Here is a 120,414-nt window from a genome sequence, read left to right on the forward strand (position 1 = left end):
TGTACTGCTAAATAGCTGCCCTCCTCTATTTTGATCAACAAATGATTGATTGGAAAAAATTATTTATTGGTATAGTTTAATTTGTCTACAATCATCATCAAAAACTCAACTCATGAAAGAAAATATGTCAAATCCATTTCGAGATTTTTTAAAAAGACTTCTAACCCCATGAGAGCTACTCTGCCTATTGGTCAAAAAGGAGTTTTCATTATCAATTGGACCAATCAGCAACATTGTTAGAATAATTTCAACACACAAAAAAATGGGGGTGAATTATTTGCAAAACTCTATTCTGATTGGTGATTAAAATGAAGACATCATGTAATTGACCAATCAAAGGCAATGTTAGATTGGCAGATAGTGCTCAGGGGGTTAAAGTAATGTATGTAATATGATATAAATGAACATGTCAATGTATCTTGAGACATTATTAATTATGGTGGACGATCATCCTATGTAAATCTGCCACTATGAACAACAAACTTAACTGGAAAATATTTGGAGAAATAAATAATTGATATATTCATGAATTCATATGGCAGCTATTTATCTTGAAACTGAATCATCCTTTTCTTCTTTCCATTTCCAAATCACTCTAGCTATTGGTTTCTAAGCTAGCTATTATGTATTCAACACTTATCTCACAAGTGGCAGCTATCATTTTATTTTCATTAGTCCGCCTTCCAATTCAACTCTACAGAAACTTATCGGCTTCTTGGCTTGCTGTAATATGTATGCAACACCTGTCGCATCATCCTCACCAAGATGCAATCAAAAAATAAAGAAAGGGGAGACTGCATGACAATGGCACGTATACACCTGGTCACACCATTTGCTAATTAAGTAATGGTTACCCTGATATAATAAGAGTATCTTGATAACCAGTGTGCATGTAGCAGAAGATAACAGCCTTCAGCATGTTCCAAACTAGTTGCAGTTGAGTTGTTGACAGTCGCGCTGTCGTCGTCATCGTACTTGCTCGACATACAGTCCCAAAGTGTTTTTAGTGTACACAATTCTTTGCTAAATACACAAGATAGAAACTCTTAAAATCTTGTTATTTTCCCATTATTCTATTTTAAGGTAGATAAAAGTAAACCTTCTTCAGAGTATCTCAAGTACGTGCTGATGTGTTTGCTGTTTTTTACTGTCCTTAAACGTTTTCTTATACATTTTTAGCATATTCTATTCCTCTTCCCAAACATGCCGACACAGCATATACTGTAAAAGTCAATATTTTCGCCATTTTGAAGATTTTGTTAATTGCGCGATAATAAAATTTCGCGGTTTTGATATTGATACAACAGAAACCAAATGCAAAATGTTATTTTCGCGAGTTTTTGTTTTCGCAATTTTATGTCCACTCACGAAATTCGCGAAAATAAAAACCTTGCGAAAATTTCTACTTTTACAGTATTACTACCTGATGAAAGTGTCTATACATGAATTTAGAAAAATAAAGGCCTTTTGAGGATGAGTTCAGATTTTGAGCAAGCTGTGACAACCTGCTTACGTAACAGGTGTCAAAACATGCAGCGAGACACAAAATCTAGCTTACAGTATTTTTTTCTATCTTATCTTGTTACCTCATTAAGAACCTGGATATAAATTAATTAGCCTTAAGTAATGAGCTATAAGCAACACTGCCAAAAAACATATAAAAAAAACATATAAATCAAAACATCTAAACCATCAATTTCGAGAAATAAACAAGATAAATACAGTGAAATATTTTGCACGTGAAATGATAATCTAATAGCTTTGAAACAGCTCCTAGCACTGCCCACGCTGAATTCAGCCCATTTCAATTGATTGCAACTCTCGGCTATATAACTTGCAGCAAGCTTTGACACACATAACCAATTTTTTCCTTAATCTTCACAACATGCAACCCCAGACTGACTTACTAAACACGCAGTGCAATGAATATACCCATTATTGATTTGGCAATACATAGTATCTCACGTATTATAAACCACAAAGAACACAATACTTTTGAAAACTCATTTCATATCAATTCTATTTTACAGATGAATTATATTTGATAAGCTTTACACAAGAGGATTGCATTATAGGAATACTCCATATGGTGAGAAGTAAAGCGTAACATTCAAGAATCCTTTTAAGCTGAATGTAAATTACCCCCATCTATCAGACATTACCCACAGCAGTTGAAGGGAGTATCCCATCATGCATTGCAGCTTATGTGCTTGCTCCATAGAACAAATGTATACAAAAATAAGTAAGAGCCGCTTAAAGTATTGAGAGCTATGGATAGTTTTGCAATACTTAAAGCGGTCAAGTTTTTTCAAACAAGCGAGTTCAAGCGAGTAATGAAGTGAAACATTTTGTGTACACTTTCCTATGGCACATGCAATCATATTATGGTACTGCAAAGTATGGTGGGATGGACCTTTCAGCTGCTGTGGACATAACCTCAAGAAATACAATCCTGTAGTCTGCCCAAGCCATCATGTCACTTCAGAAGTGTTTGTTTTGAAATCATCTAAGGTGCTATAAGAGCAATCCAAGTTGCTCTTAACTTAGTTAATATGGCTGCAAAGGGCTCATGAATATTCATTAACTTACCATACAGACACTGTCTGGATTTACTTGGCCTAATTATCGCATTACATCAAATTAGGGTAGGTAGAAATTCGGGTTGCGCCACAGATACATTTTGGATTAGTCTCAGGCCCAAATAAGTGCTATGAAGATTTATTCATGGAAGAAAATCCCTAGAGATTTCACAAGCATATTGACTACTGAAAGTTTAGACTATTTTACAAATAATTTCAAAGGAACAAACCAAAAATTTGATGATGTCCTATAAACTAAAGTGATTTCGTTAATGTTGAAAATTTCAACCCGAAAGATCATCTTTATCTGATATTTTAACTAGTTAACTAATCTGACTTCTTGACCCCCCCCCCCCACCCTAACAAAAGGATGTCATCAACTTTTGGTTTGTTCCCTTATGAAGGAGAGGTAACCTCATCATCTTCCAAAACCAGTTGACTCATCCACATGAATTACATGCACCCATGGAAAGCTTATTGTTTTTGGAAAAGACAAGAACAAAATCCCAACATGGTTAACAACAGTTTTCCAGTTGCAGCATTTCACCATACTAAAAGAGGATGAGTTGAAAACATTCCAGCTATATGTGACTTCTTTCCAACAAATACAGCAACTGACTGTACCTCAATTGCAGAGCTTTCCAGGGGCCATATGAATTTATCTGGAGCAGCCAATCTCATTACAATGTTTTTCTAGTACTAAACTCAAGTTGAACTTGAATGAAAACAATAGAACACAGGACACCTCGATATTTAAAATGCCTGGGTGGGAGCGATGAACTGGACTAAGTATGACTAAATATTGAATATTGATTGACCTGTGGTTAGCATTTCTGACAGACAATTGAACAAGTTATCACCCCAGTACTTTCCTGTTTACCATGTACTTGTTCACAGCAATCATTGCGCAAAATAGATCACCGCAGACAAAAAGGGAATGAAAACCATTCATTATTCACAACGCTGTCAAACACTTCTTTGTCACAATCTGCAAGTCACAGGCAAATTGTTACATTTGAGAATCAGACAATGATTAAAGTTTCATTGTCAGTTGATGCTCTCTCTCTCTCTTGTTGAGCAAATAAAATATTAGGTATCTCAAGGTTTGAATTTGAAAATATTTTGTTGCTACCAACACAGTATTCATGCTTCTAATTTCAACCTTCTCAATTTAAAACATAATTATACTACCCATGCTTGCCTAGAAACAAATGTGGAAATTGGGAAGCTCCTTCCACAAAAATGTTGGTATTTGGAATGAAATTTTGCCATCTGGAATAAAAAATTTCTTCCCCAAATCAAGAAATACATAATTGTGGATAATATATTGCTACTTTTGTGAGAAATGTGGCTTATTTTCCAGGGAAATTTTAAGCCTGTACCCATGACTCGAATTTTGATTTGGCAAGTTAAGCTTTTGACATTGCATTAAAGATATCAACAACAACAAAGAATTAAATTTGCCTTAGTAATCTAATTATATCATATCTCAATTAATAGCTGCTGAAGGGATGATAACAACTTATTTGATAGTCAGAATGACACCTATAATATGATCATAATGGTTCCCAAATCACCAGAAACCAAAAAAAGACAGATAACAAAGTGTACTTTGATCATCAACTCCTGATATTGCGTGTTATACTTGGCTTGTGCAAATACATTTTTATAACGTTATGAAGCTATAAAAAAAATTAGGTTTATTATTAGAGATGTGTTTATCAATTAATATGATGACATTATGAGCTTGTGATTGGCTGATATGGCAGCATATGGAACAATAATGTATTGTTGAAAACCAATTTTATACAATTTAATAGAATGGGTTTATTGATTCTTAACTCATAGGAGTAGTACTGTTCCAAAAAAGAAATTACAATTTCAAGGCTATGAAAGATAGAAAGTGTTAGGGAATTTGCAAGCATGTAGCCTATCAGGATACAATCAAACAATATTTTTAAAGACTCTCTATCAGTTGACATTTCATATGTCCAGTACTGTCAAAACATTACAACTTACCACAGTCATTTGGCTATACACAGCAGTAAAATTCAACTTTGACCCCAACAGGCTAATTTGTCAATAAACTAATCACCCAATTTCTCTTAAATTGCCAGATGGTTTAGACTCACAAAGATATGGAGACTATAATGTCAGTGGACTTTACCGTGCTCGGTCATGCTAAACCTGATAAGATATAGTAAATATAAACATATGGCGCAATATCAAAATAATATTCTTAAATTGATGACAGTCAGAATTTTATCAAAAGATTTTATTTTGAGCAAAACCAAAATTTGACGTAAGATTTGACAGTTCATAGACAATTGGTATCGTCAGAATGATGATTGTTGATTCTTACCACCTGGCAAAACCATTATGTAAACCATCAAAATGTTGGTTTTATTCAAAAGAAATCTAATGATATTATTGTCTACCAAGAAACCTGATGCATAGACTATATTCTATAGTTCTATAATCTATCAGGGCCGTAGCAAGGTTGAAAAATGTGGGGCGGCCATCACAAATGTGGGGCGGCCAAAATACAAATATATGCCATAATTAAAATAAAGAAATAAAGAAAAACATAACAAATTGCTCAAAAAGTGGGGTGACCATGGCATCCCCGGCCGCCCTGCTTGTTACGGCCCTGTAATCTATGCCTAATGAATCTAGTGAGTCATATTTTTAACAAAGACGACGTGAGACAACATAATTATTTCTGAATAAAGAGCATAAAGTTAGTACTTTTTGATAAGTTTTTTGAAAATACACCAATAACATGCTTTCCTTAAAACCAGCCACCTACATTAATACAGTACAAAACTTGGAAGGGTGCAAAATACACATAAGTTCATGGAATGTTTTAAGTGGAAAGTAAATGCCACATATAAAATCTCTTTCCAGTCATGCATTTGAGGCAAAACATTTAAAAGAATGAAATGTGCTAAATGGCACAGAGGTTTTCAATAATTAATACAATGGAGCATTCCATTAAGGGCTCTATTCATTTACCACTCAATTTCAACCTGATCTGTGGTGTGTGAATTTTACATTACAAAGGAAGATTTTTGGCTTTTTTAAATAATCCATTACACATCTAAAATACAGGAAATAAATACAAATATTTGACAAAAACTACGTGAATGTTGTTATCTGACTTTCATTGACACTTTCCTTGTTGGCATCTCCATATTTAGTATGCAAATCATCTCCATCGCAGTATTGGCAGTAGCAACCATTCAGCCCTTTTTCCTTGATTCCAATCCTTGGATTATTTCTGTTCTTTCACTCCATATGGACGCTTTCTTGAGGCTATGTTTTGGCAGTCCGTGAGGCATTAAGGCAGTATTTGTAGCACACCTATGATATATCCAATTGATCCATCAGTAAACAGGAAGAGATAAAGCATATTAAATGATGTAATATCACATTCTATCCAACAATGATAAAACACATGACAAGTTCACAGGTGTATAATCCTACATTTGGATGACATTCAATTCAGGAATTTGGCAATAAACACTGGATTGCTTAGCCCCCCCCCCCCAAAAAAAAGGTTTGTCTCAAAGCTCACAAGTGGTTTGAAAACAAATGCAAAATTTGATTTTTTTTTTTTTTTAAATTTTTATTCCCGACTTGGTATTTTTATGGTATTTTGAGAAAAAACATCTGATTTTACCGAATTTTTCCGGAAAAACTATAAAAAACTTTTTTTTGAAATAAAAAAAATTCTGCATTTCTTTTTTCCAAATTGCGCGATTTTACAAATGCACACGCAAGCTTTGGGACAAACCTTTTTTTTTTAGGCCTTAGTGCTAATTATCAAGATTAATGCTCAGGAAGATCAGCATTATTCTTTGTTGCATTTAGTTCTGACAACCTGTTACTAATAGACGAATGTTCTACATAATAAACAGGTTGCTATATAGGTTTACATGTAGACACCAATAGCATTACAACAATAGACTTGCCCTTGGATGTGACATAATATAACCACAATATTTTCTTTTCCAATTATACATATATACAATAAATTTCAGTCTCTATTTACACAAATATGCACTGAATTGGAACTACCACGACAATAACGCTGTTAAGTACGTGAATTCGGGTGACAAGACTACCACAGCAGCACAATACCAGACTGTGCTATAGAGTTTGTAAGCTTGACATCAAAATTTGCTTTATCGACGATGCAATCCCGTTGAGTTCCGCCCCTTGCATAGCCCTGCCCCCTTGCAATAGTCCCCCGGGTTCTGTACATCAACCAAACATTTCTTGGGATGCGTAGACCATGTAGAGGAAGCCATCTTCGTCTTTCTCGTCTCTGTATACTTCTGATAACGTTGTGGACATACTTGCTAGACTTTTGTTGTTAACTATCAAGTAGAAGGCTTGCGTTGCATTAAGCTGCATTCGATTCCTGCAATTAAGACGACACACAAAAATGAGTGCATTAGTATCACATGGTATTTTTATGTTGTTGGAACAAGACAAACAGGGTATTAGTCATAAAAAAAAGATGCAGTTCAAATACAGTAAGCCAAAGAATTAAGGTACCTGTATATCTCAAATAAAGACAAATATGTCTAAATTAAAACAAGCAGCAAATACCGGTTTTCTTTAGCTCCGATTTAAGATGTTATTTGTTGAAATTGGTTGAGAATTAAAGAAACGGTGATCTAAAACCTAATGAAGAAACAAAATCAAAAGTTGCACTTTTGTGTTCTAATCAATGAAAGTATGACGCTAGTTTCAATGTGCTAGTCAATGGAAGCACGGCGCTTGTCTCTTGTTTGTTAACGCTTTGTGTACAAATCAATACGGCATGCAATGGAGTAAACAGCAACTTTTAAATTGGCAACTACCTTGGGTTTTTGGATCGCCATGTCTTTATTTCTTGAGCAATTTCAACCAATGAGGTCTTAAATTTGAGCTAAAAAATGCAGCTAATGGCTGCTGATTCCAATTATGACATATCTGTCTTTGTTTAGGATATACATGGGGTGAACTTAACTGGTACCTTAATTTTTTGGCTTACTGTAGTAACAATATGCACATAATGACTTACACCTTACGGCTTGAACTTAATTATTCCTGTGAAATTTAATCCCTGTCCTGACATGATTTTAAAAGAAACTTGTTGCATCAGCCGAAAGATGTGACACATTTTAAAATTATAATCTCTGTGAAATATAAATAGCTATCACCATTCTTAACCGAAGGATATTCCAAACACTGTTATTATGAAAGGCTTTATGGTCTCAAAAGTAAGGCCAATGTGCAGAGTGATTTTAGGGAAGCTTCAATTAATACATTCACAAATTGTCACAAAAATAAACAATATTGAAGTGACATATATCATAGACAGTAGATCTATGCATATATGTGACATGTCATGTCAACAGGAGACACTTTTGGGCAGGTAATCAATTTTGAAGTTTTTACATATCTTAAATATAGAGATATTTTGCTCCACAACGCCGTTTTCCCCAATGAAATCGGACATCCCTAAGCAAAGATATTGAGTTGTAAGTTATGGTATTATAAAAATAGAAATTGAGATATCGGCCTTTTAAAATATTATTGACAATGTTGAGAGTAGGAATTACCTTGAAAAATGTCTCAAAAAATACAAGATGCCAGTTATATTCTGGTCTGAAACTATCAGACAATATTGTAAACATTAATAACTTCACAAATTCGCAACAAACTCAAATTGTGAAAAAATCACCCCGCTATTTTTGGCTATTTCTCCATTTACGATCCTGCCCAAAAGTGTCTCCTTTTGACATGACACGTCACATATTGAATCTTGATGTCAACAATTTCTCTGATCACTGTATAATTTGCATGTTCAAAGAATATCATCAGAAAAATTATTTAAACACTATAGTATAGGTCACCCCGGTCATCCGGGTACTTAGTTTACATGACGCTACAGTCGGCTACACTTACGCTTTTCAACCCACAATAGATCGTGCAGCTGAGCGACTACTTGAAGACTTGTAGCAGAGCTCATTTGGTTGTTTACATTCTGTTTTGACCTCGAATCGAGCAAATTTCTCGGCCGATTTTGGTAAAATAAAGGTTAAATACTTGGCAAAAATTGCATTTTATGTGAAGCTGAACACATGAACATGTAGAGGAGAGTCTTTATTTTTGTTGTTGGCTGGAGGCCCCATGTTGAGAAGTTATAGAAATGGTAGTATTTTGGCCGATTTCAAAAGGGACAAACCACAGAAAACTACAAATTTGACTTCTGAACCGGTTTTGTTGTCAACGGAGGTCAACGACTTGTGACGTCACTCCGGGGTCACCTATACTAAAGAAGTCAAGTAATGTTATTTGAGTTGCATATTAACCCTTACGCTGAAAACTGCTTTTGCTATCAGAGGTTAAAGAAGAAACGAAAAAGGAGAGAAGATGAACAAAGAAGTCACTTGGTATACCCAGGATTTGAACCTTAAGACTCCTAGTGTGCGAAGGACACGATCACCGACCAGCAGCCACAAGGGTTTTGCGTGGGATTCGGTGTGCATATAGCACTTCGGGTGATTGTGTTATGGCATCATGTGGGATCCATGCATGCGCAGTGTATCATGGTTTAAATAAAGTAACTGATAAGGATTATCTTTAAAATATGGTTTGTGTTTTAATGAAAAAACGGGTATTGTTGAAGGGTCAAAAATTGCATCATATTGTTCATGCACAATCATGCCTACCTGTGGATATACAGAGTTCAGAGAATGGGGTAAATAGAAAGCTCTTGTTTACAAGTAACTAATTATTGATATCAATCAATCAGGAGCTTGAAGCAAGCACCTGTCTGATGACAACTCCTGAGCCACCTGTAGGAAGAGAGCATATAGTATACAGCCTTCAGGAAGTCTCCACATAATCCAATCTGTATCATGAGACTTAGATGTGGATTGGCTAGCTCTGTATGCTAATCCTTAGGCTTAGGGTCACACTCGGCCCAGACCAATGTAAATTATTATATTTACTACAATGTAGCGGTCAGTCACTCGCCTTTCATGAATTGTAAACGGTAGTGGTGGTTTTTGTGTTGGTTTGTAAATGGGGCAATTGAAAAATTTTGATATATTTAGGCCTATTTCAATGATGTGTATAAGGAGAGTGACTGTACGAGACGTGCCATTTTCAGTCTTTTGGTATAATCTAGGCCAATTTTAGTATATGGATGGGTCCTTTTTTCAAAATGCCCAATTTTGCCTCACTGCAAATATTTTGGGCAAAAAGTTGTATTATCGACCATGTGAGCAACTTGGTAAGCTTACTACACAAGATAGCATGGAAATATCGGCATTTTTGAAACATCTTGGTTGAAAAAAGTGGTGGGGGCATTTATTTGAGGGTGGCGACTATTTGAGAAAATACGGTATGTGCATGAGCGAATTTCATCACATGCATCTACTCTATGAGTAAAAGGGCAACAGAAGTCAGCTTGAGCTTCTAGCCTCCTAATATACGGGCTAATATAGTTCAAATACTATTGTCAAATCCCAGGCGGGCGAACCAGAGTCGCCCTCCCACTCACGACACATCCCCTCCCTCACTATACACCCCTTCATCCCACGTTTTGCTGTTGGACATGTATGCATTGATTTATCACCCTGTTGATCGCAAAGATTGTATTACATCACACAACATCAAAGTCTCCATTTTACCAAATACATTGCAATTAAAACAAAAATAAACAAGTGTTTTAGTTCAAGGTACTCCTGCTCAGGCATCCTCCACAAATATAATCTCCATCAGTAGGTATACCCCCACCACCACCACACTGGGGTAGATCCAGGTATTAGAAAGGGACCACTCCTAAGAGTAGGAGAGGCATGCTCCCAGCTCCTGCATCTACCCTTGCCTCCACCCACTTGCCTCCACCCCATCTCCCAAGCATCACTACCTCATATCAAAGGAAAGTTCAAAAAGATCAACATTCTTGCTAAATGCTCATCAAGAGAGCAATCTCTGCATATTATGTAAGAAGTCAACCCACTAGTTTACCTAGACATCAGACCACTACATGACACTTTGTTTAAACAGGAAAACAATGAGGGCAATTAAGTTTCCTATTGTTCCTAGAGGCAAGGGCAATTACCTGGTGACTAGTACAATGACATCACATCACACACGTATGATGACGCCAGTACCTGGTGCAGAACCCAGTATGATAGCAACCAGTGGTTTTATCAGCCAAAAAGATGATGTCAATATTGTCATCATGCTATAAACTGTGGTCAAGATATTTTGAAATAACCACAGTATCAAGTCATATGATTTAAAATGTCATATGAACATGTGTAAATCTGTTCAAATTAATGGGTATTTCATTTTAGTAATGAACCAAAAAACCTTTTTGCTCATTGAGAAATTTCATTTTACCAGTTGTTCAAAATACTAAAATGTATTAATTTAGGATTTAAGTGATTTTTGACCTTGATCCTAATTCTATTTTTTTTTTCAATACTGCATCGGCTCTTTTTTTTCGTTAAAAATACTAAAAAATTGACCTTTTTCCCTGAAATTGTCACTGCGTCATATCAATGTCATCAAATTGATTAGATTTCCAATTAGAGTCAGAACAAATATTCCATTTCCTCTGTTCTCTATTGTCTTTGCAAAATTTTTAAATCATGAAATAGATGATTAAATTTTAATAAACAATCTTATTGGCTTATTTTGCTTAATTGCATCATGGTGTGGTATTAAGTTTAATGTTCATTTCTTTATATTTCCTAACTGAAGCAGGACACAAATAAACAGGATACATTTGTATCCTTACTTTCGCTTCAACTTTCTTTGCATACGTAGATAGGCCGTCCTTGTATGGGTGGTCAGCTGCACCGGTACTGCGATAACCGACTGCTTACTCATAGAAATAGTATAACTTATTTGCTTTGTAAGTTTGTATGTAGCTAAAGATGATTTAGAAATATCATGACACAACTCCAATGACTCCAAACTCCGCTTTCCACAACTCTACAATATTAATCACCTCTTGTAATCATATGAATATGATGCAATTGGAGGATAAATTGAAACAGAAAGCTAACAAAAGGTTTTATGTAATTAAGCAAATAAAACCCACCCTACAATATAGCATTCAATAAATCTGTATTGCAAATTATGACAACATATTTAATTTATATGAATGGCACTTTGTATGCATACTGAATGAAAATGTATCATCAATTTCTGACGTCATCTGCTCTGGAAAACACCTGTTGGATTTCACTGCAAATTAATTTCAAAATGAAAGTAATGTTTGCATTATTTACAAAAGTATACTTCACTATTTGCCAGGAAAGTGGTTACATAACTTCTTATTGATTGGACCATGCACTGTTTGCAATAAAAGTACACCTGACATGTAGTAGACTTTGTGTAGCAATCATTTTGATCATGGTTCAGGTCTCAAAAATGTATTTTGCGATAATCGTATTTTTAACAAAGCAGCGGAGCAAACAGAATTCATGTTTCTTTTATTAAATTCAACTAGAGCGGCTACTGCAAGCTCTACTGATGCATACTAATACAAGCAATGATCCAACTATCACAATTCTTTGAACATGAACCATGCATAACATCATCATGATGGTTAATGACCCCCAGGGGGGCACTTAACACAAATGACCATATGGGTATGTTCCCCCAGAAAGGGCCCCCTTTTTGGATTTCGCAGCTCCGAATGACCCTATATTTGACCAAAATAGAGCTCCGAAGGAGACTCCTGATTTTGATAATTTCAGCTCTAAAAGACCCCAAAATTGCTTGTTCCTCATATCTCTGGTTTTTTCAGGTGATTTTCAACCAAAAAGCCAAGAAAGACTATTGATTTTGACTGTTCGCAGCTCCAAAAGTCCCCATTTTACTTGTTCGCAGCCCGGTTCGCAGCTCCAAAAGACCCTTACCGGTACGTCGTCAGCTCCCAAAGACCCACCACCTTAAAAATTCCGGGGGAACATGTATGCTACCAAAATTTTTGATGTGCCCCCGGGTAATGACCATAATCTTTTTAAGCAGTAATAATTGTGTAAAATATTTATTACATATAGATGCCCCTGTTTGTTCATGTAATACGGAACGATATCACTGGTTAGACCCTATTCGTATTCGTACAGTCTATGCTATAGGGCAAGCTCAAGCACATTGCATTTGCTGACAATGATAAACATTACATCACGTTTTCATCAGTTTGAAACATGGGCAACGATGTAAATTTTTGTCATTAAAACACTGAAGCAATTCATGTATGTACAAGTTCAATGTAAGAGCTTAACCTGAATATTAGTACTCAGAACACATCCATTATGATTCTCTTACAAATTCACCAGGACTGCACATTGATTTCAAATCCACTTCATTAAATCAGTGAAAAGTTGGTAGACCTTACAATGAAGAGTTTTAGGAGCGAACATGTAATGTTGATGTAATTCCCTCGAGGAGTTCCACTTTTAACAATTGCATCAAGCGATTCGTAACAAAATAGCAGGCTTTACTGGCTTCTTGTTATAAACACAATAACAGCGCACATTATATTGTGTCGCAAGCCCATTCATTTTCAATTCAACTTGCATTTCGGATGTTGAAACAGTACCTCATATGTCTCAACAAGGATATGAATTACTTGGCATCTTCACCGGTTAGCAGTAGTAGGTACGGAAGTGCTCCGGTAACATTTTCATGGATTGATAACCGGCCTTTGGCGTCGCAGGCACTCTCTTTGAAATTTGGGTAATAATAACATTTGAAGAGCAATAGCGTAAACTGACAAATATGACAGGACTGTAACTTAGCGCAACTTAAATTTAATATACTTTGGAATTCCGGAAAAAGGAGGATTAAATTTTCATCCCTGATTGAGTATTTTAAATACTTTGGTTCTTACATGTTGCGCAATCATTGCCTGTCAATTAACCTTTCATGAGAATAAATCTTTTGGGGTGTCAAAATCTACAACTCTGAGGATGAAAAATATTTTTATGAATTTTTCATACCATCAAGTTTCTCTGAGCATTAACTCCAGCGCATCTGTTCATACTGTTTTCATAACAAAGCTTTCTAAACAAGAAGGCAACTCCAAAATTAGCTACAAAATTCAAAAATATAATCTCTTCTGGAACTTCTTTTTCATACGGTACCTATATCTTTTTCTAAATGATCTAAGTACTGCTTGCAATGACGTCATACATAATAATGACAATAAAAAGCACTTTATGATTGCATATTATTCAATATTCTGGTATCAAATCATAGACAGTAGAGAGCACTTTAGAGAGGCAATAGCATATAAAGTTCTACATCAGTGGCGTAGCATGGGTCATCATATTGGGGGCACCCGACCATGATTGGGGGGCACCGGGTCTGATTGGGGGGCACAAGCCCTTTTTCGGCCATTTTCCTATTGGATTTTTTAAAATTTCAGACCGATTTGGGGGCACGTGCCCCCTGTGCCCCTATGACACTACGCCACTGTTCTACATAAATAAAAATAGCATAAAAGACTTAATACAATAGGATAAACAAGAGATAAAAAAGAGGGGCAAAATAGAAATGAGGTCAGATCATGGAGATTAGTTTGTGGAAACTCTAGTACTGATTTTATAGTAAGTTACTATCTCACACAATGAAATTTTGAAAGCATCTTAGTGGGGTGGGACAAATGGATATGAATATTTGCAATGTTAAATGCTGCTTTTACCCAGAATCATGTGAATTTTGGCGTGCCTTAAACAATAATTGACCGTTAAGCCGAGAGGTGAAAATAACTACCGAGATTATAGCGACTTATCCCTCACCTTTAAGCCATTGTGGGAATCAAATTGTGCAATCCAATTTGGCGTATCTTAAAATCATCTTTGCCGAAATGTTGTACTTTTGTGATACTAATAAAGTCAGATAATATTATTAGTTTGAAACAAGTCTTCACAATCGCTGCATAAAACATGAACTACATCACTGCAGTCAAACTAATCTACCATTTCTAAATAAACAAACGTCACACTCGTCTCAAGTGTAATTACTTTGTTTCTAAAAATATCGTTCATTTAAACAAAATTATATTTCATTTTTGTTATGCTCAATTAAAGGTTTGCAAAATAGATTTGGTTGATCTCCGAGGAATTGCCATATAATCAAAGTGAGACCGACTGTGAACGATAATGATCCTTGGCATTTATGTTCTACTGTCCATGGCAATTTTATTATAAAATTGCTTTTTACTTGGTTACATGTCAATCAATATTTTAACAATGGAAAATGAAAATGTCATACAGCTGATAAAAACATGATTATGGTCAAGGAAATGTTATTATTAGCTGCAAACCTTAGCAAATTTTGAACTCTTGGTGCACAATGAGACAGCAAATATATTCAAAGCAGGCCCGCACGCAGGATTTTTTTTGGGGGGGGGGTGCTGATTTTGAAAAAGTGGACTTTTTTCCAAAGGGGGGTGCGATTTTGGGAAAATTGGACTTTTCCACAAAAATTTGGACCTTTTTTGACCAAAAAACCATTAAAAAACCTTATTTTTTTGCTCGCTACGCTCGCAAATTCTTAATTTTTGGGACTTTTTGTATACTTTTGCAAATTTGGGGAGGTGCGGTCGCACCCCTCACGTCACGGGCCTGATTCAAAGTGACACAGACAAGATGAAATCAGGGGTCTCCTTCACAAAATACACACATGACTGACCAATAATATGTGATGCAATCAACCAAAACTAGTGGCTGATCTCCAGCCGAATATTGGCTATAATAAATGTGACTTTTACATAATGATAAAATTACATGATGTGAATGATTTATATTACACATTTGTTGTGGTTGCATCTTGAAAACAACTTTCCCATCATCAGACTCATTTTGCTTTATTGCCTCGCAATATGTTGATTCTTCGCTGGATGTTCGGATCTGTACCATAAACTAATCAATGGCTAATATAGTTATATACCCCTAAATTAAACATACCAGACGCTCTATATGAATTTCGGAATATAACTAACAAAGAAAAAGCACTTTTAATCCTTCGTTTTCTGCGATTCAAGGAGCCGCCATGATAGCTGCTTGCTAATCCTTTCTGCCACAAGCGGTAGTGTAACCTTTCACACAGTCCCACGGCGACCGTGTGTTGCTGTATGGCATTCGCGTCCCCTACAGCGAATTTTGGTTTTTAGTGCTGTTTTTACTTTTCGTTCTCAAAAGACATTGTTGATCATAAATATTACTTAAAATACATTTTTTATGTTTTTCTGTAGTTTTATGGGTAAAATTGTTGTGTTTTCTTTTGAACGAATGTTGAATCTGAACTTTGGTAGTATTAAACCCGTGTCACCAAAGTTCACGAGGGACGAGGCTTGTGGCACGGATTTCGCTGGTATCAAACTCGGTGTACCGTTACAGCGTAATAAAAAATACATCGGTTATCAAGATGGCAGCCACCATGGATCGCAAACTCACCGCTGATCGTCAGAAGGAATTCAGATTTCTCCTTTATTTGGACGTATATAAGCTTGGGACTTTTACTGTTTGTCGTTTTTATTATTACTGCAACTATATAGCCATTGATTGGTTTATGGTACAGATTCCCTTTAATAAATTGTATAATTTTGGATGAAATTTGCCAGCAGAGTGGTTCTGTGTAGCATCTTAGTTAATTGGATCAGGAACCTTTGGAATGATAGTGCAAGCTGTAGATTTTGTGTGGTGCTAATTTTATTTGTGGTTCAGTTCTCAAAAGCGTGATCCATGCAGTTGAAATAGTGATAATTTACTTACAAGTTACACACAAATGTACACCCCACACTTCCAAAATCCCACAAAGAAGTGAAGAAAGTTCACAGATTTATAATCACTTCAGAATTATTATTTCTTAGTTTAAAAGGCAATGATTGTATACAAGAAAAAGGCCCCCAAATATCACACAAATTTCCACTTTTGCTGCAATTTTGATATAAAATTGGATCGGTTGCGCCCATATTTATTGGTTGAGCTATGAGTTTTAAAATATTGACGAGACGTAGTCGAGTCCAATATTTTACAACTCATAGCGAGACCAATAAATATTGGGCATAAAGCATCCAATTTTATCATTATTATGTTTTGGATCCAATATTATCACAACTTGGATTCATCAAAACATAATAATGTGCAAAATTGGTTGATTCTCCCCCCCCCCCCCCCCAAATCCTGGTGTCTCCACTGCATTTTAATCGGTATAATACTAAGAAAATGACACAAAATACTAATAATCCCTACTATAAAATCATCACCCATTAAAATTGTACAGCCATCCATCACATGTAACCTCATTTACAATAATATACAGGTTGTTCTCACTGTTCTATTATTACTGAAATAGCCCTTTTCAAAAATAAATTATGAAGAGCTTTAATAATTTGATGAGGCTAATTACCATGAAGACTTGAACAGATCAACCTGTTGTATTCAACATAATTGCTAAATTCATGTCACAAACTGTATACAAATTGTGACTGCTCGGTTGTGTTATTATTCATAAAATAATAACCTTTTTTTTTTTTTAAACCTGAATTCAGTAAAAAAACACACCACAAATTTCACATTAAAATCAAGCAAACTGAATGGCATCATGTTGTTTGATTCCAGGTTGATCCCTGAGTGAAGCAGCATCCAATATGACTTCAACATATGGCCAACAGACCATCTTCTGTCAAGCCCTACTTATATAGTAGGTTTTCATAATTCATATGGTACCGGTAGCTGTGTAATATGATTATAAATTTATAACACACTTGATCCAAACTAAATTTGGTAGCGACAATGTGTAAAAATTGCATTTGGATTCACTGCAATCATGTTAGAAATTATGTTGGCGTTAAAAAGATGACCTGATTGACAGCCTCATTCCCCCCCCCCCCCAGTTTTTCCTATTAAAATGGAGATTTTGTCATCACAAAAAGTTCATGTTTTTCTCATAAAAAGAGTGACATTTTAGGACTAAAATATATTCTGTTTAGATGTTATGTGATAGCCTCATGATCCCCAAATGTGGTATACCACACATACCATTCCATTATATGGGCCATTGTAAAAACATATTTGTACTTAGTGGCACTAGGCATTTACCTCAAAATTTGGCAATTGGATTATTTCGGTGCAGGCCTCAATGTGATGTACAAAACATAATACAAAAATATCTGACCACCTTACCTTTAAATGTAATGTAAATGTAATATGTACATGAATAATGTGACTCTGATATGTTGTCCTGTAGCCTATACGTAATGCAAACAGGTGTGGGTGTATGTATGCTTACCATCATGCCTCATTTTAGAGTCTTTATAATTGGCACATAATAATCTGTAATTTTACTAAATCGAGATAATTATTTTAACTATGAGGTTTGATATACCAAGAAGATACATAATAGTATTAATCCTAACACCGAACACTGCTTTTTGCTATCAAAAGTTAAGAAAAAATGAAAAAGGAGAGAAGATGAACAAAAAGGTCACTTGGTACCCCATGGATTCGAACCTTAGACCCTCGCATGCCAAGCACACGATCATCGACCGCTAGCCACATGGTTTCATTGGCCCAGCCAGCGATTCCCTGAGCACATATAGCACTTCATCCCATGTGGGTATCATGCATGCACAGTAGTTATCCTCGTGGTATTTTGTGGCAATTTCGCATTTTTTCACGCAAAAAGTAGCCTACCAATTACTGTGAGGCTTTTTGGCGAAAGGGAAGGAAAGAAGGAATGAATGAGGGAAGAAAGAAGATTAAAAAAGAGTTTTTGAATCACATACCCATTGCAGCTACAGGGGATAGCAAGCCACAGGTGTGTACCTTAGCCGGCCAAGGCTTTTGTGCTATATGTGTGTGTTCGGATGATTACATGTATGCAATCAGATCATGTAGGATACTTAATTGTACTCACTTTGTGCTGTAGACTTTTGTAGCTTTTGGTTGGGTTAGGACAGACCTTACATACATACATACATAAAGATATTTATAAAGCGCCTTTAAAATTCAACTAGTTTATTTGAAGTGCCAACTGGTACATTTTAGTGATCATATGAAGTGCCAATATGTCAAGGGAAGACTTTGCGAAGTAGCGCTTGTGCATAGCGGGTATTTAAGGTTCAATGGTGCCTTATTGGGGGTCCAGGGGGCAGCGCCCCCAGAAGCTCCTGGATTTTAAGGTTTTTTAAAGGCCCAGATGGGATATTTTCACCCCTTTTGTTCAAGATTTATGTGAAAAAAATATTTCAATTACCGGGTGCCACTTCGTGCGCCACTTCGGCTGACTCCAACCGCCACCAGTTGAGAGGGCCTAGGTTAGGGTTAATGAGTATATCCTGGTATTTCTCACTTTTCCAGGTTGTATTTACCACAATTACCAGCCAACCCTAAAACAATAGGCAACTTGCCACAATATTTGATTTTTTATCTGTAATTTCTTTTGTGATGACTTTGGCTATCTTCAGTAGACAGCAATCTCACCATGTAACCTTATATAAGGCATGTCAGTGATATTTTTTTTCTACAAACACATACTGTAGAACCACAATGCAAATTGAATGGGCCACAGAAAATTGGTGCCAGGGGCTTTCTCTATTATGCAGAGTTATTTTTATGTCAATCAATTATTACAGTTATGAAATTTAATATTTAAAGATAATACTCTTAACTGGCACATGTAGTTATTCTCTAACAGCTCTGCAGCTGGTAGAATATTAGTTCCAATACTATCATCTGCTAATAACATGCAATACCAATTTGTTCTGCAATTTTACAGACAACTTGTAAATTACAATGCCATATACCTCAAGTGAACTTGAATGTACAACCCCAAAGAAATAGATTGATAAGGCTGATAAATTAATTGTCTGAAAATAACTATACTTCACAAAGTACACTGTAGGTTAAAAAATTGAATTATGAAGCTATTATATTTACAGATTAACTGCTATATCCACAATCCGATATCGATTTTATCATATCAACCAATATCTAATCCAATATTTTATTGCATCTTAATTGTGGTGATAATTTTCGTTACAATGTAGTGTTCCTTCAGCTAATTATGATGAATTCTATCAAACACAAGTCTAAACACTGTAACCTGTGATGATGCTGTAGACTCTGCATTAAAAACATCACTGCTGTTGTTGCATTTTTTTACCATGAAAACAGGAAGCATTATATTGGTAATCATTAACTTAATTTCTGCTGGTCCAATATCCGATTATCGGTTAAGCCTTATTCATTGACTTTCACTTTTTCCTTAAACCCACTTGACAATGAAAGGCTATCTATATACACAAGATTCCCATCTACTAAGGTACTAAGGAAATGCAGGCTTGCCAAAAGATTTCAGCCCGAAATGCGGGTCAAATAATCGAAAAGTCACCCAATTTTTTTTCTTTACCATTGGTTTCTATAGGGCAGGAAACTATCGGAAGTCGTGGGAGCCAATGTTGAAAAGTTGCCCAATTTTTTTTAACCATTGGTTTCTATGGGATAGGAATTGTCAAAAGTCGCTGGGAAAAATCTTCAAAAGTCGCCCAATTGGGCTACCAAATCGCGAGTTTGGCAACCCTAAGGAAATGCAATGAAACATTTCATTTAGCTCTGTCTTTGCCACATAATGCCTTCATCTCCTCCAAATCCTCCCACACAATTTATTTTCCTCTCTCTCTCTCTCACCCAGAGCATCTATGCTAAATTCAAAGTAGCCTTAAGCCAAGTCTAAACGAGAAAAAGTATTTACCCATATCGTGTATCATTCAGAAATTTTGACAGCCTAAGACGACTCGACAAAAAAGATCCATGATGACCCATGCACTTCCATTGTTGTATCTCACTTGTATTAGTTTTCATCAAGACTGCAAATAAATGCTTTTTCAACTTAAGATTATTTAACAATGATCTTGGTCAATCTAAGAGGCTGGTGTTGACACATTTAAAACATGTCTTTTAGCTTACACTTTGAATTCAAAAGCAAAACTTCACGTAGTCACAATGTAAATATAGCAAGCTACATGTACCGTATACAGTCCCACTACCAATAGATGTGTAATTTTATCCTCATGATTATCCTCAGAATAGACCATGTCTAACTTTAGACCTGGTCTTATTGGCCAAGATCATAAATTGTTAAATAGTCTTAGGGAGGGATCCATTTTTTTCTCCTCTAGGCTACTGCTAGTAAAGTCCAAAAATTAAACTGCATCTATCTAATATTAGGCTACATGTACGTAACAGGATGATCTACAATATTATAGAATAAGGTATGAAAATACCAAAAAGTTCCTTCTCCGTAGTTAAACCATGTCTAAAGTTAGACCTGGTCTAACTTGTTTTGTGCATATATGGACCAAACAAGTTTAAAAATCAAAATGGTAAAACACACAGAATATTTTTGTTGAGTTTATCCAACTTGAATCTAAATCAAACACAAAATTCAAATTGATTGCAACTTTCGTCAAAATGAAATTACTATGATCTTTTCAATGGTATGCACAGGGCTGTCAACTTTTTGGAATTGCTTGGCGTGAGACAGAGGCGTACCGGGATTTGCCGACTCCAATGTTCATTTTGTACCATGATTATTTGAGCCACGGCGCCGAGACAGTGAAAAGCGGGGGTAGGAGTAACAAATTATTCATGACGATGCGTGAGATTTTACTCATTTTGCGTGAGATTTACTACCTAGGCGTGAGATTATACTACCTTGGCGTGAGACCGTGAGAAAGTGACCCAATGCGTGAGACTCCCGGCCAATGCGTGAGAGTTGACAGCCCTGGGTATGCATTGTTCTTTGGAAAAAAAATATTAGTATTCTGAGGAAGCAGCCTAATATCACAAAACCATCCATCACTCCACACCGTACCCCACCCAAGAAAAAAGGATACATGTAGACATCAAGGGTGAAAAGAAGTGGGAGATGGGAGCCGTTTAGCCCCCAGAAACCCTGAAATGGCCCCTGGTCCCATCTAAATTTAAGCTGCCCAGGGGACACTTTTGTACAGAAACTGGCCCTTGGTCACAATACCCAAAAATTCAATTCCATAGCCATAAATGCATGATGAACTTATCCAGAACAAATATTGGCCACTTGTTGATTATAAGTGGCCCCTGGTTCCATGTTGAATGAAATGAACCAGGGGCCATTTTGTGTAAAAAGGAGCCCCTGGTTCATCATTTCTTATTTTCACCCTTGGTAGACATTGCTGCCTTCAAACTGATAAGCCCAATTGATGCACACGCTGTCATGTACAAGGCCCTCGGAAAATAACGCCCAAGTATTTTGATCAATATAATAGCCATTCTGTTCGTTATAACCATCCATGTAATTGCTGGCAACTCCCACCTGAACTTAAAAATCCTCCTCTATTCTCAAGTTGTAATATAAGAAAGACGTGCTTACGTGGACCTTGGAGACAGGGAAATGCAAGTTGATCCTCTCTTCATATTTTCAATTCTATCAGGCTAATGGTTTTAGCTACTGGATATTTAAAACAAAATCTCTATAAGAATTTCCCATCTGGCTCTTGAAAGGTTTTCATCTAGACTCCTAGTGATGATGACATGTATTAGGCCAAAAAAAAGGTTTGTCTCAAAGCTTGCGTGTGCGTTTGTAAAATGGTGCAATTTGAAGAAAAAGAAATGCGGAAATTTTTTTTATTTCAAAAATGTTTGTTTGTTTTTTGTTTTTTCCGGAAAAATTCGGTGAAAATCAGGTTTTTTTTCAAAATACCATAAAAATACCAAGTCGGGAATTAAAAAAAAAAAAAAAAAAATCGCATTTCGCATTTGTTTTCAAACCGCTCGTGAGCTTTGAGACAAACCTTTTTTTGTGGCCTTACAATATGTATGAGCTGCAATTTACTGGAATCTATCTAATCATTGAAACTTAACTTGAGAACAATCACACAAAAAGCACACAAATGTTCACAAATGACAAAGTGGGGGTTTAAGGGATCTAGTATTTTTTAAGGGACATGAGAGCACCTCAGACCTATCGATTGCATTCTGAATACTGAAGCATGTCTTTCTGATATCAAATAATTTTCATTTTTGAAAATCACAATATAATACAAATTTTATGACAAATTATAAAAATTTTATATTTTTCAAATTTTTGATATATAACAGTCCTCAAGTAAATTATATAAATCTAATGATATATTCTTAAAGTGTATGTAGCTGGGAGGAAAAGCCGACGGTCAATTGAAAATTTTGACCTTTCATATTGAAGATATGGATTTTTTCCAAAAAAAGACCTTTTGTTTTTTGGTGTTTTGGGGAAAAAAATCCATATCTCCAATACGAAAGGTCAAATTTTTCAATTGATCGTCGGCTTTTCATCCCACCTACATACACTTTAAGTATAAATCATCAGATTTGTAAAGTTTACTTGAGTACTGTTAAATATAAAAATATCAATTTTAATGATTTGCCATAAAATGTGTATTAAATTGCTAATTTCAAAAAATCAAAATTATTTGATATCAGAAGGATATTCTTCGTATTCAGAATGCAATTCGATATGTCTGATGTGCTCTAATGTCCCAAAATAAATACTGTCCAAACGTTCATACCCCAGCCCTTAAGCCAAAGTTTTACAAGCAAGACAATTTTTCAAAACAGATCCACAGGCTAGAAATCTGTGGCAGTGCAGGCGAATCCATTCGGATTCTCGCAAGAGAATTTTGCGAGAATCCCTGATTCGCGCATATCTACATCCCGCTCCCGCTGCACAATGATTGAAAAAAATAATGCCCTCATACAGTCTGATCAATCCCGGGGTACTCAAGTTTGGTTTTGGTAGGGACGTGCGCTGAGATTTTGGAAGTAGACCCATAAATATACCAATTTTTCAAGAAATTTGGACCCATTGATATACCAAAAGTCAAAATTTTCGGCCGAATTTATCCAAAATTGTCTTAGTTTTTACAAATTTTCCCAAAATTTTGGGGAAATTTTGAAAATTTTGGCTAGATTAAGGAAAAATTGGGCTGTTTTCCGAAAAAATTGAGAAAATTTTGAAAAAAGGACCCATTCATATACCAAAATAGGCTTTGAAAAAGGGGTCATTGATATACCAGAAGGCTGAAAATGCTACCCATGTTTGCGTGCACGTCCCGTATGGTCATTTGTACTGAGTACCCCGGGATCAATCATCCAAGATGGCGGCTCTGGCGAACGAAACATCGGCACGCAACCGATGGCTGTTTTTGCTGTTAAAATGCCCTCTCAAATCAGTAATTATTAATGATTTAAGTAAATTATACCATAATTTGTCATTTTGGGGGTTCAGTTGCTTAAATAATGAAGTATAATTAGTCAAACCGGGACTCAAACTGGGTACATATTTTTTTCTTTCTGTTCACTGCCATATGGATTCGCCCGGTTGATGTTTTACGAGAATCTTTGCGCGAATCGAATCCGATTCGTGTCGGATTTCTGAGCCTGATCCACAATTTCAAAGTCCCACATTCCCCAACAAAACTAACAGTAAATATTAACCAATGTTGGCTATGCTTGAACACATATCCAGTGCAAAGAGCCAAAAATGCTATGCATGATTGCTTTCAATCAAATATGGAATTTCCAGAAGCTGCATGCATTATTTTGACACAACAAAAATGAAATAAAAGCACTGACGTCAGATCATATTTGTTTATTTATGCAGGGTGTCGTTCTTCTGGACTTACCTAATTATTGTAACAAACTGACTCATAGTGAGTTCCTGTGGTACTAAAAATTTTGTCTTGTCTAGAAGTGGTAGTGTTGTTTCTTTGTAGTATCTTTCAACTATTACCTGAAAAAGAGAGAAATACATGGAACAAATGTATTATTAGTGAACATTTTACATTTTGAAAAAGCTAAAAACATTAAAAACAACTCTCAAAAAAGTAAAAAAATATCAATTATCCTAAGGAGGTGTTGCAAAAATAACCTTGAATGCTGCAAGAAAAATAATTCACAGGTTTGCACAATACATATTTGAAATTGAAAAAAAAAATAGGTGTAAGGCAAAAAAATGTTTGTCTCTCACATGCAAGTTTTTGCTGGACCATGAAATGGTACCAGCCTTTAGTGTATGTTACTACATTGTAGCTTGCTAAGTTACTAACTAAGTTACTATCTGACTAACATTTTGGTCTGAAATGCCACCAAGGTATGACCCCCCTGTCAAATGGTATGGTACACAAATTTGCTGGTAGTACAATGTAGACATAGAAGTAAACTGTAAACAAGGTCAATGCCACAGTACCGTGCTGACTCAAGTATAGTCCCACCCCATTTTTAGGTGAACATTTTTCAAAATTGGGGGGTGGGACTATACTCGAATTTTTAAAACAAATGCTAGGATCATTCATGGTTGACTTACTTTAAAAAAATTGCATGATTGCTTGTGTTTTTAATATGAAAAGTGATCATTTGTATTCATGTCATACTATATTTATGATATCAAAATGCATACAAATTCAATGGATTTTGAAATCATTAATAGAGTATGACATGATTACAAATTATCACTTTTCATATTAAAACACAAACAATAATGTTTTTTTTTCTTTTTTTTTTTTTAGTAAGTCAACCATGAATGATCCTAGCATATAGCTGTAGGTCCAGGGACACTACAAAACAAAAACAAAAAAACTTGGGGGTGGGACTTAACTCGAAGGTGGAACTATACTCGTGTCAGTACGGTAATTTGAAAATACCGAAATATTATGACGTTAAAAAATCCTGGGAGCAATATTACACATATGCATATGTGTGCTAATAAATGAGTGGGATGAATAACCCTTAACTTTTACTATGTTAATTATGAAAACATGTTCATAACAAATTCCGAGAAAAGCTATGAAGCAGAAAATTTGCAACATTATAAAAATGCACACTCTCTGGCGCATTATCACATTCAATAATTGACCAGTAAAATTACAACGTATTAGTATTACACATCATAAATGATGCTCTTTTTATGGTCTGTGATTAAAAACAACTTTAAATGGAAACAAATACTGGTGTATGTATTTTTAATTCCAATTATTATCAACATTCTACAGAAAAGGCAAAATGAACGAGTACCATACTGATATTATGCAATTTCCATACATGATTGAATGTAGCTTGTTGTTACAAATACAATGCACACACAATGCATGCAATGTCATTCTTTTTTTTTCAGTAGAAGTTGACCCAGCTGATTTTTACAGAAACATTGATTTGTTATGTGTAGTTCAGTGTCAAAGAGAGGAGCCTATTTTTAATCTACATGTATTCTAACAAAGGATAACTGTGAATCTATTGATCACTTATCAATTCTTTACAATTGGTTGCTCACAATCTGTTTCATTGAAGTTATTTTTTAAACCACAACACAAAAGAAATTCAAATGCCAACCAAATGAGTTGGTATTTTTTCATATCTCTCTATTTGGTAAATTTAAGTGCAGGTTCACCTGACACTTTTACAACTACATTAAATATGTATACAATGGCCTAGAAACACTGTTACCTAACCTAACGTTTCCCTAAATTTATACAAATAGCATGCCATGCCCATGAAAATTAAGAAATATTTAATAAACTTTGAGTGCATTATTCTGCATTCCGGAAGCTATTAGTTTCACCAGTATTATCTTCAATAACACTTTGATGACAACTCTCAAGCTCAACAATATCACATTTCTTTTCTTTCAAAAAACTTAAAAATTGCCCTGCACAGTTACGATATATTTAATGTCTCTCTCCAGCAAAAATCTGACTCTGTTTCTCATGTTTTAATTATACCACACAGACTAAAAGAGAAATCAAAGTAAGTAGCGTCAAGAAATTCAAATGCCAAATGAGTTTGTATTTTTTCATATCTCTCTATTTGGTATTTTAAAGGCCCTTTCAGTGATTTCACAGGAACATTAAAAAAAAATGGAAATTTGTCAGAGTTGCTTAGAAATAAAGAATAAGTCTACAGAATTTCATTAAACCACTTTTCCCTGAATACATCGACAAATTAGTCAAAAACAGAAGTTTTAGAAAGGTTTTCTACTTCAACTCAGATCGACTCGAGAAAATCGAGATTTTCGTACAGTCGCCACCAATCGACTGGAAAAACTTCCTAGTCCAGTGTTTCTAACACGGGGAAGTAGAGTCTAAATTGATTTAAAACAGGCGCTTAATTTTTGTAGTAGAAAACAAAATAAGCAATTAAACATGTTAAAGGTCACCGAGGCAAACTAACGGTCAATTCAAATATGAAAAACAGTTAAAATTGTGTATTTTGTTTAAAATAGTAGCTACTGATGTAATAAGTAGTAGAAACAATACAACGCGTGTTGGTGCGTGGAGAGTGAGCTTCTTTCGATCTCGAGTCGGACTTTTGTACTGTCAGTATCAAAAGTCCAGAATCATGCAAATGCTTTATTTTGTCTAAAATACACGGCTTTCGACCGAACCACTAGCAGGCTATGTTAGCACATCTATGCCAATTACAAAGGTACCAAAATCTGAATTTTGATGATTTTTACGATCGTCCGGATGAGCAAATCACTGAATGGGCCTTTAAGTGCAGGTTCACCTGACACTTTTACAACTACATTAAATATGTATACAATGGCCTAGAAACACTGTTACCTAACCTAACGTTTCCCTAAATTTATACAAATAGCATGCCATGCCCATGAAAATTAAGAAATATTTAATAAACTTTGAGTGCATTATTCTGCATTCCGGAAGCTATTAGTTTCACCAGTATTATCTTCAATAACACTTTGATGACAACTCTCAAGCTTAAAATTATCACATTTCTTTTCTTTCAAAAAACTTAAACCACATGAATGAACATTGAACATGTAATAAATGTTTCTTCTTCTCAGATGATGACAATTAAATTTATCAACTGCAGGTAAGATGAGATGAATAACACTAAAAAAATCCTGATAGGGTTACTCTTTAAGATAATGTGACAAAGCTTCAGTACTACAAACCAACTATTCTGTAGAATGTAGATACCTCAATGTTCGGTCTCCCTTTGGATTATCCATAAAGCCCTTTTTTATTATCTTCATCTGCATCATTATTTTGTATGAAATTATCCAGATTGAGCCAAACAGAGTCAATAATAATCCCCTTCCAATTCCCGAATTGGCTTAGTTCTTAGTAGTAGTGTTCACTTTGTTGGACGTACGCCCAGCGGAATTTGGTCTATTGAAGGAGTAGTGGTAGGCGCTGGCAGGAGTAGTGGCAGTGTGAACGATTGATCAGCGTTACGCCAGGCATAAAGCTAACTATTTACCCCTGACAAATTCACTAGTAGCAAGCTAGGTGAAACCTCTGCCAGGCGTATTTTGCAATGTGAACACTTGAGTTACACCTGGCACCCCGGTGTAAGTTTGACAATAAGTTTGACCTTAAGAAATTACATTTCATGTTGTTGAAAAAGCACAGACACACCGGAAGTGGTAACCGATGTTTAGGTCGATCAGAAGTGAATTTTGGTTCAGCTTGTTCTAGGAGTAGGCTAGGTGTGGACATGCGGTAGTAGGAGTAGGGACATTTTTTTAACCCTGTTAGCTTAAGTTTACGCTGGGTGTAATGAACACGACTAGTGTTTGGCGACTATTAGTATCAAACAAAATACAGTACCTAAAAGTCTAGATGAGTTTTGTCACTTCTGTGGCTCGCAAATCTATGTCAAAATAAGCCTAGATTCTATCACTACACTGCATGACTTTTAAATTACTGATATTCTCTCATCCAGCCTATTTTTAGTTTCATTGTTTTACATTTTGACATTTCCACATAGCCTCTGGTAAACAATGTTCATTTCTAACAGCCTTTTGAAATGCCATCATGTCATCGTATTCATGAACAGATGCCAATTCTATGTTCATAACATCCCAGGTTGATTGCCAGCTTGACTTGCATTTCCAACAATGCAATTATACTTAATCCATCCTCCGATATTCAACTTTCTTCCTTTAAAGGAGCTGGTGCAATTCCCTAATCTAACCACTCGTGTCATGTCCCTTCCCGTCCAGAACTTGTCCATTTGTTTCGGACCAGTTTGCGTGCCATCAATATGTCCTCATAAATTGTGTAAGGGAATAAATGGAATTACTACTTTAGTTCAGTCAGTTTTCAGCTCAAAACCAATTCACGATACTATAGTCGTGTTCACATTGTCGGACGTACGCCCGGCGGAACTTGGTCGGCGCAAGTTGCTAGGAGTAGCGGTAGGCGCTGCCAGGAGTAGGTGCAGTGTGAGCGATGGTCAGCGTAAGTTCCGCCAGGCGTATCGTCCGACGATTTACTCCTGACAAAAGTCAGGAGTAGCGAAGCTGGTGTAACCTCCGCCAGGCGTAAGTTGCAATGTAAACGCAGATTACGCCTGGCACCCGGAGTAAGTTTGACCTTTTGTTGGTCAGAACTAAGAAATTACATATCGCATGGTTGATAAAGGTCATAGAAACACCGGAAGTGGTAGCCAATGTTTACGCCGACCAGAAGTGAATGATTGGTGGAACTAGTCGGCATACTGCTAGGAGTAGGCTAGGTGTGGACACTCGGTAGGAGTAGGGAAAATATTTGTGGAATTTTGATCAATGTTAGTGTAAGTTTACGCCGGGTGTAACTCAAAATGTGAACACGACTTATCACGTAGAGCTACAGGCAAAGTTTCAACAATCAGAGTGAAATTGCCCTGCTCAGTTACGATATATTTAATGTCTCTCCCCAGCAAAAATCTGACTCTGTTTCTCATGTTTTAATTATACCACAGACTATTTATAGAGAAATCAAAGTAAGTAGCGCCAAACAAAATTAACAGCAGCGACTTTTAATAAAGCAGTACTTAACAAAATCATATTGAATATTCTGATTTGGAGGTGGGGGAATACAGATACCATACACAAAATTAAGCATCAAAATTTACATATTGTAATTTAAATTTACTATTCAGTAGTCATGACTACACTTCCAAAATATTATGACAGTAAATACAAACAGTAAAAATTCAATAATTTCACAAGTTATGATTTTTTTTTCTCACAAAGTAGCACTTATTTAAATGTCATCATCATGGAAAATCAATGTTCACTGTAGTATTTGCTACCTCCAAGCTAATACACACATGCATGTGTTAGGTGTTTACAAAATCAACAGAGTATTGAATAACCTAGTTATATGCTGTCAGCAAAGACAAGAAATATTGTAACGCGGCTGGGCCGCGGGGTGAATACTGAGAATCCGGAACCTGGAACGACTGGACAAAAAGACAAACTGTACGAAATGCCATCTAAAATGGTGAACTACTGTTATTGCTAATTTCACTGGTTCTTAAAAATATTACTCATGGCGGGAGCTTTCGACTGATGCCAGCTTGTCTATCAGTTTGGCAATTGAGCAATTTAGGCCAATCAGAAGTCAAATTTCTTTGTGATATAAAAATCAATAAATAAATTCAGAAAATAATAGGCTTCAGCCTATTTAATTACTTTTGAAGTCACTGGCAGATTATCCACTTACTTTCCTTGATTCTGAAGTATAGAACTGCACAATTGATAGAATAAACTGGAAGTTCCTTTTTAATTCATAAAACGACGAGTGTGCCTTTAATCCATAACACCTAAATTCAGAGCCCCCATCTGCATGGCATGCATGCACATCATAATGCAAGGCTAAGCTTAGCCTTTCTTGAAGACTAGGAACTTCCCCTTTTATATTCTATCGTAATTAAATTAAGATGATTAAACCATTGTTTAACAGTCACGATGAACCAAGATGTCCAAGAGAAGCAGAAGGCCCAAGAGCCTAAGTAAGCTTAAACTTTCCAGGCCACCTACAGGCGCTAAAAGTCGCAAGGCAGCAGCCTAGGCCACCTAAGCTTACCGATTTATGACGATTTGTGACTGTAAAGATGCTAAAAATGGTGCAGTTCTATAGGCCTATCTTCGAGGGAGACAATTAAGCATTCATGGGAACCAAAAATTATTAAACTACGAAGTGGAGAAAGCTAGGCTAGCCTTTAAAAAGGCTCGAAGATGACAACCCACTTTACACTGCTGACATGGCTGCATGTCGTCTGCTACATTTTGACCATCATTTTTGGCTGAAAGTTCCCATAAATTGCATTAAATGTCTTCCACATCGAAGCTGAAGTTTACTGAACCAATGTCAAGGAAAGCGAGGCTACGGCAGTGAGTGGCAATCACTTCCAATGCCCGATGAGTCTCATTTCAAATCTGCTGTGACAGAGCTGACCATGGGCGTGACTGCCCCTGGCAGCGTCAAACCAAAAAGTGAGCAATTTTGGCGAGCAGCCGCTTTTATAGTGAGCAATTTATCGCGAAAACACGCACAAAACGAGAGTTGAGTGAGCAGAAAAATCACTTTCCTTGCTCGCGAGCAATTTATAAATCTTTTCTCGTGAGCAAGAAAACAGCACATTCTGCTCACGAGAACTCACTCACCGAAAAGGTTTCTGATTGACTGAAAAACATGAAAAAGCTAAGCGGCGCAAACCCAGACAAGCGAGAATCCGACCATAGACATCCCCAGACGGGTCGATCTCCAGAATAAAAAGCGAGTTGCCAGGGCGCCAAATTTGACAGAATCTTTACTAGATTCAGAGAATTAAGCCCAAATCGACAAAGAACTGGCAACTAGTAAACAAATCAAAACTTTCCCAGATCGAAAATATGCACGTAACACATAATTTTAAATCAATTAAGTTGAGCTGAAATTCATTTCAGATTTCAATAAAAGTAATTTAGGTAGTATTTCCACCTGTGCTTTGCTATAAACTTTGATTAATTTGCACAATATAAGAATTTGGATCATAAAAATCTGGCGACAAAATCAGTAACTGGTGAGTAATACAATACTCTTCATTCAGTAAGCTTATAAAAATGCATGACCAGAACATCGAAATCGAGGACTCGTCAAAATTGGTTATAAAAATCATGATAACTAGTCCAACAGAGATAGGTACGTGTAACAATACAAAAATAAGACCATAAGCCTCACACGAGCTCAAATAACCAATTTTTAGAGAATGAGCGAAAATCCATTTTCGTTACAATATGTTCTTCATCAAAAATTCAAAATACATACATGTACATGTATGCAACAGATAAAAACAATTTTGAAGCTTCTATTCTGTTTCAAATTGTGTCAAATCATGCATCTATGCTTATTGATATTAAGCAATTTTACATTGCCTTTGGGGTATTAGGTCTCATTTAATATAAAATCATTACCGTACATTACATTATCAGCCTCCAGTGATATGCAGTAGATAGTGTGTAACCCAACCATATAACACTTTCAGGGTAAGACATATTCATGCATGTAATCGATGCTATCACAAATGCTGTAATCAACTTATCCTTTGCAACCCAGGTTTCCAAGAAAATTTCACACATTTGAGATAATGAGCACTGTGAAAAGTGATCACTTTCATCTTGGCTACATGGTCAGTTCACACAAGACAAGTGTAATATGGTCATTTCATAAAAGATGACCACAATTACTATCATTGAAAATGACAACCTTTCTTTGATCTTCTTCGCTCACAACTTACAGAGCAATCTCTGCAATCAATGGACTTACACATGTCATGTCACTAACCTTGTTGAAAAATATACACATATACTCACAACCTGCGCTCATCAGATCAACATCTTGTTTTACCCAAAATTGATACTACATTCATTTGGTTACAAGTTGTTCTTTCAGCAGTGCTGCACCTTGCACTACTTTCGGGCTCTGTTGCTTTAGTACACTATCCAAAGAGGTTGTGTCAGCAACTGACGCACTCACGCTTTGCCCTCGCTAAGTCTGTTATGGCCACAGTCTGGGGCTATGCTGCACCTACCTAAGGGCTCATATTGAAATTCCCTTACACAGGAAGGTGTGCGCCATCCTGTAGCTTTCCTGTGCTAGCCTTCTTTTGTTAAAATCCTGGGCAGGGTATATCACTGATGCATATAATCCATCCGTTTTATGACCGAGCTTTCCTGAGGTGCGCGCTTAGCGAGGGGAATCCTGCCTTCTTTCTGTGTGAAAACGTGGTTGGGTATTTCAATATGAGCCCTAACTACCTTTAAATATTAACGCTTGAGCTTTCCTGAGGTGCTTGGCGCTTAGCGAGGGGAATCCTGCCTTCTTTCTGTGTGAAAACTTGGTTGGGTATTTCAATATGAGCCCTAACTACCTTTAAATATTAAGACTGTACAGGTAAACATCTTTAAAACAAAACTGAAAACTCTAAGGCATTCTGTACAAGTGTACATAAGGCCAATGAAAGTCAATTCCTTGTTTCCCGTTACACAATTTTTCATGACTGTGTAGGTGACCATTTCATTTTTCATTATTCATTATTTCATACCATTTCATTATTGCATCTGTTACAGGTGTAAACCAATAACTACCCATGTATACATGTGATATATCACAGTTTGTAGTTTACAGATGTAGTTTACAACCACATGAAGGTGAATTAGGTGATTGTACAACTATTATCAAAAGTTTCACAATATTTTTTACGGGATGAGATCAGAGCAGATCAAAAAGTGCGGGACAGAGAATTGAGTAGGTATTCAATATTAATTCATTATTAACCATATGCCATTCTCCTACTGCAAAGAAAATCCCTGAAAATCAACAGAAAGAGATTTATGATATATTTAAAACCACAATTTTTTATTGGTATGTTAAAGTTTGTTAGAAATCAATGTTTTATTCAAAATAATGAAATATTTGGCCAGCAATTGGTTTTGAGCGGAGTAGGGTAACGGGAAACAAGGAATCAACTTTCATAAGCCTAATGTATTTTCATTAAATTCCAACGCCTCTGAACAGTACTTTAAATGAAACTGGCGCTTTATAAATGTTTTTGATTGATTAATTAATCAATCAATCTCAAAATCCTGTCTAGATTTCTTACAAATCACACAGGAAATAAATGAGATATTCTTTGTGATTGATGTTTCTATGACGAGAAACGAGCCTGAAAGAATAATTTCACCAAAACGGCATAGTACATGTATATTTGCATGCTCTTAGAAAATCAAGTACAACATACAAATGACTGCTAAGACAAGTGTAGCAATACATATATTTAAAATTAAATTTTGTAACAAAAAGGGTGTTTTTTTGTGGGTTTTTTTTGCTTTCCAGCAAGAGCTCTGATCAAGAGCTATTTTTCACATATATGCATTTGGTGTTTATATCTATTTACGAATGTTTGTAATTATGCTAAATGTTTAGCAACTGTTTTACCTGAATATTGCTATACTTTTATATAAAGCCCTTTCATATTTTCTATATGTATACATTTTGTTTTTGTTTTAGCATTTCATGATGCATAATCGTTATCAAAACAGAACTTTGTGTACTTTGTAATTTGTATACAGGGTTGGTGATTCAGTATTTGCCCTTTATGATGACATGATAAAATAATATATTAACATGAAATCCAAATAAATCTGCAATTATGTCCAGGGCTATTTATCCAATCCCAATTACGTGTGTCAGTGTTACCATGACTGTGTATGCACCGTACTAACCTCCTCCCACACAACTTTTAATAAAACAGCTTGCTACACCATCTTCTTAAAAATTCCACAGGCAGAATTATTCTTTCAAAAATATACACATGTAGAACTGAAGATTAAGACAAAACAAGATGTTTCCTGACATTCTTTTGGAGAAGGCAAGAACATTATAAAACTGAAATTTTATCAAAAGCCGTTTACAATATTTTTATACTCTGCCTACAATGTTTTCTTAAATGTGATCTACTAAAACAAAGCAAAAACTACAATGTATTTGTAAACCCTGCCTTTCTCTTTCTTGTAGCTAGCTACTGTTGATGCTAATAACATGAGGTGTTTGATATTGTACTTAACATTTGGGAGAAGAGGGCAGGAGCAAGATTTATGTGTAATGCATGTCACAAAACCCCTTCATTTAGGCAGAAATCCAGGTCACTATCATTGATCCCATACTGAAGACTCATTGACTTGCAAAACAAACCAAAAAGCAAGACAAAACATGATAGAAGGACAGCCTGATATACTACAGCTTTATTCATGTTGTAAATTGACTCACAGAATCAAAAACAAAATGCCTTGCGATAAGCTATTACCTGTCTTGAAATGGTCTGTTTTATTCTGACAAACTACAGAACACATTGCAACCCCATCAATTAATAGAAAATTTAAGCAAATTTAAGCAACTCATACAGAGCTGTTAAAGTGTTTATTTCAAATTGAGTTTCAAAAGTGAGTTGTCACCATTTGTCAAATGCTATCTTCAGTAGACAGCAATTTCAAAAATAACTATTGACAAGATTAGCTTTAATAACACCCTGATCATGCAGTTTGCTATCTACTACAGATAGCAATTTGAAAATGTACTGACAATGTCAGCTTTTGACACCATGTATGTAATCTACTAAAATAGCATTTGACAAAATGCTGATAGTGTTGGATTTTGACACCCTGTGTGCTATTATAATAGCACTTGACATATCAACTTTTGATACTGCACACTATTATAATAGCAATGTGAGAAAATACAAATATTGTTGGATTTTGACACTGTGTGTTATTACACTGATCATCTTTTGTGTGCTGTCTACTAAAATGATAATACAGTTAGATTTTGACACCCTGCCTGTTTACCTGACATATCAACTTTTGACTCCATCTATGCTGTAGATAGCAACTTGACATAATACTGACAATGTTAAATTTTAACACCTTGTGTGCTATATTCATACTACCATAACTAGTAACAGCTTATTGTTTTTTGACACCTTATGCGCTCTCTTCTACAGATAGCTATTTGATCAAAATGCTAACAAGATTAGATTTTGGCAACCTGTGTGCTTTACTGACATATCAGCTTTTGACACCATGTGTGTTATCTACTGCAGATACCAGTTTGTAAAATTGCTATCTGCAGTAGATAGCACACCATGTGTGCTAATGTGCTATCTACTGCAGATAGCAATTTTACAAAATGCTAATAAGGTTAGATTTTGATACCCTGTGTGCTTTACTGGCTTATCAACATTTGATACCACATGCCATCTACTGCAGATAGCAATTAGACAAAATGCTGACAATGTTAGCTTTTGACAACATGTGTCCTATCTAAGTTACTACAGATAGTAATTTGACCTCAAACATAAATGGTGACTTTTTAATAAACTAAAAACTACTTCACTAAGTGTAAGTAGCAGCTCAGCATGTTGATAGTTAGCTACATTATTAAGTGGTACTGTGTATCATATTGGTGCCCCGATAGTAAACTCATGCATTGACAACTCTATAAATCAGGTGAGACTTCTATTGAACAAAGTGTCTTGTGTTTCTTTGACACTGTTGATCTATCAGTGCATCAAAGGTCAGTATCTAATTCATACTGAACACACTATAGATATATCTTGATAGTGCCATATGGTACACTTTTGTATATCAACATTGGGTGAGAATCAGACTGATAATGCTAACACCTGACGTAAACAAAATATTGTAAGCTTACAAACTACATCAACATGGGTCTGTGGTTCTTAATCCCATATAAATTGCAATTAATTTGAATACAATGATACACCCACGTCTAACAGTGCAGTGAGCTGCAAAGAGCGGATGACCTAATGTTTTTTAATGAAAACATTTTAGTCACGCTCTTGCAATACTGGAGAGCAAAATATAATCATGGCATGATATTTCCAAGAACCCCTTACAACTTTCAACAGCATGTTGTTTTTTAAAACAACAATTATTGCCAATTATGGGATAATCTCAAGGGGAAAGTTTTCCTAGATTTCTATACTTATAGTTTTTAGTATTTTGTGCAGGGATTTAAATTCACACACACAGTTCTTAGGAAAAACACTTCTTGTTACTTTCATGTACACAAAAATATTTGCTTTCCAATAACACATGCAGTGGGATTTTTTTAAAGATTTTATTTTCTACCTTTTTGGTGGTTGTTTTCAGAACAATAAATGTCAATGCGCATGAAAAAATGTTTGACCAACTGCGCTAAGGATGGTGTAGATCTTTGAAATAGGAATAAAACAAACCCAAAAGCTATTCAAAATTTGCGGTTTTTAAAAGTCATAAAAATTAATCCAGCTAAAATACACCCTATATACACTGTGTCATTTGCTGCTACTATACATGTATGTATTTGTTACAAGTGCTTCGGGATGAGATTGTGACAACAGATTTATTTGTTTTCTTGTTCTGCGTGGATGAGGTTAACGCGCGCAATTATTTCACTCATTCATCACTGTGACAAGTTCACTAACAAGTAAATCGGTAAATCATTGATTATTCTGTTCAGTTTGCAAATCAGCAGACACATTCCTATGTAATATTACTATCTGATTCTGATGACGGTTTTTCTACATGAGTGGATAGGTAGATAAAATCATTAAAGAGTCAACTTTAACAGTGCTACACTTTTTTTCCCTCACCTGGAATGTTTTCGCTAGGTCACTTTAAGGGCTCATATTGAAATTCCCTTACACAGGAAGGTGTGCGCCATCCTGCAGCTTTCCTGTGCTAGCCTTCTTTTGTTAAAATCCTGGGCAGGGTGTATCACTGATGCATATAATCCATCCGCTTTTATGACCGAGCTTTCCTGAGGCGCGCACTTAGCGAGGGGAATCCTGCCTTCTTTCTGTGTGAAAACGTGGTTGGGTATTTCAATATGAGCCCTAACATCTTCAGCAAATGATGATATGATGATTATTTATCTCATCTATGATTGGGATAGCCCTTATTAATGATGTCATGTGATTGACAATATGACATTATAGAATGTTACGATGTTCACCCCCCGGCATCAGCAGATACCCTGAATAAGATCTATTTATTCCAGAGAGGTCTGGAAGTAATATACATAAGGAATCAAAAACCAATTTGACTGAACCATAATCAAGGACTAGAAATAGATCTTATTTGGGATAATCTGGTGATGCCGGGGGTGCACAATATTGTAACATTCTATGGCGTCATATTGACAATCACATGACATCACCAAAAGGACTATCCCAATTGTATTTGTAGACATCATATCATCACAGCATCACCATCTGCTGAAGAAGCTAGCCGATCTAGTGGAAAAATAGTGCAGTCTAAACTCTTTTTAAATTGGCTTATAAGCGTTACTTTAAGCTTTTTCTGTTTTTTGTACAACATCTCAATAGCAGATTACAATACAGAAAGGTTTTCCCTCAGAAAGCAAATCAGCAGCATCATGATAATTATCTCTAAATACATGTAGCATTTTCCGTTTATGCCTGTATCAGTGAATGCTGTCTTTAGAGTTTCAAAAGACACACAATCTCTCAGAGGTCGGTAGCTAAGGACCCACCCACCCACGCTATTTCTATACTTTCAGAGTTTAATTGCATGTTTAAATGCTTTTATGTAAGTTTCTCACTTAACCCTGCATTGAATAAACTAGGAACAATTGAGAGATTGTGCTCATCATCTCCCACTGATGATAATGAGTTTATATGACCCCATAACATCTCCCAGAGACATGAGACTGAAGTCACTGAGTTTATATCATGAATCCCTTTAAGGGGTACTACACCCTTGGCCAATTTTGTGCCTATTTTTGCATTTTTCTCAAAAAATATAGCGCATTGGTGACAAGTAAGATATGTATATTATAGGGGCAAGGACTACAACTACTGCACTGGAAATTTAGCAACTCACGGCAAGTAGTTATTGATTTATTGATCAAATATTGGTTTTCCCTCATTTTTGACTGTAACTCCAAAACTGTAGTCTGTGCTGAAATAAAATTTCCAGTGCAGTAGTTGTAGTCCTTGCCCCTATAATATACATATCTTACTTGTCACCAATGCGCTATAATTTTTGAGAAAAATGCAAAAATAGGCAAAAAAATGGCCAGGGGTGTAGTACCCCCTTAAGCTCCTTTAGGCCTTTAGTTTTCTAAGGAATCAGTACTTCATCGCAGATTCAAACATTCACATTTATGTTCAGAAAAGTCAAGCTTCCTCGACAGTGTCAGAATTAAGGATGGGAAAATATTAGCCCGTAATATTTATTTTCTTGATTTACATCATGTACCATAATTTCTATTTCATTTCAGCATAAATTATCACTCTGATTCACTGGTTGGGTATCAATCATCATCTTGTATATAGCTTCCATACTAAAGTATCATGTATCACTAACTGTTGGTCTCTGGTCATAGCTTCTATGACATCTACCCAGGGATTGGTTAATATGATCATGAAGATGGACACTAAGATTTTTAATCCCATGGTTGATGAGATGAAATCAAATCAGTTGATGCTTCTTACACTTGTTGATTTCCTATGTTTATTAAAGCCATAATGTATAATCTTTTAAAATGAGTTTGGTCATTTTTTTTCAAATCTGAGATATTTTGCCATATGTTGGCTTGAGTAGGCTCATCAGGCCTGTATCATGCAGGATTTAAAATGGGCCCAGGACTTCCAAAAAGTGGACCTTTTTCAAATGGAAAATGTGCTTGCAAACATTTATTGGTACAATTACAGAATATGGTGCAACTTGCTACACTTGAGTCCAGTCCTCGTTTACAGAATTTAAGGTTAGGGTTTAGGGTTGGGGTAGCGCAGTCTTGTAATAAGATTAGTAGAGTTGCACTCTATTCGGCAATCGCTCCGATTTTTTGTGAAAAGTGGATCTAAACCCCTTAAGAATTTCCTCTTTTTTGGGGGGGGACCTTTCATCAAACTGGTGTACTTCTGGAGCGGAAATTTGAGCATTTTGGGTATAATCACACATTATAGGTCGGACCACAAATTTTGAGATTTTCGCATTTTTCAAGTACTCATTTTCTAAAAACTCACAATGCAATGATCTGCAACACAATCCATGTTAAAAAAATGTACAGAAAATACAGATTTGCAAAAAATACAGAAGAAAAAAGTAAACATTTTCTAAATTTTCGAAATATTGCAAATTCAAACTTTTTGGGAGGAAATCATACATTTTGGAAATTTTTTTCAAAAACTGGAGCATGTATTTTGCTCTTTAAAATATGTCATTTTCCCTATACTTTGAGTGACCTAAGACCTACATCATAATTACTCAAATTCCAAGTTCAAGGCATCTTTACTGGGAATTGCCCTACAGTTTCAACACACATGAACTTGAACTAGAAATTTTTGAAATATTCCAGTCTGGGCAGAATAGAACTGGATGCTAGTAATGACACTGTCAACAAGAGATTGATTCATTGAATACTTGGATATACCTGGCTAGCCATCTGAGGACAAACAGCAAACTTGGACCAGTTTCTCTGCTTACTTAATGTGAATGAACTTTTCTACATAAGATTTCATACTAGGCATAATAAATTGCACCATACAGTGTTTGAAATACCGCATATGCATACATGCACAGATGTATGTAACTTTGACTCTGTGCATGTAGAATTTTGCCTGTGCATGTAAAATTTAGTGAAAATTAGGCAATTTTTAGGAAAAAATCAGAGTTGTGCATGTAAGTTTTATTTTGTATTTCGACCCCTGGCACCATAGATTTTAAATCTATGATTACACAAAGAATATTAGTCCACAGACTGTAGAAAGAGAGGGTATTTGGCAAGCCATGCAAATTTAAAGTTGTTACTTTTTACAACACAGTAGCAGGTAGTTCAGTGACATTGTTTGGTTCATTGTTTGGTGTACATGTACATGTAGCCTGTTATGTAAACCTAGAATGTGAATATATGTAAGAACATTATTGCAAATGATCTACAAAAAATACTTCCCATCCCTCCCAGCCCCCACCCCACCCTTCAACATTACCCTGCGTAAAGTCTTTGTAATGTAACTATTGGTATCAGGTAATGTTGCACATTTGAAAAGTTAAAACTGTTTTTCTATTTTTCAGGGTATCACAAAAGTGCCTTGAAAATGTGTGCCCAAAACACTTTCAACATCCAACCTGAAAACTAATTGCTTGCAACCCCCTCTTATTCATAATTATTGGTTTCATTGCACAAACCCCAAAAATGCAAATGTCTTTCAAACATTTTGCAGAAACAGCTATGTGGGTAAGGGCTAGGATGGCTTTCACATACTTTTTGACAACAAAAAAACCTGAATTCAGGTTTTAACCTGAAAATTCTTATGCCTGGATGAATAATCAATTCAGACCATGAAAATCAAATACAAACAAAATGTACCCCCCCTCCCCCTTTTTTTTAATTGCAGGAATTAGAAAAGTTTAGAACCTTGCAAAGATCCTTGTACAGAAAAGTTGATTCTTATCCGAATGTTTAAGAGTCTACATTGGCTTATGTGGTGGGGGCTTGCATATACTTGTGACGTACATGTGCCTACCAGGGTACAACTTTTGGGGGTCTTTGGTGTAGGGTTTTTTTTTAAAGAATTCAGTGTGGACTGCTAAAAATTTAGGTCATTTAAAAAAACGAGTCAGTAAGTAAGCTAGTAAGTAAGTAATGTATACACTCGGGCATACACTAATGATACCATTTCATGGTTCAGTAAAAATATTCATTATTTCACTCTCAGATTATTTTAGACCAAAATAAAGGTGGGGCATTGATTTACTGGGCCAGATTGCAAAATTTGCAGTATTACCCTATTATTTTAGTCATTTTTAGCCAATATTACCCTATTATTTTAATCATTCATTCACCTTCAATGAGTATGACATACAACACATGATGACAGGTAAGAGAACTTTATCTCTGATAATGTTTATCTTCATGATAAAGCGATAACCTGGATAATAGGTAAGGTCACAGGTAGGTTAAATATAGAATAGACCTAACAAAGGTGACATGACATCTCTCACGTCTTCAACAGCTTCATGGATAGTCAAAATCAGTGTTGCCAAAATGTTCAGCCTGAATCGCGGGTCAAATCATTAACTTGCCTCCCAAATTTTTCTCTTGATTTTCTACAGGACAGGAAATCATAGAAATAGCGGGAGCCAATGAAGCAAAATAGCCCTCTATAATAGTTTCTTAACCATTGGTTTCTATCAGTGTGTTTACTGAGCACCTTGCATTACCACAAATTCACCTTCACCAGCATTTTAATCCTCTCACCTTCATTGGGTCTTTCTACTGGCCTTTAATTTTAAATACAGGGTAACAATTTACTATTCATATGTGACCCCTCGGCACAACTGAGCCCGGATGTCGCCAGTGCCACTACTGAGATATGCTCCATTGAACTTAACAATAAACAATAGGAAACAAAGGATTTATTGACTGTTTTATTGATTTTTCACTACTTAAATGTCAAGTACTATAGACATGATATACATCATTTTAAAGCTAATTTCATGCAGAATATTTTGGTTGAATATCTCAAAAATTATGATTGGTGACTTCCAGGGTTCAGTTGTGCCGAGGGGTCACATATGGGTAGTGAGTATTTAATTTTAGAAATAGTGGGGAAGGTGGAAGTCCAGAAAATATTTTTCATGACCTTTAAGGTCAGATTTTCAACACTTCTGCTGTATTTAATAAAGTAGACCAAAGTATTGAGTAGACTAACTTCCTGTGTCACCCACCAAATATGCAACCAAACTGCTTCTACTGAGAATGGTACTGCACACACCTCTAAACTACCTCAAAAGGTGGTTGACAGTTGATGGTGAGGGTCACTCACATCTGTTTCTACTGCACTGGAGCCGTTGAAACCGTGTATTTCTTGCATCACCCGCAACCGCTTGCTCAGTAGAAAGTAACTAGAAACACGCTGTATGGGACACCACAATTGTGTAAAGTAGCAGGGAAAATCTTTAAATGTCCGATGTTACCTAATTGGGCTACCAAATCGCGAGTTTGGCAACCATGGTCAAAATACTGAATGTTGATAATGTGTTTCGAACAATGTATCTGTGATAAACTTGGGTTAAAAATAGCAAAGGATGGTCAAAGATCACAAACTTTAATCCTGAAAAGAAATATAAAGGGTATAATGCATTATCTTTTACACCCAATGTGTCCAGGACAGTAAAAACGTAAATAATGAGCAAGGCGCAGACGAACCCATTATTTAAACGTTATTACTGCCGAGGACACATTATTTGGGTCATTATTTGGGTGTAAAGATAATGCTGGGCCCCTTTATTTCTATCCTATTACCATAGTTACCTCAAAATAGTGCAATATAATTATACCCAAATATTTTAAGTTGTGTATTTCAAGCATAGTTTATTAAAGCGCAAGTGACAGTGAGTATTGCTGAAATATTGAATGTGTAAACCAAGCTTTGCGTAGACTGTGTAATGGCGATTATACTGCATCGCAGTTTGCTGTGCGGTGTTATGTGAGAAGAACATAAAGTTTGTTGCCCTGGCCACTTTATTGTAATTTAAGGTCATTTCAAATGTGTTTCAACAAATCACAGTGCACGATTTTGAATAATGGGTCATGGAGGTAATAATTGTAATTAAATGCATTGTGATTGTTTTGGCTGGGAAAATAGTACAACAGCAACAAAAAATGTTTGTATACAACCAAGGTTTGCAATTTGTATACCATCACTGTATAGTCTATATCATAGATTGATCCATTGATACAACAAGACAAGAAGGTCTTCCAAAAATAAATCAAGTTTAGCCTTGTTTGTGAGAGAGCACAGTATCTGGGTCAAATAGTCCATACAGGACCAACGCAATATTTAGTACTATAATCAACGCCGTCAGGCGTTGGTCCTTATAGATCCGACATATCCTCCCTTGGAAAGTCAAGGGAGATGTCAAACTGACTAACCACGCCTACTGACAGCTACTGACGATATTTAGCCAATCAGATTAGACTTGCCTTCCACCTGCCAACTACTAGCTTCCAGCTTTGGATCTAACACCACTATTGCGAAACAATATCGATAATCATGTCCATTCATTCATTCATTTTATCTATGCCCTCTTCAATTGGGAAACTATTGAAGATTTTCCCCGGGACTTTTGATAATAGAGGTTATCCACTTCACTCATGTGTGACTTCTAACAAAAGGCACTGGTTCCCGTAGTATTCGTCATTCAAACTAATTCAATGCACGACCTCGGAGTTACCTGCATGACTTTGGCGGGCTATTTTGAAACAGTCATGGTTGCACATGCAGCAGGTACTTCTTTAGAATGTCCTAAACAAGGTATAGCAGTCGTTGATGACATGCGGCTTATAGAACATGGATAACCTCTATTCCTGTCCCATATAAATCAATGGTTAAGAAGATACTTGGCGATTATTTGACCCGTGACTCGGGCTGAAATGTTCTTTTTCAAGTTCTTCACTTTGTAGGTTGCGCACATTATACAGGTTTTTTGGGGGTGGCCATCGTTTCATTTTATCATTAGGCCTCAGTTATTATTATTTGTTTTACAATACTATAAAAATGGATGACGCCGCTATTTTGCATGCTTCGCATAAACTAAATTTTAGGACATGGTTTTCCGACAGGATATGGGAAGAGCTTTATTTTCCAGTCAGCGCCAATTTGTGTTAATTTTCTTTAAAATGTCGACATCGCCATAAAATGTAGTCATTTACTTGATTTGTAGTTTAGTCCAATTCCTATTAAAGTGAGGTAGGTCTATTCACTTTCTTTACACACAATATTTCAAGAGTTTGTTTCAAAAGGCATTAGTTCAATAGCTGCCTTGTGTAACATTTTGCTGGAATATTTTTACATTCTAAAGTTTAAATGACATTTAACGATTGGAATGGATATGTTTGCACATCTGGCTTATTCTCTTTCAATAATAGATTTGTCCCTAAAATTGTCAAATCCAAGGTTTTAAAATGGCTGCCATTGCACTTGATGCCCTTTTCTTCTTCGCACGTGGGAAGTTAAAGGGATTTGCAATTACCGTACTGACGCGAGTATAGTCCCATATTCGAGTAAAGCCCCACCCCTAAATTCTGGGGAAAATTCAGAAAATTCCAAAGGTCCGTGTAAATAGTCCCATGGCAAAAAATCTGGGTTGTGGGTTCCAAGATTCATCAGTTGGTACCAAATTCGCAGCCTATTGATTAAAAACATCAAATTTTTGGCATGAATTTGATAATTTGCAGCACCAAAACAGACTCCAAATAGTACAATCCCTTGGCAAATTACCTTAAAATATCACAAGATTGTGTTATTTTACACTTTTATGGAGTTATGAATCACACAGAAGTAGGAGTCTACTGAAGCCTGTGTTGGGTTCCAAATTCAGAAGACATGGCATGCACAACTTCCGTATTTCAGGGAAGTCCGTGTAAAAGCCCACCCCCAAATTCTTGAGGGAAGTCGGGTGAAAAAAGGGTGGGACTATACTCGAGTCAGTACGGTATTTGCCAAAATATTATTGTTATAACTATATATTCTACTACGCCAATGTTATTAGAGTGGCAAGGTTACTGCTACTCAATATTTTCAAATAAAAAATCCCACAAAACAGTCTTTGGACTTAATGCCTTTTGGAACCAAACTCTTCATTTAATGATGTTCAAATTTTCTCCATTATTTTAGGACCCTGGAATAAGGCAAAAAAAAAGACCATCGCTTTATTCAATACATTTAATTTATGGGTAAAATGGCATTTTTGGTGATTTTTGTTCAGTTTTGACCAAAAGAACACGTTTTTATATGGGAATTTTTTTGAAAATTGACATATACATCTTGCAAAGTGTATCAGTTTACTAAGATGGATGTTTGGATCAAAAAACGTCAATCATAACATTTTTCTGCGACCTATGGTTTTTGACCTATGACCCCTTGGAATTCATAAGTAGGCCTAAAACGGGTGTTTTTAGTGATTTTGGTGTGGGGGTACAAAATATTTTGGTGTATACAAAAAAAGGATCCAAAAAAAGTGGTTCTAAAAGTTTAACATGTGTAGGGGGTCAAAAAAGTTTTGACATACCGATATCAAAATTTTCCAGCCCCCAAGTATTTATGAACGTTCCCTTAGCTTTTTAAGTACTGTATCTCTTCCAAATATGGCAAATTAGGCCTATAAACATTTAGATTTTGCAGTGTTCCTTTTTGGACCTCGCCTCATACAAACAGACGGCTGCCAAAAATTGAAAAACGATGAAAGCAGTGCACTTCTTAAAATTTTGTCTTGTCTTGTCTTTAGTTGTTTGTAACTTTGAAATGAAACAAAGACCAGGAAAGTACATGATGCAGTCATGTCTACAGTAGAATTCATCTCGACCTTTGCAGGACTTAACCCCATTAAAAGCTATTAAACCAAGATAACACTCATTGAAACAGCTCAACTGATTAAATCGGATCTTCTCTGGCTGTGCACATGTGACTGTTTTCATGTGCGATATCGCAATAACCAGCATTCTTCAAAATGAGCAACATAATGATTCTTGACTTAACACGGTTTGGAAATAATTTCTTCATATTTTTGGTGTTATCTGTCGTTTACATATCCTTCCTAAAACACAAAAGTGCGAATTCTCTCCAAACATCTAAATTAGCTAAAAATTTAGGACATGTTACAAAACTTTATTTTCTAGAACCTATTTAGAATAATTTAAATGTAGCTTTTACCGCTTTTTTTGTGGCATCCTTCAGAAGTGAGCGGTCCGATACCAATATTTTCGGTCAAATCTCCATTCAATTAACACGGGAGTTGGCTAGCTATGCCTTGCCCTCACTCATATTTTACAAAAGTGCGACCATTTCTGAACATCTAACCTAGCTGTAATTTTAGGTCATGTTAGAGAAATATATTTGCTAGAAGTTTTGGAGAATAAATAAAATATTGGCTGGTTATTTTTCGCACAGTGATGTTAACTAGGCAAGTGTCCATTCTCCCAACATACATCATTTGTACAGGTCACGCGTCAATGGTGAGAGCACTGTGTATTGTGTATAGGAAAACGGACAGTAACTGCAGTATGATTACTATCAACGGAGCGGAGAGCCGTTGCCTCAGCTCCGTCCGTGAATGACGTAGTTAAAAGTGATGAATCCCATGCCACTCGGTTAAAACGAGAAGACCATGGTTTTTTTTAAAGATTTGATATTAAAATAGTTTAAATCAAAACCCTAAATTCAAATAGTAATCACAGGCCCTTTCATGCCTTCGGGATTAAAGAAATATACTGTGATTTTTTTCCGTTCCTTTTTTTTTATATGCATTTGAAATATCAACACATTCAACAGTAGGCCTACTTAAGAGTGGTATCGCCTTTTATTTTATTTTACTCACTCTGTTATTTCCAGTTTGGTGTTAAAGGGTTAATGTACGATTTCTTCACATTTTTAATTTGTCATTATATATTCAAAATGCTGAAATAATACCAGTAATAGGCCCTAATTAGGCTGTATAAAATTCATGTTTTGGTTCTCGCCCAGAGGATTTTCATGAATTGATGAGGGAGGAGGTTTTTTTTTTTTTTTTTTTTCAATGTAAAATTAGCATTGTCAGTAGTTTTCGGTCTTCTCCAACAGTGCTCGAGGAACGATGAGGTCCTTTTTTTTTTTTTTTCAAATGTGAGATTCTGAGGGATAAACCCCCTAGAGTACCACAAAAAGACTTGGAAGTGATGCTTGTTCTCTAATAAACTTATTTATATGTATGAAGATTTCATAAATCAATCCAAAGTCTAAAAAATTGAAAAATCTAAAAAAAAAAAAAAATCTGACAAATCCCAGAAATTGAGGAGGAGGGACGAGAACCAAAATATTAATTTTACACGGCCTTATCGGGAATGGCTTCTGTCCATTTTGAACTGAAATAACGAGGTAAACACTGTTTGTTATTTTGGCCGTTTAACACGCAGTTCTATAAAGTCATAATTCTTGAATTATGACTTTATGTCGAACTTTGCTCTGTTTACCTACAAACACAACAAATTTGGCTGATTCCATTTAAATGCAAGTTGTGACATGTGTATACATTACAAATATGCCATAAAATCAGGTTTGAAAAAAATTAACCAAATTCATATTATAAGATCGTACATTATGACTTTAATAAATCAAAGTTCAGTTCCAAATAAACGGTGTGTAGAATTGATGTTCTTTTAGCTTTTTTAATGGTATCACGGTTAGGCCTATCGACAAATGTGACAATATTAAATTAAAAAAAAGAAAACAAACCTAGAATCATACAAATGACTTTTTGTTAACACTGATTAGGCCTACACTATCTCTGCACTGATATAGCAACAAAAAACTTTCATTTAATTCATACCAGCCCGATTTTCACTGGTCATGGAAAATAGGAGATATCTACTATTTCCATGCACTGGTAAGCGACCTCAAAAGTTTGTATTGCTTTGATTGCATTATCAAAATCAATCGATTGGGATACCAAGTACTTGAGATGACTTGAGAGTCCCAGTTATGTAATAGATGCGGTTGAATGATGGCCCGAATGATGGGCGGGACTATTTCCCATATTTGGATTCATGACGTAACTTATCGACTGGTTTGGTTTTGGTCACTGTTTATTACAAGGCGGTTCTCGAACCACGAGTCTCGCCTGCTTTTGTGACCGCCTGCTTTTGCGATAACTGTTGGTAGAGAGGTAAATGAATTTGGCGGTTATCGGCTGGGCACGATTATCTGGCCGATGGTAACTGTACCCACCAAGTTTTATGCCCATGCAACAGTTTTTACTAATATGACCTCAGATGACCCCTGGTGGCCCTGAAATGACCTTCTAAAATTTTGGCTCTAAATGTTGACTGTACCCCTCGTGCTAAGTTTCATGCCCATAAGACAGTTTTTCCTCATTTGACCTCAGATGACCCCTGGTGGCCTCGAAATGACCTTCCAAAAATTTGGCTTTAAATGTTGACTGTACCCACCAAGTTCCATGTCCATCAACAGTTTTTACTAATTTGACCTCAGATGACCCCGAAATGACCTTCCAAAAATTTGGCTTGAAATGTTGACTGTACCCACCAAGTTTCATGTCCATACGACAGCTTTTACTCATTTAACCTCATCAGACCCCTGATACGCCCAAAATGACCTTCCAAAATGTGGCTTTAAATGTTGACTGTACCCACCAAGTTTCATGTCCATACGACAGTTTTTACTAATTTGACCTCAGATGACCCCTGGTGACCCCAAAATGACCTTCCAAAAATTTGGCTTTAAATGATGACTGTACCCACCAAGTTTCATGCCCCTACGAGTTTTTAATAACTTGACCTCAGATGACCCCTGAGTGACCTCGGATGACCCCGTAATGACCTTCCAAAAATTTGGCAAAACCAAAGAACTATTTCATCAAAGTAATAAATCAAAACAGAAAGATGCTTCCTTTACGAGTTATCACTCATTGAAAGTGCTACTTTGCTATACTTTACATGGAAAGCGACTATCTTAAAGTCGTCATATTTCCTTAATTACATGACCGATCAAGCTGTTATTGGGATATGTGATGCACAGTTGAAAATTAATTATTAAAAGATTTGGTGACCTCAGTTGACCTTTGACCTTGTATGTGACCTTTGACCTCACGAAATTGGAAAAAAGTATGTTGCGCTGAAAAATCAAATTTGGCAATACCAAAGAACTATTTCATCAAATAAATCAAAACAGAAAGATGCTTCCTTTACGAAAGTTATCACTCATTGAAAGTGCTACTTTGCTATACTTTACAAAGAAAGCGACTATCTTAAAGTCGTCATATTTCCTTAATTACATGACCGATCAAGCTGTTATTGGGATATGTGATGCACAGTTGAAAATTAATTATTAAAAGATTTGGTGACCTCAGTTGACCTTTGACCTTGTATGTGACCGTTGACCTCATGAAAATCTAATCAGGTCGAGTACCTCTGGCCACGCAACTCCCCACCAAGTTACGTCACTGTACCCCATACGGATCTCCAGATAATCTGTTCACAAGGTATTTTGCTTATTACGCATATATTATGCAAATTAGGTACTTAATTACCATATTTTACGCTCAAAATCTAATCAGGTCGAGAACCTCTGGCCCCGCTTACTCCTCACCAAGTTACGTCACTGTACCCCATACGGATCTCCAGATAATCTGTTCACAAGGTATTTTGCTTATTACGCATATATTATGCAAATTAGGTACTTAATTACCATATTTTACGCTCAAAATCTAATCAGGTCGAGAACCTCTGGCCCCGCTTACTCCTCACCAAGTTACGTCACTGTACCCCATACGGATCTCCAGATAAGCTGTTCACAAGGGTTTTTGCTTGATACGCATCAAATACGCATAAATTATGCAAATTAGGTACATAATTAGCATATTTTGCGCTGAAAATCTAATCAGGTCGAGAACATCTGCCCACGCTACTCCCCACCAAGTTACATCACTGTACCCCATACGGATCTCCAGATAAGCTGTTCACAAGGTTTTTTTTGCTTGATACGCATCAAATACGCATAAATTATGCAAATTAGGTACTTAATTAGCATATTTTGCGCTGAAAATCTAATCAGGTCGAGAACATCTGGCCACGCTACTCCCCACTAAGTTACGTCACTGTACCCCATACGGATCTCCAGATAATCTGTTCACAAGGTATTTTGCTTATTACGCATAAATTATGCAAATTAGGTACTTAATTACCATATTTTGCGCTCAAAATCTAATCAGGTCGACACCCTCTGGTCATGCTACCCCCTATAAAGTTTCATCATCATAGCACTTACGGTTCTCAAGATAACGCGTTCACAAGCTTTTTCCGAACACACACACGCACACACGCACGCACGCACCCCCACACACACACCCCCACACACGGACACACACACACCATAGTGATTACTAAGTCTCTCCCTGAACATTCAGGCGAGACAATAATGAGGGTACACTGCTGGGGGTAGCAAACGGATTTGTAAGGACCAACGCCTGACGGCGTTGATTATGGTGCTAAATATTGCGTTGGTCCTGTATGGACTAGGGTCAAATGATGAATGTCATTAAATACAGGTGAATAAATCTGATTATAATTCTAATATACAATATGGTGTTTACCTGAAGTCTCGGAGTACAGTTAAAATAAAAAATAATGATCAATATGGTTAATATAATAATAAATAATCAATGAAATGGATAATGGATAGTTATTATAATTGTATATTAAATAAACAATTGAAAATCCCGAGGTCATCTCAGACATTTCAAAATTGTATTTTAATAATAATAGTATAATAAACAGATTGCATTGTCATTATGGATGTCACAATTGTGACGTACAGCACGAATGAGTCGTAAATGTCGTCAATTGTAGTCTGAGTTAATGTGTAAAATGGGCATGAAGGTCGTATTCATTGGTACCTCAATTTGGTGCTACGTGTACCTCATTTAATGAGATACACGTAGCACCAAATTGAAATACCTATGAATATGACCTTCATGCCCATTTTACACTGTAACTCTCAGAATGCAATTGAGGACATTTACGGCTCATTCTGCTGTACGGTCACAATTTATCTATTTAAGTTGATTGCTGTAAAACTACTACAAATGATGAGTATTTTGTGATTCTAGTATCCTCATTTTATGGCACATGTTTCAGCATGGTTTCAGTACATATTTATGAAAAAGGTACACATTATTCCCAAAATTTCAGTTGATTCCAAATTAGTTAAAAACAATATAATTGGAAAGTGCTGATAAATTGTAGTACAATGCAATTATTACGCTTTTCTTATATTTCTAACCTAGAAATTTCTTCTTTTTTTTTTTTTTGGCTTGCTTTTTTCACTTTGTAATTTGTGAATATTCTGAATCACCTTGTCGTTTTTGTTTTTTTAAGTCAAGTTCTTTTTCCAAGGTCTACTCTACTTTCAGTAATAGGAACCGGATGGAAATTGCAATTTTTTATTAGACTTTTTGAGTTATTTTCCTAGATGAAATATATTTTCTTGTCCAATATTTTAATGAGTTTTCAATTAAGTGTGCTCTTTTACTTATTATTATTCCTATTTATATTGATTTATTTTATTTATTTTGTGCTTTATTTAGAAACCGTTCACTGTGCAAAACCTGTTTTTAATTGTAAAATGTAGGTAATTCTGGTTTGAATTGAATTATATCTCTGATTAAGTACCGGTAATTTTAATATTATCTGATGATTATACAACTAAACAAAACAGATTGTGATGGTCTCACATAATTTACACATAGTAATCATAATAAAATTGCTCATGATGAGTAAATATGTACTATCAATAATATCTTAATATTACATCATCAATGTTTAACCTTCTCATTTAGATTTCTTTGAAATGTTTATTTACATTTTATTTTTTAATTCTTTCATTCTATATTTATTTGTAATAAAAATTTATGATTTACACTCATGTATGATTTTAAACTAGTTGCTTTAAGGGGGTACTACACCCCTGCCCAATTTTGTGTCTATTTTTGCATTTTTCTCAAAAATTATAGGGCATTGGTGATACGTAAGATATGTATATTATAGGGGCAAGGACTACAACTACTGCACTGGAAATTTTATTTCAGCACAGACAACAGTTGTGGAGTTACAGTCAAAAATGAGGGAAAACCAATATTTGATCAATAAATCAATAACTGCTTGTCTTGAGTCACTGAAATTTCAGTGTAGTAACTGGATTTCTTGCCCCTATAATATACATAACTTTTGTTACCAGTGTTTTATTTAGTTTTTGAGAAAAATGCAAAAATAGTCACAAATTTATCAAGGGGTGTAGTAACATTGTTTTACAACTGGTTTATTAATTTTGAATTTGTTAGGTCCATTTGATTTTATACTTTACTTACAATTTCATTAAAAAAATATTCAGGTACATTTTGTAACCCTTTCATAATGAACTAAAATCATGGACCAATTGGATCCATGGCACAATGGATTGGCAGTTCAGGCAGGAGTTCAAGAATACCTGAACTAAAACTAAAGTCCACTTCATAGTAATTTCCAAGAAGAATAGAATCCATAATCCAATAAATCCATTGTAAACACTTGCTATTGTCATTTAGACCATGCTATGTTGGTTAGATGCTATTGTGAATATAGAGTTTGTTTTGACCATCAATAAAGGAAGTAAATATTGGGGTTTAAAATACAATTTTGTAAGCTCATCACAGCATGTATGTCTGTGAACACAGGAGTGCCATGACTCAGTCATTCATTTCATGTGTGCAAAAAACTTTCACAATTGGTGTGTTTGTGCAAGTTTGTGGTTAAGCTTGCAACATGGTGAAACTAGTTTGACTCTGGGGTTTATATAAACAAAACCACAAACTCAGTGATTTCATAATAATTGCATATCTATTCCAGAAAAATACAGCACTAATTTTTTGGGATTAAAAAATATTATCCTGTTTTGCCAAATGAAACTTAGCTAAATCCTAATCCTTTGGTTAGTCCGAACTGGCAATAAAAGTCAGATTTTAAAATTTGGTAAATTTTTGGAAATAAGGGCCCAAAACATGCGTTTTTAGGGTGATTTTCATATGCTGTGACAATCCAGCCCAAACACTTCAGTACATGCATTCTGATTTTTGGAAAAGACATGTTTCATTCTTATAACCAATCATTTAAGGGGGTACTACACCCCTGCCAAATGTTGTGCTTATTTTTGCATTTTTCTCAAAAATTATAGCGCATTGGTGACAAGTAAGATATATATATTATAGGGCAAGGACTACAACTACTGCACTGGAAATTTTATTTCAGCACAGACAACAGTTGTGGAGTTAGTGTAGTCCTTGCCCCTATAATATACATATCTTACTTGTCACCAATGCGCTATAATTTTTGAGAAAAAATGCTAAAATAAGCATTAAATTGGCTAGGTGTAGTACCCTTAATTAAAATAACACAACAAAGTGAAAATTAGAGCAAAATTTCGGCATACTCAAGATTTTGAATGTTTGACTTATTCCAAGTCTTTAATTTTTGTGACTCAATTGTCAGAAAATATGCTGAAGATGCATGTTTTTGGCCTTTTTTCAAAACAGTAGTAAAATAGTGAACTTTTTCTTTTATCTCCAGTTAGTACTAAATGAATGATTAGGATTGAGCTATGTAATATATTTGGCAGAACTTGCTAATATATTTTTAATCCCAAAAATTAGTGCTGTATTTTTCTGGAATAGGGAGTAAGTATAGATTCTGACAATAATATTTTGTTTCACGGAAAGTATTTATATTTTCATTCCATTATTTATAATATTTTAATATTTTTCATCTCAAGTTCAGATCTTAATTAATCATTCCCTGTACTCCAATTGCAACTAAAAGATATAAATAAAAATGTATGTACATTGTATTCACTTACCGGTATTTTATTTGGAAATTTCGCCCTAATTCCTGCAACTTCATCTCTTCTTTGGGCTGTGTTTATGAAATGGAAAATAAATATTTACAAGAATGATATTAAAAATGCAGTCACAGGTAAAAGGATTTTAATAATTGTTGCATTCTGAGCATTTGCTCACATGTATGATGTATATTATCAATGACAATGTGGTGCAATTATTTTGATATACATTACATGTACATATCAAATATTAATATTATCATAAATTATCCAGGACCTGGGGAATGTTTATTTATTAATGTATAAAATAACCCAGAAAGCAGGTCACAGACCTGATACGCCTGAGTATACGTATAAAATCAACAGACAAAGCAACAACAAAATGCATCTCTCTCTCTCTCTCTCTCTCTATGTGCCATATCCACTATCCAGTGACGTGGGCGACCTTGGAATGCCAATCTATCCTGTTCTTTGCCAATCTCAACAACTTGATGCTATCCACACCTGTCCAGGCTGTGATACTCTGAAGATATGTATTGTCCTCTGGCCAGGGTTAGCGGTGACCTGCTGAGTCCAGGGGTCCAAATTGGCAAATAAAGGGGTCCAGGCATCTTATTCTACACAGACGTACAAAATTAAGGGGTCCAAATCACGGGGACCTGCCAAATCAAGGAGTCCTGGACCCCGAGACCCATTAAAACGCTACCCCTGCCTCTGGCGCCCTCTGTCTCTCCTTCCATTAATCTTCCCCGTAAAAAACAAACACTCCAGATCATCTTTCCTCATACAGTGGCCCAGGAAATCAAGTTGCAGTTTCCGGATCTTCCTCAGGAGCATCTGTTGACTGCCAGCTCTATGGCTATGCAATACTGTTTCATTTGTGGTGTGACTTGTCCAAGGGATCCTCAACATTCGTCTGAGGAACCACATTTCCGTTGCTTGCAATCGATCTTCCATTGCCTTTGAGACTAACCAGTTCTCGCAACCATATTTCAGAATTGGTAGTAAGCTCAATCCAAGAACCTGTCCCTGAGTCTTGTACTCATGGTGATATTCAAATTACAAAGGAGGGTGCTCAAACTGCTCATCCTTGTGAAAGTCTCTTTTGCCATTGCAATTCTCCTATTGATTTCTCTGTCACACCTCTCATCTGTTGTGATCCAGCTTTCCAGATAGCTAAACCCATCAACTTGCTTCAGATTGCCCTCATGGATGCATACAAGAGCAAAACATTAAAAGGCAAAAAAGAAATCACAGTTTAGGCTAATGAAAGTTGACTCCCAGTTTCCCGTTACCCGACTCCGGTCAGAAAAAAATGCCGATCAAATATTTCATTATTTTCCATTATTTCATTATTTCACATTTTCAAGTTTTTAAGAAAAAAGGATAGTTTTAATGTCATCTTTCACGTCCGATAACGTATTTTAAGCACTTTTACGCCGACCCTGACCGGCCCGAATAGTCTTTGCAAACGCTGGGTTAAACTACGTGGTAAAATGGCGATATCCTAGGGCGCATTTACTGGAGACTAGGAATTCCCTGCATCTAAGTTTCTCCTACCACTAAATGGATAGACCGAACACAAAGAGAGGCAGCCAAGTTCGCAGGAACCAGCGTATGAACAAATATGAAAGCATTTCTACCGTGCACTATGTAGCGCGCTATATATAGACAACATCAAAATAAATAAAATAAACAAAATTTGAAGTCAAATTTATTCTGCTTTTCTTACAAATATTTATGTATTTAATAAAATAAACTTATAAATAAAATGATTTATTTGTCAATTTCTTGCATGGTTGTTTTATTATTAACACGTGCACCCTGTGATGATTTTTACCAGCAACCTCCAGTTTGTGCAAGTAGACAAACTAATTTCCGTATAAATATTGCTTCCAAAGATGTGCTAGTGGAGAGTAAGTTTGGTTTGTAAAAAGTAGTGTGCAATAGAACACACAGACACCGTGTATTTATATGGAAAAGTGGTTCTCCAAAGACTATCATGGACTTCTGGTGCTTTCATATGTTGCACAACCTATAGGTTAATTTGAAGATTCCAAAGAAGATGTGCTTAATTAAAATTTGTTTTGAAGTGAAGCATGGTCATTACTAACTATACTTTATTATTTTATTTGGGCCTCAAAACATAGCATTCCGTAATTAACTTTGCACCGATAACGAAAGTTTGAAAATAATGAATAATGAATAATGAAACAGTCACCTACCCAGTCATGAAAAACTATGTAACGGGAAACTGGGGATCAACTTTCATTAGCCTTATGGTCGTGCGCCATGAATTGGGGGCCAAATGCGTTACATACTAAAAAATTGAACAATTTACATGTTTTTGTACTTAAACTGATCTAATTCACAAACTGTTCATCAAAACCCTATAAAATTATATATCACTGTAAAGCTTAGAGTACCAGGAATGCACACGTACAAACAATTGGTCAATATACAGGGTGCCACAAATGTCATACAGGGTGGAAAAGTTGAATTTTGGTTCAAAAAGTATACTATTTTGTTCCTCTCTTATTTACTGACATAAACACCTGTTCTGCTAAAACCTGTTTAGATGTGCTAATAACATTGTAGGCTTTCAAAAAAAGCAAACTTGTAAAGATGAGTTATGTTGCCTAACTGAGATACAGGGTGTTCAAAAGTCGTACATAATTTTTATGATTTTTATTACATTTTCAATCAAAACTTTTTTCCTCCATGCCTCACACAAAAACCAGTGGCATATTTGAATTCCTCATCAAATTTCCATCCAAAAAATGTAAACTTTTACAGCAGTGGAGTAACTCCTTCAAGAAATATGACCTTCAGAACATTTCGGAGCATAAATGAATAGTTAACACAGTAACGTATAGGAAAAGCCTAGAACCCATGACACAGAGTGCAGCACACTTACAACAAATTAACCTAGCTTGGAGTAAAACTGGTCAAATTGTAAACTAGACATCAATACCAAAACAATGGTACATAATCCATCTCAATACCTTGCTGGGTTACAAAGTTGCAGTAAAAAATAAATTCGGGAGGTCTGAAAAATCAATATTCCCTATACTTTAACACATGCCTCAACCGTAGGCACCTCAACCGTAGGCACCTCCACCCCTGACTCTGCATCGTTTGAATTGCAATATCTCGAAAAGTATATACAGTGTGAAGCTTTTACTTTCCACAATTTTAGCTAGATAAATTAGCAACAAAATGAGACCAAAACTAACTCAGTACCCCCCTCCATTCTTGAGATCTGGGACAAAACGTCCCGAATAAAATGAAAAAATGTAACGCCTCCACCTTTTCCTATACCCCAATTCATGACGCACGACCTTATATTATGATGCTGAACAACTTGAGGAATGGTAATTTGCATTCTCTTGATCTGGCTGGATGTCACACATGGGAAAAAGCCTTGTAAAACCAGTGTGCGCATGTGCAGTTCCCCTTCCTCGAACAGGTTACTATGCGCGCCCTTGTGCAAAGGGTACAAAGGGGACAATGTTCCCGGATGTCCGACCCAGTGAATGTACCATGTAAATTGTAATAGTAGATTGTATGTAGCACAAATGTTTGTACTGTAGGCTTATTAAAAGTCACCATCACAAACTTGTTGTACAGTAGGCCTACTTGTTTATAAATGCATCTTCATGTTGCGTTCAAAACTTTAATGCCAATACGAAACTTAACTCATGACCATATTCCATGCAGGCAGGGCTATTCCAACAATCTTGTTTTCAAATGTGCTTCATTTGCCACAGCAAAATAATGAAAATGATACCGAATCAAGCTACTCTTATAAATTTGGATATTATTAAAAAGTCTATGTTAACAACATATTTACAGCAATCCACATAAAATGTTGATCCATGGTTAATCGCCGCCTCGCTGGTCATGAAACATGATCAACATTTCTGCACCCATGGCATTATGTCCTGAAATGATCCTGCGATGTAAAGTCGTAAACGTAAACATTGGTTGATGGCGCATAGCCATAGAAGGGAAGAAGATCTTGCCTTCTTAGAAGTCTTCTACATCATCAAGCATAAAAAAAATATTGCCATTGATTCAATGATCATTCAATCAGTCCTCGCTCATCATACACATAGTCTTGCCAGCAAGACTTCAGTCTTTATCATAAACATAATGACATCTACGGACTAGAGAGTATGGTTACAGTTACTGGAACTAATACACATAGACAAGGATTGATAGACCTGATTGGATATGTTGGACCTACATGACCTAGAATTTTACTTTTTAGCCTATAGGGAATTTCCCTTTTGTTTTGACTCTCATTTTTAAAATTTACACCAAATCTGTTATCTGACAAATAAAATGTGTTTATCCAAAATCTTATTCCTTACAATTCAAAAAGTAGACGAGACAAACAAAATATCATCTTCCTTGATGTGATTGTGACTACGACTACGTATCAAACATCAACATGTACCTATTGCATTGTCAATACAAAGTCATGGGTCGGTACACATACACATTGAAAATACAGTGCAGTGCAGTTCTATGCAAGTTGGTACGCCGTGCCATATGTGGTAGACATTTACAGATTTTACTCACCAAATGTCTTTCTCTGTTTGAAAGACTTGTATGATTTATCTGCCGCATTAGGCATGTCGGATTGATTAGTCCCCATGTAATCACCAAATGTGAGAAAAAACAATCTGTGCAAAAGTTTCAATGCATCGGACTTCCGATACGTCGATATTCAGTCACCTAAACTTGCACGGCCTTGAACTAATAATGGCGTAAGCAAGTGTTGCCAGAATTTCTAACCCAAACAACCTGCTACTGGCATTGGCGGAGAGATTTGATAAATTTATTTATTTATTTATTTATTTATTTATTTATTTATTTATTTATTTATTTATTTATTTATTTATTTATTTATTTATTTATTTATTTATTTATTTATTTATTTATTTATTTATTTATTTATTTATTTGTTTGTTTGTTTGTTTGTTTGTTTGTTTGTTTGTTTGTTTGTTTGTTTGTTTGTTTGTTTATTTATTTATTTATTTGTTTCTTTGCTTGTTTTTTATTTGTTTGTGTGTTTTAATGTTGTTTATTTGTTTGTCACTTTCAAAAAATAAAACTTCCCTCTCTTTGTGCAATCTAAATTCTACTGCAGGTGGAACTTTGCTCACAAGGGTGTCAGGGTGTCAGTTGTGTGTTTGTTTATTTGTTTGTTTTGTTTGTAAATTGTGATGGTTTTTGTTTTTCCATTGCTTGATTGTCAGGGAGTTTTGGAGCCATGTGTGATTTGCTTCACAGCGACACCCTCAATTTTTCTTGAATTTCTACTTTTTATACGATATTGTATTAAAGGAGTTGATTTCGTGATCCTAGCATCCTCTTTCTTTTTATGACATTTTTCAGTAGATATCAATGAAAAAAGCTTATTCCAAAATTACAGTTGATTCAGATTTTGTGTTTGCCAGTAATATGCATGATTATGCGTATTCACTGCTCCATAGGCCAGTAATTCAAATTTGACTATATTTTTGCTAGTATAAAGCGATCAATAACCTGCAAGAACATTTTTGTACATGAGAATGCTCTTTGGTGTAAAAAAAAAAGTTAAAAAGTTTTAATAAGTTTTTAAAGTTTTTAATAAACTGGGACCCTTGTTTTATTTACTGTGTGTTTACTGATCGAAATATTTAATTACAATTACATTTAGTGATGCCTGAAATGTCTGTTGTATGCAAGAATCATTGATGTGTGTTCGCTGGTATTATGGTTATTCATCTTTTTACTTCATATTTTATGTCACTCCGTGAAGCTCCACTCAATAATAATTAACCAACTAATACGCACACTATGGTTGACAATAAATATATAGGCCTAGGCGCTGGAATAAAATACTGATTTTATTGTTTTACCTCATTTGTTTAACATTGAAATAAGATGAAATGAAAAATAACATGTTGTGGAAAATAAATGGAAATTACAATATCGCTTTAATTGAATTTTACATCTATTTATTTATTTATTTATTTATTTATTTATTTATTTATTTATTTATTTATTTAAATTTATTTTATTTATTTATTTATTTATTTATTTATTTAAATTTATTTTATTTATTTATTTATTTTTTATTTATTTAGTTGCAGCAGATGCAGAGTCAGACTCAATAACATTGATGTTAATGTAGAATATTTTGACGAGATACCTGTTTATACTTCCATTTGGGCCTGATTTGGGCGTAAAATCCTACACTCTGTCTGTCACTCACAAGAGTTTACCTTTTGTACCAGTGATGTATGGCGCTGTTCCAAGATTTTTAAAGATCACCACGTGGTTCCACAATAACACATGAACTTGGCCTCAAAAAAACCTTTCATAAAAATGTCTTCAGCGGAAATAATGACAAAGGCGAGGTACGGTAGCGCGCGAAATGCCACTATTGAGAAAAATAAAGTGACGCAAAATAACGGATATTCTACGAATTTACTAAGGAATAAAGGTTTCACAAAAAATACCTGCACATAATTTATAGGCCTACACTCCATTTGATGCCTTGTAAGCTCTTGTAAACGGTTTAAAAATTTTAAAAACCTGTGAAAATTGACGGGCGGGCTACCCACCCAAACTGCAAAGTTGTCCTTATTCTAATTTTGTTTGTTTGTTTGTTTGTTTGTTTGTTTGTTTTTGGCTCATTTTCCAAAAATGATTTTTCAGAAAGAAAGTTGTAGGCCTACTTATAATTGACAGTGATGGTGGTATTAAACCGATCTACTTTATTTTTAGATGATACCTAGGGCCTAAAGATCTACCATAAAAATGGGGTAACTTTGGGCACTTTTCAGAGTTTTTAAACCACTGCTTCCAAACAAAACCAGTTCTACTTCTAAATTATATCTTTTTATGACATTAGGGTTCCTTCTACACCTTGAAGTTGAAAAAGATGTTTAAATAATTTTGTAAGGGTGCCCTAGGGGTTAAAAATAGCCTGACCAAAGTTACCCCGCATTTGGGGCAACTTTGGTCAGAGTAGGCCTATTAGGCTACATTCCATGAAGAAAAAAAAATCAAAAAAATTGATCTTCGCTGTATATGGACAAGTTGATGTTTTTTGTGACATTTGACCCCTTGCAAACTTAATCAAGCACACATCCTTGCTCACAAATATTGATTTTTATTTTTTCTGAAAAAATGTATTTTTTTAAATGGTCACTATTCGTACAGCAATATTGTTTTTAGTCATAATTGGTGTCAATTTGTTAAGAAATATATTTGGAAGAAATAATAGTCGCTCATGGTCCAATTTCCTCGAAATTTAGGAAAAATACGGATTTTTGACTAAAAATTAGCATTCTTTTACATTTTTTCAGAAAAAATAAAAATCGATATTTGTGAGCAAGGATGTGTGCTTGATTAATTTTGCAAGGGGTCAAATGTCACAAAAAACAACAACTTGCCCACACAGCGAAGATCAATTTTTTTGATTTTTTTTTCTTCCTGGAATGTATACTCTGACCATGGAAGTAGGCCTACTAGAGCTAGTACTTCCATGCTCTGACCAAAGTTGCCCCAAATGCGGGGTAACTTTGGTCAGGCTATTTAATTTTGAACCCCTAGGGCACCCTTACGAAATTATTTAAAAAAATCTTTTTCAACTTCAAGGTGAAAAGGGAACCAATGTCATAATGTCATAAAAAAAAGAGTTAATAAGAAATATAATTGGTTTTGTTAGGAAGCATAAGCACCCGGCATAAGCAGTGATTTAAAAACTCTGAAAAGTGCCCAAAGTTACCCCATTTTACGGTATATAGGCCTATATACCAAAACTGACCAATTCTTCAGGAGAAAAAGCAAACAAAATATATGATTGATGATGATGATATCATAATTATGAATTAGGCATAGCATAGGGCCTAATAAAACTCAAGGACACGGTCTCTTTCCTTTTTAGGCCCAAAATATTCACAAGCCAGCCAGAAATAGGCCTAAATAAAAGTCTCGACCCCAAACAAAATTTCTTTCTTTCTTTCTTTCTTTTTTCTTTCTTTCTTTCTTTCTTTCTTTCTTTCTTTCTTTCTTTCTTTCTTTCTTTCTTTCTTTCTTTCTTTCTTTCTTTCTTTCTTTCTTTCTTTCTTTCTTTCTTTCTTTCTTTCTTTCTTTCTTTCTTTCTTTCTTTCTTTCTTTCTTTCTTTCTTTCTTTCTTTCTTTCTTTCTTTCTTTCTTTTTCTTTCTTTCTTTTTCTTTCTTTCTTTCTTTCTTTCTTTCTTTCTTTCTGAGCTTTTCTTGAGCTTGAGCGTTCTGGCTTTCGCGGCGATTTCGCGGTTTTTCTCTTTTAATTGGTTACGGGCTTTATATACCACGGGCTGTCAAATAAAAATTTACCGTCTGCGTTGCCGTTGCGACCAAAAACGCTTTGCATTTTCTGGACAAATTTGTATTCAGAATTTGCTAATAATTATTAATTTGTGGTAGATGATTCACTTCAATCGCTTGTATAAATGGCTACAAACAATGTAGAATTTTTCGCACGAATGCAACGGCTTCAAAAGCAGCAACATGAAAGGTAAAAAATACAATTATTTTTTTGTTAAATTTAAGCTTATTAAATGTAGGGGTTCATTCATATATTTTCATGACTAAATTAGGGATTCATTCATATATTTTCATGATTAACGGTTGTTTATGCCCGAGGGGCCGCTTGCGGCCGAGGGCATAAACAACCGCTTAGTCATGAAAATATATGAATGAACCCCGCTCATACATACCAGAACATTTTGTGATTCTTATTTCATCAAAATAATAACAAAAAGTTACTAAAATGCACGATTTTCCTGCACTTTTCCTACCCGGCGATCTAACATCCGGGACACCGGGCATAAACGATGTTTATGCCCGGCTCTCGACCAATCACGCGCGCTGTTACATAGCGTGTATGTATGAACGGTTGTTTATGCCCGAGGGGCCGCTTGCTAGATGGCGCACCTCAGCTGATGCCAGCAACATGATTTTGTTCTCCGTTTTTCCTCGTTTATTTTCGTTTGTCTTGTTTACCAGCCTTGTTTACATCAATCAAGTTGATCTGTATAATCATGGAAGAAAGAGATGAGAAGGAACCACAACGACTTCGATCGGCCAAGTTTTAATCCGCTTATCTATTGACGCATGAAAAGAAAAGCTATCAATGGTACTTACTTTCATGTATGATCCATTTACCGCGATCGAGGCTTGGCAAAATCATTCCTGGAAAAAATTTATAACAAACCCATCCACGAACAAACAAACGCTACCCAGAAGTAAGATTATGGAATTTCACTGATGCTCTGAACATGTATAGTAGCTTTGTTTTGGGATCTACAGTCAAACTGTTTTCTTGATCGTGTTGTGTAGAAAATGTCCTATAAAACATCGAAAAGGTAATCAAAATCGGCCGCTTTTTTTTGCTGAGTTTCATCTTTAGCAAATAAGGTAAGATTTTGGTGACTTTTTCGATGAAAAATAGATGTAAAATGTTCTTAAATAATGCACAATGTTCGGTTGAGTCCGGTACATAAAACCTGTTTAATTTAATAGTTTATATGTGTATAATCGTAACTAGCTAACTCGTTTCAGTGCCAAAGACTGCCAACTCTGAGAAAAAAGTCATCAAAGTTCGGAAAAATTGGGCAAAATGGAAGAAAAGATGTAGGCCATCAATGACCGATGATCACGTCACCAAAGAAAATCCTATAGGGTGCTTGCACGGAAGGTCATTAGTTCAAATCATCCTTCACACACGCTCCAGAAGACATGCAAATACATGGAATACAATACCAATCACCTATCTAACGCGGGTATTGATCAAAGTAAATCCTCATGAATAACAATGTCAACTAAATGTCGGTAAAGGGAGTGTACAAAGTGAATGCGTTCGTTGTGGTTCCTTCTTATCTCTTTCTTCCATGGTATAATAAACTATGTGAGTACCTGACTGTGCAATATATCAAAAATCTTCCAGCTTTTGAAGCTGAAACTCGACATGATTCTCATCAATTACGGTGCAAAATTCTGCAGCCTTGCAACAGTTTACATGTAGGCTCACATCAGTTAAGCTTTACACAATGACATCGGTGAACACTGGCATCAGAATGATATAGGTAGCCTTCACAACACTCAGCTTAAGAATAATACTGATTCAAACTATGGTATTATAGCCCCTGTTAACAGTTCTGACTTTGTAATTTCTTACACCCGTGAGGGAACTATTTTTTGGGACGCGGAAGTGTGCAGTACCGCATGCGGTACTGCACACTTCCGTTTACAGTCCTGATGTGGAACTGCACCTTCCGTCACGCACTTCCGCATGCGGGACTGCACATCCCGACCTGCATTCCCGCATGCGGTAATGCAGGTCGGGATGTGCACTACCGCATGCGTACTGCAACATTTTGGTGCATTTCCGCTAGAGGATGTGCAATATTTTGGTGCATTTCCGCTGGGGATGTGCAATATTTTTGGTGTTTTTCCGCATGGGGATGTGCAATACTTTTGGTGTATTTCCGCCAGGGGATGTGCAATATTTTTGGTGTACTTCCGCGTGGGCAACTGCAACATTTTTGGTTCATTTCCGCTAGGGGACGTGCAATATTTTTGGTGTATTTCCGCGTGGGGAACTGCAACATTTTTGGTGCATTTCCGCTAGGGGATGTGCAATATTTTGGTTGCTATATTAAATGTGAAGGGAAAACATAGTTTTAAGTAGTGTTAAAAATTGCCTAATTGCAAAGGCTTAGTAAAAATGAAATGAATTATAACTATAATTATATATAGGTTTTCCCGGTCAATTTCGCAACTTGTGCGTTCGATTTAATAAAATTGTCATTCGTTTTCGCGCAAGATTGAATGATCGCAACGAATCCCGTTTCTTTTTCGCATTATGAGCAATCGATTTCATTTTAGTTCAATTAAATTAATGTATGATCAGAACAATTCATTATTGTGAATTCAATTTAGTTCTCGAATGTTTCAATTTCACCATTAGACGCCTAATTTAAAGAAATAGGCAATCAATTTCGCCAAAGATGCACGGGGACTGCGTAAACGTTGTTAATCCTATTTTCAATTTCATGCATTGACAATCTAATTAGCGAAAAGAAATTCAATTTGAAATTATGCGCATTTTCAAATATACTGACATAGGCCTATAGGCCCTACGTCTACGTTGCAGCAGAAAAAAAGTGAGTAGCCCTATGTAACACAGAATAAACACACAAATGTTTTAATGGGTAATGCTTGTAATGAGAAGTATACTTTAGGTACAGTCTGACAGTGTTCATTTATAAACACATTAATGCTTGCAAATACGAATGTAACATGTTTTAAACACACGAACGCATTAAGATATGTTTACAACATCGCTTAACACGTTCGGGTATTAACAGTGCTTTAACATGTCAGTTAATCCAGTGGCGTAGCGTCATAGGGGAACGGGGGGGGGGGGGTGGCACGTGCCCCCAATCGATCCCACAGGAAAATGGGCTGGCGAAAAACGGCTTGCGCCCCCAATCAGACCCGGTGCCCCCATCATGGTCGGTGCCCCCCCGAATAAAAATTAATAAAATGTTATACTATAGGCCTATTAATATAAAGTACAGCTTTTCACACAATGAAATGGACACGAAATGGGTCTAATTTAACAGGTTGTGATGTGAAGGATATGTTTATAAGTCGACTGCAAAATATGGTTCGCTATTTAATTTCTGGATGATGTTTTGACTGTGTTCATTCAGTTTTTAGTCTTATACGATACATATTATACAATTAAAAATACGAAGATTTAAAAAAGACCTATCGTAAGAAGAAGTAGGGAAGTAGCATTAACGTAAAGGACGAGTTTCATTACATTTTTATAATTATGATTAACTACACTGACCTTGATTGAACTATGGGACATACATCACTCTATGGTTTCTGAACTAAACCGGGAAAATGCTTTTGAATATTATAATTAGTTATAATTCATTTTCTTTTTTACTAGGCCTATGCATACGGCAATTTTAAACATTACTTAAAAATATGTTTTCCTTCACAATTAATATAGCAGCGTGCTTGTTTGAACAATGTTGACGATACGTGTAGGCCTATCTAATGTTCAATATAAACACGATAAATAGCATTTTTATAATTATTTGAACCATTGTAAAATATTTCTGGATTTGATTTTGCACTTTGCGAATTCGTTTGAACATTTTTCCATTTTGTTTCCGCATATATGAATTTGTATTTCCAAATAGGCTCTGAATTCAAGGCCAGGTGAATTTGGCTGCACAATTTATGAAATTTGCTGCACAATGTCGTAAATTGGGTGCACTATTTAGAATTTTGAATGCGTATTAATGAAATAGATTGCACATTTGCTAAATTGAAATCGAGACTGTAAGCGTTCATTTCAATTTCGAAATTGGACGGGAAAACCTATATTTAAAAGCATTTTCCCGGTTTAGTTCAGACACCATAAAGTGATGTATGTCCCATAGTTCAATTAAGCTCAGTGTAGTTAATCATACAAAATATATCTGCTTCTTCTTACGATAGGGCGTTTAAACTCTTCGTTTTTTTAATTATATACGTATGTACTCGTATGTACCGTATAATAAAAACTGAATGAACACAGTCAAAACAACATCCAGAAATTAAATAGCTTAGCATATTTTGCAGTCAACTTGTAATCATATCCATTATGATATCCTTCACATCACAACCTGTTTAATTAATTAATATAGACCCATTTCGTGTCCATTTCATCGTGTGAAAATCTGGATAATGATTTAGGCCTATAGTATAACATTTTATTCATTTTTATTCGGTGTATGAAAAACATTTGATCATGTTAACATGTTAATATCAATATAATTTATGCAGTGAAGGTGAATAGTGAGTGTTCAATTATAAACACATGAAATCATGGAAACGTGCTGGAAACGTGAAGATTAACATTTTTAAGTGTTAATATTGTTAACACCCGGGGAACGTGTTAAGCGATGTTTTAAACATATTTTAATACGTTCTTGTGTTTAAAACAATATTAACATGTTGCATTCGTATTCGTATTTGCAAGCATTATGTGTTTATAATTGAACACTATACCTAAAGTATATTTCTCATTTCAAGGCTACAAGCATTACCCATTAAAACATGTGTGTGGTTATTCTGTGTTACATAGGACTACTCACCTTTTTCCTGCAGCAACGTAAACCTATAGGCCTATGTCAAGCTTATGTCAGTACACTTGAAAATGTGCATAATTTCAAATTGAATTCCTTTTCGCTAATTAGATTGTCAATACATGAAATTGAAAATCGGATTAACAACGTTTCGCAGTCCATCATGCATCTATGGCGAAATTGATTGTCTATTTCTTTAAATTCGATGTCCAATAGTGAAATTGAAACACCCAAGAACGAAATTGAATTCACAATAATGAATTGTTCTGATCTTACATTAATTTGATTGAACTAAAATGAAATCGATTGCTCATAATGCTAAAAAGAAATCGGGATTCGCTATGATCATTCAATCTTGCGCAAAACGAATGACAATTTTATTAAATGGAACGCACAAGTTGCGAAATTGACCGGGAAAACCTATAAATTCGGGGATTTATAGTGCACGATGACAACCTTTTTTACATTATATTACATTACAGGCATTTGACTTGACTACGTACGTTGGGTGTGTTTTTCACGCACGGGAAATTTGTTGTTTGGGGTATATTTGAAGAGAAGCACAAGCCTTGAAATAAAAGTAACTTCTCTTCCCGATCCCGGGGACTATTTGAAATGTGACTTCAGAAAATTAGTACAAATAAGTATAAACAATAAATTCATTCTTCCTCTTTTCCGTCTTTCTTTTTTTTTAAATCTTTTCTTTCTTTTTTTTTTTTTTCCACTTTTTTCATCAATTCAACACATGTATACATTTATTTATCCTAAAAAATTAGTAGTTCTCTGATATCTAGAAACCAGTTACTGGCGGCAAGTTTGATCCATTCAAATTCCCCTTGCGTTTTAATAAAATTAAATGTCGGGTTAAATAAAGGTTATGAAAACATCGTTTTGTATGGAAACACACTACAAAAATTTGTTTTAATGTTTTCAAAATGTTATTAAAAAATATTTTCTGCAAACATTTTTTGCCAAATATTTTGTTACCACTTAGATAATGATATGTTTGAGAATATTTGCAGTAAATTATCAAAAAATGTTTTGGAATGTTATGAATAAGTTTTAATCCCTTTATATACCCTTTATATAATCCGACATTTAAACATTTTCTGGCAACCTGTTCTAACCTTTTGCGAATGATGTCGAAAACTCGAAAACATTTTGTGTTTGCTGGGATAATTGAACATAATTCAAAATTGAATAACATAATATAAATAATAACAAAAATAATATTGCAAAACTATAATACTATTAAATACATTATTAGGCCTACTCAAAAAGACGCATTCCTATTTGTTTTTACCAATAGCCTATATGAGAATTATTAAAGTGCTTAGTTTTAACCAAATAAAAAATCACAAAGCACATTTTAATATAACATTTCTTTGGTATAACGTTATGAATTCATATTTAGGCCTGTTATAAAAAAAAAAGTTTAATTTCTTTAATAAAAGAAATCTTATTATACCTTATATTCTTATAATATGATCATTATTTTGTTTATATTTTTATTATTGTTTTTTTTAAACCTTAATCATAAAGAATAAATTATAAGTAATGACATCCTATGCATGTTGTTGAGTGCTGAATCCTGGTACCTGGCTGAATCACCTCGTAAAGTATTAATTAAAGCGCGCCGCCATAGCTTAATTCCTTGATCTTGATCCTATTTTTATCGATACGCATCGAACACTTATCGGATTAAGTATTGGACACAATAGATGAAGTATTTGATTGACAAGGTTACCCCGGCGTCCCCTAGCCGCTTCTGAATACAAAATCAATTTACTGCAACTTTCAAGTCTTGGGTTACAGACTTCAATCCTTAGTCAATTGCAACAAATGAGGTGTCAAAATGCCATGTTCCTACATTTAAACAAAGAAAAAGAAGCCGGAAAACACACACAAACAATACAAAAAATAAAATACAAAAACAAACAAGCAAGCAAGCAAAAATGCTCACCGAGCGGGACAAGGTTCGTCCAAATGCAAAGATGCAATACTGTCTTCAATTTCCACCGTAGAAGAGCCGCAGCTTGGTGACTCCACAGATTCCACAGTTGCTGAAGACCTGATGCTCCTTCCTCGTGCGGAAAATGCACTAAATTATTGCACATCCCCATGCGGAAATGCACCAAAAATATTGCAAATCCCCTGGCGGAAATACACCAAAAATATTGCAAATCCCCTGGCGGAAATACACCAAAAATATAGCACATCCCCATGCGGAAAAACACCAAAAATATTGCACACCCCCTAGCGGAAATACACCAAAAATATTGCAAATCCCCTGGCGGAAATACACCAAAAATATTGCAAATCCCCTGGCGGAAATACACCAAAAATATTGCAAATCCCCTGGCGGAAATACACCAAAAATATAGCACATCCCCATGCGGAAATACACCAAAAATATTGCAAATCCCCTGGCGGAAATACACCAAAAATATTGCAAATCCCCTGGCGGAAATACACCAAAAATATAGCACATCCCCATGCGGAAAAACACCAAAAATATTGCAAATCCCCTAGCGGAAATACACCAAAAATATTGCAAATACACCAAAAATATTGCAAATCTCTGGCGGAAATACACCAAAAATATAGCACGATCTCAGCGGAAATACACCAAAATATTGCACATCCCCAGCGGAAATGCACCAGAAATGTTGCAGTATCAAGATATGAATTACTACACATCCCGACCTGCATCACCGCATGCGGAATGCAAGTCGGGATGTGCAGTCCCGCATGCGGAAGTGCGTGACGGAAGGTGCAGTTCGCATGCGGGACTGTGGAAGGAAGTGTGCAGTACGACGCGGTACTGCACATATAACAGTCGCTTTCAATACCTGCGTGAGGAGTTACTTGCACTTAGAAAGAAAAGCAGACTTCCAAAACAAACTGTTGATAACATTACATCCCTTGGTATTTTACAACGCCAGCGTGGACGCCGAGGAGGTAGAAACAGAAGGAGAAATATTCCCGTTGTAGTAACCAACCGTAGTGATTATGATAACCATGATATTAATGCTGATTCTTGCGACTTCCGCCGAAGAACTCTCACCAACATTTCTCTTGATCCTTGCTCGAGAAACACTAGCCACAAATTTGCTCACGGATGCCCTCGCATTCGTGGCTAGTGTCCTTCGCCCGAATATCGGTCGGTAAACAAATTCACGTAAGCTTACCGTTACGTAATGTCATTGTAATAACAATAGGCAATTCTGAAATACCCCCTAAATACCTCCTTGTACATAGCTTTACCTACCAATTGGTTACTATGCGTGTTGCTGACGTAATTCTCAGTTCTATGTGTCATTCCAGGTGCATTTAGGTAGATATTTCATCACTCTTTCTAGGCAACTTGCTCCAATGTTTTCCGGTGATCGGCTTGCTTCACCATTTTGTCACGAAGTAAGGTCAGAGAGATGCAGGTGGTGAACGCCGTGCATTCTCTAAATTCAGTAAATATCCTTTGTCAGCCGTGTAATTGAATGGGATTATTTTGAAATTTAAAACGCTTAAAATATCACAAACAAATAGGCCTATATTAATAAATAATATTAATACAAGCTAAAACCGTTGGGGTTCGATAATGAACCCCACAAAACTAACCTTCAAATTAATTAAATACTATAAAATTTGATTTTACTGGGTGAGAGTCGCTCTGACGTAATTCGCCGTGTTGGTTAGGCTCCGATCACTCAGTGTGCCAATTTAATGGCGGCTGTACCAGTGATCACGGCAGCTGCGAAATTCATTCCACTTGTGTGGAAAGTGCCATCATGTGCACGCACGGCTGAGCAGTTTTGCCGTCTCTTTCTACCATGCATGTCATTCGCCGCCTGACTGAGGGCACCAGTCTAAGGTCAGGTCACGTCATCAAGTAAGCTCACGTGATAAGATACTCTCATCTATAGAAGCTGTTAGCCTATGACCTCCCAGTCATTATTCATGAACATTTACCCGCGTCAAACGCTCCCACATGTTGAGGCTAAATTTCTACCATCTTTTCTTCGGCTGTGCAGTCAGCAAAAATCAGCTTATATTTGCTTCCAATTTTTAGGATCGTAAGTATCGAAAATGTAAAAAGGTACGGCTCAATACATGCAATAGAATAAAGCTTATAGTGACACGCTTATGAAGTGTGTTTGTGAACTATGAAGCATGTTTACGTCTCGGTACAATTTTATGCATCGGACTATGCACAAGGATTTCATAGCAGTTATCTCTAACGCAAATCAAAGATTTGCATTAGAGTATATGCTCGAACAACTTGATCCTTGCAATACCACCCACCATAATAATTCATGTGGTACCATGTTGCCAACTTTATTCATGACAAATGCCCGGTCTCTCGTTAACAAACTTGATGAGGCCTCAGTGATATTTGAACTTAATAATGTTGACATTGCTGTGGTTAGTGAATCGTGGTTTAAGAGTACCATCCCTGATCATCAAGTGGACTTGGGAGGTTACACCCTATTTTCCAAGAGTCGCGAACACAAACGCGGTGGGGGTGTAGCTATCTACGTCAGACAAGACATTCCAACTTCTTATATTGCTGACATTGTGGTCCCTGTCCAACTGGAATGTACATGGGTACTGATCGTCCTAAACGACTGCCTCGTGGTATTTCTGCCATCGCTGTGTGTGCTGTGTATATTACAACTGACTCGCCACATCAAGAACTACTGTCTGATCACCTACTACAAAGTGTGGACTTTTACGTTCAAAATATCCGAGATTGGTATTATAATAACAGGTGACTTTAACCGCATGAAAGTTTACCCCATCATGAGGGGAAATGATTTGTTTCAAACTTCAATACTCGTGAAAATGCAATTTTAGATCTTGTGATTACGAACAGTAAACTCATTGAACAGTACAGTGATCCTTTTGCTATTTCTCCAATAGGGAGCAGTGATCACAAGGGTGTCTTATGGAATCCGAAAGTGATTTCAAATAGAAATAACTCTGTTAAAATACATGTTGGTCGTCCCATCACTGAGGATGGAATTAATCGCTTTGGTACATGGATTCAGAAACAAGACTGGCATGAAATCCTTGAATGCGAGGGTTCTCAGAGCAAAGTTGATAGGTTTTATGCCATGCTTGATTCTGCTTCTGAAGAGTGTTTCCCAATTAAAAAGAAAAAGATTCACAATAATGATAAACCATGGATCACGCCACATGTTAAGAAGTTGATTAAGAAACGCCAATTGGCTTTTGAGGTTAACCCTGTTGAGTGGCGTAAATTACGTAACAAGGTTCAAGAGAGATTACTAAAGCTAAGTTAACATATCATGCTCAGAGAATTAGATCTCTCCAAAAAACTGAGCCCGTAAGTGGCACCAGCAGATAAAATTGTCACAAATAACAACAAATCTGAGCTCAGAGTGAGTGTCCCAGGAGTAGATGACGATGACTCTACAGGTAAGGCTAACACTATTAACAACATGTTCGCTAGTGTGTCAGCCCACATTGAGCCTCTTGTCCTGGCTAAGGCTAGCTTCCTGCTTATTTACCTGCAAAAAATCCAGTCCCTCATCTCTACCCATGGGATGTTTACTCTGAACTTAAGAAAGTGAATCCATCTAAAGCTGGTGGCCCCGATGGTTTTAAACCTCAATTGGTGCGTGAATTTGCTTATGAACTCAGTATTCCACTCACAGATATTTTAAATTCCTCCTACAAGGAGGGAATTGTGCCCACCCAATGGAAAAAAGCAATAATTGTGCCAATTCCAAAGACCAGCCCCCCTAATGTTGAAAAACTTAGGCCTGTGTCTCTCACTTCAATTTTCTCCAAAATTGCTGAGGGTTTTATCTGTAAATGGATTTTGGAAGACATTGAGAATTTTATTGACATCAAACAGTTTGGCAATGTTTCTGGAGTTTCTACCAGCCATTATTTAGTTAATCTCATGCATTTTCTCCACCAGGGTGCGGAAAAAAATAACAACGTTAGCACAGTGGTTCTGACAGATTTCTCAAAAGCGTTCGATCTCATCAATCACACCTTGTTAATTGAGAAAATGATCGAAGTTGGTGTGAGAAGAACCATTGTGCCATGGATTTGTGATTTTTGCACAACAGGCAACAGTGTGTGAAATTCAATGATTCTTTATCTGAGTATGTTACGGTCAAAGGGGGTTCCTCAAGGCACAAAACTGGGCCCTATTGGATTCCAAATTGTTATTAATGATGCTGCCACAGATGCCAAATCACAATACTGGAAATACGTTGATGACATGACCTTTGGTGAGAACCGTCATCGTAATGTTAAAGGCTGTCTTCAAGATGATTTGAATGATTTTACTGAGTGGGCCAAAAACAATTGCCTTAAATTAAACCCATCCAAATGCCAGGCTCTTCTTGTTAATTTTGGTAGATCAGAGCCACTACACACAGATTTGAGAATTGGTAATGAGCCTCTTCCTTATGTTGACAAAGCGAAAGTGCTCGGTCTCTGGTTACAAAATGACCTTAAATGGGACGCCCAGGTTAATGATATGCTTACCAGAGCCAATAGGCGTCTTTTTATGCTTAGCACTTTAAAAAAATTTGGCTTCTCTCAAGATGAGCTCACCATTGTTCTTAAAAGTTACCTTAGACCAGTTCTCGAATATGCTGCTGTGGTTTGGCACTCAAGTATTACATCAAAACAATCTGCTGATATTGAAAGAATTCAAAAGCGGGCATGTAGGACAATACTTGGTTGGAACTATACATCTTATGATGATGCAATTACTTCGTGCAATCTTGATTTTTAACTAACAGAAGAGAATTACTCTGTCATTCATTTGCTGAAGGGCTATCAACCAATGCTCGTACTAGTCATCTCATTCCACCCACTAGGTTTGAAGCCCATGGTAGAAATCTCCGCAATTCAAGTGCAATATCAAAATTCCTGTCAGAACATCCAGGTTTGCTAATAGTCCAGTACCATATTTTATTAATTTATTGAATCAGTAGTTATCCTTTTGCATTTGCCATTTTTAGTGCTTTTAAACAGTTTTGATGTATTACATGTACTAGCGGTCACCCGTCTTTCGCGGTCAGAGTCTTTCGCGGTTGGTAAATTTTGTATATTTTTTGTACATGTAAATGTTTTATTTAATGTGATTAATGGTATGAGAGGAGATTATCATTTAGAAATATAATATTTAGTATCTTTTCCATATAAATCAATGGCTTGAAATTGCAATTAGATCATGATGGAAGTCTTCTTGCCACCATATCATATCCACCGTGAGAAGTCTTGCCCCTGATATTTAAAATTTTTATGCATTTGTAAATACATTAATTTTTTGCCCATTTTGGACAAATTTGTTGTACCTTTTAGCCCATTTGTTACCATTTTCGTCCAAGTTTGTCCATCCCCAACCTTGAAATGTACCTTGCTGCCCCCTGCAAAAGTCCTGGCTACATCACTGAGCAGATGAACACAATTTTATTTACTTCCCTCTTGGGCCCCTATGGTATGCTGGCTACGGATATTTAAGATTTGTATGCATTCTGTTGTACTTTTATTTGTTAGCCCATTTTGGATAAATTTTGTTGTACCTTTTACTTTTTAGCCCATTTGTGACAATTTGCCTTCTCCCCCTCTCTCTCTCTGAAAAAGTCCTGGCTACACCACTGTGCAGATGAAACAATTTTATTCACATATCCTTTAATACACTCTGTTTCATATAACATAGCATGGTAAAATTCAGTGGTTTGATAAGGCATGCAAATAGGCAATTGGATCATGACCTCAGTAAATGTTGACATTATTGATGCGTGACTAATTAGGTGTTCATACACAGTCCCTGGTATTATATAATATTGTGTGATTGCTTTAAGGGATCTAAAATGAGCGTTTATTGCATTTCGACAGTATTTTTTGTGGGACATGAGAGCACCTCAGACCTATCGAATTGCATTCTGAATCTGAAGCATGTCTTTCTGATATCAAATAATTTTCATTTTTGAAAATCACAATATAATACAAATTTTATGACAAATTATAAAAAAATTGATATTTTCAAATTTTGATATATAACAGTACTAAAGTAAATTATATAAATCTAATGACATATTCTTAAAGTGTATGTAGCAGGAGGAAAAGCCGACGGTCAATTGAAAATTTTGACCTTTCATATTGAAGATATGGATTTTTTTTTCCCAAATTACCAAAAAAAATGAGGTTTTTTTGGGAAAATAACCCATTTCTTCAAAATGAAAGATCAAAATTTTAAATTGATCGTCGGCTTTTCATCCTACATACACTTTAAGTATAAATCATCAGATTTATAAAGTTTACTTCAATAACTGTTAAATATCAAAATATCAATTTTAATGATTTGCCATAAAAATGTATTAAATTTGCAATTTCAAAAAAATCAAAATTATTTGATATCAGAAGGACATTCTTCGTATTCTGAATGCTATTCGATATGTCTGATGTGCTCTAATGTCCCACAATAAATACTGTCCAAACGTTCATACCCCAGCCCTTAAAGGGCATTTCGTGATCCACAGCCTCATCCCCCCACTTTTCTCAAAAAAAGTTGAGATTTTTACATCACTGGAAACCTCTTGCTACATAATGTTTATGTACAAAATATTTCTTGCAGATTAATTCATTTAGCAAAGATATCGTGAAATTTGAATTTCGTTCTGGTGCACCAGAACGAAATTACAACGCATTGTCTATGGAGCAGGGTAATACACATAATCATGCATAACTCATGACGCATAAAATCGGAATCAACTGAAATTTTGGGAATAGGTTTTTTCGTGGATATCTAATGAAAATGACATAAATAGAGGATGCTAGGATCACGAAATACTCCTTTAAGGTATCTATAACAAATTACTGAGTTTTTTGAATTGGTAAGTTCAGTGACCATGTTGACAAATTGGTTGAATAAACAATAGATGTTAATTTAGTTTCACCTGGTGCAGGGCAATTGAGGTGCAGTCTCGGAATAATCAAAATAAATGTACAATTTTGTAGAACACTTACTTTCAACATTGGCAAAGTATTTTGCACAGACACTGATTATGCTGATAACCTGTGAGTTACGGTGAGCCTTACCATGCTTACCAGACTTGTACCTCAAGTTGCTATTAAAAAGTCACCCATTTTTTTTAACCATCTGTCTCTATGGGACAGGAAATTGTCAAAAGTTGGGGGAATCTTCAAAAGTCACCCATTTGGGCTACTAAATCACAGTTTGGCAACCCTGTTTAATTTGGGTGATTTGGAGACTTTGACCTAATTCACTGATTATGCCGCTAACCTGTGAGTTACGGTGAGCCTAACCAGACTTTTGTACCTGCATTGCTAAAAAGTCACCCATTTTTCTTAACCATCTGTCTCTATGGGACAGGAAATTGTCAAAAGTTGGGGATCTTAAAAAGTCACCCATTTGGGCTACTAATTCACAGTTTGGCAACCCTGTTTAATTTGGGTGATTTGGAGACTCCTAATTCAATAAACAAACATTTAACTGTTGACAATAGGTTCTAGTTTGAACACTGGCATGGTAATGTTGACACATTAGTTGAATAAACAATGCATGTTAATTACTCAAGTCAGATTCTCCTGTGTAATGGTATGAGTGACCCAATCTCAGCATTGATCAGATCAGACATAGGATTTGCGGGTGTTCATGTTAAACAGCATGACTGTATTGTAGTGTATTGTGACTGTTTACTCAGTGTTTAAGGCCGGTCACACTATGACGAATAGGGGTGAGCGACAGCGATGTTAAGCTGCTTGAAATTGCAATTTTGAATTTATTATTATTGATATTGATGTTAATATTTTTGATTATTATTGATATAGATATTAAAAGTTTAGATTATTATTTATATTGATTTTACTATTTTTGATTATTATTGATATTTATATTGGTTTTTTATATTATTATTGATATGTGTAATATTTTTGATTATTATTGATATTGATGGTAATATTTTTGATTATTATTGATAAAGATATTAATAGTTTTGATTATTATTGATATGTGTAATATTTTTGAATATTATTGATATGTGTAATATTTTTGATTATTATAGATATCGATATTAATATTTTTGATTATTATTGATTGCCGTCGTGTTGTCGCTAAAGGTCGTTCCCACTCGTCACCGAATCTTGTTTTTCCTCTTTTTGTCGTCGCTTTGCCGTCAACATTTTGTGATTTTCACGTTCGTCACCTTTCGTTGCTTATTGTCCGTCATAGTTGACCGGGCCTTTACTCAGTGCTTAGCTCGCAGGTTGCTTGCTAGTGCCTTTGAAACTAATTAACATAATTTGACACCCTTTTATATAATTTATTATGATCTCTTTATTTGTATGTGTGAGTGGGAGCACGAGGGAGTACCAGGTGTTTTTGGAGTTTGTTTGAGCCCAGTGATATGTGTGGTGTGAATTAGGTATGTGAGTGTGTGTGTGAGTATAATATTGTGCAGGTGTGAGTGGCTGTTTTCTGTGGTGGTTGGGTGTTGTATGGGTTCAGAGATGAAGGGACCATGTGTGCTGGCATGCCGTTGTGTGTGCATCGGGGTGCGTGCGCTCATGCACCCTTCACCTGTGTACCCCTTTTCCACCCACACCGACTCCCGGAGCCAACTCACACCTGCATGCTGATGTTTTAATATGTGGCAATATCCATTTTTGCTTTACATGTGCAATATTTTTCATCTTTTATCTTGCATTATTTGAATTTAAATTTGTTGTTTATATATATTTTGTATTTGTAATTTAGTCATATTTTGATGTCTTTGAATTTTGTAAAAATTGCTCAATTTGGCCTTAGGGCCACGATGCTTTTTCTAATAAAATGAAATGAAATGAAAACATTTTGTGATTCTTATTTCATCAAAATAATAACAAAAAATAACAATCAACATCATTAAAAACCACTTAATTTCCTTCGCTTTTTTCCCACCCGTGATCGCACATCAGGCCACCGGGCATAAAGCGTTGTTTATGCCCGGCTCTCGACCAATCACGCGCGCCGTTATATAGTGCGTATGTATGAACATCATGATCATGTATCATGCTAGACATAGACTTTAAGCCTAAGGTACATATTTCGAGGTGCATAACAAACACCAAATTGGTGTCATAACAAACACCAAATTGGTGTCGATGACCTGACATGCATGCATTCTTTTGTCGAGAGTTCATATGGTCTTTCAATTTGTGCCGAGTGTCCTTGGCAGACTTGACTATGCTTCAGTGGTCATGAAAGGATTCAATAGATAACCTCTGCCCCACTAATCCCCAGCTATTGTCTGAAATTGCACCTCGGAAGATATATTATAACAACTCAGTCCCTCAAATGATAGTCATATAACGACCAAAAGATAAATGACTGACTATCATTGAGGACTGAGTTCCTCAAATGATAGTCATATAACGACCAAAAGATAAATGACTGACTATCATTGAGGACTGAGTTCCGCAGTCTAGTATCCTGCATAGTCATGTGTAATTTTGGAGTAAATTAGCTTCTAATAAAAATGATAAATTGTCTTCGATAATCTACAAAGTCATGTTACAGAATGAGTCTTTTGAGTGCAAATGGATTCAACATATTGAATCATCTCTAAATAATTTAGGTCTTGGATATATTTGGTTAAATCAGTGTTGTGAAGTAAATAGTTTTTGGCTAAAAAACATGGTGTCTCAATGCCTCACTGATCAATTTAGTCAAGAATGGAAGTCAAATGTAGATACAGCAAGTAGTTGTATTAATTATAGACTTTTTTAAAATGAGTTGTGTTATGAAAACTACTTAAACAAATTGTCTTCAAATTTGAGAATCACATACCATACACTCGTTTTAGATGTAGGAATTTTAGTAAATTACCTGTTGTTTCTGGTAGTTATTTGAATATTTCACTAGCAAATAGATTATGTGACAAATGTGATAGTAATAGTATTGGTGATGAGTTTCATTAAGGTGGTACTACACCCCTTGATAAATTTGTGGCTATTTTTGCATTTTTCTCAAAAACTAATAAAACACTGGTAAAAAAAGTTACGTATATTATAGGGGCAAGGAATCCAGTTACTACACTGGAATTTCAGTGAGTCAAGACAAGTAGTTATTGATTTATTGATCAAATATTGGGTTTCCCTCATTTTTGGCTGTAACTCCACAACTGTTGTTTGTGCTGAAATAAAATTTCCAGTGCAGTAGTTGTAGTCCTTGCCCCTATAATATATATATCTAAGTTGTCACCAATGCGCTATAATATTTGAGAAAAATGCAAAAATAGGCGCAAAATTGGGCAGGGGTGTAGTACCCCCTTAAATGTTTTAGAATGCAGTTAGTGAAGAAAGGAAATCATTTCTCAAAAAGTATCATTTCTCAAAAAGTATTTTTATGATAATCCGTCCAGTATCAAATTTTGTCAGTTTTTCAATTCATCAGGTAGAGAATTGATTAACTTGTGTAAATTTTTATTTTATATTTCCAACTTCCAAGCAACTGAGATCATCTTCCTAATTTTGTACATGTAAATCCAATCTTTATTTTTATATAATGTAAAATTTTGTTCTGTATTTTGTTGTAATAACTGAAATTGTTGTGCCGTACTGAAATTTTATGTTAAGAGCTTATGTTCTGTACCTTGTATTAGTAAGGTTTTGAACAATAAAAGAATCTTGAATCTTGCAATATTTGTAAATGCAACGTCAGGAAACCTTGCACTTTGTGTATGCTTTCCGTATTACGATGGTTTGATGGGGAAATCCCAGCCGGCGGCCCGGTTAATGAAATTCACACTTTGGACTGGCGACATGCGGTTAATGTTTATTTACTTATTTATCACAACCTGAAAATATTCAGTTTTTAATGTTTTATAAGTTTATTTTATCATAAATAATCTACGTTTCCTTTAATATTATTGTTACGTTGAATAAAAGCAATTTTAAAGGCAAAATCGAAATGATAATTTTTCTTTGTATTATTGTGGCACCACATGTTTTAGCGCCATCAACAACACGTTAATTTAAGATGTCTGGACCCCGGAAGTACGAAAATTTGCTCGAAATTGGCCGAGTTTGTGCATCTGTTTCTGACCACGTTTTGGACCAAAACTGATACAGAAATGAGACCATATATCGTAGGCTGTCGTCGTAGCGACTAGAAATGGAATATTAGGGCGAAAATGTACTTAATTCATGTAATTTATTTGAACAATTGACATTTGATGGGGTGTAGTCTGACCCGCATGCCCGTGGTACGTGTAGCATAGCCTATTAATATTATTAGTGGGTTTGGTTTACTCGTGCCTCCATCCAGCCTTCCAGGGCAAGGAGCGCAGTTGCGCTAAAAAGGCTCTAAAAGGATCAGAATTCAGGAGCTCCATGAGGAGCGTTAGCGCAATTGCGCTCCTTAAAAACGAAGGACTGCATGTCCTTCTTTTGTCCAATTTGCCATCAAGATTTCATATGGAAACAGTTCAGATCCAGAACACGATCATGTCAGAAATTAATATTTTGTTCTGGGACTGATTAGTGATTATTCGGACTACACACACAACTGTATCATTCTAGACTTAACTATACAATTTAGAGGCGATCTGCCTAGTTCACCATAGATCATTCATGAGTAGAATTTACTTCACTTTAACATAGCGGGTTGGTCAAAATTTTGGGGCTTTTATTATTTAAAAAAAATTATATTTTTAAAAATGGAAATTTCTAATTTTCATCATCAACTAATAATTTTGAAGTTTTATCTGCGTCCACATACAATAAATGCATGGGATATGGACGCAAAACGATCTGCCTTCATGTTCAATTGGGAGCACAAATTGAGCTCCTCAGTTCTACCAGGAGTGTAATTTTAAGTGCTCAACGTTGCTCTCCTGAACAATTCCAGGAGAGCAATTAATTGAACTCCACTGATTTATTTAAATTAATTAATTAAAGGGGAATTTCGTGATCCACAGCCTCATCCCCCCACTTTTCCCAAAAAAAGTTGAGATTTTTACACCACTGGATACCTCTGGCTACATAATGTTTATGTACCAAATATTTCTTGCAGATTAATTCGTTTAGCAAAAATATCGCCAAATTTGAATTTTGTTCTGGTGCACCAGAACGAAATTATAACACATTGTCTATGGAGCAGTGTAATACACATAATCATGCATAACTCGCATAAACGCAAAATCGGAATCAACTGAAATTTTGGAAATAAGCTTTTTCGTGGATATCTACTGAAAAATGTCATAAAAAGAGGATGCTAGGATCACGAAATCCTCCTTTAAACGAAGGACTGACATGGTTCTACTTGACAGCTTTTTAATCCCTATTCTTCTAGGACTGGTATGTACCGTAACCACTCGGGTATAAGCCAACCTTCCTAGATGGCAGATTTCACTTCAAAAATGGGGGTGGGCTTATAACCGGGGAGGGGCTAGTACTTGAATTTAGAAATTAGAAAAATCATCCCCATTTGTATATATGCCCAATGTACCAGTTATTTCTATCATATATGTCAATTTCTTAAAATTCTAAGTGTGGAATGTTAATTATCAACTGATATTTCTTTATATTTGTTCGTAAATGTGAGAGAAAAAGCAATGATTTGATTTAAGAACTTGGCCAAAATTTAGTACTGGGCTTATAGCCGAGTGCACCCTTGTTCCCAGAATGTTTTGAAAAATAGGGGGTGGGCTTATACCTGAAGGTGGGCTTATACCCGGGTGGTTACGGTATGTGATCATTCCTTACCTGAGTCTGAGAGCATGCGCAATATTCAGCATAGGGAAATCGCGCACCCAGCGCCATTTTGGAAATTCATTACCGGTAGTAAATTTTACGGCGATGTTTTGAAAAAAAATTTGGGGGGAATTAGATCGAGTTAGAGAAACAGCAAAAGGTTATTCATCATAACCCGGAAGACAATGAAGAGGTCAGATGATTCGCACGTGTTCGCGACTTTCTAGTGGGTTTGAAAGTGACGATTTCGATCTAATTTTTTTCGGAAATTACTCTCCAAATATCTAAATAACGGAGTTGAGCGGTGAGTTAGTACGAATTCGGCAACTTTTGCCAGTGAGGGAACATGTTTAACGGGCATGGTTTGCGTATACTAATTGAATGGGCTCATGCTGTGGATGCTGGGATAGATTCTCATTCTGTGCCGACTATAAGTTGGGTGAAGATGCAAATTTGGACCGTTCCTATTCTTATCCCATCATGCATAGCGCTAGCAGATTTTTGCTATGATAGATGCTGATGCTATATTAAAGGTGAACCTCATTGAAAATAAAGTTATATATCAATGAAAAGCTTATGATGTCAGGATACTAAAAATTATTTTTTCCGATTTTTTTGATGGCCAATAAAGCTGAAAAATTAAAAAATGATTGAATTTTTGGTCTTTTTAAAGGAGAAAAAAAAGCACCCAAATCAATCGTCTATGACCTTGGGAATGCTCGTGGCGTAAGCTCAGGGTTACATGAGTCACGTGATCCTACTCGAAACACGTAAACAAGACTTGCTTCCTGTACTTTGCAAGCTGCCCGGCAAGTCTGATTTTCACAATAAACATGATAAAGCTTGAAATTAGAGGAATCTTCAAGTTGCTGGTTCCTTCTATATGGCTCAAAATATGCTAAGGTGTCATATTATAGCCATATATTTTGACATCTTTTAAAAAATAATAATTATAGAAATGGAATATTTGCTAGTTTAGTGGCAAGTTTAGGTAGTAAAGACATAGCATACACAATTTAAGTAAAATCCTTTCACTCTAAATAATAAAAAAAATAAAAAATAGCTGTAAAAATGCCTATTTTTACACTTTTATTTGTAACATGCCAAGAGACGCCTTTTTTCAACAGCTTTTAATTTTTTATGGATCCTTATAGAAATTCATGTGACCTGTTTCACAAAATGGTGCAGTAAACCAATCAAAAAAACAGAAAGAGGCATTATGAATTATAAGTAAAAAAATAAAAAAAAGGATTTAAAAGTTTGCCTTGCGTATGTTACTATTGTCTGTCAAACTTTTGATTGATTTTGAAGTCCCTCAGTTTTTTATAAACAAAGACTTGAAGCATAAACTAAAGGGTAAATCTATTGTAAATAACTTCATTTCTCCATATTATAATCAATTTGTAAGTGGCTGCCATCTTTTTTGAACATATAACAATTTTAAAATTTTTCTTGAAATGTCTGTCAAATAGTAACATACGAAAGACGGTGCTGTAATTCCTGCTAAACTAGGGTGATACAGCTAATTATGCTACATGACATAGCATTTAGCTCCACCTAGCTTTGTGGCACTATCACTTTGTGAGGAGAAGCTTTTTGATGACACAATCCATTGTTAAGTGTTGTCTGTCAAACATTTTATGCATAAGTAACATACATAAGATTTGTATGTGTCTGTCAAAAGTAACATACATAATCGTTTAAAAAATTAAAAATCACTTGATGTTCACATTATGATGATAGTTTAGAGTTTATAAAAGTGTTTTAAAACATGTGATTTATAAACTGCATGTGATCTTTATTCAATTTCCCATCTTGAACTACTGTTTTTGCCAAATTATTATTCTGTATGTTACATTTGACAGACATCTTGCGTATGTTATGGCTTGACAGACACACATATTTTATTTATAACAATTTATCCTCCTTATTGTAATATTTGGACACATTTTTTCCACAATCAGTTGCTGTAGGTCCTACACCTAAATAACCACAAAATACCTTATGTAATACTTTATAAATTTTTATTTGATTGCAGAAAATCATCAAAATTGTGTCTGTCAAATATAACGTCACGCAAGGGCTAGAAAATTAAATTTGTGAAGTAAATGGTCTATAACTTATCTTTCTTTTAGTGTATTATGAGCGATATATGTGCATACTATAATTTAAACCTGGTTGGAGACCAAAAGAAAAGAGCTGGAAAAATAATTGTGTGTTACACTTTTATGACACCTTAGCTTATTTTGAGCCATATATATTGGAAATAATAGAATTATTGTCAACACATAAATTTTCCGTAAATTTTTGACAAAATCAGTCATAACTGGCTGGGTATAACTGGGTAATTGAGTTTGAATTTCGCGCGGGCGCTGGGATCAATCCCATGCGCAAATGCTTGCTGCTACCGAGTACCGTTCATGTCATGGACTGAATAAACATGATCGAATAACAAATTAAATACTTGTTTGTGACATTCCCTATTCTTGATTCATTTTAAAATATCTGATTAAAAAAAATATCGTCTTGCAGTAATCAACAAATTAATAAAGAACCGTCGATTTCGTCAAATCCAGCCCATATAAAGGTTTTCATATTTAGCGCATTGCGGTAATACATTCTTTCCACACAATCACGATTGAAAGAAACAGATACTCGGGCAGATACTTTATGATAAAATAAATACAATTTAGGCTTAGTAGACCGTTATTAAATGGAAATCTGAATAAAATTAAAACATTGTCACTTGTGTCACGATTCTTTAATGATAGTACAATCAGTTTAAGGTACTGAAAAAGTGAAAAATTCATGTTTTATGGATTACCGAACACGATGCGTAAATTGCTGAAGAAATGGCAGGGACGGATATGCACAAACACAGCGACTCGCTTCGGGGCTTCGTCCGCCGGCAGCACTTGCGTTGTGTGTTCCCGGTGTGTGTTCCATATATCTGTGGTTTCATGGGGTGTTTCAGCAGATTTGATCAATCGTTCCCTTATATTTGGAACATTTACAGGAATAAATTTTGCTGATGAAGTAGCAATAAGTTGGAAATATCAGAATGTGAATATCAAATCGGTCATTTTGTCTGCAAGTAAGTACAGTACAGTCGCGGATACTGAACACTCGGCGGTCAGTCACTGAGCTCATCCCGTATGTATCTATATACAAGTTCGTCTATCATACATGACCGGCCATGACCGGTTGTAAAGCTAAAAAATAAATAAAAAATCCTGTACATGTACCTTATTCTATTCCTTCATTTTCCTTTGATAAGTTCATCTCAACTTGGTGTGACGATCTGAACTGGTAGCACTAGCAGTTATTTTTTGCAATCTGTTTTCATTTGGCGAATCTTCGCTCTTGGCGCTTTACTGTAATATTCCCTATGCATATCGTGGATGGCTTGGCCTATCCCAAATCACCCGCCAGCACTTTTCCCATTTTAAAATCCCCTCACTTTATTCAGGAACTTCATTCTTGATTTGATCATGATATTTCCTTCATGTAATTCTTATTTTATTGAAGATATTTTTCATGTAAAGTTGACAATGACTGAATTGGCCCGATGCATGCCACAGTAATACACGGACATTGTGTTTACAATCAAACCCGGAAGTAACTGTGTGTCCCTGGGCTGCGTCATCAACGAAAAGCGTAATTTGAACGATTTCGTTTTGTAATTTAGGGGGTGCCAATATCCATTTTTTGCATGGAGATTATGTCTAGCCTGGTACGCTATGCAAATAAAAAATATTCTTTTCTGCTTCCTGACATCATAAGCTTTCCATTGATATATAACTTTATTTTCAATGAGGTTCACCTTTAAATATGCATGGGAAATTGATTTACGGGATAAACTTTGGTTCTAAATGACTGAATAATTGCAATGATAAATTACATGTAATTGTAATTATTTAAGATTAAAAAAAAAAAAAAATTTAATGTTTTGTGTTAAGATTCTGGGGTGGGAGAGGGTAGTAGTGTAGCGTGTCTGAGGCTTCACGATTGGGGGCATCGGGTATGATGGCCATTCATCATTATTGTTGATATTATTAAAGTCAGAAAATGGCAAGTAGAAGTACGGTAGTTGAAAGTTATTTTAAAGGAGAAAATTAGAAATAAAAATAAAATATTTAAATTATTTTGAGATTTTCAATTTGGACGCGGGTGGTATAACAGGAAACTAATAATCAAGTGCGAAGGGCCTTAGATTGCTTATGGTAATGCGTCATGAATTGGGGTATTGGAAAAAAAATTCAGAATGTTGAGGGGTACTGAACTAGAAATGGTCTCATTTGTTGCTAATTTATCTAGCTAAAAGTGTGGAAAGTAAAAACTTCACACTGTATTTACTTTTTGAGATATTGGAATTCAAACGATGCAAAGTCAGGGGTGGTGGTGCCTAAGGTTGAGGTGCCTACGGTTGAGGCATGTGTTAAAGTATAGGGAAAATTGATTTTTAGCGTCTCTCAAATTTATTTTTTACTGTAAGTTATAACCCAGCAAGGTATTAGGATGGATTATGTACCATTGTTTTGGTATTTATGTCTAGTAGGAAATGTGACCAGTTTTACTCCAAGCTAATTTAGTTTGTTGTAAGTGTGCTGCATTCTGTGTCGTGGGTTCTAGGCTTTTCCTATACGTTACTGTACTAAGTACCGTAACATGGGGTGGCTTTGGACAATTTTGATGTATTGTTGTAAATATTTTTATAATGATCAGTAGAATTCTGAGTTTCATGTTGGGTTTGGCAAGTACCAATAGAGCACAGTTCATGCCCATAAGGTCAACTCGAGTTTATTTTACGATAATTTTTGGGAGGCAAAGTTTGTCCAAAGTCACCCCTGGGTTTGGGGTGACTTTAGACACCATGTAATCTAGTGCATGTCCAAAGTCACCCCGACCTGAAGAGTAGAGCAATGGAGAGGGTGGAAGTAGTTGTGAGGTGGGTAGGAGCACAGAGGACACTGTTGTGGTAGGGCATGGTCACTGTGGTGTATTTTTAACAAAGTGTCAAATTTTTTTGTATTCATTTGTTATGCCCAAAGTCACCCCGGAAAGGAAGCCAAACCCTGGGGTGACATTGGACACAGCCTGCTTTTAAATTCTTAAGAGTGGCTAGATATCATGACTATCCAGGTAGGTTCTTGATTCATCTGTGTTTACTATCCAACCAACAGGCTTGAGTTTCGACTCTTATGTTCCGGTGGAGTACCGAAAGTTTGACCACCACAAAAATCCTATATTTTATGGACCCCACTAAAAAGTTCTGAAAAACATATAAGATAACACATTATACTGGAAAACTTTAGTCATTTGTAATGTCCATACATTACCACATAAGAACATACAAAAATATTCTTAGAAATATTAGAAGGTAAAACAGCCTACATGAAATAATAGTTTTTCCCATGTGTGTCCAAAGTCACCCCAGTGTCCAAAGTCACCCCATTTTACGGTATGCATTTATGCTCCCAAAATGTTCCGAATGTCATATTTCTTGAAGAAGTTACCCTAATTTTGTTAAAGTTAACATTTTTTAGAAGGTAATTTGATGAGGAACTCAAATATGCCATTGTTTTTTGTGTAGGGCATGAAGGAAAAAAGTTTTGATTGATAATGTCATAAAAATCATAACAATTATGTACGACTTTTGAACACCCTGTATCTCAGTTAGGCAGGGATGGAAAAAATGAAAATTTCCCTGGAAGATGATCAAAATTTCCCTTCAAAAAGACAAGTTTCCCTCCAAATTCTTATGTATTTCTTTGTTTAAGGACCTTAATTCCCCCCAAACCTCCAAATTTCCCGGGAAGGAGCTTCCCACTTTCCACATTTTTTCCAGGCCTGCAGTTAGGCAACATAACTCATCATTACAAGTTTGCTTTTTTTGAAAGCCTACAATGCACATCTAAAAAGGTTTGAGCAGAATAAGTGTTTTTGTTACTAAGTAAGAGAGGAACAAAATTTTATACTTTTTGAATCAAAATACAGCTTTTCCACCCTATGATATTTGTGGCACCCTGTATAATCAACTTAAAAGTTGCAAAATTGTGTTCCTTACACTTTCAGCTTTACGATGATATAAAAAATTGTAGGTTTCTGACAAGCACGAGATGAATTGCAATCATTTTTGTGTGAAAGCGTGATTATTTTTCTAATTTTAAGCACGACCATATATTGCTTTTTCTTTGCTGGTTCTGCTGTTGATGGTTGTGGTTCCTGATGCGATGATGATGTGGATGGCTGTGTGCACGGTTCCTGGGTTGTGGATGGCTCATTCTCATTCTGTGACCTAGGTGTAAACCGCTTTTTGGTACTCTTATGTGGGGGGTTTGGACTGGGGTTGTTGATGTTGAGCTGACTGTTGCAGTGGTTGATGAAGATGATAAGTGGGCTTGGCTACTATACAGGGACTGTCTTTTGGAATTTGCAGAGCATCAAATAGCTCTTCTGGAGCCTTCAAGTTCAAGGAGAGCTTTTTGGACTATTCACATAGAATGTAAGGAGGGAGAGAATGGTCAACTAAGGAGAGCTAAAAACCACTCTCCTATATCAGATTTAAGGAGAGCAGTAGAGAGCAATTGCTCTTGCTCCCCTCAAAGGCAGTCTCTGGTAGTACTATCAGGCCTAACTCTCCGGAAACCCATCACTTTCCCAGTGGCTTTCTTTCCCCCTTCCATGTTGGTATGATCATGTATGGATTGCAACTGCAATAGACCTTTGACTTTGTAATGTAATGTAAACTTGTTGTAAAGTGCATAACTTCACCTAAAAAGATGTAGTCATCTATGGATTATTTTTTATCTTGCAGTGAGCAGCAGAGGATGGAATTAGAACACAAATTTAACACTTACCTGTCTTCTGATAAAAGACTGTAAGTATCATGATTAGGAAGTTTTAAACAGAATAAAGCAATTGAATCCTTTTGATGCTTTTTGTATTACATGTATGTCAACCATCAAATTTGCTTTCCACACAATGCCCATATCATACTTGTAGTCAGGCCTTATATTAAGAATGCCTGGACCAGGATCTAAAATGAGCTTGTGGTCCTAAAGATGGCTCCTGGTCCTATATACAGTAAGCCAAAAAATTAAGGTACCAGTTATGTTCACCCCCTGTATATCCTACACAAAGGCAGATATGTAATAATTGGAACAAACAGCCAATAGCTACATCTTTTAGCCACGACGATCCAAAAACCCAAGGAAGATGCTAGTTTAAAAGTTGCAGTTTGCCACATTGTATGCCCTATTGATTTGTACACAAAGCGTTCGCGAACAACATAACTAGCGCTGTGCTTTCATTGATTAGCACGAAAAACTAGCGTTGTGCTTTCATTGATTAGAACACAAAAGTGCAACTTTTTATTTCGTATCTTCATCAGGTTTTGGACATAACGTTTCTTTAATTCTCAACCAATTTCAACAAATAAGGTATTGAATCAGAGCTAAAGAGTACAGGCATCAGCTGCTTGTTTTAATTTTGACACGTTTGTCTTTACTTAGGATATACAGGGGTGAACACAACTGGTACCTTAATTGTTTGGCTTACTGTAGTTTGTAGTGTAAAATATTGGACACCAGGAGCCAAAACAGGGCAACCATGGGGTAAAAAAGCCTGGGTGCCTGCTTAATATATGCCTTGCTTGTAGTCACTGTGAGTTAAGGAAACATGGCTAGAAGCAATGCTAATGCAGCAATCAGTTGCATGGCTATAAACAACAACGGCTAGAAAGTCGAGTGGTAGCTGACACGTAGGCAATGGGAGGAACTTCTGACTGATATAATGGCAATCACTTATTCAAGTGACGGATGTGGATGTGCAAAACCTCATGAAAACATACTGTGCTCATTGTGACTGCTTTGTATGATATTAGCATTTAGTACAAATGTACCATTCTGGACTGTTCCTACAAATGATATGATAATGACAAATTTGATATCAGATGAAAGACCTCAATGTTATAATATTATATTCTTTTAAAATTAAGCCATGGTACAATTTTTTTAAACCTATACTAATAGAAATAAACACAATTTCTAATGTAACTGATGCTTTGAGGTAGGGTCTTAGGCAGGATTTGAAGGTTTGGGTGTGTAAATTAAAAAAACTGGGTGTGTAAATTTAAGATTTGTGTACAAAGTATAGGCCTTGGGTGTATTTACAAATTTGGGTGTGTAAAACACTCGCTACATGACTGGCTGCCTAAACCCTTGCTTTAAGGGGTCTAAAATGAGCGTTTATTGCGTTTGACAGTATTTTTGTGGGACATGAGAGCACCTCAGACCTATCAATTGCATTCTGAATCTGAAGCATGTCTTTCTGATATCAAATAATTTTCATTTTTGAAAATCACAATATAATACACATTTTAGGACAAATTATAAAAATTTGATATTTTTCAATTTTTTGATATATAACAGTCCTCGAAGTAAATTATATAAATCTAATGATATATTCTTAAAGTGTATGTAGCAGGGAGGAAAAGCCGACGGTCAATTGAACATTTTGACCTTTCATATTGAAGATATGGATTTTTTCCCAAAAAGACCTAATTTTTTTTTGCTGTTTTGGGAAAAAAAATCCATATCTTCAATACAGGAGGTCAAAATTTTCAATTGATCGTCGACTTTTCATCCCACCTACATACACTTTAAATATAAATCATCAGATTTATAAAGTTTACTTCAAGTACTGTTAAATATTAAAAATATCAATTTTAATGATTTGCCATAAAATGTGTATTAAATGCTAATTTCAAAAATCTAAATTATTTGATATCAGAATGGCATTCTTCGTATTCAGAATGCAATTCGATATGTCTGATGTGCTCTAATGTCCCAAAATAAATACTGTCCAAACGTTCATACCCCAGCCCTTAAGGTATCATGTAAACAATACTTGGAAGTTGAATGTACTTTAAAAACAAAGGTGACACATCTTTGTATTTTGTCAAAATAATATGGTGCACTGTAGATCCCGTTTAAAAGCAGCCAAGTTACAACGTCTATGGCAGAAGGTTTGCGAAGATGAGAAGAGAAGTAAAGCTCGCAATCAACAGCTGCTTAGTGACTACCATCGGGTGGAAGCACATGTAGCAGCATTATCAACAAGGACTGAAAGACTGAGGTTGTTAAAGGTATGTATAAATCAGGAATATTATATTGTTTTCTTGCAATTTTATTAGGATATTGTATCAGAATTTCAAAATAAGATGTGTTGGACAATACAAGAAGAATTGAATTCTGTTCTCTACTGACTACTGATTTTTTTATAAGAGAGGCAAACACTTTTAAATGAAAACTGACTCTCCACTCCTTAAAGATGTTTCAAGATTCAAAGACCTGTTTGTTAATTGCAAGCGCTGCCCAGAGTGTGTTTTTTATGTAAATTTATGTTTTTCATCATATTTATTTATAAATGCAGGAGCAATATGAAAGGCAGGTAGAATTGATGTATCCAAGATGGAAGGAACAATTAGAATCCAGAAGACTGCAGCAGCAGATGACTCAACAACAAAAACAACAGGTATGCACAAAACCTTTTTCTGTAGTTTGTTTTCCTGCACATCTGTGAGAAAATGCCATATACCTGGGCTACCTGTGGTCACTCCTGCTTGCTGGGCAGTATTATTGATAGATCATGGCAAATAGCACAAAAATGCATATAATCAATGTCCATAGATACAGGTGTAGGATCAGTCCATGCTGGGATATTTAAAACCCAAATAGTTCATTCAAAATGTGGGTCCGCTGGTTGGATAGTAAATGTGCAAAGTGTATGTTGCTGCCTGTATTTGCTGGTGGACATGTATTGATATAAGTGTTTACATGAAGAAGAAACCCAAAATAATGAGTGGAAGAAGTTTCCATAATATCATTTGAAGTAAGTTTATAATATCAGTATCATGGAAAATAAAACATCAGATTAAGTAATCAGTGAAACCACTTGTCAACATTGAACATTCTGAAGAAGAAAAAAACTGCTACATTTGAGGCATCACACAGGAAATCCAAATGCAGAATTGGGAGAAATTTAATAAGTTCAGGCTATATTTCAATTGTTTTCACTGTAGTAATATATGTTCACAAATAAACATTAAAAAGGGATTATGAAGGTACAGGAACACACATAAACTTGATAGACTTGCATTAGTACATTGTTCAAAGTGATTAGCTATTTACACTCTCAAATAATGAAATTGGGACCATCATATGTTGCAGTCGCACAGTCACAGAAGTATTATTGATGGTATTATGATGACAATGATCGTAGTGTGATATTGTTGACTTTATGACATTTTATTCACACAGTAATTTATCTTTTGCTTGCTTGTTTGTATTGTTTCTTATTTAGTTGATCTGTGACTGAATATTTGCTTATTTTGATTACAGGCGGGTGCTATACAAGGGCATCCATTTTCTAGTGGGATTACGTACAAGTCACAGCATCCTGCATCACTATATCCGTCCACACCAAATGGTCAAGTTTCTGCCATTGGTCAATCCCCACAGCTTCTTCATGGGACACAACATGGCCAGTCCTATCCTGTTGGTCAGTCATTGCAGATGCCACTTGGATCGCAATTACCTGGTGGGCAAGCCTACCCATCGATTGTCAATAGCTCTGTACCAAATGGGACACCAGCACAGTATGATGGGGGTTACATGCAAGGACCAACTAGTCACATGTCATTTGGACATAGTCAGTCGGTACAAAACAGTCAGCAAACAGATGTTTATCAAGGTCAAATGTTACCTGTTGAAGAGCAAAGGTTAAATCCTAGTATTGGTAACAGTGTTTCACATAACCCTTCATTATCCTCACCATACGATACCTTGACCAGAAATAATGCAGCAAAGGTTCCAACACCTGTTTTTGATGAATCCAGAGGGAACTACACTCAGCTCGTGCAAGATCCTAAAGCAAGACTTGAACCAGGGTCCATGAAGCCACCTATTGTACAGAATGAAGATTACTCACATCTTACCCAAATGCCAAAGCATGGAAGTACAGGTTCTGCGAACCAAGTTATGCATCAAGAACAGCAAAAGCAGCTACCACAACAAGTGAACCAAGTTCAGCAAAATGTCCGTCCAAACCAATACAACAGACCAAAAGCAGATAGCATTGGTGAAACATCAAGTTCAATATCTGTAAGTTCAGATAGCCAATATTCCGGCTCTGATGTTATCCGTCCACAAATTACAATCAGTAATTCTCAGCAAAACATCAAGCCAGATGATCAGAAGAAGAAAGCAGAGGTAGCGACACATCAGAATACTAATGATGATGATGTCGGACAAGAACAAGGTGGTCATGAAGAAGATTATCTTGCTCCAATAGCAAGAGACTCAAGAAAAAACCTTGTAACACCAAACAGTGGTAGATTGCCTGTGACATCAAGAACAGATAGAACAGAACCTTTTTCATCTGAAGGAGAGCAGGAGGAAGGCGATGAGGAAGAGGAAGAGACCAATGAAGAGGCAGAGGAGGAAGATGAAGATTCAGCTGCTTTGAGAGAGGCAATGCAAGAGCAGTTAAATGTAGGCAGCAATCCAGTTGTGAGAATCGAAGTAACCAAACATGCAAGTCCTGAAAAACAAGGTGAGATATTTGATTAAAATCAACACAGTTTAACACTTATGTACAGCCGACATCTGGGTATTTCCCTTCCCTGCTCATCCAAGATGCCACCATAGCATGAGGAGCATCATTTGATATGTTTATGAAGTATGAAGGGTATATGTGACCATCCAGCACAACTGAGCCCTGAAGTCGCCAATCATCATTTTTGAGATATTCAACCAAAATATTCTGCTTGAAATTAGCTTTAAAATGATGTATATCATGTCTATAGTACTTGACATTTAAGTAGTGAAAAATCAATTAAAACAGTCAATAAATCCTTTATTTCCTATTGCTTATTAAGTTCAATGGAGCATATCTCAATAGTGACACTGGCGACATCCGGGCTCAGTTGTGGTGGATGGTCACATATATATTTTTACAGAAGAGCTTATTTTTTCCATGTTTTAATTTTCAAGAGATGTTTACTTTTCTATGACTTGACATATTTGGGTCAAGGCACTTTTTTCTATAACTTTTTTCCCCATCAGTAATTGCATGTTTTTCCTTACCTGCATAAAACCAAGATGACTATGATTTCATGCAACTCAAAAATATTACAAGTTGCACGTAGCACATAATTAATGGTCATTTCTGAATTATTGCATGACAAATGCAATCTGGGATTAATCTGCAGCTATGTGATTTCTGTTCTGAAAATAGGCTGTGTGATAATAAATGTATAGTTTAATGGAAGAAAGCAGCAGTGGCGTAGCCTCCTGGGGGCACGCCCCCCCCCCCCAATCGATCTGAAATTTTAAAAATCCCATAGGAAAATGGCTGAAAAACGGCTTGTGCCCCCCCATCAGACCGGTGCGCCCCCAATCGGATGACCCACGCCACGCCACTGGAAAGCAGTTCTAAAAGGTCTGTCTTAAAATGTTCAATGGACCTCTGAACTTAAATGCTTTGAGACCTGTTTATATTATGTGAGCTAGATCTAAATTATGCAGTAACTTATCAAGTGCACATGTTTCATCGTAGTGATGTTGGTTATTTTAAGAACCTGAGTTTTACAGCATTATTTATCCTTTACTGCAGAATCACCACCTAAGCAGTCAGAACAAGTTGAAAATGTCAGAGAAGAAACTCAAGAAGAAAAGACAGAGACAGAGCATGAAGAAGATGAATCTGGCGAAGAGAGCGACAGTGAAATCAGCAGCAATATGAGTTTACCATTGAGTGACACACAGAATAACCAGCCTGTCCAAGCTAGTGGTGATACATGGACTGCTGGACAAGATACAACATCAAGGTAAGCCTCAGTAGTAGTAAAGCAACAGGTTCACGATGAGAATGAAGGAAAGAGTGTCAGTGAAATTGGTAGTGGCAGGGCTGTGACAGAAAAACGTGGGCTACCCAAGTTTGCCCGCTACAGAGCCTGAAAAGAAACCACTGCCAATTACAAAATTTGACGCACATATGGGAGTTGCCATTAGGGTGCTGAGATCGTGTTGCCAGCACCCCGACTACGCGATAAGCATCGCATACAATACACATTTCTGGTGTCAATGGTTTCAGATCATGATTCAGTCGGCCAATCAGAACTCCACTTCTGTGCTCAATTCATGCTACGTCGGCAAAAAAGTGCCAAACATCTCAGGTAAACTCTGAGTTTGGCCAAAACTGCATACAGTACATTTTTTGTGCCCTCATGTATAAGAATACAATGAAATAGATCTTTTAAGGCCAGGGACTGTTTTGTTTTAGTATTCTCCATTTAAACTCTTTTGTAATCTTGTATATTGTGTTTGCAGCAGAAATTCAACTGAAGACATTACCAGTTCACCATCACTGAGTGAGAAAGGCTTTTGGCTTCTCATTCATACTGTAGAAATGGAAATAGACCAGTCTGATAATATCAGTGGTATCTACAACTCTCCTAATTGTACTGAGGCAATCAGAAATGAAATTATCAGGTAATTTCAAGCTCCTTCTTATCCTCTCTTCAATCTAATATGTAGCCACTTACGTACCATACTTGTTCACTAACTTTTACGTTTTTAACTTGGTGAAGGTGATGTACATGTTAATGGAACAACATGAACAAATTATTTCTCAAAAAAGTGAGAAATACAGTATCACAGTATATGATGCAATCATCAATTTGTTTGAAAAAAATCTTAAGGTACAGGTACAACTTGGTGAGCCATCAAAGTGGCAAACAAGATCTTTTGTTGCGAAAATCAAGTTTGTAAACATTACTTGATATTATTGCCCATTTTACAAGTTGTGAAAATGCAATGTAATGGAAGCTTTATAGAAATAGGACTTGCTATCTTCATATGATTAAAGCAAATTATACACAATACTTCTTAATACTTTGGTTCATCTCAAAATCAGTTTACTCATTTTGCTTAATCATATACATGTACATGTTTACCTGCACCAGAAATGTAGAAATTTACACCAGAACTTGGGTAAATTAATTAACTTGTCTTTTAAATTTTTGTTGAGAATGTTAGCTCATTCTGTAGATATGTTTCATTCAAAGTTTTACATTGTTGTGTTTAGGTCAGCCAATCAGAACAGTGGTCTAACACGTTTGGATCCCAATGCCGTCAGCATGGTGATAATACAAATGCTGCCTTCTATGGTTGCATCATTTCCTGGTGGATGCTTGATGTCAGATAAGATGCTTAATTCCAATAGACCTATCAATGAAATATCTGTTAGGTAAGTGTACCTATTCACTGTCGTAGTGCACGTTATAATATAGCCGTTGCTAGGCCAACTGGATCACGCTTTCTTTGTTACGAACCACTGATCAAAATGATCACAACACAAAGCCTATGGCATATCAAAATTCGGAACAGGTGTATGTACCCTGGCTTGGAGCAGTAACCAATGGTTACTAACGTGCACTACGACAGCGAATAGCTCAGTAGAATAACAGGTTAAGACCGTGTGTGTAGAGATCAGTACCACGACCTGCAGTGTTACTATTTTATGTCCTAGCATCAACAAACATGATAAAAAATAAAAACAATTGACTCTTAATTGGCATTACTAGACACTATATGCAGCGGTTACTGCACATGTATGGGCTATTTTGCACTCATGGCATGCACAAGAATCTTAGTCAGTCTAGGGGCCAGGGAATATGGCTTGTAATTTGATCAGTAGAAGAGAATTATGCCAATGAAACCAAGTGGTAGATGATGGATTAGAGAACTGCAACTCTTTGTGAAGTGAACAATTACCGGTAATGAAAAAAAAACTAGATTGTACTTTAAAGCCAGTAGTAAATTTGAGCCATCAGTACATTCACAGTTTTTTGCCTCCTCTATGTGAAACCTTGCTATGGCACTGGGTCACTTGGACATCAATCAGGCCAGGGAAAAAAAGAGTGAATGCAAACCTGGAAGTACTGAAATTGTATCGTCTTGCAATTGAAACTGGCTTGAACCTGTTTGGGGGAAACTCGCTTAGGTCATTATCATCACTGTGCCGTACTGCTTGTTGTTTTTACAAATGTGATCGTAAATCAGCTAACGTGATTGTAAATCTGCATAATAATGAAAAAGCATAATGCATTATCATTTCTTCACTTTCTCTAAAATTACAGATCATTCATGTACTCTGCAGCCCTTGGATTTTGGGATCAATTATTAAGACACTTGGAACGTTTAGTAAAGAAGGGAGTGTTTGAGCCAGATGAGGTTGCTGACAAGTTTGCTCCACTGCTGATAAATCCTGGTTCTAATATGGCTGACAAGGTAGGTAGATCAGTAAATAAATTCATCAGGATTGTTCATAATTCATATTTTGCAAATGTTCTTTTGTACAAATCCAAATGTATTTCGGTATAAAGATCTTAAGGAAGTATTACACCCCTGAACAATTTTATGCCTATTTTTGCATTTTTCTCAAAAATTATAGCACGTTAGTGACAAGTAAGATATGTATATTATAGGGGCAAGGACTACAACTACTGTACTGAAAATTCAGCAACTCAAAGCAAGTAGTTATAGATTTATTGATCAAATATTGGTTTTCCCTCATTTTTGACTGTAACCCCACAACTGTTGTCTGTGCTGAAATAAAATTTACATTGCAGTAGTTGTAGTCCTTGCCCCTATAATATACATATCTTACTTGTCTCCAATGCGCTATAATTTTTACGAAGTACGAAACGTCATTGAGGTATGTTTAAGATCTTTATACCGAAATACATTTGGATTTGTACAAAAGAACATTTGCAAAATAAGGTAGGTAGAATCTCAATGCACAGAGAACCAGGTGGATATTGTCACCCTGCTACGATAATTGCCCAAGTTATTTTTTTGTAATTTTGAGAACATTGTTCAAAATATGTTTCAAGGATGCATCAGTTATGTAATCACCCAAATTATTTCTGATTATTCCATTTAATTTGTCTCATTATCATTTGCATACCGTGGAAACTTGGCATGTTGCCCATGGGGATCGACGCTAAGTCAGGTACCGCTTGAGCAAACTCAAAAATAGCGCGAGCATACACAAAAGAAACTTTGTGCGATGTCGCCAGGTCTGAACGCATGATACCGGCGTCAGCTGGATTGAAATGCGCTTAGAGGGCACAGGCATGGAAAATTCCAATCTGGTTACTTATTAATCTGAGATCATTTGTTCTAGTGCAAATATTCAAAATTCAAATTGACTCCATATACATATCTTACTTGTCTCCAATGCGCTATAATTTTTAAGAAAAATGCAAAAATAGGCAAAAATTTGGGCAGGGGTGTAGTACCCCCTTAAACATACCTCAATGACGTTTCGTACTACACCGTAGTACTTTCTCAAATTGACTGATCAACTGTCACACTCCTCGAAGACACATTAAGGAAGCCATCTTAATCCGGCAAAAGGGGGCCAACACTTTCAACCGAGACGAGGGCAACCACTTCCTACCCCACATTTATGACCAATTACTCCACTCCAAAACGCCACCAACGCCGAGTTCCAGCAGGAAACAGACAAGGAGTGTGAGAGTTGATCAGTCAATTTGAGAAAGTACTACGTGTAGTCTGTAAACGCGTCATTGAGGTATGTTTAAGATCTTTATACCGAAATACATTTGGATTTGTACAAAAGAACATTTGCAAAATAAGGTAGGTAGAATCTCAATGCACAGAGAACCAGGTGGATATTGTCACCCTGCTGCGATAATTGCCCAAGTTATTTTTTTGTAATTTTGAGAACATTGTACAAAATATGTTTCAAGGATGCATCAGTTATGTAATCACCCAAATTATTTCTGATTATTCCATTTAATTTGTCTCATTATCATTTGCATACCGTGGAAACTTGGCATGTTGCCCATGGGGATCGACGCTAAGTCAGGTACCGCTTGAGCAAACTCAAAAATAGCGCGAGCATACACAAAAGAAACTTTGTGCGATGTCGCCAGGTCTGAACGCAGTACCGGCGTCAGCTGGATTCGAGTACGCTTAGAGGGCACAGGCATGGAAAATTCCAATCTGGTTACTTATTAATCTGAGATCATTTGTTCTAGTGCAAATATTCAAAATTCAAATTGACTCCACATCTTAAAGTCAACCTTGGACCTTGTATGTGAAAATTCTCTTGCTTTTATCAGAAAGTGTGCATTGCTTCAGGTTAGCAGCTGTACTACTTAGGTTATCATTAGAACAACACATCAAAGATTGCTATGCTGATATTTTGATATATACTCAAGTCATTTTTACTATTTTCATAAAACAGGCAGTGGATGTTCTTCATAAAATCCTTGAGATGGTCCAGGGTGAGGAGGATAGTTTCTTTGATGATTCCTTATCTATGACATTACCAACACCTACACCACAGAGGAAACCAGACACTAAAAATGAAGCAAACCAACAACATCTCAAAGGTATGTCTAAGGGAACAAACCAAAAGATCGATGACGTCCTATAAACGTAACTAGTTTCGTTTCTCAGCCGACCCCCTCCCTCCCTGTCAGAAACGTAATAATGAAATGTTGAAAATTTTGACATAATAATAATGACACATTCTTCAGACCGATGTTTTTGTACAAACGTAATCGAGTATTTTTACCCCCTCCCCCCTAAACAAAACTAGTTTCGTTTATAGGACATCATCGATCTTTTGGTTTGTTCCCTAAGAGTAATAGTGTATTGACTTCATAATCATTGCATAACAAATTACCACACATGTTTTGTGTATGGGTATTGAATGCCAATGCTTATGTTTGAGTGTATATTTTGTATGAGTATGTTTCCAGTCTTGCTTGTGTGTCAGTTGTATTGTCTTTGGATATGTTTAGGTATGATACAACCAGGAGTGACAGCGTTTATCAACAGAAACTGAACATGCTCACAGTCACATACTTAAGTTTACCTAAGTCTTCACCTTGAAATTTGATATTAGCTGTCTTTATTCAGCTGCAAACATATGTATGGTGTGTGTATGGTTGTATATTTCAGTCATAATCTTTGTCATTATTATTGCTTTCTTGTAGTTCCTCCACTGAACTTGGGTGATACAGACAGGAGTGATAGGAGTGAAGACATTGACACTGAAAGGAGTGATGATAGTTTCTTTGACAATAAAGTACCTCTTACAGGTGAGCAAATTTTTTGGTAAATTCTTAGTAAAAGAAAACTGACCTTAATCAACTTTTCATACTTATGAAAAAACAGTATTTGAGACTGTAGCAAGAGTTTTAGTAGTTACTTCTGGTGCACATGTTTGGGAGTTGAATCCCTGATGGGACTGCTTTAATTGACTAAGCAGAAAATCATCTATTATTGTTCATTTATAGATTAAAATTGGAAGATTCCAAAGTTGTACATAGTACATACTATAAAAAATTCAATAAGAGTCAAGTGTAATATGACAACTATTTCAGAAAGAATCAATTATAATCAGCTGTGAGATCAGAGTATGCATGTGATCAAGCATACAACCCATTGCTTAAAGGGGTATACATCCATTTTGTTAGCACAAATTTTAGCACAAATTAAAATCAACTCTTAGAGCTTTTCACACCAAAAGTTTCACAAGGTCAATTCAAAGAGAAAGGTGAACAATATCCAAAATTTTGCTATTTAGCAGTATTAAAGGAGGAATCAGTAAAAGTTATCCTGCCCAGGAATTGAACCCAGGGCCACTTGGCCAATGGAGCTGGACAGACTGTAAATTTAACCGATAAGCGGTCACTCAATTAGAGCCACCATCAATGCAGAGGAATATAACATGAAAAACAGTGGCTTTTACGATGGAAATAAGCAAATTCCAAAAAGACTTGCCTGTTTATGATGGCAGCCCCATACTTTACGCACAACAGGAAAAAGCAGATTTTTTGAATGACAACTTACATATTCTATTTTTATGTTTTGGGTGTCAAAATTAAATGACTCTATATCCCTTTTGAAACTTTCATCTCAAGGACTACCAAATTTTGCAGGAAATGAAAGTACAAGTTGTTGCAATTTTGTACATTCGCTCTAATTTTTAGACATGTCACTCAATTTCAGACGTTTTTGTGAATGTTTTAAAGAACCTAGAACTTCCTGTCTTCATATATAATATAATACAGTGAATAAATTCCATATTTCATCTTCAGAAACTGATGCCTACCAGCGGTTGCTTGGAAACACCGTAGACAAACCCAAAGGGGAGGCTAAGGAGGATATAGAAGATGATGATGAGTCTGATTCATCAGAGGATGAAATTGAAAAAGCTGCCAGGATCACACCACAGACACCAACGTCAGGAAATAGGTCAGATTAGGGGATATTCTGGACTAAGCATAGAGTAAACTTTGATCAGTAATAAATAAAACATATTAAACAGTATCTCAAGCATTTTTGAACAGTAGTAGTATATCCATTTCAACAATAATGTTTTGCAGATTTCCTTTTATAAATTAAGGGTACTGCTAATCCACCAGCACAATATTATTTTGTACAAGGTCCTATGCACACACTTGACATTGCGCACATATACACAAGGATTAACGCTTTAAAAAGTCCTTGCAAAAGATTTATAAGTCTATGGTTTTTGATCAGGTTGAGATTAAATGGGGTTTTTTTTGGTAATTCAAAATAATTGCTGTAAGTGTTGTATGATAAATATGACATGGACATTGACAGATTCAGAATGGGTTAATATTTAATATGTGGTGTATTTTGAAATTACAGGAAGAAAAGAAATGTGCTGTCTTCCCTAGGTGGAAGTCTAGGTATTAGTTATGGCAGTGACGATGATGATGATGATGACAGCAAATTGAATGTGACTGGTGGTGGATCAACTCAAAGATCTGATCAGATATCATCTGCAAGCCAAAGTGATTTAGGGAGCTCCCCATCTCCACCCGGTACTGGGTATGTCCCATCGGCTATGGAACACAGGTTAGTACACTCTACATTGTTTTGAGCTGAATGAAGCCACTTGTTCCTAGAACTGAATAGAGATGTCCCCTTTGTTTGCAGCCTTGGGATGTCATCCCCACAGGAATGCTGCCAGAAGTTCTAAAATTTTCAGAATTGTCATAATATCAAAGATCATGTAATAAGGCTCTGGTGGGTTTCTATCTACAGCAGTTCTTTTATAATTTCTTTTCCAGCCATGGAAGAAAGGTTTGCTTTATACAAAGACATGTATTTTTTACTTTGAGAAACGGTGTGCTAACACACCCTGGCTTTAAAAAACATTACTCTATAAGGGGTTATTTTCTTGTACAGCATTTTACATGATTTCCAACAGAGGGGACATTTAGGCCTGTTGGTAGTTTCACAAAATTCATATCTTTACAATGTTATAGTATATTAAAGGCCTATTCAGTGATTTACTCATCAGGAAAATACACTTTTTTTACACTTTCAATGGGATCACTGAATGGACCTTTAAACAAAAGCTCATATTTGTTTGTTGCTAAATTCCCAAAATACATGAAAATCTAATACCTCTTGTACAGAACATGGCAGAAGATGTAATGGGCTATTCCATTTAAAATTCACACTACCCCTGTGGAAGATTTTGGAAATATTTGCCACAGGGGGAGTATGGATTTCAAATGGAATGAGCACATTAGGCAGCTCCATTTGAATTTTGCACACCCTCTGAGAATGATTCAACCTGAATCTTCCCTTGTGGGAGAATGGGTTTCAAATGGAACTGCTAATGTGTTCATTCCATTTGAAATTTATACTCCCCCTGTTTAAGATATATCCAAAATCTTCCACAGGGGGAGTGTGAATTTTAAATGGAATAGCCCAATTCAGGAGAATGTCTACCTTTGTGTAACCAGGATTTCAAACATGGAGCTGAGCGACTGGCTAAGTCTGCTCCTTCAGCCACCTCCCTCAATCTCTTTAGTATTTAAAATGTGAATTAGTTATAACAAACATGTCTCTCTGAAATGTTTTGTTATTTCAGCATGAAATCTACTGCCAGAAGTGACCCTCTACAAAGGTCAGCAGCATTCTGGGGTGCAGAGTCCGACATGGATGATGAGTCGGAGATGAGTGTACCCATGGGAACGGGAACCGCTACCGTCAAATCGGAAGATGACAAAGATGATTTTGACTTCTATGATTAGGAGCCGCTTAAGAAGAAGCTGAAGGTGATGAATACTAGTCACAGGGAGTGTAGGTAAAGATATCAAATGATTAATGGTAACCAAGGAAGCTTTATATTGTTTTAGGTATTCAACAAGCATAACCATAATATCATATGGTTGCTATGTATTCATGGTTGCTATGTATTTATCTATCTATTCATATTTGTTTGGTGCTTTTCACCATTATACCAAAGATCAGCTAATATATGAGATATCAGAATCAATTCAATTCAATTCAATTCAATTCAATTCAATTCACATGTCATGCATGCAGGCTGCAATTTCTTTTAGGATTACCAGCCTGACTTAGGGTGGTGTCAAAAACATTGAAAGTAGAGCCTTGTAAGCAGATTATATATGTACTTTGATTGTGAATATTCCACTGCGCAATGATACATTGGGAGTCAGACAGTCAAATTAAACACGCTACTCTTTTTGAATTGACAGCAAGTCAGGCATCAACAATTTTTGTTATTGATTGTCAATTGAGGGTATTCTGGGGCAGGCTCTGACCATGCTCCGATGATTGTGGATCACTTTTCTGGGATCAAAAATAGTTCATCATCATTGATATATTTGATGGCAGGGTCAGTTGGGAATACCATTGTGGGAAATACATTGTACCTGGTAAAAAGCACTGGTCAGTGCAATTTTGGACCCAGGAAATACTGTAACAGAAAAAGTAAGAGGGGATTATGCAGAATTTATGAGGGCGGTAGACCAAGTTTAGGGACGGGCAGAAACCTATCAAACCAGTACTGGGGCTACAAAATGCAAATAAACGGCCTGAATAGTAAAGCAGTCGAAACACAGGATATAGGTTGTTCATAGTTCTTCTTATTATTCACTTTTCTTTTCATCATCAGTTCATAAGCTTTCATTAACAACAATCGCTGTTTACACACATAGTCATAGTCAATATAATAAGTCAATACAATGCTTTTGTGTGGTTTTATGTGCTGGATACCAAAATGGCAAGGCATTTATATAATAAGCTTACAAAGAACAGCACTAAATGCCTCTCTATTAATTAGACATAAAGTTTAGTTCAACCGAGCAAGACAAGACACAGAAAGGAGTCTGTAAAAGAAAGTGTGTTATTTTTAACACCACATTAGGATAGATGTGCACCATGCCAACCTAATTATCAGGTCCAAACCTCTGATTTAAGTATGCAACCAGGGATGGGTAGTGATGTCTCCCAGCAGCATCCAGGTCTCCCAGAACGCTTTAGGCAATACCACGAAGGCTCGTGGCTAAGGACATGGCCTTGGTTTCATCTTGCCAATTATACAGTTCTGCTGCTAGCTCAAATTGGAGCAGTTAGTCAGTCGCAAGATGTCGTACCGTCAGTGTGCGGTGGCTTCATCTTGGGTACGTTAGGTACATTTTGGTTTCGACTTACTTGGGACGGCATTGTTTGCGGTCTGAACATCATGTTATCGAAACCCTGTGTTGGAGCATTTGGCACTTGGCTTTTTGCCTGAGGTGGTGCTTGTTGCTCACTGTTTTCATGTGCATTCAGATTTGACACTGCTAAGTATATGTCTTGCAGTTTTTGCTTCAAATCGGCATCATTTGTTTCGTCATGATCTCCGTCGGGACCATGGTTAGGATTTAGTAAGTCATTTAAGGGGGTACTACACCCCTGCCCAATTTTGTGCCTATTTTTACATTTTTTTATCGAAAATCGAAATTTGGTTCCCATTTCATTTAATACTACATGTACAACTTTCTTTTCTACTTCTTCGATGTCCAATGACAAGTGAGATGTTATGAGATGTTCTAAATTTCATCATATGCAAATGAGATTTTTAGGCTCCTTCGATTGGCCGAAAGTTTCTCCACATAAGGAACGATGAAATCAAATGGACATGATTGGTAGGCTTGGTAAAAAATGATGAGGTTAATTAATATTAATTAGGTTAATGAATAGTGAATGACCATGCTGAATTTTCAAGCAGAAAACAAAAGAATAAAAGGAATTTAATTTAAAAGAATAGTCTCTTATTCATCTCAATGGAGGAGTAGGCCTGTAACGGGACCGAGTTCTGCAAAAATGAGACAAAATAACACTGTCTAGTTTTCCTTCTGGTAGCGTATAAACCTGGTAGCGTATAAAACTAGTAGTGAGACTACAGATATAGTGGCAAGAGGCGATTTCTCGAGAGTCATGTAATTTATTTATGAAATGTGAATAATGAGTCTATATATCACTGATGAGTAACCTCCAGTATTTGTTGAGTATCGTAATATTGTGTGTGGATCCAAAGAATGTATAAAAATGTAACCGTCTATCAAATATCCTCAGTACCTCGTACGTACTTATGATTAAGATAGACCATATAGTACTGAATTGAGTCGTGGCGGCCATTCCTGACTCTAATGTCTCCTTGGGCCCTACGTAAATTGAGACCTCAGTACTTCCTAAATATCGCTATTGTACATGAATAACGAAACGAAAAGATGCTTGAATCAAATGGGGACAACATTTAATCCATGAAATTATATCTGTATCTTCGCACTGGCCTGAGCCTAACAGATATCCAATGATACTCAAATTACTATGACAGCAACTAGATTCATGAGTTGTAACTCTATTTAATCTTGAGGGGATCTCAACTCTTCTAGTTATGAATCAAACAATATAAATCAGGATGATAACACGCACTTCCATAAGTAATGTGGTTCAACCTTAAGTTGACGAGCAACCACAAAATTTGCTTAATCCATTATCATTCCTGAATACTGTTTAATCGCTGATACTACGTTAAAACTAACAGAATAGGACATGAGAAAAGACTCAGAGACAAATTCTTAGTTTAAATTCTCATCATAAATAAATATAATTTCTTTTGTTTTACAACTCTCATTGTTTGCACAGTATAATAAATAGCACACATACATGTAAATACCTTTGAATACTCTTTGGCATACTATAAATATTTCTCCATGAATATTTATTAATTATCAGGCTCCAAATTTATGCAAGCTTATTCATATGACAGGGAATTGACACAATAAATTATCAGACTATGGATATAAAAATTCATTACTCTTGGCGAAAACATTACTGTGTATGTTGATTATAAAAACATTGCCATTGTTTACAAACATATTGCCATTGTTTACAAACAGCGATCAGCTGATTGATAGCTGTCAAACATAAACTCTAGAAATACGCGCTGAGAGCGTATTACATCCACAAAACTCTTACACAGTGTAATGTTATGACTTAAAAAGTAAACAACTTTTATCGCAAGGATACCCAAGTATTATCAGAGGCTTGTAAGCTTATTACTTTGGTTTGCAATCTCAAATAAACAGGTTTTATAAACCTTTATGTGTGTTGAGCATATCGACTTTTTGGAGTAGAAGTAAATAGAAAATATTGATTTCCAAAGATCAAAATTCACTGACGATCTTTGTATACAGTCAACCGGCATTTAAAGGTTCGGTTGAAGAGACTGTATGGATGGTTTCCTGTTCGCCATTACAAAATACGAGCGAAAAAAAAAATGGTCGGGAATTTTTACTACGTACGATTGACATTTCATTTATACAGAGAGTAAATATAAACCAAAACAATTCCTTTGTTTACAATTGAACTAATTATTATTAAAAACAAAGGATTTTTCCTATTATTATCTTAGGAATTCCTACATCATGTTTTCTACAAATTCATTGTATTTACAAAGCAAAATCTCTCTGTATCATAGAGTTAGCCTGCTCAACTTTACCAAGCGCTCCGGCCCGGAAGATGTGTACATTGGTACACCAAGCGCAAAACTGCGCATTTTTAGATGCTTTTTAAGCATTAAACCTCATATTTTACTTTTGGGTATTTTCCCAAATTATTACTCGAGATTTGAAACCTACCAATGAGATCTTCTTGACTCTTCTTGAATCTTCTTTAATCTTCTTACCACAGAATTAATATACACAACTGTATCCATCAACGACTTTCAGCAAAGTGAAGGCCAAAACTTTTTCGTTGCCTTTTATACTACCCAGTCCTCCCAAATAAGGAACTGATCAGTCCTTATATGGAATCAATGTTCCAATGCGGATATGCAAATCTCATAAAACTTCTATTTTGTGAAAACATTATAAATTTAGAGAAATAAGATGACACCACAAAAATACAATCTTGGAAATATATCCAAGGAATTCAGGAATATAAAAGTGCCAAGTTTTATGTATCCGAAAAGGTAAAGATGGACTTACAATCGCAAGTTGGCACATTTTTGTGAAAATCTAGAGAATTCTTGCCAAAACAACTTTTCTCCCGATGGCGAGCTTGAAAAGTCAAGGTCACTTTGTAACCTGATATAAAATACACATTTCTTTGTTACTGAGCATAATCACGAGGTACGTGACTATTTTATAAATACCTGACAGTATATTTCAAGTTGGAAATATTGGCCTAGATGGCTACGAAATGAAGAAAAATGAGGTATAAAAACAGTGTGGAACTCTCTGGTCGAGCGGCATGAAACTGCACGTCGCTGATTCGACATGTGCCGGACGCGATATAAAAGTCCAAGTTTCTTCAAAAATATGACTGTGACTGTGCCCTAAAATATTCATAAAAATGACGATAGCTAACTATTGTGAAAGTGTGAGTATTCAACTCACTCGAAAAATATGATTTTGACACAAGTCATTTTTGGGCAATTATCTTTCATTTTTTGCTATTCACACACACAGTGAATTTATTTCAGTAAACTTAAATTTCGAAAAGGGTGTTCCACTGCCCGTTTCACATGTGATAATAATAAAGGAAATTACAACTGTTGCTGCAATTTATTTGTTTTTAAAAGAGGCCTAAAATATAAAAAGGTTTGAAAGATTTTTAATATCTTTCTTTACTTCAAATCTGAGCATCATGAAACTTGTACACAAATAAAGCGGAAATCGTAAAACTCGCCTAGGAATAACTTTAAAAATTTAAAGTTTGATCGCCAATGTTTACAAACAAACTCATGCGTTTCATCAATGGGCGGATCAATGTCCAATAGCGGAACTTAACCTTATCCAATAAAGTTATAACCTAGCCATCGCTAAAGAATTTCCGTACGTGCATCTCTCAGCTATGACTATGAGAACTATCTTATTTTTAAAAGTATAATAAATCATTTAATCCTCTCTTTTTATCAAGGATCTAATTACAAACAATGTAGAGATGAGTTTCTCAGTCCTAAAAGAATTTTAAATTAATATCTGGAAATTGTCAGCTTTAAAATTGGGAAAGTCAATTGCTACGAAGCTACGATTAACTAAACCGGCAACTCGGCGCCTGTGCAAGAGTTAGCTAATTATCATACGACATCTTGGCTGGTTTCTTTTGTACAGCACAATCTATAAACGGGCAAACAAGTTGCAGGGAAATTTTACTATGAAAGATTTCGCGGCAGTAAAGCCGGAAAATTGCCAAAAATTGTTAATAATAGAAACATTTTACAAACGACCAGTTAAACTGGCTCAGAAGCTGACGATTAACATGTAGAAACATGCTATTGTAATAAAATACGAATATTTTCGAATGGACATGATTGGTAGGCCTGGTTAATTAATATTAATTAGGTTAATGAATAGTGAATGACCATGCTGAATATTCAAGCAGAAAACAATAGAATAAAAATAATTTAAAAGAATAGCAATGCTACCTTGTAGGCTCGTATTCATCTCAATGGAGGAATAGGCCTAAATAAGATAACAGATAAAAATGAAAAACAAGAACTCTATTTAATATCACATTAATAATTCATAAGCACTTTCCTAAATACTCAAAATCTCTGGGACTATAGACTTTATTACATGTGATGTGCAGCTTCTAATAATAACATTGGTCAGAAAGCCAAGCTTCTTACCATATTGCATGGAAAACATTCCCAACTGCCGTCTCCTTAAAATACCTATTGAACATGACCACAGGCTTCTTCCATGGCTCTCTCTAAATTAGTCCTGCTTTATGTTGTTGAGAAGGATTAGTGATACTATCTTTCAAGTTCTGCAGTCTTAATTCATGCTTATTGCTCAATATGGATCTTTTCTTTCATACAGTCTATGGAGGAAGGAAGTAACTTGGTAACTTTCTTGTGCAGTTTATTTTCATACCTGTTGGTGGTTTGTTAGTGGTTTCCCAATCCTCGGGCAGAGCATGAAGGAAAATATGTATTTCCCGGTTATCGATAGGCAATATCTCCAAAAGTCTTGTTTCAAAAGCAGCAAATTTAAGAAGCTACCCACTGGGTAGCCATCATTAAAGGCCCACCAATCATCTGTAGGTATCCACCTTTCTTTAATTGCTTTTTCCACATTGGACGTCTTAGGCCATTGTAATATATTTTGTACATTATCTATCCATGCATCGGGCACCACTCCTTCCTCTTCCCTCTCTTTATCGCCTTCTCCTTCCCGCCATACAACTCTTGTCCAACTTATGTGCTATGGATATGGCCATATTGTTGTTGTGACCTTCAACCATACTTCTCATGCCTTTGTTTCTGTTTGTGCTGACAATTTTGGGCCTTTTAGTTGTAGGTAAAGGTTGATTGAAGCTTGCTTCTGCTTTGTCCCCATAGTTACATTGCATTACAATATATGGGGGCTCAACTCTATTATTATAATTACATGGGTAATTGCAATTAATTATTTGTTCCAAGCAGTGTTTCTTCCACTGATTTGGAGACATTCCGCAAAATAATGCCATAGGCCAGGCTTGAATATAATGCTGTGTCAGTGCTCGGGCCCCAGTTCTTATAAAGTAGAAATACTCAGAGACTTGTTTCAGACTAGAAAACATTTGCACAAATTGGTTTTCTAACCTGAGCAGACTAGCCACTTCTTTGTGATGTTTACTGCAGAACTGCCAGATGAAAGAGGCATTCCAATTTCCAAGTATCAGTGTGTAGGCGCTCAAACTGCATGTTGACTAATAAACAGCCAGTGCAAATGTTAGACGCAACTGGTGACGCAAAAACAGACGCACTGTCCTACCTGATGTACAGGTGAGGTGCAGTGGATGAACATAACTGGAGACAGATAATAAAGCTGACCAAAGTTCAGTACAAACCTGGTAGAGCTTGACTGGTAGTACATAGCAAATAATATCTTTAAAAGTAAATGAAGTATGTAGAGGTGGCTATGTCGAAATGAAAAGTTGGGTAATTGTGATTAATTATGCAATTAATTATGCAATAATAATTGTAAGTGACCCCAACCCTGATTGCCAGTGGGTACACTTAAAAAATTCTTGATTATAATTTATTTAACATTGTTAGATTAAAAGATAATTATTCCACTTCCACCATAACATACTTTGAATTGGCTAATGAGCCATAAGAGTCCTATATCATATGTAGGAGACATTTGAAGCTGTTTGTACAGGGCACCACACCTGTATATTTATATAATTCTCAGACAGTTTCAAAAAGAGTAGGCGAATAACTGCTGGTCCTGATAATCCCAATAATCTGTACTGTGTGGATATTCACATTATATAAATATAAAGTAAAGATACCACCTGTGCCAAAGGCTGCAATCCCAGAGGAACTAAACTGATTCTGATATCCCCGATATTAAAGCTGTGTTTTGTAACTTTGCATAAAAATACAACATCAATAGCAGTTAATGATAAAGTAAAACTATTTATTAGTCAGTGCTTGTGTGTGAATTGTAAATTTAAAAATGCAGTTGATTGTGTTTGCTGATATTTGTATAGTTTTATATGGTACATGTAATTTTGTGTTTGATTAATAATGTGTTTGTAATTTGTAATTAGGTTGGAAAAAGTACTAGGTCTGTATACACAAAACAAGTTAGACCAGGAGGTTAGACTGAGGGAGGGTTCTTTTACTCTTTTCTTTTCCTCATTTGCTCCCAGCAAAGTCCAAAAGTTAAAACTGCAGCCATCTAATGCTACATGTATTTGCCCTTAGCAGGTCCTTCTCCATAGGACTAATCTCCATAGCTGATCTAAAGTTAGACCTGGTCTTACTTGTTTTGTGCATACGCCGTAATGTTTAAAATTATGTTAATTAAATATTGTTATAAAACTGGAGAACAAGATAGTTCTTTGGTCTGTGTAATTCACTTCACCAATGCTCCAGTACTATATAAATCCAAGCAAGCATTTTTCAAAGCATTCACAAAGTTGACATGTAATTTTGTGTTTGATTAATAATGTGTTTGTAATTTGTACTAGAAGTACTAGGTTTGTATACACAAAACAAGTTAGACCGAGGAGGTTAGACTCCTAGCAAAGTCCAAAAGTTAAAACTGCAGCCATCTAATGCTACATGTATTTGCCCTTAGCAGGTCCTTCTCCACAGGACTAATCTCCATAGCTGATCTAAAGTTAGACCTGGTCAACTTGTTTTGTGCATATGCCTTAATGTTTAAAAATTATGTTAATTAAATATTGTTATAAAACTGGAGAACAGGATAGATTTTTGGTCTGTGTAATCTGTAGTTCATCAAATCACTTCACCAATGCAAGTGTCATGCTCCAGTACTATAAATCCAAGCAAGCATTTTTCAAAGCATTCACGAAGTTGATATGATATGTACTGCCCTACCACAACAAAAAGGCACAGTAGGCATTTTACCCAAAATTGAGTTTTAGCCATAAAATTGATGGCAAAGAATGGCAAAATTTACAATACCGATTTTGGGTGCAAACTGTATTTCAGTGTGAGCATGTCTGCAAAACACTACAAATTCAAATCCTAACCCTTCAGTGCAGGCCTTTTATAGCTCTGGGTTGTGCACAAGTCAGTGATAGGTGAGAACAGTTTTTGGCCATAATCTCAAAATAAGCAATTTGCCATTTTTGCTCTTTTGCCAATTACAATGAATAAAACTTGTCAAATATTGTTCAAAGTTAATTGTTTCAAAGTTAGTTGTAATGCTTGTTGTTTGGTGCTACAAAAGGATGAAGCTCAAAGATTCTTAGACATCAGAACTCATCAGCGATGCATTTTTTGCTGCATGACTACAACGAAAATAAACCCAAACAAGTGGTATTTTATATAATAACAAAAATACGAGTTCTATTTTAGACGAGTAGCAAATGTTTTAGTCATCTGAAACTTTATATGTGACACGATCTGGTCCATGGGGGCCAAAGGGGGAATTTTTGAAAATTGAGTTACTGCAATTATTACATTTCACATACAATAGGCTACCATTTACTGAAAACACCAAAGGTCCAGCATACTTGGATCTAAAGTTATGAAGTTTTTTGATGTTTATTTTCTTATGTATTTTATTGTTTTTACTCCATATTATTACCTTTATCTCATTCTCAGTTTCAAATTTGCCGCCTTTGGCCACTATGGACCAGATCCTGTCACATATTATAATTATTATGAGTTGATGTATTGCATTCCATTATGTTGTGCCTTATAAAGCTTATTTTTCTGCCTTATAATATTATATGTACATGTATGCTATGCAATCGCAGCCTCTTTCTGTATTCATTTGTCAAATACTTTTGTATCAAATTGTTTATTTTAAAAACTGGTATTCTATATTGTACAGCACATTATGTTTTGCTATTTGTAATTTATTATTATTGTACGTTTTGTAGTCCGTCCATCACTATACATTGTACAGGTACAGTGCACAAAATAAATAAGGTACCAGTCACTTTGCAGGAATGTTTGCAAAATGTCAAGAAACTGAAAAAGTATAATTATATATCATTGCTGGACAGCGTGAATTTTCCTTTCTAATTTATAATTTGGCCTTATCAACGGGCACTCAATCACATTTTGGTCTTAAAGGGGGTGACTGACATCTAGTCCAAGCTGGCCCAGTTCTGGCTCTGGTAGTTACTAGTTTCCACCCAGAAGCCAAAGATTATATAAATGAAACAACATATCTATGAACACCTCTAGAAGCCCCATGGTCCATCTCATATTGTTATAGTTCAAGATATTGTTGAGTAAAATTGATTCGGGTAAACTGGAAATATGAATTAAAAAAACATTGGCATTGGCATAAAAACCTTTGGATTTGAGATTCCTCACACAGAGAATTATATTGATTCTCATACAGCACTTATTTTGTTTGGAAAACAGGGCTTGTTGTTGAGCTCTCTGTGCATCAAAATTAATGTTACATATAGAAGTGTTCATTTTCTATGATGACATTGGTTTTCATTCACATTTCCAGATTTAAATCAGTTTTTGAGTCAGCAATGTCTCAAATTAAACATCAGAAAATAGCACTCAAATTGCTTACTTCAGTTTTATGATATTTGGCAAATAATGTCTTGTAAAGTATATTACCTAATTGTTCAGAGTTCCACGTACGCGATGGTGATCATTGTGTGCATAGAAAAGGCAAAGTGTCTGCCCCTACAACAATAGGTCAATGTGTCATGTTGTCAAGATTCTGCATTTGGACACTGCACTGTTATAGTAAGGTGCATAACTCTGAATAATTAGGAAATAAACATTGGTATCTTATTTATATAGAGTATGTATTGTAGATGTAGATGCAATGTGGCAAATTTTTGTAGGATCCATTTTTATGCCTCCACTGTGAGGCATACTGTTTTTGCAATGTCTGTATTTACAACCATACCTCCAAATGCTGTTATCTCTTGAATGGATATGCAGAATGAATAGGTAGGCTATGATCAGAATCTCTAGCTACTTTTTTCGGTCTAATTTACATCTAATTTGCAATTTTTTTTGTTCAAATTTTTATTTAAAAAAAATCCAATTTTATTTTTGCCAGAATGACAAGAAACTTCTATGCTACTCAAATTTAGTACACTGACCGGAGCGTTCCACTGGGTCAACCGGCATCTTCAACAGATGTTATTACTCTGAAGATTTGTTGTTGCTACTTGCTAGTGATGCCCCCCTTTGCCCACCCTCTGAAAAGCACTGGTTACGCCACTGCTTACTTGATCCATTTACCTGGTACATTTAGATTTTTCATTTACGTTCATTCATCATAAAAGAGAAAAAAGAAGAAATGAAGAGAAATAAATAAATCAAAAGATGAAGGAAGTGTTTAAGTCTTGGGAGAAGAGAAGTGATGAAGAGGGTAGGAGGGGATATGGGGAATGAGAAGGACCTAAGGGCCTGGAGGAAAAAGAAGAAATGAAGAGAGAAATAAAGAGAATTAAATCAATCAAAAGATAAGGAAGTGTTTTAAGACAATAGTTTTTCCCTTTATATGTTTTTTCAGATTGCTCTTATTTGTTCGGTAAGAGCAGACAGAACAATGCAAGGTTTGCAATTCTGGTCTAGAGTGTGTACTTCTGCTTTTGTTGCAATCTTTTACCTTTTCCAATTGTAGTTTTAGTTGTTAATAATTACTGCAAGTCGGCTTCCAACCATTCTTTCATCTGTAATGTATAAGAAAATATACAATTTTCAATTAGGCGTATAAAATTAATGTTTTGGTTCTCGCCCAGAGGATTTTCATGAATTGATGAGGGAGGGAGGTGTTTTTTTTTTTTTTTTTTTTTTTTTTTTTTTTTTTTTTTTTTTTTTTTTGTTTTTTTCAATGTAAAATTAGCTTTGTCAGTAGTTTTCGGTCTTCTCCAACAGTGCTCGAGGAAAGCGATGAGGCCTTTTTTTTTCAAATGTGAGATTCTGAGGATAAACCCCCTAGAGTACCACAAAAAGACTTGGAAGTGATGCTTGTTCTCTAATAAACTTATTTATATGTATGAAGATTTCATAAATCATTCCAAAGTCTAAAAAAATTGAAAAATCTTTAAAAAAAAAAAATCTGACAAATCCCAGAAATTGAGGAGGGAGGGAAGAGAACCAAAATATTAATTTTACACTGCCTTATAATTAGGAATATGGGGAAAGTTTCTTATCTTACTTATTCTGACTGCCCTTTGATTTTTTTTTATCTTTGCAAATAATTGTATGCTATTAAATGAATCAAATAGTTAATTTCCTGACAGAATTTAGAACACCTGCTGCTATATGGGTGTTGATCCCGGCAGCGACAGTTGAACTTAGGACTTGGGAAGCTCGAGATACGCTCATCTTAGAAAATGCAAGGAGACCAGTGTGCTTCTCTGTAAGTTTAGGAGCATATCGCATAGAGGTGTGTCTATGACGCTTGTATTCACAGTAAAATTGATTGATATAATCCCAGTTGATGCCATTGCCATTGGTTTTAAAAAATAATGTGATTTCTGGTTATTTCATACACTCTTGAGTAGACGAGGTAGATCATACATAAAAAATACTTTCTATTCACCAACAAATGATTCTAAGCAGAAATACCTAATGAATCAAACATTCCCAGATTATGGACACCTTGATCACATATAACAACTTTGACTTTCAAACCAATAGTATAAAGATGAGACAAATAATCAGAAATTAAGATAGGTATTGTACATGCTCTCTCTGGACAAAAATAGGTGATGGGTTGTTTCCACTTTGTTGATAGACCTCTAACCATAAAAACCAGCCCATGATATGCTATATTTCTTTAGTCTTCCATAATCCCTGAAATCTTCAAGTCCCCCAACTGAATCATTTTTTTGATCAAAATACAAACCTTCTTTTAAAGTAACACATCAAGTAATAAAGAACTCTTATCAAAACACCATTCCTTCTGTGTAATTTAAAAGAAAATATACATATTTTCAATTATAATTAAGAATATGGGGAAAGTTTCTTATCTTACTTATTCTGACTGCCCTTGATTTCTTTTTTTTTTACTTATTCAAATAATTATATACTATTAAATGAATCAAATAATTCATCCATTTCCTGGCAGAATTTAGAACACCTGCAGCTATATGGGTGTTGATCCCATCAGCGACAGTTGAACTTAGGACTTGGGAAGCTCAAGATGCGCTCATCTTAGAAAATGCAAGGAGGCTGATGTGCTTCTCTGTGAGTTTAGGAGCAAATCGCATAGAGATGTGTCTATGACGCTTGTATTCACAGTAAAATTGATATAATACCATTGCCATTGATTTTTAAAATATGCGATTTCTGGTTATTTTGTACACTCTTTTAGTGGATGAGGTAGATCATACATAAAAAATACTTTCTCTTCACCAACATAAATAAATGAATTCTAAACAGAATACCTATGAATCAAACATTCCCAGATTATGATCACATATAACAACTTTGACTTTCAAACCAATAGATGAAACAAACAACAGAAATTAAGATAAGTATTGAACATGTTGGAGTGCTGTTTCAGGACAAAAATAGGCAATGGGTTGTTTCCACTTTCTTGCTATACCTCTAACTGTAAAAACCAGCCCATGATATGCTATTTCTGTAGTCCTTCATAATTCCTGAAATCTTCAAGTCCCCAACTGAATCATTTTTTGATCAAAATACAAACCTTCTTTTGAAGTAACACATCAAGTAATAAAGAACACACCCTATCCCTCCCTTCCATATTTTGTACCCTAGATTTAAGAATAGCAAAAACACAATTATCAGAACCAGAATATAAATCAACATGTTCTAACCACCGACTCAAAGAACGCTCTGCGGGCATGATAAACAGTGAACCGAGACATCTATAACTCTGGTAATGGATCTTTCACAGTCCACCTTCTTCCCTTCTTGTGAACAAATGCTAATTGGGTAATTAAAAAATAATTGGGTTGCAAAAAAATGTAAGGTTTGGGGATTAAGATAGTTTGCCGCTTGCTTGGTGATGTCTTATAATCGTCTTCATCAGACATCGGTTGGTTAGCAAAATTATCTTCCATTTTCTTTATCTTCATCTAACATAAGAGGCTGTATTATCTACACCTCAGAACCAATGAAATTGAAAAAAAAAACATTCTCAGCTGTTTAAGAATCAGGCGGTTGGTAACATTTGTCCACTGTACGGGGTGTTTCTCTCAACAATTAATAATTAGGAGTAAAATTGAATGTCACACATGCATGAAAGTGTTTAATTATCAAGGACATCAAAACTTACCCCTATATCGTGTACTCTGAAATGTTTTGTAAGCTTTCCGTCTTTAATGATTTCCCCACAGCCCGCATTCGGACCGTATATTGCTCTGTGAACTTTTCTCCCCTGTGACTTGCTTTTGCTATTAATATAATATATATAATATAATCAATGAATATGTAGATAAATAATAGATAAATAAAACTCTAAAATAAAATCTTAAGTATGAAGAACTTGCATGTTTCAACAAGATATTAAATCCACTTTTTGTCAATATTTAGTTATGTGCAGAACAAAAAAGAGAGTAATTGTTATACAATACACGTTTCAACCTCTGCTCCACATCTGCAAGTTTAGATAATGCCCCCAGTATAACTTTCCTGAAATTTTCATACATAATTATCATAATTTTAAAAGCAGAAGAATAAAATTTAATGAAAATCACACATATGATACAGAGTGTCCCAAAAAAGAAGGAAAAAAAATAACTTGTAGAATTATTCTGTCTCAATACTTGTTAGTTAGGGCTGTTGATTAACTTTGTGTACTCCTGATGGTGTCTGAGTCAAAATGGTCTGCCAAATAATGTTCAGCAGTTTTTGCCCTGTATTTGGACTCTTTATTCTCATGTGTTTTCTGCATTCTTTGAATCTTTTCCCTCAAAATCCTATTGTTGTTCTTCACTTTAAGGAACTCTTGACTTCGTGATGATTTTGGGTATGCATATGCATAATCTGGGTAAAAGAAAACAACAGTGTACATCCATATGCCTTAGGACTCTGGTAATGGAGTGATATAAATGGTCCTCCTTCCATTCTTGTGAATGGATGCTACCTGTAATTGGATGGCAAAAAGTTTAATATTTGCGATTTAGATACCTTGCCGCTTACTCGATGATGTCTTTTATGGTCTTCATCCTTTGTCAGCAAAATTATCTTCCATTTTCTTTGCCTTCGGCTGAAGTTCAGCAATTTTTGCCCTGTATTTGGACTCTTTCTTTTCATGTAATGCCTGCATTCATTGAATCTTTCTGTTCAAATTCCTATTGTTCTTCTTCACTTGGGGCCAAAGGTTTCAGTTTGTGTTATCAAAAAAGAAAAAGAAAGATCAGATGAATCAAGAATAGTGTTTGCACGAATCATTACAGATTTACAATGAGCACAATATTTTTATGAGATTTCAGAACTTTAAAAGCAAATAAAACCAGCGACATAAACTAAAATATTCTTCTTTGTAGTGATTCTCTGTAAATCTACCTTTCATTATGTTAAACAGGGAATAATACTTCAAACAAATACCAATTTAACAAAAAACAATTACTCTTGCGGCTACTTCTTCTGGGTGAAATATTGTTGGCACCGCATAGGGCTTCAGATTTTTTGATGAATTAATATAGGCATCGGGGTAAAATGTAGCCAACATGTGCGATAACTATGGAGATTGTTGGAGCGGTCAAATTTTTTTTTGTAACCTGAATTGCCATGGCTGGTCAGGGCAGCAACCCACTGGTTGAATCGTATTGGCTGATTGGTAGCCTGTATGCAGGTTAATTTACAGTTTAAAAAAATCAAAAATACATTTTATATAAAAACATGAAGATACGTTTTAAAACAGTGAAAAGTAAATAAATAAACAATAAAATGATAGATTAGCAGGAATGAGTCTGATGTCGATAATTTTCTATTTTGATTTTTTGTTTGTTCATGATTTGTTCTCACTTTAAAAATACTCTAGTAATAAGTATGGTCCAAAACTCCTTCAACTTAAAAACAGAGTAAGGTAAACATAAAAAAAGATCAAGTTTGACAAATAATAATTAACAAAATTTATGAAAAGTATCAAATATGTAGCTTTATCCCGATCACATACTTGGGATGCAGTGTGCAGATATCAACAACCACAACAATAAGTTGGGTTTCTTACTTTTCATAGCATCTGCATGAGTATCCTCCTGAGCTTGACTGCAACTTGTATATGGTCATCAATTGCCACAGATCCATCTATGTGAACTGATGGTATGCCAAGTTTCTCAAGTTGTAAAACTTGGTCCTGCATTAATGCTATAAGAGGAGATACGACAACTGTCACTGGATTCACAGTGAGTTTTAGGTCATATATAGCATGTTGAGAGTTGGGGAGCCAGGACGAGTCTCTTCCAGTCCAGGACAAGTTTCTTCATAGAGCTCAGTCTGGTTTTTACCAGTATATCGCTCAGGTTCTGAGCTCTACTGAATGCTATGATTGAGACCTCTGGAAAGACCTTATTCAGAGTTGGATGGTCTTTGATAATGTCCCAATACTTCAGAATGACTTGTTTAATGTGATTCCCGCATAACTGATTGAAGAATTGCGATCTTGTTTGATCTTTTTGGTTTTTCTGTCAAGTATGCCTGTCTGTTTTCAAAGTTCACTTCTTTCGAAGCTGCACTGATTTCTTTGAGGTTGTAATCTCTGCTTAGAAGATTTTCTATAAAGATGGTTTCTCTATCTTTGTAAGACTTTATGTCACTCAAATTCCTGGTCAGTCAGTCTTATGAGTTCTCCTTTGATGAAACCTTTGAAAAATCTCTGTGGATGAAATTGCAAAATGCCTTTATTCTTTAAAAATAGTCTAAGCAAAGTATTTGGTGTCAAACCACATAATTTAATTGCATAGCAAATGTTGTTACACAAATTTTCGGTCATAGACCTTTGTCAAGTGTTAAGTTATTCTTTGTCCTCTGTTGCTTGGTGTTTGCCTTCTCCTCCTCCAGCTTCTTCACTTAGATTGCAGCTGATGAGTGATGTCCTGCATACAATTCCCTTTCCCATGCTGGATACTGGAACACCATAACTTCACTCATACCACTCTAGAGCGCTAAAATCAACTTTGATGATGAGGGTTTGCTGTCGGTGCTTGTCATTGTGTGTGTATCTATTTATTATATACTCTAAGTTTGACAATAGGTCTGATATGCAGATAATATATTATAAATGTAGCTTCAAATGAAATCAATTTGAACAGTGAGCAATTTTTGTGCTAAAGTGAATGCTGGCATTTGATTGGCCTAAAGTAATGGGGAGGATTATGTTATGAAATCTGATTGGGCAATAATTGTTATGATGAATTGTGTAGTATTTTTAAGTGAAATATTCTGGTAATCCTAGTAATAATAATCATTCTTTAAATTGCTTAAATTACTGTAATTTAACTAATTATTCATAAATAAATCTATAAAACTCGCCTCGTTTCCAAAACTGGAGAGAAGCCGCTTTCTTATGAATATGGTAGCAGCAAAAATTGGCCAAGTATTTTACAGAAAATTGGGCATGGATTTTGGGCCCTCTGATGATGTTCCAAAACTAAAACAGCCTGTTTACTTGATGAAGTCTTATTATATTATGACTACTGTTAAATTAAAAAAAAGGAAATAAAATGATTTAAAAACACTCATGCA

General features: G+C 35.7%; 2 protein-coding genes across 2 annotated transcripts; one reads left to right on the forward strand and one right to left on the reverse strand.

Annotated features, from left to right (window-relative positions):
* Positions 1-6,384: 6,384 nt before the first annotated feature.
* On the reverse strand, positions 6,385-58,667 carry LOC140153428 (microtubule-associated protein 1 light chain 3 gamma-like). The gene is made up of 4 exons (XM_072176181.1): positions 58,493-58,667; positions 53,924-53,979; positions 24,316-24,422; positions 6,385-7,005 (listed from the first exon to the last, which is right to left on the reverse strand). The coding sequence occupies exons 1-4, from the start codon at positions 58,566-58,568 to the stop codon at positions 6,846-6,848; spliced, it is 399 nt and encodes a 132-aa protein (XP_072032282.1). The 5' UTR covers positions 58,569-58,667; the 3' UTR covers positions 6,385-6,845.
* Positions 58,668-62,310: 3,643 nt separating this feature from the next.
* On the forward strand, positions 62,311-103,035 carry LOC140153429 (uncharacterized). Its single transcript, XM_072176182.1, has 14 exons — positions 62,311-62,465; positions 88,664-88,726; positions 90,832-90,994; positions 91,282-91,383; positions 92,250-93,462; positions 94,525-94,738; positions 95,241-95,402; positions 95,998-96,159; positions 97,052-97,202; positions 99,190-99,337; positions 99,947-100,051; positions 101,054-101,210; positions 101,631-101,840; positions 102,868-103,035. Exons 1-14 carry the CDS (start codon positions 62,401-62,403, stop codon positions 103,028-103,030), a joined length of 3,078 nt encoding a protein of 1,025 aa, XP_072032283.1. The 5' UTR covers positions 62,311-62,400; the 3' UTR covers positions 103,031-103,035.
* The last annotated feature ends 17,379 nt before the right edge of the window (positions 103,036-120,414 follow it).

This window comes from Amphiura filiformis, chromosome 5 (genome assembly GCF_039555335.1).
Source record: "Amphiura filiformis chromosome 5, Afil_fr2py, whole genome shotgun sequence".
NCBI lineage: Eukaryota > Metazoa > Echinodermata > Ophiuroidea > Amphilepidida > Amphiuridae > Amphiura > Amphiura filiformis.

Excerpts from the sequence above, each read along its gene's own strand:
- LOC140153428 (XM_072176181.1), bottom strand. The coding sequence starts at position 58,568 with ATGGGGACTAATCAATCCGACATGCCTAATGCGGCAGATAAATCATAC. Across the intron at positions 53,980-58,492 it reads CAAACAGAGAAAGACATTTG|CCCAAAGAAGAGATGAAGTT; the intron begins GTGAGTAAAATC and ends TCATAAACACAG. Across the intron at positions 7,006-24,315 it reads CAGTTTGTTACAATAATTAG|GAATCGAATGCAGCTTAATG; the intron begins GTAAGTCCAGAA and ends TCTTAATTGCAG.
- LOC140153429 (XM_072176182.1), top strand. The coding sequence starts at position 62,401 with ATGGCTACAAACAATGTAGAATTTTTCGCACGAATGCAACGGCTTCAA. Across the intron at positions 90,995-91,281 it reads AAAGACTGAGGTTGTTAAAG|GAGCAATATGAAAGGCAGGT; the intron begins GTATGTATAAAT and ends TTATAAATGCAG. Across the intron at positions 97,203-99,189 it reads GTTCTAATATGGCTGACAAG|GCAGTGGATGTTCTTCATAA; the intron begins GTAGGTAGATCA and ends TTCATAAAACAG.